Here is a 144179-nt window from a genome sequence, read left to right on the forward strand (position 1 = left end):
TTATAACGTTTGTAACTTGCACTCAAATAAATGTTCAAAAATAATTATTTATTTCGCTTGCTTTTCGACGACACTCTCGCTGTCACCTGACTTGTTTGTTGCTAAATTAAGCATTTATGCTGTCGAAAAACCAATGAAATGAACAAAACGGTTTGAGTTTTTTTTCCAATATTCAAGATTTTTGAAGTGGGGGGGGGGGGGGGGGGGGGGGAAGGGGGGTTGCGTAAAATGAAAGTAAAATTTGTAACGGCCTTAATTGGAAATTGTTATAAAAATTGATCAATTTTACCCCGTTCCATGATATCTGTCTTAGTTTTTTTTATCACCATCTGAAAAAAGTCCATTTTTTTCATTTTTTCACCGCAAACGTTAGTACATTAACACATATTTAATATTTAATATTTACCTAGCATCATCGGACAACCCAGTATAAGGACTCCAAACAACTGCCGCTGTTTCAAGAACTGCCGCTGTTTCAAGGACAGAGCGTACAAGTGTATAGTACAATGCTCGTAAGCAGTACGGATCACGGAACTCATTAGCAATTTTCATTATAAATCCCAGGTTCTTGCTTGCTTTGGAAATGATACTGCTGTAATGATCGTGGAATCTGAGTTCGGTATCCAGCAGAACACCGAGATCTTTTACAACCGTAACTCGCTCAATATCCTGACCGTTAATAGAGTAGTTGTATTCGATAGGGGCTTTTCTTCGGCTGAAGCTGATTACGGAGCACTTGGCAACAATGATACTGAGACGGTTACAATCAGTAACTGAGTGAACTACGGTTTAGATTTTTAGGTCATCAGCGTATACGATTCTACATCCTGGAGGAAGTGCCAAGCAGACATCGTTGTAATACAGCGAGAACAGTAAAGGTCCAACATTGCTACCTTGAGGTACGCCTGAAGTACTCCGGAAACCGCGAGATTCTGCGTTCCCTAATTTTACAGATGAATAGCGGTTTTCAAGGAACGATTTCAACCACCGGACGAAGGTAGTAAAAGCTCCAAGATGCTTTAATTTGGCTAACAGTATATTGTGATCAACGCGGTCAAACGCTGCCTTAATGTCAGTATACACTAGGGTGGGGAATCGTTATATGGAAAAAACGAAACTTGATAGCAGAAAGCCAGAACCAAGTTTTTTTTGTTCTATTTGGGACCCTAAACAATCCTAAATTTATCGGAATTCGATTGGTTTTGTCTCCGCTTGGCGCATTGCATTTCAAATTTATATGGAGATTTGTATGGAAAAACCAACTTTTTGCATTTTCCATTCTAAAGAGCTCAAAATGGCTCAAACCGTAGGTTTCATGATTACAAATGGTAGGTTTTTTGATGCCCAACAACTTGGCCGAAGACACTAAAGAGCTAGGGTGTTTCAAAAAAATACTAGAGCTGTTCAAAGTTGAGTATGTCAAAATTTATGTTGCAAATCATTTTTTCTGCCAACACTGCCAGTGTACCGGCGTCAGTCAGATTTCCATCAGAAGTAACCTCTGAAACACGTTGTAGATTCTACCTACGACTAGAATATTGACCTGACTTTGCTTGTTTGATCCAGCTGAGTGTATAAACTCGTTACGACAGGTTATTTCTGATGGGAATCCTACTGGCGCCGGTACATTGGTAATGCTGGCAGAAAACAAGATTTTCTGCATTTAAATCAACACACTCAACTTTGAACAGCTATAGCTCTTCTTAGGGACATCCTAGCTCTTCAGTGCCTTCTGCAAAGTTGTTAGGCATCTAAAATACTATACTTTTACATAATGTAGTGCATTATTAGATCATTATTGAGCTCTCTAGAAAGGTAAATGCAAAAAAGTAGGTTTTCCAAAAAAAAATTTCATACAAAATTGAAATGCAATGCGCCAAGCGGAGACAAAACCAATCGACTTCCGGTAAGTTTAGGGTTGTTTGGGGCCCCTAAAGGAACCAAAAAAACTTGGTTCTGGAAAATCGATCACTTTTCCCCACCCTAGTATACACCGTGTCGACTTGTGCTCCATTTTCCATATCCACATGCAAATAACATGAAATAAATATGTTTCAAATATATGACGCGAAATTTTTTTTGTTCGTGGTATAATCAAACGTCACTGTACTCATATTAAGGTTGTACTCTATTATATATTATTCGATTAAATATCATTTTAGATTCGATTATTTATCGTAGGATTTTTTTCTATTTCAAATATGACTTTTCTTTCACAACTTTTGAACCACGTGTTCAATCATAAGAATTCATCAGTTAACCCTTAACTAGTCCGTTCATCTGATATCAGTTTTGTTCAAATCGGTTGTGTAGTTTCTGAGATGATAAAGTTTCGTGATTTTTACATTTTGATACATTACAGACGAAGTTACACTCCGATTACAATAAAATTCAATAGGGTGTTATGAGGCAATCAGAACTTTCATTTGACACTACCCAAGTAACCGTTTAGCCGTGAAAAATAGTTCTAATTTGGTTCTATAGTATAATATAGAAAATGTCTTACAAAGCCTAAAAGTTCTATATTCTACTTACGGGCTGTTCAAAAACCACTTTTGGCGAATATTTCGGTCGATATACTGCCTGCCCCCACTTTTGAACTACACCTATGAGAAAAATTTTGTTTATGTTTTGTTTTTTTTTTCTCTCGGGCAAAATAAAAGTTTTTTGCTTTCTTGCTTCCTCACACGTATCCGACCAGCTAACTGCTGACTCGTTGTTTTTTTCGTGTCGCTTTGTGAAGTCGAAGAAGATCCAGTTTCGAACCGCGGTGTTGTTGCATATTGAAGGCTTTCTGGTCTTCTGCGTTTACCCGTTGTTCCATCGTCTCGCTCGGTGAAACATTATTTTTACAGCCTATTAAAATCGCAAAACCGGTAGCAAGTGAATTCTCTTGTAATATACGAGAGTTTTCAAACTAAAATTGATGGTTTCTGCTGTTTTTTTCTTCGTTTTTTTTTGCTCGAACTAGGAGAATACAAGAGAAGTACCAAAGATGAAACATTCATCTTGCCAGACAGAACCGAAAGAGGCTGCGGAAGAGAACGATAACCTGACCATCAAGGTAAACAAATGCCTGTTGTTGCTGTCGCACGTTAATACGAAGCTGGATGCGTTGGCAGTTGTTTTAATAACCGGGTACGTCGTCAAACAACCCGATCAACGTTAAGTTAGTTGAATCACTTCAGCAGCCCGTGAAATGCCAATGTGGAATCCTTGGGGGACCGCTGCCGAGATGAAAATTTTATGAAGGCAACGGTTGCATCGATTGGGAAGATACACGGTCGCAATCGTTTCAATAAACAAGGCGCAACGGTGAATCTCCAGATAATCGATCACTTTTTTGATCGTGAATTCCTTCTGAAATGCTCCTGGACAGGAGCCACCCGCACTTTCGGTAATAACGAACCGAAGAGACTAGAAATGTTAAAATCGTAAAGTGATTCGAGGCAACTTGTTGCAGTTTCGTTTTTCTACGATTCATTTGAAACTGTTTTTCAAATATATTCTTAATATGAGCGGGGGCCTAGCGTGGTTGGTAACGTCTCCGCCAACCACGCTCGACGCCTGGGTTCGAATCCCACCGCCGACATAGGTGTCGATGGTTGTGAGGTGGCGTGATCCACTCACAACCAACCCAACTGGTTTAGATTCAATCCTACCCGACACCGGGAGATTTTCTAAGGCGAAAAATCTCTGGGATCAGCCTTCCATCGCATGAGGAAGTAAAGCCGTTTGCGCCGGTCCGTTAATAAACGGGTCGTGAGTTAGGGTCCTGGGTGTGGAGTCGCCTCCCTGGGCGTCGGTGATTGGCCACAACAGTGGCGGAACTAGACCGACGGAAAATAAGTGAGAATAAAAAATCACAGGAAGGTTGTGTGCAAAGCCACGACCGCAAGGTTGAAGTAGAATACTTTTACAAGAAAGATAACCCGGCTGCTTGCGTGTCAGTCATTTTTCCTAGTAAATAAATGTTGACCGCTCATTGGCAGTATTGAAAATTCTGTGCAAACGAAGTTGAAGTACTACTCAATTTCAGTTTGCACATATAAATACGGCCTCACTGAACAGGAAAAGTACAAACTCTTTGCGGCGCAAACAAGTTTCAACAGTCAGAGTATATGTACATGTGAATTCAAATTAAGATAATTAACTTTTGGTTAAAGCTCAGAACAAGAAAATATTAAATCTTCAATTCATTTGTTTGGTTGTCCTAAAAATGGTTCGATTTCTCCTACCTCTAGTAGAAGGCCCTTCTCCAGCGTCCCAACCAGAGGTTGGACACGTGTTACCTCTGGCTGCTTTTAAATTGACCTCCGTACTGGTACTTGGTTTCTTCGATGCACTCCCCCCATGTTGGTCCTTCGCGCGTTTCCGAGCATCACGCTTGTATTTGGCGTTCATATATTTAGACATAGCACTGAATACACTTCCGATGGATTTCTCAATAAATGCAATAAATGCACTCGTAGTCTCTTACCCGAGAATAATAAAACACTTCCAAGAAATGTTGCACTCACTAGTAAAAAGACAATTTTCACGTGTTTTAACGTGCTGGAGCACGAAATCTATGTCTGTGATAGGGAACCTTCACGTTCACGAGGCATGACTGGAGAAACGCATCTTATAATGCGGTAAAATTTTTAATGTCTTTTTGTGCAAATTATTGTACTCAGACAAAAACCTGTTTTGAATTGGATGAATTTTTAGTGAATAAACGTTAACCGTTTGTTATTCGAAGTTGGTCATGCTGATCGCAGCCTTTGCGCTGCCTCTACAGTGGGGGGATTACTAAATAAAGTAAAAATTGGACAACTACAACAGAATTTGATTGCATCCCGCACAGAATGTCTGCTTGTGTTGATGCCAGAAAATTATTAACCTTCAATTATTTTTTTATTTGCCTTGAAAAAAGCATTTTGCGGTTCAAAATCGGTTGCTAATTACAACCTTTGAGCTGCCCTAACATTGGGGGAATTGAGATACACGGACAACATGCACTGTGGAAGCTATTTCTACATTCAGTAAATTAGACGGGTGCGACAAATTTAAATTGCTAGGATGCAACACAGAATGCTTGCTTGCGTTGACAAAAATTATTAACTTTCAATGACTTGTTTATTTGCCTTCAAAAAGGCATTTTGATTTCCAAAATTGGATTTCCTGATGGCAATCTTCATGCTGCCCGAACACGGGGGGAATAATGGCTGTCTGGCGACACACGCTGAGAAAAACCGCGCTGCTCCTGAGACGTGGTGACCAACCACAGGGCTAGTACTGCTGCTAAGGAAGGACGACTGCTGTTGTCGCTGTCTAGAACTATTATGAGCGGCTCCGGCTGAAACAGGCTCTTATATAGGCCAAATAGCATGTTTTCAATTGCAAGGTATATAATCTTGTCGACCGTGCTTGGGAAGCAAGCATATAACGACCAATCAGAGGTCGAATTTTTAGTTTTGACAAGGCTTCACTATTTTCAATAGTACAATAGTGTGAATAATAAAATTACAATTATCTTATTTTGGGAAGAATCTTAGAAGATTTTTACAATCTATTGCTGCAAGAACGAAGGAAATCCAACGAATACTAACCGATTTATTAGCATTTGAAATTGGACATATTTTTCACTTTTTTCGGTTTTAGATTTTCATTTCACATCCCTATGTAGCCGAACTTCCTGAGAGAAGTATTCTACTTCAAAAAAAAAATATTCTAAATACGGCCGTCCTATGAATTTGACGAGCAAAAACGAATATTTCTGTTTTAATCAATATCACATATTTTGCTATTTTTTTATTGCATTCCCTTATTTTACAGGTAGAGTATGATGTTATGATACACTGTAATTTCTTCATGAACTTGTTATACAGGTTATGAGTTTTTTGCCGGAAGAGTATGATGTACAAACAAACGTTTGTTCGCGAACTTGTATAGCAAATAACTTACAAACTCCAGATTATAATAAGACTCTTGGTCATAGAAATCATCAACTTCAACAGCTTGGAAATCAATTTCTTGATATAAATCGGCATTTATTTGCTGATCTGCTACTGATTGCACAGTACTAGTGCGTAGTTTGATTTTACTGTCTTAGGCAATACGGTCAAAATTTCGTAACTTACTTCGTGAACAGCTACCCTTCAAAATTTTTTGCCACTTTTCCATTCTATCCATTGTTTTTTATTTGTTTTTGTCTTCAAAATCGTAAACATTCACGTATACGTTACTTAGCCTAAAGCTACAGGGCTTAAAAGTTCTAAAATATAGCTTTATACACCCATAAAGGGTCTATTTCACGGCTTCAAGTCTACAGTGCTTATTGGCATTTGAAAACATTCTTTACAGCTAATATGCACTCAAATGCTGTTATGTGTTTCTTATATGGCTTAAAATAGTGCTTGATGGTTACCTGGGTAATTTTGTGGAAATCGGTTCAGCCATCTCTAAGCAAAGTGAGTGAGTTTGGGTAGTCTTCGGAATATGCTTCTTTTCATTGCTGGATTTCACATTTTTAAACATAACAGGCAAAGTAAAAGTCCGATTGCAAAAGAAATTATTAGGGTCTCAGACCTTCCATGTGACACTGATTTTATGAAAATCGGTCCAGCCATCTCTGAGAAACATGAGTGAGAATAAATAGAGAACTAGTTTCTTGCCATAACTTTTGAACCACATGACCAATCTTTATAACATTCAAATCTTAAGAGTTTTTTAGGTAGCCCGTTCATTTAAAATCAATTTTGTTAAAAACAGTTGTGTAGTTTCTGAGATAATGAACTTTCGTGATTTTTACACTTCGATAAATAACATACAAACTAAAAATCCGATTACAATAAAATTCAATAAGGTTTTATAAGGCAACTAGGCCTTCCATTTGAGAATAACTAATTTTGTGGAAATCGGTCCAGCCATCTCTGAGAAAATCGAGTGAGATTGAAAAATTGCACATACACACACAGACACACAGAGAATGCTCAGCTCGTCGAGCTGAGTCGAGTGATTTATACCATTCGGCTCTTTGAAGCACTTTTATATCTTTGGTTTTGCCAGTGATTGCTATACCTTTCTAGGAGAAAGGCAAAAAGAAGCAAAATATATAATTTTGTATCATTAGTTAGATTTAAATATCAACTGAAATTCTTGCTCGAAAAATGCGTGTTGCGCAGGCGAAAAATTAAATTCCAAAAGCTGTGTAAAAACGAGCATAAATACCGAAATACGCATAAAGCAATTGTAAAACAATTTGTATAGAGTTTTTGACAGTCATTTCAGTCATTATAACATCGGTAAGATACAGAAAATCAAACGTTTTTAATAGTCTGTGAATATTAGGGAATTTGGTTTTGTAAACACATACTGGACACTATGAAAAAACATAGAATCAGACTTCGCTAAAAAAAACGTGTAAAAAACTGCTTTGATTCAAAGATCCACTAACAAAACTACGTAAGATTGAAAATCCGTGTGGAAAATGTAGTGTAAATTTTAATATATCAAATTCGTAAAAACAGCTTGCAAATAAGTAACTTTGGTATTCATTTGTTTTATAACTATGTTCGATTTAGTTTCTGTACGGTTCTTGGTTCGTAGCTCTTGAAGACTGTTAAAGTTAGTATGATTGTCGTATGATAAAAAAAAGCATAAAGCGGGTTTTTATGCACTTTTATTTGATACTGATAAGTTACCGCATTAGAAAGACCATTCAATAACAAAAGCAATAGCTCAAATTGTAAATAAAAATATTCAAATAATGGTTATAACATGCATTCATGATTTCAATATGTATTTTTTATAAATGAAAACTTTTTAAACTGAAACAGTTGGAGGTGATCAAGGTAAAAAGTTTTCACTAACACCTAGTATTTTAAAATATTTACTGGTTTTTAGTGGATTATAATTAACTCTAAACATAACAAATAAAAAACAAACAGTTGTGAAAATAAATTAAATACTTTGATTATTCTACCAATTGGAGAGAACCGAATATTGTCACTTTTGTGTGGAATTAACAACGATACGCACAATATTAAAGTATATGTTTTACACACTCATCAATAAATGTTTTAGTATACATTATTCTATTGAAACAGTTTATTACACTCCGTTTATAATAAACCTCTTTCAGGGACGTTTGACTGTTATCTCTGTCAATCCTTTCAAGAACACTTCAATCAAATCTGTAGTTCAATTTACTCACATCAAATTTCCCAGAACACTGAACTAAACGACGCACAGCACTGCCTAACCGTACCGTTTGATATCCAACAAGCAATTGAAATGGTCGAGTAGTTGACACTTGCCCGAAGTCCTTCAGACCATTACACCGTGATCCATTGCACGCCTTTTTGCTGCCACAGTAACGACTACCGCAGGAAGCACATCGCGAGACCACTAGGCCAGCGACCACCGACAGTTCAGCATGGTGTCAAATATGTTGCACCAATCGCACACGCATATCTGCTTCATTAATATCCTGTTTCTTTTCCACGCGCTTTCACCGCACGGCTCGAGTGTGAAGCGCTGGCAGCAAACGGTCGCGTATCGCGCATATTCCACCCAGCTGGGAAAAGTAGGTGTGGTTTGGTCTTCTCGCAATCAACGTTGACTTTTCGCCCCTTGATGATGTAGTTTAAAATAATAAGAGCAGCGCCACGGAAGGACTGGCATATTGTGCGGTGAGATGAAGAGCAAGGAAAATGAGCGCGATAGTGCGAGCTCAAAGCGCCCTGATCTGCGTATACAGCTGCCACTCATACCTTGTGCTGATGTTGTTGTGACTGAAAAGGCAGGATAATGGTGGTCATTATTTAAACATACCGCTAGTCATCCTTCCCAATAATTCCTGTCTGAGGAGTATTGTTAAATCGGTTATGTGATTGCTATGCTAAACTGTGCATCCCTGGTTTATTATTTCTTTGGTTCAGCGCCCGATGTAATCCTAAACAAGTGTTGGGCGATGTTCAGTCCAACACCTGCAATGGCGGCGGATGGTGCTGAGAGAGCTAATCAGCTAGTGAGAGCATGAGCAGCAATAGCGAATATTGAGGGCAAACATGACCACGCTATGATGTTCTTTGTCAGTGAACTGCTTTCATTAAGCTCCTCCTCTTTTCGCGTTAATGATAAAACATTCACTGTGTCGAAAATTTCGTCCGTTTCTTCATTGCTCAATGCAATGCTTGAGAAAACCATGTGAAGGATTATACGATATCATAGGGATTTAGTAAAGTGGAAATCATCAATTATTGTTGCGATGAGGCGATAGTCATCGTTGTTCGTGTTAAAATAAGATTAGTCGCCGAACAAATATTTGAATATTTTGAAGTAGAATACTTCTCTCAGGAAGTTCGGCTACATAGGGATGTGAAATGAAAATCTAAAACCGAAAAAAGTGAAAAATATGTCCAATTTCAAATGCTAATAAATCGGTTAGTATTCGATGGATTTCCTTCGTTCTTGTAGCAATAGATTGGAAAATCTTCTAAGATTCTTCCCAAAAGAAAATAATTGTAATTTTATTATTCACACTATTGTACTATTGAAAATAGTTAAGCTTTGTCAAAACGAAAAATTCGACCTCTGATTGGTCGTCATATGATTGCTTCCCAAGCACGGTCGACAGAATCATATACCTTGCAATTGGAAACATGCTATTTTGTCTATATAAGAGCCTGTTTCAGCCGAAGCCGCTCATAATAGTTCTAGACAGCGACAACAGCAGTCGTCCTTCCTTAGCAGCAGTACTAGCCCTGTGGTTGGTCACCACGTCTCAGGAGCAGCGCGGTTTTTCTCAGCGTGTATCGCCAGACTGCCATTATTCCCTCCGTGTTGGGGCAGCATGAAGATTGCCATCAGGAAATCCAATTTTGAAAATCAAAATGCCTTTTTCAAGGCAAATAAACAAGTCATTGAAAGTTAATAATTTTTGACAACGCAAGCAAGCATTCTGTGTTGGATCCTAGCAATTTAAATCTGTCGCACCCGTCTAATTTACTGAATGTGAATTAGCTTCCACAGTGCATGTTGTCCGTGTATCTAAATTCCCCCACTGTTAGGGCAGCTCAAAGGTTGCGTTCAGCAACCGATTTTGAACCGCAAAATACCTTTTTCAAGGCAAATAAACAAATAATTGAAGGTGTATAATTTTCTGGCATCAAAACAAGCGGACATACTGTGCGGGAAGCAATCAAATTTTGTTATAGTTGTCTAATTTTTACTTTATTTAGTAAACCCCCCACTGTAGGGGCAGCGCAAAGGCTGCGATCAGCATAACCGACTTTGAATAACAAACTGCCCTGTTAGAACGCATTCACAAAGACAGTTAGTTCGACTATGCAGAGCTGATATGAAGTTGATTCACTCAATCAGCATGAACAGAATTTCGTCGTCTCCCAGTTGCCAAGATGCAACATGATGCAACACGCAACAGCGAGCAAACGAAATCGCTTGATGTTACAAACCGCAATACGGTTAGGGGTAAAATCGTTGCGTGTGTGAGAGCACCATCGGTGTTTATTCGCTGGATACATATGCGAATTGTGGAATAATTCGTCTGAAGAACATTAGGGAATGGAAAAACTGAGCTGAAAGGCATGGCCTATTTCGTAGCACCTTTCGGCTATAAAAAAGTGTTTCTGGGAAAACTAGCTACATTTATTAGTCGTCGTCGTTGACAGCAGTAGCAGCAGATATCAGCACTTAGCAGTAACAGACAATAGCAGCGGGTTGCGCCTGTGACTGCCTTCAAATTAAACAAATCACTTGCCCTGTGGTTGGTCACCACGTCTCATGCCTCTGCCAGGCTGAACGCCAACGCGAGCGATCAGGCGAGATTTTTGCCGTACATCAACCGGCACTTCTTCTGTGCTTAGACGCGCGTCATTTTTCGTTGTTGATATTATTCCCCACATGAAACGACGCGCTTTCGTACGATAGCGGCGTTATTAGCGGTAGATGCATTTGCCAACACTAACTCCAGTAAAGCCGTGTCTAATTTTCAATGTGAAAACACCTTTGTATTGTGTTGGCCGTGCGCATTAGGCCTCTGCCAGGCTAAACGCGAAAAGCGGCGCGAACCGATTCGCCCGGCCGTAGGTTAATGTACAGCCATAAGTAGAGCTGTGTAAAAGTATTCTACTTCAACCTTGCGGTCGTGGCTTTGCACACAACCCTCCTGTGATTTTTTCTTAGCAATAAAGTAAAACTAAGTTATTATCAATGGGTAACTAAATGAGTAATACAATAAAAGTATACAGGTCGATGTCCAAAATCTAGGACGGGATTACAGTCAACGTAGTTATTATTCATTAGTATGCCATAATGAAACCATCAAACTGGCAAACTACATTTTCAATATAAAATGCTGATCCGCTAAATTGAAATTCAAATCAGTCATGACTCAGTTCATTCGTCAGAGGAATTAAACAGTTAAGTTTTTTGTGAGTTGTTGACAAGATGAATAAAAATGTACCGTAATGCATCAAATTTCATACAGTTAAGCTATGATATAACTTCTTGCAAGAAAATTAACTAAAAAAGAATTTTTTCGTCGATCTTAAAGGTTTAACATGTTGATTATTTTATTTTTGTTGCAATTAAGTGCTATTTATACAGATTCAAACATGTGTTGTTTAATAAATTAACGAGAATTTAGAACTCGGCTTTGATTCAAATTCCGAACACTTCAATGTTATCACCAATGTCGTCTACGTTTCTGCGGTGTAGCTACACCGTGGACTACACTATATCCTATAACTGTTTTTATTTTATTTTACAGACTATCCCGGACTCCCCTTTCTCTGTTCCGGACAGTCCGCGAAAGAAACAGAGTGCAGTTTTGAAGAAACCAACATGTTCACACGTATGTGACAAAATAAAAAAAGCGTCAAAATCGGTTTGCTTTGATTATTATTATTGATTTTTGAAATTTTTGATTTTGGGAAATGGTCTTTTTTGCCTCTTTTCACCCTATTTTTGCGTATTTTTGGAAATATAGACCCTTTCCCGTGCCCTGCACAGAATGAAAATATCACCTATCGATTTATTGGCCAATTTTACATAAGAAATGCTATATTTGAGGTATCCAGTCCAGCGGCTTTTAATTAGTGGGAATTTGGATTCATTTTTGCCAGTGTGCGTTGGTCGAAAATTGACATCGCCAACCAGCGTTGCCGTTGCCTTCGCCATGTCAATGACAGCAGCCGACAACCGTTGGGAACGGTCGGCGGCAAAAATAGAAAAGATTCTATTTTTTGCAACAACAACAAGCGATGGTCGACCGCTGTGTTCTGATTGGTCGAAAAAGAACGAAACGGTAGCGGTTGACCACTGCTAGTCTGATACAGGTTTTACGCACACCATTGCAACTGCTCGGAAAGTGTTTTTTTTCAGTTGCAAAGTGTAGTCCGGGACGGTGAAGTCCTGCCGTAAAAACGAATTCGACATAAGAGATAGATAGGAAAACCGTCTCAACACTGATTGTCACGTTTTTCAATGCCTGCTGGATAAAGGATATTTCGTGGAACGAAATGATATACAATAATCATACTTTATCATTACTCTAGCTGTAGTAACGTGGTTTTAATTCCAAAGTGTTCGAAGTTTGAGACTGTTCTAAGTTTGAATCAAAACGGTAAGTTTATTTCGATATTTCAAGAATGCTGAGATCAAAATACAACTTGCCTCATCATTTTGAAGGCATTTTAAAGACTATTCGGGAAGTAATCTAATCAAGGTCTATATCTCTTAACTCCGTATTAGGTATAGAATTCTTACCCCAAAAAGGTCGTTAGTCTCTTTGACTATGCGATAAACAAATTGCTTATTGATTTATTGTTTCTTCGTCCTCGACGTAAAATCGTACAGACTCCATCTTAAACTAAGTGTCTAATTCGAGCTTTAAAAGACGCATATTCGTATAAACTGCTTAACCGGATATTTGGCTTCGTAAGAACGCCAGCATTGCAAATGTGTAGTACTGCCGTGTTCGCGCTGCGTCCTGTATTCCGATAACAGCGCTAGCGCACGTTCATGTGTCGAATTGGGAACCACGAAATATGTATGAGATGGCGTGACAGCGCCCCAGACGGCGTTGTCTCGCGACGACTGTTATTTGAATGAAACTTTGAAATGATCGTTTTTTGTGGTGATGGAGCTTGGTTTTAGTGTTACGTCTGTTAGTCTGTGCTAGCACCATCTGTTGCCGTGCCCGCGCTGTATTTCGACATCGGCGCTAACGTACGTGCATGCGTGTCAAATTTGGATGTGAGATTGCAAGACAGCAACCCAGTCGGTGTTGTCGTGCAATGACTGTTATTCAAATGGAAGTTTGAAATGATCGAGCTTTGCGACGTTGAAAGCAGTGTTTCGTCTGTTAAGGCCTAAACACAATAGATACGTTGCGGCTGCGTTTGCGGCAATTCGACAGATAGCCCACACAACTTCTGTCAAATTAACGTCAACCAAAGATAACTAGAACAAGATACGTAACTTCCAAATTTTTCATACATTTTGAACACGACCACTTTCCGACGGTTAGTGCTGCCATCTGATGACCTAAATTCTCATAAAATTGTCACTATGAGCAAAACCGATTTACCGTGCATATAGTCCGTCATCGATCGTTGAGCTGTTCAAGATTGTATTTGGAAAAGGTGTAGCAGTTTGGTCAGCTCGACGCTTAATGATATTAATGATATTAATGATAATGATATTGTCATTTTTTGCTTGGTTCAAAGATTTTTAGTTTAATTTGTTCTACTGAGGTTGATTATGCATTGTTACTGAATTTCCGCTTCAAAGATATCTTGAATGCTTTCCTGTCCTAACTTGATTTTGATAGATTCAACTATCTCAAGATCATCTTTCAAACTATTGGAGCAAACTGTTCGAACGATGCACTGTAAAATCAATGTAGGATGGTACAGCAAAAAATGAATGCGAAAGCTTGGGCACCGATTTGCTGCAGAGTTTTGTTCGAAGTTGCATATCTGTTCTGTGACCAAGTGGAGCAAGATCTCGGAAATGTAGGACGCTGAAAAACTGCTATGAACCGAGTGCGTTGGCGTAACTTTGTGAGGAAGGTGAAATCCTGAGAGATGTTTCACCTAAAGCCCTAGACTCTAGGCCTTTAGTTTCACCTAGCAATACTCAGAGGTAGAGATATGCGAAGAGTGTGTTGTGAGCCAAACGAACATATCAAAATTCGAGCCAAACGAACAAGAAAGGTAACACATTAAAGGGCTTGCAATAAGGTTCAATAAAGAATATATTTATTTTTACACGTTTTTCATGTTTTATTGCTAAAACATGAATTGAAAAATGGTCCAAAGTTGCTTCATCATAGTGATTTTTAACTGGTGGTTCACAAACCCTTTGTATGGTCTACAGAATAATGCTGAAAGTATATAAAATTAAACATAAACATAAAATTTAACACCTGCACGATTTTTGTTATGCACTTTATTATTCCCCAGGACTTCCACCGTCACCATCATCATACGAGCCGAACAAAATAGTTAGTGGACATTGCGCTTTGAGAAGAGATCAGACACCTCTGATATGTGAAACCTAGTTGCCAAATCAGTGTTTTTTTTCATCGCTTATCGCTCCCTCTGAGGATCTTTAGTTTCACCTGGACTGCGACTTTACCATTTGTACAAAAACAAATATTTCGAAAAAGCAGCGCCTCTATACGTCAGTTTTTGCGTGCAGTAGCAAATGTTTCATTTTTGTATCGAAATATTGATCTGGTTGTCAAAAGTATCGATTTTGATTTTTTTCATTACATTCGTGCTCGTTAATAATATTTGCAAACATGTTGCTTTCCACTTTCTTATTTCACGTTAAGTGAAATCATATCAATAAAACAGAATAATGAAAGATATTTAAATTGATATTAGAATATTTATTCTATTGGTTCACTTTCGAATGCCTAAGGATAATACAAAGAAGTAAGGAACAGCAAAACAAGTAACTTCCATCGACCGATATGATACGGCAATCAAATGCCCTTTCACCTATTGACGGTTGATAATTCAATTTAGTGTACCTGTTGCAAATTTCTAGAATCTCAAAAATGGTGAGCAAGTCATTCGTCTGGGGAGTTATCGTTGCTTCTTTGACCTGGTCCATCAGTTTATATCTGTACTGGAATCTGAACAGTGGTATAAACTCAGCATCTTCCGTTTCGGAAGCATATGCAGGGACAAATAATGGATCAAACGATGACAAGCAGATGCCTGTTGTAAGTCCGGTTGAGCAAAAAGGCAAAGTTAAGGAAACTCAATGGCAGGCTGGCAACCAGTTGGGACCTTTAGGTCGAAACGGGAAAATATCGAGTGACAAAAGCAACAGCTTTTTCAAAGATAAACTAAATCGGTTCAAGAAAGAGCAAAAATTCCGAAAGATGAGCCATCAATTGATTGAAGAAATGCAGCCTATTTTCCCAAATGGAACCGATGAGTTTGGAATGGTGCGCAATTCTGAAGAACAATTCATCAGAGATGTCGGTTACAGAAGACATGCATTTAATGTTTTAGTGAGCAACAAGATAGGACCGTTTCGTCCTGTGCCTGACACGAGGCATAAGTTGTAAGTATTGTTGTCGAATTCGCCGTATTATATTTGAAACTGAGAAACTGTTTCAGGTGCCATGAGCAAAGCTATGACAAGGTGCTCCCATCAGCATCGATTATAATGTGCTTCTACAATGAACATCTTGAAACATTGATACGATCGGTGATTTCGGTGCTTCGGCGAACACCTTCTTATCTCCTACACGAAATTATTCTCGTTGATGATTGCAGTGATTTGGATGAGCTAACAACGGAGCTCCCGAAGGAGTTAAAAAGTCTTCAAAGTTCTAAGGTAAGACTAATTAAAAATCCGGAAAGAGAGGGCCTAATGCGATCTCGAGTGTATGGCTCTCGAAACGCTACTGGAGATGTGCTGATTTTTCTCGACAGCCATATCGAAGTGAATGAAAACTGGATAGAACCATTGCTACAGCGGATTAAAATCAATGCAACCATTCTTGCAATGCCGGTAATCGACATTATCAACTCGGACACCTTTGAGTATACTTCCAGCCCACTAGTTAGAGGTGGTTTTAATTGGGGATTGCATTTTAAATGGGACAATCTACCGAAGGGAATGCTGGCTAAAGAAAGCGATTTCGTCGGTCCATTTCAGTCACCAACTATGGCCGGAGGGCTATTCGCAATAGATAGGCAATACTTCAAGAGTTTAGGCGAATATGATATGGGAATGGACATCTGGGGTGGAGAAAACTTGGAGATATCATTCCGAACCTGGCAGTGCGGTGGATCTATTGAATTGCTTCCATGTTCAAGAATTGGTCATGTTTTTCGCAAGAGACGTCCTTACGGATCACCTGATGGAACGGATACAATGGTTCGTAACTCGCTTCGGTTGGCGCTCGTTTGGATGGATGATTATATAAAATACTTTTATAAAAATCAACCGCAAGCGGAGCGCGTTGATGCTGGTGATATCACCAATCGGCAGGAATTGAGAAAAAGCTTGCAATGCAAGCCTTTCGAGTGGTATCTCAAAAATATTTATCCTCAGTTAAGGCTTCCAGGCGAAAAAACAACAGATAGTAACGTGTCGCAGCCAAAGTTTCAACCATGGCATTCAAGAAAACGAAACTACATCAGCAGCTTCCAGATACGGCTTGCCAATTCCAGTCTTTGTGTAACGACCGAAAGCGCTAAGGAAAAAAGTTTGTGGAAAAAAGGTTCCAAGCTTGTATTGCAGTCTTGCTTGAGAGTCAAAACTCAAATGTGGTACGAAACCGAGAAAGCTGAGTTGGTTCTCGGTCAGTTGCTTTGCTTGGAAGCTCCTTCTAGTGCAACAAGAGGTACACCGATTTTAAATAAATGCCACGAAATGGGTGGCGATCAGGCTTGGAAACATCGTAAAACGGTAATATTTATTGGTTTTGCATTTTCGCTCCAGCTAACGTTGTTCATTGATTTTAGAAAGGAACTCCGATCTATAACATAGCTTCGGGCAGCTGCCTGGCGGTAAAAGAAACACACAAAGGCGCTCTGGTGTCTTTGAATTTATGCGTAAACAGCGCAAGAAGTACGTGGGACTTAGTGGTCTCGTAGAACATAATTCCGTTTTCTTCCAAATGAAACAATGCTCGAATAGTTGTAATAAAACTCGTTTATTTTTTACCTACTAATCATTGACTGTTAACAGTTTGATTATTCTACGTAGTCAATAAGCGATAGCTATGGTTCCTTGCATATTTATTTTATTTATATCATTGCTATATTTATTTTGTTAATGTACCGTGTCTTCACATTGAATAATGAGCACAACAAGCATGCATTTTGCTATCAATGTGATAACGCATGTCGACCTTTTAAAATTCGTCTCATAATAACGCGTCGACCTTCCGGTGTTGACATACGTTTTAACCAACCGTGGACACGAACTCGTTTAGTTTCTTTAGGTCTTGGGAATTGATTTCGGATCACCGTACGTGAAGATAATGTGGACCAAGCTCCGCCGGCTGTTACTGCAGTTGGAGTCTTGTTCAAGGCACCGGGTAACGTTTGAGTAGGGAAATTATGTAGCACCGGTGACAACAGCAATCTGCAAAAGAAAAATACAATTTTAAACTGCACTCCAGATTTTAAGGGTTCGATTTTTTACTGGAATGATCTAACAAGAGCCATAATAATAATTTATATTACAAAATCGCAGTATTTTTATGTTATAAATGAGATAGATACGCTTACGACTACTTGACGTTTGTATTAAATGACCTGCAGATTTCTCAGCGACATACATTTTTGTTAGTAGCGCCACTAAGTTATGTGGCGGGACTGGAAACTAACTGAAAACTTTTTTCCAGGGGGATGACATCATGCTATCTCTTCTAGCAATCCTCAGAGGGAGAGATATGCGGAAAGAATATTGTGAGCCAATTCGGGTTATTCGCGTTGAAAGAGATTTTGAAGGCTGTTCGCACCTATGTGAACACTCATATGTAATTGTCAAAATGTGCGTGATGACAAAAGCAAAAATATTTCCTTCCTTCTTTTTCGCATGCAAAAACCAAACAAATATCAGCAACACCGTCAACGCGAATTATCGATAATTAATTATATGTCACAGGCGGCACACCAGGTGGCACAAGTCATGCGAATTATTTGTTGCTTTTGCAGAATATCATACAGGAGTTATCCTAAATGACCATTTACTATTCCTAATTCTCCAATAGCGGAAAAGACTTCAGAAAACATCAAAAGTAAACAAAAATTAATCAACTTTTGCAACCTGTCACTCCCTTGCAAAAGCCAAATAGGTGTGATTTGAAACGTCGAAACTTTCACTGAAAAAACTGCGCACGCTCCATCTAAGTGTTTCATCAATTGGATATTAAAATGACTCCGCATTGTTATTAGAAGAATTTTTTTTATCGAATTCCATTATTTTTCACTTTCGTTTCAAGTTGTCGCACACATCAACTTACATCCATGAGCCGCACTTCTTTTACGTATGATTCCAACATCCCTTTCAAGTGAATTACACTTGAATCTGCCCCACTGTTTCATCACAGTGATTATCATGTGCGAAACACTTTCAGTTGATTTGTTTTGTTTTTATATGTCAAATGAAGTGCCGTTTGTGCTGAAAAGTAGAAAAATGGCGAAAGATGAGAAGTCAGCGAGTGTCATACGGCTTAGAAGTTCGACGATTTTCCGGACTACATCTGTAAGTTTTTGCAAGGTAAGTGATTTATGTCACGTAAAAGAATCGAATTCTAATTTTATTTCGTTCATCCAGCACAAGATCACAGAGATTCTGATGAAAGCATCTTTACGCTAGAGGCAAGTATTTGTTTACTAATTAAAATTTAATTCAAATAATTAAATTCTTTGTTTGCTTTACAGGCTTCTTCAAAGATTATATTTGGCGATGAATATAGTAATGATTATAGTAAAAATTAAATTTTAAATTTTATAAATGAACTAAAGGCTATGTAATATGCAATCACTTCCATGTAAAACTATTTTCATTTTCAAATCGAATAAAAACCATTCGAAGCTCGGTAAATATTCATTTGAGATTCAAAATCCAAACACTTCATGTCTATATGTCATAACACGAGAATTGAAAGTGTCTTCCTTTTGAAAATGAGGTGTTTCACGACCAGTAGGGCGAAATCAAGTGCAAAACACTTTATAGTGTCGTGTCGATTTCTTTGAGTGATCGATAGCTTAATTAAAAATTGAAGCTCGGGAACAATCCCATAACCATAAAACGTGCCTGGCTCAGGAAGGAATCTTCCAAAAAAGTTGGTACAAAATGAACTACTCGAATGGTACCACACCCTAAATAAAATCACTGTTTGAGTTGTTTTTGAAGGCAGTGTACCTGCGCAGCCCTGCAATTGTCTCATTCCTACTCGAAAAATGCTGCATTGATTTTGTAAATAACTTTTTGACAGTTCCTTATGGGATATTCTTTGGGGCTCGATAAGGCCGAGAAAAAGAAAATTCATTTTGTTCATTATTCATCGAGCAGTTTGAAAGGGCGAATTTTACAGACTAATTTGTTGAAATTTATTGTTTTACGTAAAAACAAACTAAAATATTTTGTAAAACGACAATGAATACAAAAACTGTTTGCGATGAATATCATTCTGGTTCATTTTGACACTCACACAGCTTCGTATCCGTTTCTCCTTCCAGGTATGGAGCAAGGAAGTGCTGCTGTCAAAATTTTGCCTGCCAATCATGAAATCACCATGGCATCAAAATTATACACATTGTACTGTAAACCAACGTGAGCCTTGTTTGTTAATTTATAAACATATTTATTCGAAAAAAAGTCAATTGGCAATTATAACTCTATTTTAGTTGTTTTAGGGCAAATCAACCAAAAAGTGGGTACCAGATTCGCTGGAACCAGAATCAATGCGTGGTAGATGAAAAATGTAAGCAGTTCGACATCCACACCAGTCCCCTGGTGAAAATATAACACTTTGCCCCACCTTAATGTACATAGTTTATTGGTTCAAAAAATCACATATTGAAAATTCCGGCTCAATCGGTCATAATTTAGTGGATTAATATTCGGAGTTTTTGACCCTCAAAAATAAACCACCCGAAAAAAAACTCAGTATGCCTAATAATCATGAATAAGTTAATCAAGTGGTTTGGTGCATCATTTTAATGTTTAAAATGCATCTAATGCTTGTTTTTTCGAGAGTCAAACTTTGAGCGCTTTGACTCAACAAACAATTTAGTCGAAAAACGGCGTCTTAAGCTATCCCACTTTTTACGCGCCATAATGGCGGACGCTGTAATGCAAAATTACCCACCCTTTTGACAACTCTTCTTACGTCAGTTTGAAGTCTTCATATATTGCTGATTACATCTGAAACGCGAATTACAGACAACTTGCAAGCAAAATGCAGATAACGTGCACGCCAGATTGATCGTATACCAGTCAACTAGAGCGAACGCGACAGAATGCCTTCGTTAATCGTATCGAACAGTCTATCGCGTTCACTCTTGTATGCTGGTATACGATAAATCTGACGTACAAGTTGATTGCATTCTGCTTGTAAGTTGTCTGTAATTCGCGTTTCAGCGGAAATTTGCAATATTTTATCAAAAGAAAAATATTTGTGGCAACATTTGTGTTGCCAATTTTTAAAAAAACCCAAATCTGACGTAAGCAGAGAGGTTCGCATATTACGAACACGCATCTTAGCGACCGCCATTATGGTGCGTAAAAAGCTGGATAATAATAATAAGCTGAAAATCAACAAAATTGTCTGTTGGGGAGGCATCACTAAATTATGTCCGATTGAGCTGAAATTTTGCTCGGGCCATAGACTATTTTACGAACTGATAGGTGTCACGGATCCTGCTGATATTTATGTTGCTTTTACGTGCGTTATTTCATCCATGAATTGAGTTAAGAAACGTCTCGTAAATGGTCTAATTTTTGGCTAGTGCCTAGGGGCAAGACACTATTGCTATATTTCGAATTATTTTCAAAATTCCATATTACGAAGTATTTATGTTTCGTCATCCCTCTATAAGTTAAGAACGTAAATGAATAAAATTTAATAGATCGTTGCACGATGACGTCATTTGACAGTTCTGGAAGGTAAATTTTGCGGAGTTAGGTTTATTTCCGATGGAACCGAAAAAGGTTTTTGTTCTGATGCTTTTCGGGATTGATTTACTTTATTAGAAATGTGTTTATTATCACTAGTTTCTCATAATTTTTATTATGGAATAAGTTACAATGATCGTATGAACAACGAAAAATCGAATAGTCGCTCCAAATTCTAACACCTTGTAAGCAAACCTTCCGAAACTGTCACAAAAAGTGAGGTTAGGCCGTTCCACGCAACGATCTATTATATCGTCAAACCTGGTAGCATTCTGTTTGCGCTGCTTATCGATGCAATAGCACCCAGAATGCCAGGTTGACAGACTACGCGTTAACGACATTTGCAGTTGATCATTTGGAGTTGAAAAATAAATCAGTCCAGCTTGGGCCTTTAGCTATCTCAAGTCATTGACATTACATTAATGTCGTGTGATGTCAATGGGACAATGTGTCAACCAATGTTGCATAATAATACCGAAATATTTCCAGACTACTTCGTCATCAGGGCGAAACTAACAATGACAACAAAATTCAAAAAAGGCAAACAACGTTTTCACTAACAAATTTAGATCCTAATTTATGATTGATGTTGGGATTACAATACCGAACGTGTATGCTTTACAAGTGTACTTTTATTTATGCCGCTCTTCTTCTCTACATTTTGGTATATCTGCTTTATGGCACTTACAGTGTTGCCAATAATGTATGAACACTACAACATACCTCATATTTTCCAATAAAAGAAGTTAATTGAAGCAATACAAAAATTTTATCTAAATCAAACAAAAGTCTTCGAAACGTTTTGGCATCGCAACGATTCGACGAGGTCGATCATGACGTGGACTGATGGGTACGGCCAGCTCAGTAGGCTCACCGTTAATTGGTGTTCGGGCTGTTGTATTCAATGGTGGCTCAGCTGGCCTTGGTGTGGGTGGAAGATAAACTTTAAGATGCGACGTGTTTCGTTTGTACCGTTGACCGGACTCTGTTTGCACCGTTGCCATATTACCGGTTTTCTCAACGACTGTAGCTGGCATGGTAAGGAACGTCGGTGATAATTTATTCGTTAGCTGCATGTTCTTCATTAAGACTTCATCTCCGACATTGATGGATGTTTCTTTGGCTCCGACTCTCCTATCTCGATTTTCCTTCGCACGGTATTTGATGGCTGCATCCTTATCTCGCATCTCCTCATCGAAAATCACTCCGTCACGTACATGGGGAAATAGATCTCGGAACCGACGACCGAACATCAGAGTGGCAGGAGGAACTCCCGTGACACTGTGAGGCGTTAATGAGTACATGTAGATAGAGATGCTCTTGAAGTGCGTCTACTGGATCCGTCCCTTGTTGCTGACTTATTTTAAGCGCTTTCAGCAACGAGCGGTTTTGGCGCTCTACTTCACCGTTCGCAGACGGCCAGTATGGTGTGGTGTGCGTAAGTTTGATATCGTAATCGACACAGTAGTCCTTTAGCTCAAGACTCGAAAAGTTTTTAGCATTGTCAGTTTGCAGGACATAAGGCCGACCCATCCTCGTGAAAATTTGGTTCAAAAAACGGATGACGTCGGAAGACCAAGTACGAGTCATGAACTCAGCAACCACGAAACGACTGTAAAGATCCACCATTACGAAAATATACTTGCCGTTAGAGAGTGGTCCCAAGAAGTCTGCGCTCAGTACCCAAGGAGCGGATGGCATTTCGCGAATCGTCAGGGGTTCTGGCTTGCTCATTGGTTCAACTATCTGGCATTCAGCGCAACTTCTACAGGCTTTCTCGACATCCGAGTCCAGACCCACCCACCACACCGCTGACCGCAAACGCCTTTTCATTTTTTCTTTTCCAGGATGTCCCGTATGTGCCAACTGAACTATAGATTCTCGGAGATCGACTGGGACCACAATTTTGTCCCTGCGCAGTAAAAGGTCCTTCGAAAAGCAGAACTCGGATTTGTACGGTGCGAATGTCTTCAACTCTGCGTTTCATTGGTTGTCATTGAGTGCCATTTCTACCTTCTGGAACTCTGGGTCATCCTGGGAGCTACGAATAATTTGAGTCATGGTGATTGCAGCCGGTTTGCTGATTTCGACTATAGAGTTCAGAACCTCCCGGACCTTTTGTCGTAAGTTTTAGTGTCAACCGTCTCACACAGCCTGGAAAAAGGGTCTGCGATATTCGCCTCACCAGGGACGTATGCAATGGAATATCGATACGACTGCATGCGAAGAACCCATTTTTCTTGACGCTTATTCGGACAGGATGACTCACTAAAGATGTGAACGAGCGGTTTATGGTCAGTGAGGATTGTAAAATCTAAGCCTTGGAGATACATTTCAAATCGCTCCGTTGCCCAAACAATAGCAAGGGCTTCTTTGTCTAACGTAGAGTATTTCTTCTCCGTCTTGGAGAGGCTTTTGCTAGCATTCCGTTTGCAGACAGCTGGTGTCCCATAAATCTCACTGTCGATTGCCCAATTTCGCACTTTGCCTCGTTGATAGTGAGCCCATTCTCCTTTAGACGAGTCAACACCGCCTTTAGCCGCATATCATGCTCGTCCTTAGATGATGCATACACCAGCAAGTCATCAATAAACACCTTCACTCCTTTTAATCCTTTTAGCACTCTTTCGATGCACCGCTGAAAGATTTCAGGGGCCACCTTCATTCCGAACATAAGCCTCGTATACCGGTAATAAGCATCCTGAAGGTGGTAATGTCGCGTGACTCAGGTGTCAATTCGATTTGGTGAAATGCCTTTGCCAAATCAATCTTACTAAATATTTTGCATCCCACCAAATGAGGCATTATTTCCTCGAAGGTTGGTAGAGGATGTTTTTCCGGGATTATCGCCTTATTGGCCTGGCGCATATCTACGCATAGCCGCACATTGCGTCCACCATCCTTGGGGGTAACTACGAGAGGAGAGGCCCAGGTGATGTTGAGTGGAGCGGGCTCAATGATATCTTGTTTTAGCAGGTCCGTAAGTTTGTCGTGCCTTCTATGGTATCGGCAAACGTCTGCATGACTGTTGGACCGGTAATGCCTTACTGTCCAGTTTAATTGCAACTTGAACCCCTTTCAATTTTCCGATAGGAGGCTCACCATCACCGACACTGAACACCTCTCCGCGGATTTCGAGCAGTCCAAGTTCAATAGATGTCGCTTTGCTCAAAAGATTAGCTCCTTTTTGATTATCCACTACATAAATTTCATGATGCACTATTTCATTCCGTGATACGATATCCGTCTTAATGATTTTATAAAGTTTTAGTTTTCCATCTCCATACACTTTTAGTTCTTTGTCCGATTCGCACTCTTTGCTCACAATGCACCCTTGGTGTTTCAGTCGCTTCCATGTTTCTCGAGTCATCACGTTGACGTGGGCGTCAGAGTCGATGATCCATTCCGATTTGATACCCCCTACAAACCATGTCGTTGTTTCCAAACCAGAACCAGTCGCATACACTTGTTGCACATCATCGGAATCGGTCTCCTCTGCACATTCGCTTGAAGAATCTGATATCGTATCATGTGTCTTTCGCACTTGTTTAATTTTTTGACTTCCGAGACGACGTTTTTCCAGACTTCGATTTTGTTTTGCACATTTTCTTGAAGTGCCCAACAATTTGACACTTATCACAGGCTCTGGATCTTGCTGGACACTTTTTGTCATTGGCGAAATGTCCTGTGTTACCGCAGCGGAAGCAAACCTCTTCACGTCCCTTCTTTTTAACCAGACTCAGCTGCGTTTCTTCCGGTAGCTTCTTCATTTGGTCCCGATTCCGCTTCACAGTTTCTAGCACTCGACCCTCCTCCGCAATTTCTTGAACCGTCATTAGCTTTTTCTTCAATACCGCTTCCCTTAAGGCATCCGATTCACAGTTGTCAAATACTTGCTCCGTGATCCTCATGTCCAGGGCGGCGCCATATTCACAAAGACGCCCCTGATCTCGGAGTCGATGAATAAACTTTTCAACCGGTTCATTCTCCTGTGTTATCATTTTCCGGAACACACATCGCTCGTAAGGAACATTTCTGAGCGGGGCGAAGTGCGCGTCAAGCAAACGAATAGCTTCTGAGAACACATCAGTGCCTAAGGGAGCATTCGCATCAGGCCCTTCAATATTATAAAATATGTCCTGTACTTCAGGGCCAGCGAAGTGTAATAAGTACGAACGCTTACGAGACGGAAGTGAAACACAATTCACTTCCAGGCAAAGATGAAGTGATCTTTTCCACTTCGTCCACCGGCTTGCTATTGACGCTGTGTCCGTGACATCAAAAGATGCCAAAATTGCTTTGTCCATCTTCCGCTGTGAGGTTAGGTTCAATGTAGCCGCTCGTGTATGAGTACTACGTTTTCACGTTTAGAAAAAAAATTCACCTATCCGATTTATTCGTATTAAAACAGTTCCTTTTCGCATTTAAGCACTCGATCGCCGAATTTAATCGCGAAATCCCATCTTCGTTGCCAAAAATGTTGGGATTACAATACCGAACGTGTATGCTTTACAAGTATACTTTTATTTATGCCGAGAACACGTTGGACAGAAGAAGATTCTCTACATTTTGGTATATCTGCTTTATGGCACTTACAGTGTTGCCAATAATGTATAAACACTACAACAATTGAACAATGTGTTTGTTATCCAGAAATTTCTCTAACTTCGTACATGTTGTAGATCCTATTGCGAACACTTCATTTAAGAGAAGAAAGAGGAGTCGGTTTCGTGCTAATTGGAAAACAGATGAAGCGTGTCATTAGATGGAGGCCGATCAGTGACCGTATATGCGTGCTGAGAATTAAGGGCAAATTCTTCAACTACAGCCTAATAAATGTGTACGCACCGACCAACGAGAAACCCGATGACGAAAAGGAGGATTTCTATGAGCTCCTGGAAAAGACATATAATGAGTGCCCAGGACACGATATAAAGATTGTCATCGGAGATGCAAATGCACAGGTCGGGCAGGAAGACTTCTTCCGCCCCGTAACTGGTAGGGAATGCTTCCACTCTGCTACGAGCGACAATGGCCTGAGGCTTGTTAATTTCGCTGCAGCTAGGGGGATGGCTATCTGTAGCACTTATTTTGCACGACGGAACATACGTAAGCATACCTGGATGCACCCGAATGGAGAGCTTTGCTCTCAAATTGACCACGTTCTAATTGATGGACGGCACTTTTCAGACGTTACAGACGTGAGGTCGTTCAGACGACCGAACGTTGACTCGGATCACTATCTCGTAGTAGCCAAGATCCGCACCCGGATGTCCAACGTGTTGAAATCCAATGTAACGAGTTGAAGGGAACCTGAATGAACAGTGGAGACACAACCACAGTTCGATCAGCACTACAGCGCGAGAAGTTTTGGGTACAACGGAACCCGGAGAAGAACCGCGCCAGGGGTACCATGTTGGCCACGGCTGTGACTCGTCAGAGCATGAGTAAATATTGAGATGCTAGAGCCGCTGAAAAGAGACTTCATCGCCGGAAGAAACGACAGCATTGGGAGCGTATTCTTGCGGGGGCGGAAGGATACTTCTCCAGGCACGATACGCGGAGGTTCTACAAGAAGGTCAACGGAATTAGGAATCGAAACGTGACAGCCCCTGTCATGTGCAACGATAGGGAGGGGAACCTGATAACCGTTAAAACAGAGGTGGCCAGTCGTTGGAAGGAACACTTCAGTGTGCTGTTGAACGGTGAGGGAAACAGTTGAGTCGAAAGGAGCAGGATGACTATTGAGAATGATGGTCAAGCTGTGGATCCACCATCCATGGACGAGGTGAAGAAAGTAATGAAGGAGCTGAGAAACTGCAAGGCAGCTGGGAAGGACGGCATTCCCGCTGAACTCTTTAAAGTCGGGAGCGAACAGCTGTATCGTGCCATCAATCGGATCATGCTGAGAGTGTGGTCTGATGAAGAATTGGCCTCGGACTGGTTGGAGGGTCTCATATGCCCGATCTACAAAATAGGTCATCGCCTGGACTGTAGCAATTATCGGGGCATAACTCTTCTCAATACCGTGTACAAAATTCTCTCCCGCATCCTGTTCCACAGACTGAGGCCGTTGCAGGAGACCTTTGTTGGCGAGTACCAATGCGGTTTTCGAGGGGGACGCTCGAGAATTCAACTTGCAGACGCACCATCCGTTCATAGACTTCAGGGCAGCGTACGATTTAGTTAAGAGAAATGAGTTATGGCAGATTATGCTCAAACATGACTTCCCAACAAAACTGATTAGGCTGATACGTGCCACCCTTGAAGGTTCTATATCAAGCGTCAGGATAGCCGGTGAGATATCGGACTCTTTCGTGACGTTAGATGGTTTGAAGCAGGGTGACGGGCTGTCGAACTTATTGTTCAACATCGCATTGGAAGGTGCTATACGGAGGGCTGGTGTGCAGAGAAGCGGCACCATTATTACGAGTCGCACATGCTTCTAGGTTTTGCGGATGATACCGACATCATTGGTATTAGACGTAGAGCAGTGGAAGAGGCCTTCGGACCTCTCAGGAGGGAAGCTGCGAGATTAGGGCTTGTCATAAACTCTGCCAAAACGAAATACATGGTGGCTGGCAGAGTGCGTGGTAGTCCGTCGTAGGTTGGTGCTAGATGGGGAAACTTTTGAAGTAGTCGACGAATTTCCCAAGTAACACACGTTGGTATAGAATAGTTGACGTTACCTATTCCATGACATCAATATCACCAGAAAAGCGCAAAACATGAAGGCTAGTAGAACAAGTACCGATTACTGCATGAAAGCAAGCCAACTTGATATAATTGAGTGGCAAAATACATCTCGAGTACTAATGGCAATGCGCAAATCTGTTGCTATGACAACTGTTAACCAGCGCATGCGCAAATGTGTTGTGTCTGCGCAGTGCAACTAGATCGACAATTGCTTTTATCAGTGGCAGTTTTAATTGATTATAAAATGATGACAAAAAATAATATTCAACCTTTCAAAATTAGTTGTTTCTTTCGCTACAATATTGAAATTGTTTTCGCATAGTTTCAACGTTATCTGGATATAAAATCTAACAAAACTAGAAAACGTTGTTAGATATACAATAACAAAAAACTGAAATGATATTGGTTACACTGCAAGCGTTTTGTTTATCTTTTGATGGCGCGTTTTGACGCGCTTCGAATAAATATAGAAATCGTTCATATAATTTAAATATTATTTTGATCGAGTTATTTTAAGTTTAAGTTCAATGCTACGGCTATTGTACTAAGGACAGGCATTTTACAGGTATGTAGTGTTGTTATTAGATGGTGTAATGTCTAACGAAAAGACCAAGTGATAGTGATTGTCATTCTTGAACTCATGTTATTATGAACATCTCCAAAACCAGAAAAAACGTGCTTGTTTTCGAAATGCGGTTGTATTACTGATGAAAAACAACTTCAAACACAATATAGTAACACAAGTTTTCAATTGCGCTTGTAATACACTCATATGACTACTTTCGTTGTTACTTATTTTCTAACATGTTTTGTGTGTTACTTGGGTTATTTACCTGAGAACATTAGTGACATGTGACAACGAGGTTAGCCGTGAGATAAAGATGCGGATAGCAGCCGCAAACAGGGACTTTTACGGATTACGTAACCAGCTAAGGTCCCGCAGTCTGCAAATCCGTACTAAACCTGCACTCTATAAAGCACTGATTCTTCCGGTGGGGGCAAATGCTCCGGGCCTCCCGATTCAAGGGGCCCCCCTAGTCCTGGGGCGACCTTTTTGACCTTTTTGTTTTTGAGCGTAGGATTTTGCGTTCAATCCTATTTTGGATTCGGTACTGGATCGATAATCGGTCTGTCGCCTTAAAAGTAAAGTAAAATAAAGAAAAAAGTAGTAAGGTTAACGCAAATATTAACTGATCGAATCACTATCATGAATCCGGTCATTCAAAATCATCATTGAATCAGTAACAATTAAAAAGACATTGGATTTGTTTAAAACATTTTGCATTTAACGACGACACTGGTTTTATTCATATCCATTCGGTTCCACGTTACATGGCCAGAGCATTTATTGTGCGTTTTGAGAGGTCACATCGAAGGCTACCGAAATGTGCGGCTCCGGGAGCCATGCCTCCAACCAAATCTGGCTATGTCAGTGTGTACCAAGAAATAATCACCAGTGAAACATTTGTTTTTAGTATGTGGTGACACGCATTCTCTTTTCATGGAAGGGTTTCAATTTGTTCGGACATCTAAAATAATATTAAACTCATATTATTTGAAATAAAGCCCATAGATTGAACCTGTTAGCATCGAATACTGGGGACATGGCCAGAGAGATGTCAATCCTGTTGATATTTCACGACTTAAGCTTTCGGATATTTACTAATTTTACACATCATGCAATTCATTCATTCATATCAAACATTTTTTATTATAGTTTTTCTTTCTCGATTGTATTAATTCGATACAAAAAATAAAGCTTTTTGTTGTTTTATGTTTATCCTTTTTTTGTATCAGTATCGTAACAATTTTCCGCCTCATCACTTCGATACTTAATGATTCTAGATATAGCCACAAGCATTCTTTGCGGTCTTTGGATTGCAACTTGCTGTTGGGTGGTATTTGTTTTCGTACCTGTTAGCATACCACGAAGTGGGGATCTATAACGGAAAGGAGCAAATCACAAAATGCCATCTCTCTTATAATTTTCTATAAAAATTATATAAAAATAGTAGTTTAATGAAGTTTTTTAATTTTTTTTAGGAAAGATAAGCAATGTTCAGAAGAAAAAATCTCATTTGCTCCTGCATTATGATGCATTCTAATTTGTGGTATTCTACTGCAACGATAGCTGTCAAACGCATTTTGATCAAAAACCTATTCTAATCTTGTTGCAAGAGTCTTTCCCGAAAAGCTAGTTTGAGTACGTTATTTTCCCCAGTCCGTTGATGTATGTTGGCTTCAGGATGACTGCCAATCGCTCAGGTGTACAAGTTGCACATCGATGACATATGAATAAAATGATGAAGATTGGTTGGCTGATTGATTAATTTTATTCAGTGCTGATGTGAAACGGGGAGGCTAAAATATACGATTACAAGTAAGAAAGAAAATTGATATCATTTTCATGCTGTCTTATTACTGAGTTAGAGTATTAACTTTAGGTTGGTTGCATATTTCGGCTTACGTTATTGTGTCCTAGAATTTCTCCTTCAAGACTCGTTTACGAAAAATGTAGAAAATGTTGGCTTGAGAATAATTTTCGATTTGTCATAAAAAGATAGCTCTCTATTATTTAAGATTTTGCATGATACAGTAACGTTGTTATTATCATTAGCAGTTTTAAACTGGTTAAAATCTTGAAAACTTAATATAAAGTTTTGATTTTTTACTGAGCAGCTGATAAAAATAATCGCTCTCCTACTTGCAGACGTCGCGAATTTATGTTTCAGTAATGGTATTAACCTTACAACGAGTGAAACTAGCGTTCTAATGACTTTTGAATAATCACTGAATACTGTAGGGAAGTTTGAAAAAAGGATAGATAATGGATCTAGAGTCAATGAGTAGTCAAACTATTATTATAATAGACCTAGTGCTTTTTCAAATTTCGCTTATAATTTTTTTTTATTACGATGTTATTATCTATTTGAAAATATTTTTAGGTGTTTCAACGCAAAAACTAATGTAACGTACAATTTCAGTGATGGCTGGTGGAGATTTTTGATTAAGAGACGTTTGCAGGCAAAAACGATGAGAACTTTAGACTGTGGAGCTCAAAATCGAAACGATTTTTAAAATTGAGAAGAGATGTTAACCAAATAATTCCAGAAAATTATCTTGCATATGCACTAAATCAACATGCACTTTGTTTCTGAAAAAAAAAGCTTCACATTGTTGGATTTAACTCTCGATTCAGAGTACTTACTTGATATAGTACACCGAATTTAAATTACTGGTACTACGCTACGACTGTTGTCAGAAGCCGTACGCGTAATCCACCTAGGCGCCAAACGACGTAAACTTTCTTCTCAATGTCAGACAATTCAATCAGAATTGCCGTTTCAATTGATTTATATGCTCAGCTTAACACGGAGCAAAAGCTTGATTGCGTTTTTTTCAGCTTACAGTTCCATAGAAAAGCGAACGTTGAATCGCGAAACAAATTCAACAAACATAATTGGGTAAGGTAAATGTTATTTCTACTGATGCGGCGAGATGTTTCACATGTACAATAAAGCCATGTTGGTTACTTGGAGTTTTGATTATATGAGAGGTTGTATTCTAAATTTACCAACGGGGTGTTGGTAATAAAAAGAATGCGGGTGGTAGAGCAATTATTTATTTTGATGAACCGTCAGAAGAAATTTTATGGGCGTGTGTATCGAAAATAGTGTAATGAAATACCCTCACTGGGCCTCTAGATCATTTTGTTGAGTCGCTTGGAGGATAATATCAACATGAGACGCTGTTTCGTGAATACAATTCTCCTGGACGCCAAATACGTTAACGTTCTTTCCGCAAACGTCTGCCGGACAAAATCCCCAGTGTACATAGAGCCAAAAACAAGTCGAACCATTTATCATACTGTGATAACACAGTGACTGATGCCTGGGACCAACAACGATGCCGGTTTGCTCGTTTATCTTCGAATTCGCATCGTCAGTTATCAAACAGAGTAAGTTTACTAGTTGATTCGAAATAAAGTGGAAAAAGAATCCCCACGATGGTTGATCACGTACAAAGGGACTTTCATTGTGGGGAGATTTTATTGACACAAGTTACGATATCGTTAGTTGAGATGAATAAAATTACAGTTTCGAAATAATTGCTGGAGAAAAAAAGATAATTCACTAAACTGAACATTTTGTACATTTACATATAAAATGATTTAAAGTATGATAAACTGTCCATGACTTTTCGATAGAGTATTCAATCAATTTCTTGAGTTCAAGTTGCTTTCTTTTGAACTGATAGCTTGCTTCATTTAGTACTTGGCTTTTATCAGATAAATTTTAAATTACTGATTACCTCTCTTTAGTTTAAGAAAAGTTACTTAAACCGAGCATGATAAATTAACTGAACTTGAAGAACTTGGAAGGTTGTTTATGAAACAAGACCGCAAGGTTAAGGTAGAATTACGACAGTCTGTCTCGTGTCAATGTATTTCTGATGATATGTTGGGGAATACATTCGATTGTGATTAATCAATTTGATAATATACAGGGGAAAATGTTACTCCTCATTCTTTCTCAACTCCATTTTTTTAATGGCTGGTAGCTGAGTTTCTAAAATACTCACATTAGATGGTGTTCGGCCGCTTTAGGCTGTTTTAAGTAAAATAACTAGGAGACACAACCTTGGATTCGAAAATAACGTCTGGAGACGATATGCGGACTCTGGACATCACACTGATTCAGCATATAGCCATTTTGGGTGATATTCCGTTATTTTATGCACATTTTCCAGGAGTTGCAAGCATAGATTTCAAAATAGCGTCTAATATTTATTCACGGCCCGACCCGAAAATACCCGTATTAGGCGGTATTTAATTATTTTATACTTTTTGCAAGTAACTTTAAAACCTGAAAAAAACTTCAAAAGGGTGTCTAGAGTTCATCTTCGGTTGTTGAGCATCATCTCTATTTTTGGAATATTCATGTTGAGTGTTATTCAACCATTTTAGCCTGATTGCCCGAAACTGGAAGTCATCATCTTGAAATTCTAAATGGCTTCTAGCGTCGATTTCCGGGTACTTGATATCATGCCTGTTCGAAAAATACTCATATTGGATGATATTTGGCCTTTTGGTCTCTCTGATTGGTCAAAATTTGCGTTCAAAACAGGTTGCCGTGTTCGCGTTGCGTCTTGTATAACGCCAGCAGCGCTAGTTTACGTGCATGTATAAGAACCATAAAAATGTGTGAGATTGTGAATCAGCGCGATGGCGTTAGGTTCCACTGTTTCGTATGTAAGTCTGTGGTTGTGCATTCACTTAGAGAAAGCCTGTCGTATCTTGTTATTGTATGTGCGTTGCCGATTGACCACTGAAAGAAAGTTGCGGTGTAAAACTAGCATTTTTTTGAAAACTATTTTAGGTGAACTAATTGGATCCAAAACGCATTAAACATAGTTTAAAAATAATAAGAGGTTTTTAGTTTTATTTTAATTTATCATGAATCTTGTCTTTACATAAATCACTATTTCTTTACAAAAATAGTCGAACACTATCCGAAGATATGTTGGATATGGATTAGATTTAATTTTATTCAATAAGTAAAAATCAATAAATGATATAACCGATAATGAGAAGCAGAATTTCTCTAAGCTACCCTAAGTGCCCAGAACTCAATGAAGTCTTTTTTCGTGTGGGATACGTAGCTGTTTTTTACCGCGCAAGTTCCGAAATCCGTGTTAATTCCAAAATCCGTGTAAGTTCTGAATTCCCCGTAGATAAACTTAATTTGCTAAAGGTTTTTAATCATTGCTAAATACTTCGAGAACGAATCAACAGCAGTGTTATTTCCACCTGCGAATCGAGCTGGAAATCAAGAAAAAATATGATAACGTCAGGCTAAATCAGTGAATATTCAGTAATTGGATTATTGAACTCATCGGACACTCTAAATAAACGTATTGAAAAAAAAACTAATAATAACATCCGCGTTTTTAGATGTCGAGATTCACTATCTGTTTATAGTCTTTCAGGCAGTGTACGATTTAGTTAAGCAAAAAAGGAGAATAACGTGGTAGTTTTTCACTATTGTCATCAAATTCCACTCCTGAAAGTCAAGAATTACACTACGGGTCGAGAAAAGCGAAAAACGAATGTTGCCATAATGCTCAAAATCGTTGCACTAAAAAGATTCTGGCTTTTCAACCATTTCTGTGAATTTTCAAGCCTCTGTATGCAAAAGTGCATCAAAATGCCGCACAGTAAGTGCTCGTCGGGATCGTCGCTTCGGGATAATTCTATGAAAAATCTATCTCTGCTATGGGGACCAAAAATTCACAGAAATGATTAAAAAGCTCGACCATTACTCGCTACTGAAACCTGTTCTTAAATTATTAGGAATTGCTGTAAACATTTTCAGTGCAAAATGTTGTTAAGTTGTTTGAAAATGTCTGATTTTGCGCCAAATAATCGTCATTAGGCTGAAAGATTAATTTTTTAATCTCATTACATTGTACAATAAGTTCGAATATAACTATTCATTGTTCTGTAGGTGCGTATTATGTGTTTTCTGTGTGTTGGTATCAGCTGGCTGTCATTCGCTGTCATTTGTTGTTTGTTTACCGCGTACGACTAACCCTCTAGTGCCCAATTAATTTCTAGACGGGCTTCGGTAAAATCTGGTTCGAGAGCCGCATCCAAGCGTGGGAAGCTCCCCCATTTATCGAGAAAAACGTAAAAATTCACGCCGCGTAATAAAGACCGAGGTTCTGGAGAAGACCCTCTGGCACTTCGGGACCTCTATGGAAAGGATATTTCCATTTTTAAACAGGACGGCGCACTGGCCCACACGGCGAATATTGTCCAAGAGGACACGGGAGAATTTGATTGATTTTTTTTAAGTATGGTCGTACTTGCTAGCCAAGCAGAGCGAATATAAAGTGAGCACTATGGACCAATTTAAGAAGTTCATTTCCAACATGTGGGACGGGATGCCGATGGACCAAGTGCGTGCCGCGTGAGATTCTTTTGAGAAATATCTCAAGCTCGTGCAGTATGCACAGGTAGTAATGCTGCTAGCTAATATGTTGTGAAGGTTCTCAATAAACATTGTCTCAATAAAAATTAGATCAGAAAAGAATGTCTTGTATTTTATTTTTTAACACATTTTTAATGACTTATTGAACATCCTGTTAAAGAAAATGTCGGCTGGAGCGCATCGAGAGTCAGATAAAGTTTACGGGAATACTGCTCTGAGTGAAACAACGTGCCATGACAGGTTTCGTCGCTTTGAAGACTTTCCACATGGAGGAAATCCATGCCAAACGCAGGAACAGCTCGCATCGGTACTCGGAGTTTCCCGCCAAACTGATTGTATGTATTGCGAATGATTCAAAAACAAGAAACTTGAGTTACTTATAGTTTTAAACAAAAGATGTTGAGTGTCGTTTTTTCGTCTGTGAACAACTGCTCTAACAGTAGAAAAAAAGCGTTTTCTTCATCTCATCGTGATGGATGATGAAAAATAGCATCATTACAGCAACTCAAAGACGAGAAAGTCATGGGGACCACTGTCGTATACTAACTCTTTCGTACGGCACCGTAAATCATGAATAAACAAATTCTAAATTGAATCATTAACCCACGCAGGTAAGTTCTGTTACACACCCAGCTGTGTTTAACTGAACGTCTTTTGCCGAAGCGTTACAGCACACTCGCTACCAGGCCTTGCTGAGCGTGCTGCAAAATGCAGCGTTGCAATTTCGATGCTAAAGTCACTCCAGCTGTTTCTAGTAGGAGCCCAATCAATCATACGTTTATATGTAGACATACACATATAGAATTTAGAATTCGGCAATTGCATTTGCCTATAAAAGCGAGTTAATTTCAATAAAGAAAATCATTAGTTAGCATTCCGCGTCGGCTTGACCAAGCATACACGATACAAAGATTATGTTGTGTATTTGATGGAACCAGGTCAGTGTTATTTGTTATGAGTTGTTGGAACCTACCGAAACCATCATTGGGGAACGGTATTGACTTAAATTATCACGATTAGGCTAAGCACTGCGCTAAAAACGGCCACAATATGAGCAAAGGCGCGAAAATGTGATTCTACTGCATGACAACGCTCGGCCACATACTGTCAAAGTCTTTGAAACTTGCATAAAACTGCTCAAATAGGAAGTTCCACCTAATTTGCCATATTCTCCAGATATTGCGCCTTTCCATTATTATTTGTTTTGACGTGGGACTACGTCTTTGTTTTCTATAATAGAATGCATTCTGTAAAAAAGGAAATGGTAATAACAGCATACCCACATGAAAAATAACAACAACCAATATCTTGTTGGATAGATAAAATGTTGGACAATTTTGTAATACACAAGTTATTACTATTATATCTTTGCTCAGTGCTGAAAATTGATAAAAAGTTTCTTGAACAAATTTAGGCGAACAAGAACCAATCATATGCGAGCATACTTAGCACAGACAACATGAATAGACACCAACCATTCCCTCCGAAATTGCTTACTTTACTTTACTTTTAAGGCGACAGACCGATTATCGATCCAGTGCCAAATCCAGAATACGTCGCCATGTCCCTCGGTCTTGGGCTGCTATCCTCCAATCGCCCCTAATACCTATTTCGCGTGCATCCTCGTCGACAGCACACATCCAACGAGTGCGGGGTCTACCCCGAAGTCGACGACCTCTATCGGGATTCTTGCTAAATATGGCCTTCGCTTGACGCTCATCTGGCATTCTCGCTACATGCCCAGCCCACTGGAGCCTGCCGTGTTTTATCCGTTTGATTATATCCGCCGATTTGTATGCCTGGTACACTTCATGGTTCATGCGTCTGCGCCAAACACCATTTTCTAGTTTGCCGCCATAGATTGAACGCAAAATTCTATGCTCAAAAACACCAAGGGCTTGCCGGTCAGGCTCTTTCAGCGTCCATGATTCATGGCTGTAGAAAGCTACCGGAAGAATCAGTGTTTTATAGAGTGCAAGATTAGTATGGATTTGCAGACTGCGGGACCTTAGCTGGTTACGTAATCCGTCAAAGGCTCTGTTTGCGGCTGCTATCCACCTCTTTATCTCACGGCTAACCTCGTTGTCACATGTCACTAATGTTCCCTGGTAAATAAATTCGTCGACTACTTCAAATGTTTCCCCATCTAGCACCACCGCAGCACCAACCTCCGACGGACTACCACGCACTCTGCCAGCCACCATGTATTTCGTTTTGGCAGAGTTTATGACTCAGCTTCCTTCCTGAGAGGTCCGAAGGCCTCTTCCACTGCTCTACGATTAATACCAATAAAGTCGGTATCATCCGCAAAACCTAGAAGCATGTGCGACTTCGTAATAATGGTGCCGCTTCTCTGCACACCAGCCCTCCGTATAGCACCTTCCAATGCGATGTTGAACAATAAGTTCGACAGCCCGTCACCCTGCTTCAAACCATCTAACGTCACGAAAGAGTCCGATATCTCACCGGCTATCCTGACGCTTGATATAGAACCTTCAAGGGTGGCACGTATCAGCCTAATCAGTTTTGTTGGGAAGTCATGTTCGAGCATAATCTGCCATAACTCATTTCTCTTAACTGAATCGTACGCTGCCCTGAAGTCTATGAACAGATGGTGCGTCTGCAAGTTGAATTCTCGAAATTTATCGAGGATTTGTCGCAAGGTAAACATTTGGTCCGTCGTGGAGCGTCCCCCTCGAAAACCGCATTGGTACTCACCAACAAAGGTCTCCTGTAACAACCTCAGTCTGTGGAACAGGATGCGGTAGAGAATTTTGTACACGGTATTGAGAAGAGTTTTGCCCCGATAAGTGCAACAGTCCAGGCGATGACCTTTTTTGTAGATCGGGCATATGAGACCCTCCAACCAAACCGAGGGCAATTCTTCATCAGACCACACTCTCAGCATGATCCGATTGATGGCACGATACAGCTGTTCGCTCCCGACTTTTAAGAGTTCGGCCCCTGGTACCCCTGGTGCGGTTCTTCTCCTCCGTCACTCGCTGGCACTCAGCGTCAAACCACTCATTGGACGCAGCTGCCGCCGTTGTACCCAAAACTTCTCGCGCTGTAGTGCTGATCGAACTGTGGTTGTGTCTCCACTGTTCATTCAGGTTCCCTTCAACTCTTTCCTCAATCCGTTCATCAACCTTCTGCGAGTACTCTGCAGCCACTCCTCTAGTTGATAGCCGCTGGATGTTCAACTGCATCCTCCTCGTTGCCTTGGATTTCAACACGTTGGACAGCCGGGCGCGGATTTTGGCTACTACGAGATAGTGATCCGAGTCAACGTTCGGTCCTCTGAACGACCTCACGTCTGTAACGTCTGAAAAGTGCCGTCCATCAATCAGAACGTGGTCAATTTGAGAGCAAAGCTCTCCATTCGGGTGCATCCAGGTGTGCTTACGTATGTTCCGGCGTGCAAAATAAGTGCTACAGATAGCCATCCCCCTAGCTGCAGCGAAATTAACAAGCCTCAGGCCATTGTCGTTCGTAGTAGAGTGGAAGCTTTCCCTACCAGTTACGGGGCGGAAGAAGTCTTCCTGCCCGACCTGTGCATTTGCATCTCCGATGACAATCTTTATATCCTGTCCTGGGCACTTTCCCCCCCCCCCCCCTCTCTGAAATTCCCTTTGTCAATATCAAAACAAAAATTGACAGAGTCTCCCCGTCCCAATAGGTCAATTTATGTTTGCATCCTTGAACTTAGACTATTTTGATGTCTTGAAGGTAAAGATTTTTTGAAAGGTTTGAAACAACTCTTTTTCCTTGAACAATTTCTAAATCTGAAGAACGCAATAAAAACTGATGACTTGAAAGAAAACATGCAGCATGATAAAAGCAACAGTACTGCACAGTGTATGTGTAGCAGAGAGCCACAGGTCTCTCGTCGTCTATGATTGCAGCGGTACACTTCCATTCGTACATTCCAGCGGTAAACATCTATTCGTACTGCTGCGGTACTATTCGTACTTTTATATACGTGTGCAATCGAGGAAAAACTTCATTGCTGCTGCTGATGGTGATTAAAAGTTTGTACCATTTGTAATGATTACCATAAATTACCCAACAAGAATTGGAAACAAGAAGTTTCTGAGGAGATAAAGTTAATTTTTATTTAGACACGTTACGAGAAATTCTTGGTGAAGAAGCAACAACAACAATATGCTTGTGCCTTGTCAAACAAATGTCGTTTGTACAACAAAATACTACAGGCACAACATCGCCTAATGTAAAAGAAATTTTTTTGAGCGTTGTTAAATATATTTTTAAAAGATTTCAGGAAGGGAAAGGAGGAGAATAAAAATCATGAGTCACTGAGCACACGAATTGATTCTGTCTGCGGAATCTGTAACTTTTGTAACAAAACCCCTCTAATTACAGTGTTTAGTCCCACGTCACCATGCCATAGAACCCTAGGGCTGTATACCTTGTAGTATCATTTGATAGCATATAGCCTTGAAAGACGAACGCTTTTATCGTAACGGTATTCGAGCGCCGAAAAGTTACAGTAGCAATTCTAAACAGATTGCTTTTGATCAAAGTGTATGTTATGTAAAAATAATTTTTTTTTCATCTTTAAATTGCTGAATAACTTTATTGGGTAAATCTGATGGTTTGGCTTATTTATTTCATGAAAATCGGATTTAAATAATTAAAAGCATTTATTTTGTATAAATATTTTCCCCATCAATATGTATTGAAAAATAATGGCGAAAATAGGAGAACCTTTGTGTTCCTATTTTCGCCATAACTTTTCTGAAAACGCCATACGAGGCTCCTATGCTGCTGGAATTTTGAAAAAATTAAAATCATATGAATTTATTTTTTCGATTGTCGATGTTTGCAATTGAACCAGTCACTGTGAGAAAAAAATGCGATAACTAATTGTTGCTGTTATGACAAAATCCTAGTATGAAATAATCGAAACCATGAATTTTTAAATTCATAATTTGTGTTTCAGTCATAGCATTGCTGTGGTAACCATAACAATGTTTAAACATTATGTACTCGGCAATTTTAACAATAATCTTTAGACAGGGCAAGATTGAAAATCGGTGAAGGATTGAAGCAGTCAGAAGTATTTTATTTGTGGGTACCCTGCCGAGCAATTGGGTAAAAAAATCCAATCCCCCCATTCCCCCTCTGCTGCTTTAAACAGTCTGATGATGGAAAATTGTTTATATTCACTAGTTAGTTGCCATGAGTTTTAGCTGGCTAAGTTGAGGTTAACCGTGTTTTCTAAAGCAATAAAGTGTGAAATGATACCCGGGTGTCCAGCCGAGTATATAATGGTTAAACTATATTGAAATAGCTTGAACATGATCACTTTATATAGTCAAGTCAAACTACGAAGATGTTTTTCCCTGTGTAACCATAATTTTTTAAGGGAGTTATTGAGACCATTATGGTACTTGCAACTTATTTGTGAATTCGCAGTTAAACCGAAAGCGCACAGGGTTAAATGGTATGTTTGTTTTTGGTAAATAACCCCGTTTGAAACCGCGTTTCAAAACATTCCTCCCCACTCGCACCAATAAGCCTAAGGGCTTCAAATAAGCGTGAATCATGTTTAACGGGCACAAATGTTTGGTTTGCTTGAAAAAATACAGTCTGCACTTTACATGCACACATCAAAAGAATTTTATTTTAAAAGAAGCATGGTTCTACCTTTTTTTCTCTCGAAAAATTGAGCAACCTTTCTTATAGGCTACAACCGAACCTAGATGCCTACACTGACTGGTTGGCGCGGTAGCAGGGTTGCTTACGAATGGCTTGGTATAATGGCTATGTGTATTTAAAGCCATAAAAGTATCACTTTTTTGGTAAAGGCGAACATTCTAAAAGCGATTTGCTGCCGGTTTCCCGGAATATACTCTGACCGTCTAGTAGCATCAAAGGAAATGTACACAGAGCAGAGGTGGGTACTACCCTGTTCCTGGCTGCCGCCGCAAAGTGGGGTTTTATTATTGCAGGTGGTGCTGCCGCTGGTAACAAAAATAAATAAAATAGAATTGGGTGAAATAGAAAAGAACGACGTGAAATCCGGCACCCGTGAACTGAATAGAGATGTGCAACGGATTGAATGCATTTTCCCTGGCTTGGGTGTTTATGAATGGCTATCGAAGAGTTGACAGCTAGGACATATTTACCACTTTTTGACAAACCTTAACCCGGGCAACATGTGGTTTAAAATGTATGGAGCAATAGTATGGACTATTTGGAAGTGTTGAAGTTATATTCATTTGCTGCTAACCTCTCACAAGCAGAGTTCTAAGGTAATGGCAAAGAAAACATATCATTCTGTCGAATTTATTAGGGATTTCAAAAAAATGAAATCAAGCATGATATATAACGGTAGCTGGTTACTGTTGTACATTACGGTTAGCATCGCTGATACTCTGAATTTACTTAAAAAAATTGCGATGGCAAAGCCTTGAGTTTAAACTTAACCCTTCTTTATCGACTGACGTCATGGACGACGTCATTCAGCCGAGTGGGATTTATAGCAACATAAAGTGGTGACAATATTGTCAACATCTTTACGGCCAAACAGACGTGAAGGACATCTTACTCATCTTTTTGTTATCCCTCAGTATCGTCAGTTATCGTTTTTTCCCCTTAAATTCCATAAATACCGGAATATTGCTACTGGGAAAAGAAACTTTAATGCATTTTCACTTCCAATTGACGTCATAGGAGAGACGCAGAAGATAAAAATTGAAATCTTTAGCAGTAATGTGTATAGAAGATTTTATTATATTTTATCTGTTCTTACTAAGGAAAGGTAACAAATTCACTTCGAAGGATAGCTGTTAGATGATTCGAAACTGGGCAAATGTGCGTATGTTGTTATTTTTAAAGTAATTTAAATTAGTTTATTACTTAAATTGAAACATCCTAAATGTTTTTTAATTGACCATGAACTATCATTTTTATTCAATGTAGTAGACATAGTCATAACATATTTGATCAATGCTATAATTATATGAGAAAATCAAAACTTCATTAGTAGGTGGATTAGGGATCCGTTTTCAATTTCCTTTCGCTATCTGCGAGTGGACAGCACGTCTATCACATCCTGCTGTCGGTTGTTTATTTTCCTGCAGAGATACGGGCTACTTGACACATTAAACGGGCTTGGATATGCCTGTGAATGCCACTCGAGGAGATTGGATGCCATGGCCAGAGAGCAAAACCAACAAAATCAAAGCTGGGATCGATTTTTTTTGTTCGTTTAGCAAATTTACACACCCTGTCCGCATACGGAAGGATGCCGCAGCATTTTTATATACGTTTACTGGAATTTTTAGACGTTCGACGAATGAGATAATGTTTTGTCCTGGGTTCTGTAACGATTAAAGTTGAGTTTTAAAACGTGACTTTCTTTTTAATTTGATATGTTATGATTTGAGGCAACAATGAATTTTAATATCGTGCAGCATGAGACAGGAGGCCTTGAGATTACACTTAGCACAAGCATAGCCCAAATGCTCAAACTGAAAAAAATGAAAAATTAAAACTTTTTAATCATTCCTGTGAATTTTAAAAATTTCAAATTCTCAAGATTCTAAACAAATTAACATTTGAAGTCTTTTATAGATTTATTGCGCCGTTGACTTTTGTAAACGCCACGTTTGCTCACAAATCGGTCAATTTGATCCTTGATGTTTTTTAGGCTATTCATTATACAGTTTACATTATACCCTTTTCTGGGGTTGAAAAAAATATTTACATGAAGGTCAAGCACCCAGTGCGAGCAAATAGGTTATAACTGCTGCCAGACATGGCTGGAATACGCTGAGGACGACGAAAAGTCCGAAACAAATTGACAAAGGTCAATCTTAAAAGCAATATTGGTAAAAGAACAAAGCGACGCTAACGAGATTCTTAAATTCGTTTATGATTGAAAGATACAAGGAAATACCAGAAATAGAAGAGGGGCCGGCAAGTTATTAAGCAGAGAACAGGGAACCAATCAGCAGTAATAAGAAAAATACCTAGCGTCTGCATCGAAAGTTAAATCATGGAGACGCACGATGGTCTGTTACCAATTTACCTATTTCATGGTTTGTTGCAGTTATGAAGACTAACGAAATTGGGCACATGTAGTGATTAAAATCGGCATCCAACCCAAAATGAAATCGAAAGGCAAACATTGTTATCAATCCTTTTTCCATTTAATCGATGGTTTGAAAACCGCAAAAATCAACCGTACTGGTCATAATACCTATTTCCCTTCACCAGCAGTTTGAAAAGTAGATACAGAATCATTCCCTGTGTGCTATATTAATTGCCTCATAATAAGAGATTATCCTCTTTGATGATCCTTAACTGCGAATAAGTGCATGGTCGAGAATTGGATGAAAATCCATCGCCATTGGCTTATTTTATATCGGGGGAAGGTTCCCGATATATAAATAAATGTTTTTATTAAATCAAGAGATCTTATCGTATGGTAATTAAGCATAATATCTTCTGTTAAGCGTAGTTTGCATGCATAATTCATCCTAAAGCACTCCAGAATTATGAGAGTACGAAGGATGGTACACAAAGAAACTTGATTTCCATTTTTCCCTCAACGGCTCCCAACCGTCCACGTTCCGCACATCGATACGCTCAATTTCACGGTCAAAAGCCACCAGCCAGAAAAGTTTGCACGTTCATCTTTCGAGCGAGAAAGAAAGCGATAGCGAAAGCTTAAAAAATTACGAATGAAATAAGTAAATAAATCAATAAACTTGGTCGAAACTTACTTCAGCTAGTATCACTTTATCTAGTACTTCCTACCCTGTCCTTCGTTAGCGCTAGCGCCGATCAAACTGCTTCCAAGTGCAAACAGTTGTAATCGTCAGTTGTAACTTATTACGTTCGTTTGGTATATCCGGTAGTACGATGTTCTGATAAAGTTGCCAGTAGGTAAGCGAATGCACTATGCTGTAACTGTCTTTTGGTTGCAGTTCAAATGTTATCTAGAAAACCCTACGTATAGAAATATTGAATCTTAAAAAGCAGATGTTGCAGGTTCATGACAAAATAACTAACTACAATATTTAACGAAGAACGATCCGTTGTAGTTTTGCTATCTTGGGTTGATAACGATAGATTTTTTCGTGGAATTAGAGAGACTAATAACAAGTTGGGTTTGAACAAAGTTATGAATAGGTTGTGTTTCCATCAAACTGTTTTTTTATCTCTTTTGCTGTTGTTTTCAGTTAAAAATGCGGCCTATCAAGTTCTACTGCTGGCTGTACTGCCTCCTATTTGGTATTCTCGTTTCAAGGTGTATAAATCCTAATTTTAATTATTATCGTTAAAAGTTGGTTTGCTCTTGATGTCATCTACTATTCCGCGAATTATGTTTTTTCCATTTCACTAGTCACTCTTAGTTTGGAAAAAATATCAGTTTGAAAATTGCGTGTATTTTTTTAAAAAATCTGTGCACGTAAGATTACGGATTGCGGTAAAGCTAAGAAAGGAACAGTCGGTTTCTTATACTAAACGACAGCGTCACCAGTAGGGCTGTTGCTCCCAGCAGGCGATGCACTGCACTGGACGTCTTTAGCGGATGGTTGGCACTGTTGCCAGCAAGGATTTCCGCGCGCTTACGAAGGCGAGCCTGTGGAGAGAAAACGATTTCAGAAGTTGTTTGTTTTTTATATGAGAACACATTAGCTTTAAAAAGTTTAAGTTATGTCCGTCTGATAAACAAGATTTCGAAGAAAAATATTTTATACTTATTGGTTGAGAAGCTTGGTGGACAGATAGAATGACGGGATTGACAGGCAAGACAGAAAGACAGACAAGACAGAAAAAACAGGAGTGAACGACAGACAGAACAGCGAGACAGACAGGACAGAAAGACAGGCAGGACAAAAGGACAAATAGGACAGGACAGAAAGACAGACAAGACAGAAATACAACCACTACGGGATTGACAGGCAAGACAGAAAGACAGACAAGACAGAAAAAACAGGAGTGAACGACAGACAGAACAGCGAGACAGACAGGACAGAAAGACAGGCAGGACAAATAGGACAGGACAGAAAGACAGACAAGACAGAAATACAACCACTACAGAAAGACAGGCAGGATGGAACGACAGACAGAGCAGAAATACAGACAGGACAAAATAAAGGATAGGACAGAAAAACAAACAGGACAGAAAGACAGACAAGACAGAAATACATACAGGACAGAATGAATGACACGCCAGAAAGACGGGCAAAACGGGATAGGACAGAAAGACAGACAGGATAGAAAGACAGACAAGATAGAAATATAGACAGGACAGAAAGACAGAGAGGACAGAAGGACAGACAGGACAGAAAGACAGACAGGACAGAAAGACAGACGGAACAGAAAGACGCACAGAACAGAAAGACAGACAGGGCAGAAAGACAGACAGGACCGAAGGACAGAAAAGACAGAAAGGACCAAAGGACAGACAGGAAAGAAAGACAGACAGGACAGAAAGACAGACAGGACAGAAAGACGCACAGAACAGAAAGACAGACAGGGCAGAAAGACAGACAGGACAAAAAGACGGATAGGACAGAAAGACAGACAGGACAGAAATACAGACACGATGGAAAAACAGACAGGACAAAAAGACAGACAGGACAGAGAGACGAATAGGACTGAAAGATGGATAGGACAGAGACACAGACAGGAAAGAAAGACAGACAGGACAAAATGACAAATATGACAGAAAGACAGATAGGACAGAAGGAAAGACTGAACAGAAAGAAAGACGGGACAGAAACACAGACAGGACAGATGGACAGACCGGACATAAAGATAGACATGACAAAAAGACGAATAGGACAGAAAGACAGATAGGACAGAAAGACCGATAGGACAGAAAGACAGACAGGACGGAAAGACAGAGAAGACAGAAATACAAACACAACAGAAAGACAGACAGTATGGAACGACAGACAGGACAGAAAGACGAATACTGTAGAAAGACCGACAGGATAGAAACACAGACAGCACAGTTTTTCCAAAGCTGCAAAAACGTGATCGAAATTTTGACCCAAAAAATAGATTTTAGAGCCATAGTCTTCAGAAAAGTTGATCCATTAGTTATTCCACATTTTATAGAAGTTGCAATTTTGTGATAAATCCACTCAATAGTGAAAAGTGAATTTTACTTCTTTTATTTTTGCATATAAAAATTCACTTGATTCGGCAAAGTTGTTGCACATTTTATAAGAAACAACTTTGTCAAAGGTACCATACTTCTACCTGCCTTTTTGAATAGACTTTTGTGGAGTTTTCTACAGATTGCCACTAAAAATCAATTTTTTTTCAATATATCATTTAATAGTGATTTTATAAAATTTTTCAATGTTCCACATTGTTGTTTGCTATCACAAAATAAACAATTTTATCGAAGAAAGTTTATTTTTATCTCTCATATTTCATCGGTTATTGACGATTTTTAAAGAAACAATGCACTAATTTATTTACAGATATCTTTAAAATCTGCAAATATCTGCAGTTATATTAAAAAAATGATTTGAGGTGCATTCTAGAGAAAACTTCACAATAGTTCATTGAAATTAGCAGATACAAGAATAGTGTCTTCGACAAAGTTGTTTCTTACAAAATGTACTAAAATTTTAAGCAGCAAATACTTTCATATACAAAAATGACAAAAGAAAACTCATTTCTCACTTTTAGGTGGATTAATCACAAACTTCTAACTTCTTAAAAATGGAGAATAGAACAACTTTACCGAAGACACTACGACTGCAAAATCATTATTTTTTGAGCTAAAGGTAATTAGTGTAAATTAGAGCATTATCCTGGTAAAAATCGTCAGCAATCAAAAATATATGTGAGATAAAAATGAACTTTCCTCGGAGATATTGTTTGTTTCGTTGTAGCAAATAATGTTGTAGAACATTCAAAAATTGTAGAAAATTTCCATAAAAAAGTTTAAAAGCAAAAAAATAAATTTTAAATAGTTTTCTATACAAAACTTCACAAAAGTTTATTTAAATAGATAGATAGAAGAATGATGTCTTCCACAAAGTTGATTCTTTTAAAATTTGCGACAACTTTGCTGAACAAAGTGGATTTTTATGTTCCAAAATGAGAAAAGTACAATTCGTTTCTCAACATGGAAAATAATTAACGGAACAAATTTGCTAAAGACGTTACGGCTCTAAAATCAATGTTTTTGGGTCAAAATAATTTCGATCACGTTTATGCAGCTTTGGAAACAGTGTGGACAGGAGAGAAACACAGACAGGACCGAAATACAGACAGGGCAGACAGGACAAAAAAACAGATTGGATAGAAAGACAGACAGGACAGAAAAACAGACAGGACAGAAAAACAGACAGGACAAAAAGACAGAGAAGCCAGAAATACAAACACGACAGAAAAAGAGACAGAGCAGAAATACAGACAGGACAGAAAGGCGGACAGGACAAAAAGACAGACAGGACAAAAAGGCCGACAGGACAAAAAGACGGATAGGACAGAAAGATGGATAGGACAGAAATACAGATAGGACAGAAAGACAGACAGGGCAGATAGACAGGTAGGACAAAAAGACGGATAGGACAGAAAGACAGACAGGACAAAATGGCAGACAGAACATAAAGTCTTATACGACAGAAAGACAGACAGGATAGCAGGATAGACTGACCAGAAAGACAGACGGAACAGAAACACAGACAGGACAAATAGACAAACAGAGCATAAAGACAGACAGGTCAAAAAAACGAATAGGACAGGAAGACAGACAGGACAGAAAAATAAACACGACAGAACGACAGACAGGACAGAAAGACGAATAGGACAGAAAGATGGATAGGACAGAAATACAAACAGGACAGAAAGACAGACAGAACTGAAAGTCAGTTATGACAGAAAGACAGACAGGATAGAAGGATAGACTGACCAGAAAGACAGACGCAACAGAAACACAGACAGGACAGATAGACAAACATGACATAAAGACAGACAGGACAAAAAGACGAATAGGACAGAAAGACAGACAGGACAGAAATACAAACACGACAGAAAGACAGACAGGATGGAACGACAGACAGGACAGAAAGACGAATAGGGCAGAAAGACAGACAGAGGAGAAAGACAGACAGTACAGAAAGACAGACAGGATAGAAAGATAGACAGACAGAAGAGAACGGCAGACAGGGGAGAAAGACGGATAAGACAAAAGGACAGATAGGACAGAAAGACAGATAGTACAGAAAGACAGACAGGACAGAAACACAGACAGGACAATAACATAGATAGAATAGGAAGTCTGACAGTACAGAAACACAGACAGGAGAGAAACACAGACAGGACCGAAATACAGACAAGACAGACATGACAAAAAGACAGATTGGACAGAAAGACAGACAGGACATAAAGACAGACAGGGCAGATAGACAGATAGGACATAAGGACAGACAGGACAGAAATACAAACCAACGGAAAGAGAGACAGAGCAGAAATACAGACAGGACAGAAAGACAGACAGGACAAATAGACAAACAGGACAAAATGACAGACAGGACAGAAAGACAGACACGACAGAAAAACATCCGGGCAGAAAGGCAGACAGACAGAAGAGGAATACAGACAGGGGACAAAGACGGATAAGACAAAAGGACAGATAGGACAGAAAGACAGATAGTATAGAAAGACAGATAGGACAGAAATACAGACAGGACAATAACATAGATAGAATAGAAAGACTGACAGGACAGAAACACAGACAGGAGAGAAACACAGACAAGACCGAAATACAGACAGGACAGACAAAACAAAAAGACAGATTGGACAGAAAGACAGACAGGACAAAAAGACAGATAGGACAGAAAGACAGATAGGACAGAAAGACAGACAGGTCAGAAAGACAGACAGGGCAGATAGACAGATAGGACAAAAAGACGGATAGGACAGAAAGACAGACAGGACAAAATGGCAGACAGAACATAAAGTCAGACACGACAGAAAGACAGACAGGATAGCAGGATAGACTGACCAGAAAGACAGACGGGACAGAAACACAGACAGGACAAATAGACAAACAGAGCATAAAGACAGACAGGACAAAAAAACGAATAGGACAGAAAGACAGACAGGACAGAAACATAAACACGACAGAAAGACAGACAGGATGGAACGACAGACAGGACAGAAAGACGAATAGGACAGAAAGATGGATAGGACAGAAATACAGACAGAACAGAAAGACAGACAGAATAGAAAGTCAGTTATGACAGAAAGACAGACAGGAAAGAAGGATAGACTGACCAGAAAGACAGACGCAACAGAAACACAGACAGGACAGATAGACAAACATGACATAAAGACAGACAGGACAAAAAGACGAATAGGGCAGAAAGACAGACAGAGGAGAAAGACAGACAGTACAGAAAGACAGACAGGATAGAAAGATAGGCAGACAGAAGAGAACGACAGACAGAGGAGAAAGACGGATAAGACAAAAGGACAGATAGGACAGAAAGACAGATAGTACAGAAAGACAAACAGGACAGAAACACAGACAGGACAATAACATAGAAAGGACAGAAAGACTGACAGGACAGAAACACAGACAGGAGAGAAACACAGATAGGACCGAAATACAGACTGGACAGACAGGACAGAAAGACAGATTGGACAGAAAGACAGACAGGACAGAAAAACAAACACGACAGAAAGACAGACAGGATGAAACGACAGTCAGGGCATTAGGACAGTACGACAGAAAGACAGACAGAGCAGAAATACAGACAGGACAGAAAGACGGATAGGAAAGAAAGACAAACAGGACAGAAAGACAGACAAGATAGAAATACATACAGGACAGAATGAATGACTCGCCAGAAAGACGGGCAAAACAGAAAACAGACAGGACAGAAAGACAGAGAGGACGGAACGACAGACAGTTTTAAATATTCTGCACTCGAAGTCCTCATTTCATTCATTGTCTATCATATTTGTTTCTCCTTCTTTCATAAGAAAAGTAATAGATGTGATAAATGTGAAGTAAGAACTTGAACCGAAGTGTATTATGTAAATCCCATCCGAAACTTTTACAAGGGGACATTTTTGTCGGATCTATGGAGTTTTGTAAATAATAAAAATGGCGACTTATATTGTTTGGTTACCTGATACATTTCATCTTCTCCGGGTGGATCTAAACACTCGAATTCACAGCATCGTTCTCCCACACGAAACTTTTTACAAAACTGAAAAGAAAAGAAAATATTCGAATCAGTACTGGTATTAAGAGATAAAGCAGTACGGTCTATCAAAGTTCTAAAGAGCGATGAGGGACGGAAAGTTTCGCGAAACTGTTTGTTTCTCCCCACGAGTTCTGTTTTTTGTACTTGAGGCAAAAAGTAATAATCAATCGAATTTTGGTATATTTTGTTTAGAAAATAAGGAAAACTTATACATAGAATTAAATTGCACTCAACCGATGAAACAGTATTCTTGTAAAAATCGCTGAATGATTGACGTACATTGAAATCCGATTGCAATCGTTCGAATATAGTTTCGCCCGTCGCTTTGGCTGCTTTGGATGCAAAAACTGATTGGCCTACGTCTCAGGCCAATCAAAATCTAACTGTATTTAACTCGAAACGAAGGCGGAAATTCAATAACTCGTAGCAGCCACTACGCGAATAGAAAAAGATGGAAGCAGAAAGAAATCGTTCACTGTCGGAAATGGCAATTTGGCTTGGTTTTGATGTGTTGGTAGAATATACGGGCATGGCAAGCACCTGCTTAGCTCCGTCCGGGTCAACCCAACCTTTCCTACTGGAAGAGGAAGAAGAACACAAGCTGAAAAGGTTAACCGGGTGGAAATCATCAATTACTAAATCACAATTGAATAATTTCCTCCTATTGCATCTGCAATTGACTGGCGGGTGAACTTTTTCTTTACCGCCCATAATGATCAAATGGCAATTTGGTAGTATATCATAATTTCGAAATATCAGAGGATAATATTTTTAGAATAATCCAGCACACGACCCTTTTCGGTTTCAGACATAGGTATTTATATTTGTGTTGAGCTTACATCAAAAAATCTAACATTAGAGAGTAGGTTTTCCGTCCAAATTCGAGTTGCACGTAAAGAGGATATTTTAACCGTTTACAGCTACCAGACACGCAAGCTCAATTTTATGTCCGCCGCGAGTTTGTAATCCCATGACGATGGGCATGGGCTAATACGAGACCCCGAGTGCTTGGCGCTCCGCTAACGACCTAATGGATGGCAAATTAATGCTCTGTGACTTTTCGATGTGTTTAAAGATATTAATGCGGTTGCATTGCATGTGGAGACTTCAAACATCTGTTTCAGTCAGTGTACATTGAATTTAATGTTATGTGTATTGCCATTTACTGAGTCCTTTCATAATCGGTAGTGCATTACTTGTACGTATTTTCTTCGCTTCTTTGGTTATGCATAATCACGTCAAGTGCTGCTGTCGGTATGAAAAGCAGGACGCCGTTGGTTTGCAACCTATTTGCTTGGTTTCCTTCCAAAAGCATTTCGAGTGCATGGTATCTACGGAACTGGTACGAGTGTTTGATGTTGGATGCGTTGCTCCCCGGCGGTGCAGGAATGCGATGATAATGTATTCCATACTTTTTCTTCGACTGGGAGCATTTCTACAGAGTGCACAGAAAAGGCTCAAATGTAAACCAATTATTTTTATTTTTTGTGTCAGTTTGTTGGCTGAAATTCTTTGGATGGCAGCAGTCCATAAATCATGTAGAGTATGTAAACTTTAGCTGACATCATTTTGCTGATGAAGTGATTTCGTTATTTGAGTTTTCAGGCGGATAATTAACTTGCAAATGGTACATTTTTTGAGGTTACCTACTTTTATTCCTCGAGCAATAAGAAGATTGATTGTTTGGATTTTGAATATTTAAATACACATAATTGTTCTGCGAACGGAATTTTAACTCTACAAAACTTATCACATCCTCCACAGAAGTTGATCAGTTTGATTAATCAACAAAAAATGTACTATGAAATTCCTTTTATAACATTGTTACAAATGAGCTTATTGATTCTTTTGCTTTCCGTAGGTCAGATGCTTTGGAATCACTACTTCATCCTGTATTTTTTAACCTCGGCCTTGAGTATCGATTTGTACCTGAATAGGTATAGAACATGTCGGGTTTGACGGCATGAAAACATGTTTTTATATATACAGGGAGATTAAGGGTGTAACGTGTACACGGGGTAAACTAGGTACCCCTAGTTATAAAACAACACACTGAAAAAGAAATAAAATATGTAATGAGGGACGTTTCTGGAGCTCATAAATAGTCCAATCAATATGATTTCTACTCCTGATGTACAAAATACATTTAATGATCATTATCATCATCATTTATCTCAAATGCCACTCCACTAATATTTCAGATGCTTTTTGATGATTTCTTACAGTTACAAAAATTGAAGAAGCATCATTGCGGCTTGAGCTCTTCAACATAGAATGTTTGCGGATTAGTGAATGACTGTCTATTAGAGTGCCTATCGCTTATATGGGTAAAAAGTAGCCAGAAAACTAAAAACAAAACCTACAAAAAACGTTCATTTACCCGAAAAAAACATCCTATGAAAATTTTTAGCTCGATCGGATTTAAAAGGGGTGGCGCATTTTTAAGCCATCTAGGACCGAAAAAAAAAATCGAAAACCGAATTTTCATGCACCACACTCCGTTGGGTTAATTTTTGGATTTTTGAAGGCCAAAATTCAATCGCTTTGCGCCACTCCATTGTAAGTCCGATTGAGCTGAAATTTTTCACAGGGTGTTTTTCGGGCAGGTAAACATTTTGTATAGAGTTTCTCAAAATGACCATTTTGATTGGCACCCTACTGTCTTTAACATTACCTTCACATTACATTTTAACCGCACTCTAAATCATAATTAAAGAAGCAATTTATTTTCCTGTCACTCGCCAAAATCTTGATAATAACTACGCAAAAAGCATGTAATTGAGTTCTTATTTTTTAAGTTATTGAAATGAACGTAATTTCTTAAAATACATACAGTTATATGCTGGGCTGGAACCAACCTAGCATTAGTTTGATCGGTTTAATGTCAAACAATTTCCAATCTTAGAATTTCCGCTTGAATCGTTCTGGTCTCCAATTTTAGATAGTCTCGTTGAGTTTGCTTTTTGCTAAGATAGGAAAATTTTACCCAGTTTGCTGAATTAAATAGGTAGGGTAGTGCAGCTACGAAGAAAGGGTTTTTCTGAAGTGACAGCGTTTATATAAAAGATCTATTCTTCTAGTATATGGGTCATTCCATACGATGTAACCACGAAAAGCACAAACTTGGATACGACCATCATAGAATTTGCTCAAAGTTGGGAGAATTATTCATATACTGTTTCTTTGGAAAAATCCCAAATTTGGTGTCGATTGGAATACCCCCCGCTCTGTAGGACACCCCTCTTTATTCCAAAGTCACACAATTTTTGTTAAAAATCTCTTTTTTCTTTTTTTTACAATTCATAGACGTAAGATGTCCGAAAACTACTGATAGATGATTTTTGAAGAAAATAAACCAAGGAATGCAGAAAAATATAACTTTTGACCGGAAGTGTTGCCAGATAAATAATTTTTGTATTTGAAAATTAAATTTACATTTCTCGGCAAATGCAGCCATTTTTATTTTGAGTTCGATAATTTCATCGTGTTCCTTGGAAAATTTCACATAAGAAACTATCATCCCGAGGTAATATGAGCCAATCTAGAGATATAATTTTTTTTACGAAAAATGTTGTAAATTTCGTAATTAATTTTTTCACAATTTATATCTGTAAGACACCCGAAAAATAGTAATAGGTGAATTTGGAAGAAAATAAACCAAGCAGTCCAGAAAAAATATTGTTTTTGACCGGAAGTGTTGCCAGATAGATTATTTTTGTATTTTAAAACTAAATTTGCATTTTTCGGCAAGTACAGCTAAATTTATTTTAAATTTGATGGTTTTGTCGTATTTCTCGGAAAATTTTACACTTATCACCCCGTGGTAATATGAGCCAATTTCGAAATTAAGCATTTTTACGAAAATAGTTTTGAATTTGTAACATGGTCACATTTTGACTTATATAGATATTGTACAAATGCATGATTAGAGTTATTTCAATGTTAGGAATTATTATTATAGTATGATTTGTTAGCCGTATTGTTCACCAAAATCTTCGTTGTATTCTGGTTCACTATTGTGGTGATAATTATTACACCAACTTCAAATCCTAGTAGTCGGCATAATCTGAGATGGCTTAATTTAAACGGCTTGAACGAAAAAGAGATGCCAGTCCGGATTCACAACGAATTGGTTTTTGGGAGAACCTGTCGTTTGGAAAGGTCGTTGTCCTGTTTCGGCTAGATAACGGACTTCCGGTTCAAATTTCCCGGAGATAGCTCACTATTCAACTGAGGGATTTTCGCAGCGTCCAGCTTTATTTAACCTGGTTCGCGAATGTAAGTGGAGTGTTGGATCAGCGCGTTGTCGAGTGATATAAAATAAGTAGGTAAAGTGAGTGAAGTTTCTTACAGTCTAACCAGTAACAGTGATATTTTTCCCCCGTAGATAGGAAACAGAAATAAGTACTTAAATAGTTTGTGCGGTATCGTGTGCGTGAAAGGTCTGAAAATAAAAGGTAAAACTGATTAAAAAAATAATTTCGTACACCGCGCTCTAACGCGTTTGAACAGCCGTTCAAACGGCTTTTTTTGTCTATTAGCGAACAATTCCCACCATCGCTAAGTGAACCATAGGAAACGGTTATATCGATGCACGTGGAACGTGCTGCTTTGTCAACCACTTCTAGCGAAACCAGGATCACTTTGCCCGCCACGGCTTGGAATGGCTAACGGTCATCCACGATTCAGTCCGAACCCCGTCGATTCTTCAAGCGTTTTCATCATATCGACAGGAACGAAATTTACCACGTCCCTCGTCGGCGTCATCGCAACCACCAGCGATGCCATCGTTTCATCGCACCATCGTCAGTCATCGAGGTATGCTCCCGAGCACTACAAAAGTCTACGGTCAGTGAGTACTCAAACCCTTTTTAAAACATGCACATGTAAAGTGTCATAGAAGATGATATAAAAATAACCCGTTCGAACGAAGAGGCCCGATTAGAAATCGATAGAACTAAAACCGCACACGATGGGTCAGTAGATAGAGAGGGGGAAAGAAGTGAGAGATGAGACGGTAGGTAGATTGAAGGAGAGGTCAGCAAAGGCCGAAGATAAAGATGCGTGTAATTTAGCTACAAATAAACCAGTGCACTATGTACCGACGTCACCGATAATATAAACCCACAAATCAGTTGAGATCATTTTGGTGAATATGAGAAGCTACCCCTGTTGATTGGTTCGGTCTGTTAGGAACTTCACGTCGCGTGTCCAGTTGCGGTTCGTTCGTTTTCTTTCTTTTTTACTCCAAGTAAGGATTGCTTGGGAATCTCAATCCCCTCCACCCACCTTACCGACCGAAACGGCTAGTTTGATTGGAGTCTGTTCCCCGTGATGATAAAGTAGTGGGTGGTGGTTTTTTTGCTAACTGGCCGAGCGACGGGTTGTTTCAAAGACCTCTTCTGCGTTTTTCCACTGGCGTTGAATTTCCAGATAGCCGTTTAAGTTGGTTGTTGTTGGCCATACCTTCCGCGATTCACAGCTCGGGTTCTTTTACTGAATCCGCCCTGAAAGGAGATCTCTTGCCGGGCAAATACAACACGACGGTTGATCCCCTCCGGGGGTCGCACATTTAAGTCAACCGTTTGAGTTCTTTCAGAACGAGAATCACCGCACGCGTGACCATCGTCCGCGTTACAAATTTCGTAATTAATTTTTCGTAAATATGTTATATCTCGAGATTGACTCATATTACCACGGGGTGATAAGTATTTCTTAAGTAGAATTTTCCGAGAAATACGATGAAACCATCAAATTTGAAATGAAATTAGCTGCATTTGCCGACAAATGCAGATTTAGTTTTAAAATACAAAAATTATCTATCTGGCAACACTTCCGCTCAAAAACAATATTTTTTCTGGATTCCTTGGTTTATTTTCTTCAAAATTCACCTATCACTATTTTTCGTGTTTCTTAGGCGTCGTCTACAAATTACGTAACGCATGAAGGGAGGGTGGTTAAGTCTGCGTTACTTATTGTTACATAGGGGCGAGGGGGGGGTGGTAATTGAGATCGTTACGTAACTGTGATGTTTGCTCAAAATTGCAAATTTGGAGGGGGTGGGTCATATCAAACGTTACTGATTGTTACATAGGGGGGGAGGTGTCTGAAATTTAGGTTTTTAGCGTTACGTAATTTGTGTACGACGCCTTACGTCTATAAATTATAAAATAAATTAATTACGAAATTTACAACTATTTTCGTAAAAATGTTATATCTCGAGATTGGCTCATATTACCTTGGGATGATGATTGTTTCTTATGTGAAATTTTCCAAAAAACACGATGAATTTATCAAATTTAAAATAAAAATGGCTGCATTCGCCGAAAAATGTAAATTTAGTTTTCAAATACAAAAATAATTTATCTGGCAACACTTCTGGTCAAAAGTTATATTTTTTACAAACAATATAACATTTGAACTAGTCAGATCTTGAAAAAAATAAACGATATCGTCGACGAAGAAGCGTTCGAGATAAGTTAAAGTCGAATAGAGCAGATACTCTGTTGAATAACCTTTGGAGACCAACCATTGCGCCAAAAATGCCGTAGTTAGTTCGTTGAGCAGGCAGCCGTAGCATCGAAGTGTTTCGCAGAGCACGAGGTTGCACGTTTATATTTACTTGTTCCAAAAGAGCGGGACAGTCTATGCGGCCTTGTAAAAGGTCAGTGGTGAACAATGCCCTTGCCGTGTCTCTACGGACAGACAAAAGCTCCAAACGAATTAATAAGCAGCGACTTTCATAGCTTGGTAGAGGGAAGCGATCCGTCCATGGCAGTTTAAGAAGAGCTAATCTCAAAAAGCGCCGTTGAACTGATTCTATTCTTTCCACGCCATTGTTGTAATGAGGAGTCCAGACAACCAAGCAGTTCTCCAGTATGAAGCGAGATAATGCGCAATACAATGATTTAAGGCAGTAGATATCCGTAAAATCTTTAGTGATCCTGAAGATGAATCCCGGAACTCTAGAGGCCTTGTCGACAGTAAACGAAATGTGAGGCTTGAAAATGTGCTGGGAATCCAAAATTTCCCGACATCTTACGTCTATGAATTGTAAGTAAAAGAAAAAAGAGATTTTTAACAAAAATTGCGCGACTTTGGAATAAAGAGGGGGGTCCTACAGAGCGAGGGGTATTCCAATCGACACCAAAATTGGGTTTTTTCCAAAGAGCCAGTAGATGAATAATTCCCCCAACTTCGAGGTAAATCTGTGATGGTTGTGCCTATATATTATTATTTATAACGCTTTAACGTATCCGCATTGAGAAATGCACTGTTAGATAAAAAAGCAGAAACAATTCCGTTACAATTCTGTCTACTATTTGTTTTAATGGAAAATAAAAATACCGTAGTCCAACGTCATGTGGTCGTGTCTTGGATCCCTCCTCCTTTTTTTCAATTTTAGCGCTTCAAATATCAATGAAATACTATGTCTGAAAATTTCTAACGGATTCTTTATAGTTTAAACTATTAGCAAGATTTTTTTCCAAAGCAGTTCGGGGTACCAAGCGTGAATTATATTTTTTTCAAATTATCGGAAAAATTGATTTTTTTTCGGAAATTTCGGGATTCAATCGTTTGAAACGGGTACCGTACATTGAGTCATATAAGGTTTAATACCGTTCAAAGATGGAACATTTTATGGAGAATAACTTTGCCGAAGATAGAAAAGGGTTATCTTTAACCCCAACAAAGTCATTCGTGATTTACATTTATTGCGATGGAAAAATGCACTTATTTTAATTTTAACAAAATTTATTTGTAATAACCAATAATCAAAGTGAAATAAAATTTAATCATATATTATGAATTTGGATAATTTCCTTTTAAAATTAAACAATGTCTTTTTCATACCTAAAATTCATAAAGGCAAATATTGATTTTTGTTACCTTATTATGATTTATGAATTATTAAGTTACCTTATTATGATTTATGAATTATATAAAACGGTTGTTTTGAAAGATAAAAAAATAAACAGTTTTTTACAGAGTTGCTTAAAATTAACGGAACAGTAACATTACCCTAGCGTCTCCACTGATTCAACAGTGAAAGGAGACGCACGGTTATCGTTCTTACCGTTCGCGTTGGAGTGGGTGGGAGCTTGAAACACGTGTTCGATATGGCTAGGGGCGCCGAAATTCACAGGAATGGTTGAATAGCTAGAATCTTTTATTTTTTCTTCAGTTTGAGCCTTGGAATAGTTTTTTTTTTCTATTCGACCAGTGAAGATAGCTATGAATCTGTTATTTTTAAAGATAGAAAAAACATTTTTCTACAAAGTTGCGCAAAATCGACGACGCTTCAATATTGTAGAACATCGTCTAACTTTATCTGCAAAAATAAGAAAGTTACATGGTGGATTTCATCAAAAACTTGGGTTGCCCTAATTTATGATTACAGGAAAATATGCACTCCATCATATTACACAGTTATGTTTTAGAATGTTTATTACTATCGAGCTCTAGATCCAAATTTCCCCATTAACTCGTTCCCTAGAACACTGTCCATTGGTTAACCCAGTGTTTCCACCGATTTAACAGTGAAAGGAGGCGCGTGGTTATCGTTCGCGTTGGAGTTGGGCGTTGGAGTTTATCGTCGGTAATCGTGATGTTCTCCAAACTCTCTTTCGAGATCCTCTTTTGGCGTCGTACACAAACTACGTAACGCATTAACTAAGAGAAGTTAAGTCTACGTAATTTATTGTTTCATAGGAATTACATAATGGGTTTGAAATCTAGATTTTTAGCGTTACATAATTTGTGGACGACCCCTAAAGAGGGTCTCGAAAAATAGTTTGGAGAATATCACGATTACCGACGAGAAACTTTTCGGCTTACAACAGTTCGTTAATAAGCGGAACGAGAGAGTTCGGTTGCCAGAAAGATCATGAAAGTATGCTAACGTGCCTACAGCCACCAGGCGGCAGAAACGCATCGGTGATGGTTTGCCTCAGAATCACCCGTGATGATCAGACTCCGCTGGTTTTTGTTCATGAAGGCTCAACCAAAATAAACCATATCGGGAACCAGTTCTACAGAACGTCGTCATTCGGGTAGTAGTGATTGGGTTTTCCAGCAGACTCATATAGCGAAGAAAACCAAACTTTGGATTACGGAACATTTTTCAGCGTTCATTTTGAGCTCGGAATGGCTAGCGAGTTCCTTATGGACTTTGCCGTCTGGGTATGTTGTAGGCAACGGATATACGCGAGATCCGGTTATCCGAAGCTCGGATCACGGATGGGTAACCGAATACTATCCGGATACGGACCATCGAATAGTCGGATATTCGGGTATCCGGATATTTATTATCCGGATATCCGTAATTTTTTTCTGTCTTTTGAAACCCCGTCAAATAAACTTAACACGAAAAATGCCTTTTTCCACAATCCCCCATCGTAAGTAATTATTTACATAATTCTCTTTAAACTATGTTCGGATACAAAATCCAGATATCCGACTATCCGAAAATCAGGATGTCCTGTCGGATAATATCCGGATATCCGTTTGATCCGGATTTTGGATATTTGTCGGATATCCGGATATTTTAATCCGGATAGTCCCAGCACTATTTGAGACCTGTCCTTCCTCTGTGAAGAAGGGGTCCCATACAAATGAAACACAAATTTCTGCACATCTCGCGTACTAACCAAGTAAATGGAACCAATTTTGGCATGTGGATGTTTCTGGGGGTAACACATATATCCAAAATGGTTTGGCCCCTCCCTCTTCTGTAAGGAAGGTCCCATATAACTAAAAGACACCCTCTTCTAGAAGGGAGCGGTTCCATATAAATTAAACACAAATTTCTGCACATCTCGAGAACTAACCAAGTGAATGGATCCATAGATGAATGTTTTAGCGGAAACAAATATGTCCATAATAGTTTGAAACCCCTTCTTCTTCTAGAAGGGAGGGGTTTCCTACAAACGAAACAAAAATTTCTGCACATCTCGAGAAATAATCAAGTAAATGAAACCAAATTCGATATGTTGAGGTTGTTAAGAGCGAAAAAAAAATTCATGTTAGTTCGACACCCCTCCCTCTTCTGGAAGAAAGGGGTCATACAAATAAAACCCAAATTTCTTCACAACACAAGAACTAATTAATTAAATAGAACCATATTTGGCATGTGAAGGTTTTTGGGAGCATAAAATATATCATGGTGGTTCGACACTCCAGGATGGGAGGGCTCTTTTACAAACAAGCACAAACTTCCCTGGAGGTTTGACACTCCTCCGTACTCTAGAAGGAAAGAGAGGTCTACCGTACTAAATAAAACAAATATTTCAACCAGGTTTTTTGGAAAACAACCTAAAATGGTCGGGTCAATGCACAGGAGCCAAAACTCGACTCCAAAAGCCGTTTTTAAATATAAGATGGAAACTTCCGGTTTCTAATATAGGTGTTTCTGGAACCAGAATCATGCTCAGAGGCCAAAAAATGTCTCAAAACGTCATTTTGAAATCCAAATTGGCGGCTTCCGGTTTCTGAAAAACAGCGGAAAGTGACCAAATATTATTTATTACAGGTATTTCCGGAATCGTAATGATGCACTGAAGTCACAAATCGATCTCAGACAACATTTTGTATTGTCTGGATACTACTACATTTGGATATTCCCGTAATCGAGATGATGCACAGAAGCCAAGCATTGACCTTAGACACCATTTTGAATTCAAAGATGACCACTTTCAGTTTCTGGAAAACAACCAAAATAACTGGATACCACCCAATACGAGTATTTCCGGAATCGGATTGATGCCAAAAAACAGCTGAAAATGACCAATATGGATATTTTTAGAATAGAGGTGATGCACAGAAGCCAAGAGTCGAGGATGTTGTCATTCCGATAAAACCAATCATTTCAAACGATTTGTCCTTTAACTTTGATCATACCCTATCCCGATCAGAAGAGCTTAACTAAAAAATTACAAAATTCTATCAACACGAGATACAAATAACATGATTTGATACGATTTTGTATCTTCCCATATGCTTTTGATAACAAAATTGAATCTGAAGGAGTTAAGAAAAACCAATCCTCAAATGATGTTTTTCTGAGACAAATCTCACTTCTTTCCGTCTCTATCAAAACCTATTGTTTATAACAATGGTTGTTATCATACTGTTCTATATGCTATCAAATTTTGTTGGAAAACTGATACGTTGGTAACAAAGTTTGATATGGGTTTGATACTAGTAAAATATTTTTTGTTATAAAATTACTGTTATTTTAACACCTAACGGGATCAAATCTGAAACACAACCTGAAAAGGTTTTTCACATAACAAACTTACTGCCTCTGTTACATTTTTGTTTTGTCTTTCTGATCGGGATGGCCGATTCGTCGTGCATTTGCAGACTATATGCGAATCGCAAGAAATCAATTAATTTGGAATGTTTAAATTTATTCAATTGAACGCTAGAATGGGCGGGACGAAGATTGCCGGGTCAGCTAGTCCCCTATAAAAAAATTTGAAAACAAACAATCTTCAGTAAGCTTGAAGATTGCTGTTCATATTTTCATTGATAAACCAATGATCTGAATTTGTCCTACGAAAACTCAATGGAATAAAATTGAAACGCAAATAATAAAGTTGAGTGTTTGGCAGCTGAACATCAATGTCAGAATCATCAACATTTTAATGTCAGTATGTATGTATGTTACAGACTTCATTAAGTGCCGCAGTATCGAAATTATTATTGTCACGATAAAAAGTTTGTTTTGTACGAGTTAGTACGGGGTGGTATATCCAACGAAAGGTAGAATAAGTCACGGTTGGAGACATCTGGTAGTGCAATTTGATGTTGCAAAGATATTACATGGGGGAATCAGAAACAATCAGGTCAAGTAGAGGACAGCCTGAAGTGAAGAAAAAGTTGAAAAATAATGCATGTGTAAGAAGCACCATCGCGGATATCACGAATCATTTACATCTGCTAGAGTTGTTTGAAAGATAAGTTTTAAAGCCGCCTAGAAATAACGAGAGATAATACTTGGATGCAATAGTAAAATGTGCCTTGCTAACAATAGTTTCATGATCAATGATACAAGTCACAGACATGCAAATTGTATCCATTTTGCAGTAACTAAAAGGTTATTTTATTTTAATAAATTTGATCATTACATTCTGGGTGTCACGGAGATAAGTACATGATGCTTCAAGGTAAATTCTGAATTCTTAGTCTAGATGTCCTCGAAAACTAATGATGATAATTATTAATGTGCAAACATAGGCTCTCTGTAAAGGCTATTCACGCAGTACCTAATACGAGTTAACTGTTTTGGCTGCTGGTTTGCAGTTCGTTCTACCGAAGGAGCAAGCGCCTTGTTTATTTGGTTCATGTTAATCAACTCTGCAGCAGTTTTATTACTCTACCTCCTTACAAGCACAACCCGCAACATAATTGCTGCCGCAACTGGGTGGTGACGCAGTACTAACGGTGACAACTGTAAATATTGAAATAATATTCTTCGTCGCACCTCGTGTTCCTAATCGGTACAGGGTGGTGCTGGTGGTGATGCGGAAGGATAATAATCGATAAACGCTACAGCACTCCGGTGACACTTGCCCGTCATCACTCTGACCCGGTGGTGAATTAAATATTAGCTCTGTAGCAGATGGCTTGAGGCTCCTGTGTGGTTTTACAGTTTCAGTCTACGATTGGTGATGAAATTTGCATGAAGTTTTAAGTGCAAATGTGTCTCTGATTCAAAGACTGATGAATAAATAATTTTTCAAAAAAATAATATCAGTTACTTGTCTAAAGATCTTTTCTGGGACTTGATTTTAGAAGTGCTATGATTAATATCGAGTACAGCTGGAAAAGCAAATTAGCTTGTTAGAATGATGAAGAGTCGTTCCATAGTTATTAAATAACTGCATTGTCATTTGATCAGACCACTACTGGATTACTCAGAATTCCAGAGCAGGTTAATGTTAGGGAACTCTCATCCTTCGAGTGCAGATGACGTTGAAACAAGCTTTTCCTTTGACATCAGTGCGTCAGTAAGGATGAGAACACGCGGCGTAATTAGCACTCCGAGTTACTACTTCACAAACGCGCCAGCTTCGGGTGGCACCTCCGTAACGGAGAGTAACGAAGATTAATGGTACTACCGTGCAATTGCAGTGCTGGAAGATAAGAACGTTTCATTTCACCATCTTGCAGCTAATTACCGGCGTCGGATCCCACAGCCGTTCTCTTTATTGTGAGTCTGCGATGAATTGAAATTGCTGGAGCGAAACAAGCTTGTCAGGGTTATGCCACATTTCAAGCAACCGATTAGACATGGTTCTCATTGCGCTAAATGTGAATGCTTGACTAACAAGGATGAATGACACAGATTACTTGCGGTTGGACAATAATTCAGATATGGAATAATGTACCTCTGTGATTGTTTCAATTTGCACTGAATTTGCAGTCATAGACCAGATTCGTAAAAATTAAGATCAAAATAACACTGTAACGTTGTTGGAAATGACGCCAAGCCCAGTGTAATTAAAATTCCTGGTGTTTTTTCCAATTTTTTTAAAATAAGTTTGATACAATTATTAAATGTATATGCAAAGCAGTACGTAAATAGCGCATACATTCCATTCTTATTATGCGGCTCCCGGCATATTACAATCTGGGTTTTGCCTGTAGCGCCACTGAGGTCACGAACGGGTGCAAAAAATTAATTATAGTTTAAAATGCGCTCGAGCGTGTAACGTGACAAAGCGTGTTGAATAACTTATTCAAAGGCTCCAGCATGTAGCATATTTTGAGTCTGTTCAGGCGTAAACTAGAATGATTAAATTTTCAATTTAATTACCGGGTAGAAAGTTGGGAAAAAATGATGTACCAGCAATATTGTTTTTTTTTTTCAAACATAACAATAAATTGGCACTGCTCAGACAATTAACTCAAATATGTTCCGCTGCTACAGTTTCATAATACTTACGTAGGGTGGATCACAGTAGATTGCTTTGCACCAGAGAGGCTCTGAATGGTAACATACACATAAGCTGCATACACCCGGTCCGGGTACGTACAGGAGACCGTGAGCCACTGAGTTGCCCTGAAAGTCTACGCAGTCCTCCTCAATGCCAGCTGAAAGGTTGAAAAAAGAGTGGAAACATTAGTTTTTTTTGTGCAACAATCAATATGTTATGGTGAAATATCTAGCTTGCATTCTCCATGGATTCACTCAATTTCGCGGTTGAACATATAATGTAATCTCCTGCAATGATTTCGTGTGCTTGTAATACAAGAGAATATTGAAAGAAATCATGTGTAAAAAGTGGGCAACAATCCTCTTGTCTCGACCTCGACTTCTTTTCCATTTGCTATTCATCGCATCTTCACCCACCCATTGCATACAAATAGCACACTTCCGTCTGAATGATCCGGTATCACTCAATCAATGTCATATAATGGAAAAAGAGGAAAGTGTTGCACATATATTATTTGTGGCTTTCTGAATGTATGGCAGGTGTTAGTTAATTAGTTTTTCCACAGAAATTTCCGTTCCCATCAATGTAGTATGAGTAGAACAAGTTTGAGCTGTTTCATATTTAGCACTGCACTAGAAGTTTGGAAAGCAATAGTGACATTTATTATGGTACCTATTTTCGTCAGGTTGCATGTCAGGACTTTTTTTCGTATGTGGATAATTTTTTCTAGATGCAAGATTATATGAGCTTAAGCATGCACTTTATCTTAAGTACTATAGTTCAGAATCTTTTGGTTACATGGAAAAAAACTGCTTCATAATGAGCTTATACCGATCCTGAGCGTTTTCATGATAAACATTAAAAAAAAAACGCAAAAATTATATCGAACTTTTTTATGTTCAATGACACTTTGCATACGTATTTGACTTATCAAACTGATAATTTTACGCGGGCGTATACATTTCGCAGACCCAAGGGTAATTTTCTAAAAGGGCGCTAGCATAGTTTTTTTTAAAGTACATGAAACACATTTTAAACTTTACTGATCCAATTGTGGTTTCGTAAACTTTTAGTTGAGTGAAAATGTCTGATTTCCTGCCAAATCGATGATCGTTAGTTACGGGAAGGATTATTTCATTCAAAGAGAACGTTAGCTGGAGCGCATCGAGGGTTAAATAGTAAGAGGTTGTATCCATGACATGATCGCATAGCTGACGTAGAATGCGCACACATCCCGACAAACAACTTTGTTGATTTATAGCTTGGATGCTGCTGTTAAACGGATTTCGGCAGAACTACTGCTTAATAAGTTGTTTTATAAAACAACTGTTGTTGGGTTGGTATCAACAAATGCATATTTATTATTGTGCCTTATAAGGAGCTATTAATGTTGTTGTTAATTGACTTTTTCAAGTATGGCTAATACCAAAGTTGCGCTGATTTTTGCTATTGAAAGTGAACTTCGGTGTACTGTATAGTACTGAGATGTGAAAAACTTATTAACTGCTTCAATTGAAAGCAATTGATCGTTCCTAAATGGACGGTTGGGTTTATTTTCTGCAAAGCTGGGAATCAATTTAATAATTCCTATTTTTCTGTTTTTTTTCTAAGACAGAATAGCTTGGATACTCGGAAGAATGTTTCCCTGGCCAATTAGTGACGCCAGATAGAAGATTACCATTTACGTGATAGGAACGTAATCACGATAAAAACGAAGCATAAATGGGAATTGGAACCGATTTTAAAATTTCCACCCGAATCGCGTGAAACTCAGTGGACGATTGTCTCAAATACCTACGGAGAGGACTAACGCGACAAGTAGGCGGGGTCGCGAATGTGGGATTATGGAAGAATGTAAAAAAATGATGGACTGCGCTGCGCATTGTCTTGAGGTATTAAGACGAACAAGGCCGGATCAAGGGTTGTGGAGCCCGGGGGCCAAGTATTTTGTGGGGGCCTCCTTTTAGTCGTCAAAATTTCAACAAAGATATATGTCATACAACTAGACTTTACGCATGAAGATTTTACAGAAAATGTTTAACACGAAAGAAAACTCTTTTTTTCTTTTTCCTCCATCGTAAAAAAATGTTTATTATGCAAATGTACAAAAAGCAAACTAAATCCTTCATACGGAATTCTGTTTTAAAAGCAAAACTCAATAACTCCACCAGGTTTTTCAAGACGCTAGATACCATGATATTTTAGACACGACTCGTAACGATAACATTTGCACCGGAGTCACGAAAATGTGTATTAATTTTTTTTTATTTTTTGTGTTCAGTCATGAGTCATGAAAAGTAGATTTCGTGGGGGCCCCCAAAGTATGGGAGCTTGGGGGTCATTGCCCCCCCCCCCCCTTATTCGGTTATAAAGACGAATGTTGCGCGAGAAGTACATTAATTTTTCGTCAACTGTTCAACCGTCGACAAAATCGTCATTATGATGGCTCCTGGACATAAGCAAACCACGGACAAGCGATAGAGGCCTCAAACACGTTCTTGAATCAATGTTGAATTTTCTTACCTTTAAAACTTTAAAATATGCAGCTCCACGTTTATTTTAAGCGATTTATAAATGAAGCTAAAATTGTTTTTTTTTGCCTTTCTCCTAGAAAGGTATAGCAATCACTGGAAAAACCAAAGGTATAAAAGTGCTCCAAAGGGTCGAATCTCGTATATCAATCGACTTAGTTTGACGAGCTGAGCATTTTCTGTATGTGTGTGTGTATGTGTGTGTGTATGTAACACTCTCCCAATCTCACTCGATTTTCTCAGAGATGGCTGGACCGATCTTCATGATATTAATTGCAAATGAGAGGTCTAGTTGCCCCATAAGACCCTATTGAATTTCATTGCAATCGGATTTTTAGTTTAGAGGTTATTTTAAAAAATGTGAAAATCACGAAACATCATTATCTCAGAAACTACTTAACCGATTTTAACAAAATTTCAAATGGGTTTCAAATGGACGAGCCACTCAAAATATCCTTAACTTTTGAGTTTCATTAAGATTGAACGTGTGGTTCAAAAGTTATGAAAAGAAACGTATTCTGGAGAGTGTTTTATCTCACTCATGTTTCTCAGACATGCCTGAACCGATTTCCACAAAGTCAGTGTCATTTGGAAGGTCTTATTACCCCATAAGACCCTATTGATTTTTTTTTGCAATCGGACTATTACTTTGCCTGTTATGTTTAAAAATGTGAAATCCAGCGTTGAAAAGAAACATATTCCGAAGACTACTTAAACTCACTCACTTTTCTCAGAGATGGCTGAACCGATTTCCACGACATTAGTGTCAAATGAAAGGTCTAGCTGCCTCATAACACCCTATAGAATTTCAATGTAATCGGTCTCTTACTTTGTCTGTAATGTATCAAAATATGAAAACCACGAAACTTCATTATCTCAGAAAGTACACAACCGATTTGAACAATATTGGTATCAAATGAACGGGCTAGTTAAAGGTTAATTGATGAATTTTATAGTGATTGAACACGTGGTTCAAAAATTGTGAAAAGAAACATGTTCCGGTGACTTTTCAAATTCTCTCGTTTTCCCAGAAACAACTGGACTAGATTCAACAATCTTAGTGTCAAGTGAAAAGTTTGGCTTTCCCATAGGTTCCCCCGGGTTGTCTCTCAAACTCACAAGTAAGAAATTTCATAGCAATTTGATATGTGGTTCAAAGGTTATGGAAAGAAACGAAATTCAAAGACTATTTAAAACTGTAACTGCTTTGATCAAAACATATGGCCTCAACAAAATTTAAATTTGGTATTGTGCTATTCGTAAGCTCCCGGTATTGCTCGTGATTGAGATGTACGAAATTCAAAGGTATTGCAATCACTTGCAAAACCGAAGATAAGAAAGTGCTCCAGAGGGCCGAATGGCATATATCACTCGACTCAGTTCGACGAGCTGAGCATTTTCTGTATGTACGTATGTATGTATGTATGTATGTGTGTGTGTGTGTGTGTGTGTGTGTGTGTGTGTGTGTGTGTATGTGCAGATTTTTATTTTCACTCACTTTTCTCAGAGATGGCTGGACCGATTTCAATGAAATTATATGCAAATGAAATGTCTTGTTGCCCCATAAGACCCTGTAAAATTTCATTGTAATTGGATTTTTATTTTAGAGGTTATGTTTAAAAATGTGAAAATCACGAAACATCAATATCTCAGAAATCACACAACCGATTTCAATAAAATTGGTATCAAATGAACGGGCTATCTAAGAAACCCTCAACTTTTGAATTTCATATAGATTGAACATGTGGATTAAAAGTTATGAAAAGAAACGTCTTCTAAAGACTGTTTAATTTCACTCATGTTCTCAGAGATGGCTGGACCGATTTCCACAAAATCAGTGTCATATGAAAGGTCTAGTTACCTCATAAGACCCTATTGATTTTTTTGCAATCGGACTATTACTTTGCCTGTTATGTTTAAAAATGTGAAATCTAGCTATGAAAAGAAACATATTCCGAAGAATACATAAACTCACTCACTTTTCTCAGAGATGGCTGACCCGATTTCCACAGAATTAGTGTCAATTAATAAGTCTAGCTGACTCATAACACCCTGTTGAATTTTACTGTAATCGAACTGTAACTTCGTCTGTAATGTACCGAATTGTGAAAATCACGAAACTTCATTAGCACAGTACACAACCGATTTGATCAATAGTATTATGAGATTAACGGGCTAGTTAAGGGTTAACTGATGCATTATGATTGAACACGTGGTTTCAAAGTTTGGCTGCCCTATACGTTCCTATTTCATTTGATTATAATCGAACTTAAGCAACCGTTATGTATAAAATTTTTAATAAAACAACGAAATTCTATTATCTCAAAGATTACACGACTTATTTAGACATAACTAGTGTCATACGAACGAATCATCTCTCAAACTTACAAATAACAAACTTCATAACAATTTGATAGGTGGTTCAAAAGTTATGGAAAGAAAAGAAATTCAAAGGCTATTTAAAACTATACATGCATTGATCAATATTTGTGGCCACAATATAATTTAAATGTGGTATCGTACCATTTGAATGTTCCCGGTATCGCTCGTGATTGAATTGTTCGAAATTAAGAGTCATTTCCTTTATTTCGCTATTTCTTGAGCATTTACATTACGTCAAATTTCATATTTTATACTTCTATTACAACATCATTATTTAAGAACCCAAAAAGTGAATACACATTTATTGGATTGAAGCGTTCATGTAAATCTATTTTTACAAATAATAAGTTTGAATGAGAAAGGCTGGGTGTGACCGCTAGGTGGAGATGATTTAGGTTTTTATAATATGCGATCATATTTCAACTGTCGAGCTAGTTGCAATTATGTTTAAAATTGGTTTGTTGTTGTGATTGAGCTGTTTGTTATGTGTAATAAAAATTTAACCGCTAGATTAATGCAAGCGCACAACTCGGAAAAATCGTTTGATAAGTAAGGTTAACAAAATGCTATTGGTGTGTTACAATAACGGGTGTTAAATAAAAAATGAGAATTTTTTCAATACCGTTCAGTAACCTTAAATACAGAGCGTAAAATTTTCTTTCTCCAAGAAAATTGCTCTTTTGGCTCCCTAGAAACAGTAGGCGTGTTTGGTTTTGCTAGTTTGAATTTAGTCAAAGCAAAGATGGCGTCGAAACAGCACGTGCTCCGCGAACGCATTGTACGGTTCTACGAAACGCATTTCCAGCAAGGGAAAAAGTTCACGGTGACACATCAGTACGGTATATCGTATCCTGGGTTCTCTGAACGTAGAGCGGAAGGTCGGAAGTGGTCGTCCGGTGACGATAATGACGAAGCAGAGGAAGACATCGTTAAAGAAGCTGTTTGACAACAAGGACACAACCAGCCTGCGTGACGCCGGTCGGAAATATGGCTGCTCCCACGTATTGATCCATCGGACCCTCAAGATGGAAAGAATCGTCTGCAGGAAGAAGACGAGGTCTCCGGAGTACACGGAGGAGCAGTTTAAGACGGTTAAAACACAGTGTCGGTGGGTGACCAAATAATACCGCGGGACGTCTTTCGTTCTAGACGACGAAAGCTATTTTCCGCTGTCCAAAACGCATATTCCAGGAAATGATAATTACTACTCCAGCGACAAGTCATCCACACCACCTGAAGTGAAATACAAGTTCAAGCACAAGTTTGAAATAAAGGTTCTGTTGTACATCGCCATTTCCGACCGGGGCATTTCAAAGCCTTGGTTTAATTTATCAAGAAGAGTGCCTCGACAAAATCCTGCTGCCGTTCCTGAGCGAGCATCACGCCGATGGGAAGTACGTCTTCTGGCCAGACAAGGCGTCTTCCCATTACGCCAAGAAGACGCTGGCGTATCTTGAGGAGAAAAAGATACCGTTCGTGCCGAAAGATCGTAACCCAACAAACTTGCCCCAGTGCCGCCCAATAGAGGATTTCTTTGGCTCACTCAGTGCCTTAGTACATAAAAACAATTGGAGGGCCAAGGATACGAAGCAACTGAGTACAAGAATCCGGAATTGTATCCGGAAAATGGACGTAAGTGCCGTACAACGTTCTTGTGAGAGCATCGCAACTAAGTTGCGTCGAACAGCAGACCACGGCCCTTACTTAAACACTCACTGATATTTTTTTGAAGAAAATACATTATGTTATTAATAAAAAATACTGAAATCGATGAAAAAATTTTTTCTTTTATATGTGATTGAAAAAAATCTCATTTTTTATTTAACACCCGTTAAAAAGATAATATGAACACAGTATAAAGATAAAGACGCGAAAATGGTGGAGACTACAAAACATTTTCAATCGCTGCTTTTGCTTTTTGCAATCAAAATTTTAACACTAAGAAGAAAAGTGAGATTTTATAGTTTTTATCACTATCAATAACGTTCTAGCATATGGCAGGAAAATAACAACTACTTCAATTGCAAATTTTGATGCACTAATAAACAAGGCGCCATCCGCAACGGAATGCTGCAATCAAATGACCGTGTGTTGTAGCAAAAACCATACAAACATAAAATCGCCGCCTGCTGCGCTGCGGCAAGTCTGCTTGCTACTGGTCGATCCGGTTTTCAGTAAATCATCCTTTAGCTGCAGTGATCGGATGAGCAGTGTAGACTAAATTGTTGCATGCTTGCTGTTATGTATGACTAACAACATACTTCCGGTGGGCGTGTCGTTGTGCACTCGAGCGAACAATGCAATAACAACAACAAATTGTTCAGAAAGTCAAATTGATTGTATACTTTAGTGTCGGATGTGCTGGGGAAGTGCTTGGTTTGCATCATTGCGGGCACGCGATTTGTTGAACTATAATCAGATTGGCTACGAGTGTTAACCACTTTACTATGAAAAAAATGTTTCAAAAATTGATTTCATGAACTAGAGAAATAAGTTCTCTATCAAAGGAGATATCAATGGCTAAAATCCGTCAAGTGGTAACAAAATTGTAAGCATTTGAAAGCTTTAATTCTGCCGTTTAACTCTATATTAGATATTTTGGAACCACACCCTATTGAAGTAGGATGTATTCTACGTCAGAAACGCTGCTTTAAGTGAAACAACGTGCCATGATTGATTCCGTCGCTTCGAAAACATTAATTTTTAAGTTGACGACTGTCCGCGTTAAAAAAGGCCAAAAACCTTCGAAAACGCTGAATTGGAGAAATTGCTCGATAAGGATTCATGCCAAATGCAGAAACAGCTTACTTTAGTACTAAGAGTTACTCTCCAAGCTATTTCCAAACGATTGTATGCTTTGCACTTTGCACAAAAATAAGGAACTCGGGTTTTTTATCTGCCCTATTAGAGACTGGGAAGAATTTTCAAAGCAGTAGCCTTATTTTCATTTGTGAACGCAGATACAGTTGGTAAAGTTTGGTTAATGTTCATACGTTGTGAATCAGATCGTACTCGGTTTGTGATCAAAAAGGCTTTGAACTACCTGAAATAGTATGAAAGCACATGTGAGGACGGGTAACCATTTTAATCTACCATGTTAAATCTGGCCGAAATTATTGCGTTTATCTAAAAAAAAAAATTGTTTAGCCTCACGGTGTGTATTCTTCCACAACTTTGCTGAGGACTTGTTTTTTGGAAACTTAAACTTTTTTGTTTCTTATTTCTCCATGATCAGATAACCAGACGAAGATAACAAAATGAAATATTCTCTTCTAATCAGTGAGCTGAACAATTGTAACAAATGAAAATAATCATGACATTTGACCACCACCAGGCCACGAGACCATTTTGAAAGTATATTTTTTGATACTCGGCCTCCGTAGGAACGTTGTTTGGGGTGTTTACTATCACGAGAAACTGCTTCCTTGATTTTGATAAAAATGACATGTTAGCCAATTTTTCAATTATGGGCAGTTATGCTTTGAAGCCAAGGGACATTGAGCGTAGTTTTTTTACCTGTTAGTCAGTGCTGCAGTGGCAAAAAAGGAAAGGTTTCGCTACGTGACGGGTGACGAAAACTAGATTCAACCCAAAGAAAAGATAGTCATGGGGACTGCCTGGTCATGCTTTTACGTCGTCGGCTTGGTTGAATGTACCCGCTGCGAAGGTTAGTGTATTTGGTGAAACCAGGTTAATGTTATTTTTTGTGTGCTATTGAAAATGATAGAAAACATTACTGGGAAATGGTTTCGACTTCAATTGATGCGATTACGGCGAGCACTGCACAAAAATCGACAATAATACAAGCAATAGCACGAAAAAGTGCTTCTACTGCATGACAACGCTCGATCTCATACTGCCAAACTCTTCGAAACTTACTTAGACACGCTCAAATACAAAAATGGCTCGATTCGTGGATAGCCTTAAATGAGTAATACTTTGAATTATTTGTTTTCAAAATAAACTTGTTTTCATTAAAAAAAAAAAAATAACGAGAACTCAGTTGCGCACCTAATAGAAACACGCAAAACACGTAAGTATATATTATTTTGTTATATTTCAAACATTGAAAAAAGCCTTTTTATATGCTTGAAAAAAATTGCGTTATAGCTAAGACACATTCGCTATGCAAGCTTCAAACTTATCAAAAATAGTTCCTTCGTATAATATTGATGTGGTTTCGCATTATCCAACTTTTGCGTGAATACAGCACTCATACCATCGGGCTTTGGCTAGAAGCTAGATTTTCACAGTGATTGCTACATACCTTTCGAAGTGAATGAACTCAAAGGTAGTTTCAACGATATAATTTATTCATGAAGGTATTTTTAGCATACGGCCTTTTGATACGCTACTCGAAAGGAAACAAAAATCTTAGTTAATGAAAAATGCATCCTTGTATGGTAAATAAAATATCAGCAAAGTCACAGTCGGATCAGTAAGACTGTTTGCTCTTCTGTTACTGTTCTTATGTTTATACTTCTTGATACAATCACTCGCGAAAATCGGAATCGGCCGTAATTTGAACAAAAACTTCTATCCCATCCGATTCTTCCTAGTGGTCCAAGTAATCTATTAACTAAGTTATAGTATATTAGAATCTTGGTAAGGAAAAACTGTTAGAACCAATACGCGTAACGTGTCAGTTTCCTGCGCAATAAAAGTCCTGATCTTGATGGAAGCTTTAACGATATGTAGCATTTGTATTAAATGTAAAGTTAAGCACTCAGTTCATGAAGCAAAATATTCCTGGTGCTTGACATTGTCAGTCTAATTCGCCAAGATTTTCAACTCAGTATTGCCAGACCTTCTTTCGGTAATGTTAACAAAAGACTCGTCAACGTAAACGATGGGGTTATGTTTTTTCTTCCCAACCGACGACGCTTTACTTTTTCTCTCGCGTGTTACAATCCTGTTCGAAATCCGGTGACAAAACGGTTAGGCCCAAAGGTTATTTTTATGCTCCGCGTTACGACAAAGAATATAATACCACATTACGTAGAGCTTATCTATCTGCAAGTGAGTCAATTTGCTATATTGGCGGTGAATATCTGGACTACGAAAGCCCCTGCTAGGTGAAATTATTGCCAAGTCGTGCTTTTTGTGCTCTTCCGATCTAGTTCAGTGTGAAAAATAATTGGTGGCTGCTAAACCAAACGGGGCTATACTTTGGTAAACGGCCGACACCTTGCGCGAGCCCGAGCAGAATGATGTTTCAAAAGAATGTCTCCCTAATATCACAATAAAGACATGACGCTTGCTTTAATGAACAATATTTTTAGATATCAGAAAATTGTCAAATCTATAATTTAACAGAAAGTTGCTTTACTCTCAATTACATGTTTGATATTATTGTTTCTCTGTGATCGGCAAGCCCACAGGCTTTCATCTCTGCTTTTCAGCGCAGCAATCAATTGTTTCGTAGACTTTTCCCCAGGAGCCAATGCCCCGGACGCGTCTCTTTTTATTCTTTTCATGTTCATCTCACTCGATACTTTGAACTGGTGGAATAGAAGAGCAACTTAGATTGGGTATCCATCGGATGCGCTAGCTCCTGTTTTCTTATCTCTTGGAACGTTTGCCGCCGCAGCTGTAAAAGTGTCTCTTGAAAGTAAGTTTATACAATAGAATTTACTGAACGATATTTTATCTCTGTGGAATTTGGTCACCGAACTAGATTTCGAAGAAGCACCCAATCAAGCAGGTTTGGAGAGGATTCGGACATCTCAAGTAGGCTTCTTGCTTGAAATCGTTTTGGTCTTTGCCGATTGATATTTTTAACTTTGCTTTTTTGGGTTTCATGTACTTCCTTTTGAAGTCACAACGGTTGGTAAGACTGTCGATTCTCAAGCCGCTCCAAGCTTGGAATATAGACACTCAATTTTGTAGTTCATTTTGCTTTAGCCAGGATGTACACGAGAAGACGAACTACCTTACCACTCGGGGCAAAAGCTTAAGTTTTGGGTCGATGAACAAAATAAAAGAATGTTCTCTTGAGAAAACATTTTTGGCTCACGGCATGGCGTCGGACAAAACATTTGCGAAGTGATGAATCAGCCAGAAGTTTTTTTTGTTCTCATAAGATGAACACTTTAGAAAGTACATTTTTTCGTCCGAATCAAAAAGTAGGCGGAAGTGGTTTATCTAACGGATCTCTGTGGCTACCACAAAATCGATTCTTGGCTGTTTCTTGAACCATATAAAGTGAATCAGTTTATGTGCCGTTTCAGCTGTAATGTGTGCTGAACAATTGCAGCTATTTTCGGAAGAACCATTTCGATCGAACGGGCTCGTAGTGAATAAGCTCGCGAGCAGGAGCAACCAGCCTGGCCTCCCGTGCATCTGCACTGCCGCAGGCTTTCGTATTTCACGTATTCTTGCTTATGTAACTGCCCTCCTAACACGAAGAGCCCTTGTTAGGCACAAGTGCAATGTGATGCCAACAGGAGGAAAATGTGGCTGCAGAGCGGCAGTGTGCTGTTGTAATTCTCGAAGACGTTTGCCAGAAAATTCAAATTATCCTAGCTCAGGCTCAAGTGCTTGATGCTTTGTCGGCGAGTACTTTAGTGGAATTGAGTTTGCACTCCGGGGGGCTTTTCGTTACATAAATGAAATGGCGCCGAGTAGCTGTGAACCGCAATCAAGCGTAAATTGAAATTATTATCATGTTTTTGAAATGTATAGCATGTTTGAGAAGGAATCAGGAAAATCGAAAAAAGTGTCAAAATATATGTAATGTGAATGTCTCACAATTGCTTCTAATTTGCATCCTGCTATGGATATGAAAATTGGTGCAGAGCTCGAAATAATTTATTATTTCCCTCTGAAGATTTATTCTAAAAATTTATATTTTTGTATTCGAAAACACAATATAACGCCACCCTTCCTCATGTATCAGTTTTTGATTGTAGTAAAATTTTATAAGTTAAGGAACATCAGTAGTTCAATCTTCAAAAATAAAATTTACTGATTATTCCTGATTCTTACAGAAGATTAGTTTTTCAGCAATTTTTTACTTTTTGCTTTATACCTAAAATTCTGGAAGCGATCGTCACAGAAATAAAAAATGGATTGATGTAATTTTTTTTGTAAATACTTGAATATTAGAAGTCAGCGAGAAATGGAAGGCAATTTGTGAAGATTGGTAATCTAACTTAATGAAAATGGTAAAGCTTAATTTTCATTAAAATTTTTTTCACTGGATCTTATTCTCGCATTTCAGTCTGTTTGATACCTTTTCAAAAATTCATAAAAAAGGAAAGAAATGAAATTTTAAAAAGCTTATCACCAAATCTGTATCGAAAATAGAAATCTGAAATTTATATTCATTATCAAATATTTTAAATGCATGGAACGTAAAAAAATGCTGTAACTATGCTCTAAATATTTTTACTTTCTAACTACAAATGTGGCCTGGGTCACAGGAAATATTCTTGAGTTCCGGTAAGCACAGCATATTTGCTTATTTTCGGATGGATTTGGTGATGGGTTGCCTGATAGTAATTCTAATTTGCATCATTCTGGATTTTTCATCAGGAATCTTCCAAAAGACATATTCCAGAATATGGGCTGCATTGGCCACTCCTGGCCCACGGAAGCTCGTACGCTCGTTAAGAGTAAGAGATCTTAAGCACGAGACGAATGGAGTGTGCTGTGCGATCCGAACCGCTCTCACTCGTCTCTTTGCAAATTAATGTGCAGTCTCCTAATGCATCCGAGCCGTATTTCCTCCCTCCTCCATCGTCGCTAAAGGAACTCGTTTCTCTACTAATCAAAGAATGGTACAATATACCACTTGAGGTCATTCAAAAGCTCTACAATTCTATTCATCGATGAATTCAAGCAGTTCTTGCAGCAAATTGTGGTCCAATAAAGTATTAGAATGATTGATTTATTATTAAATTTATATTTTCTTAAAATTAATTGAAATATGTTTTATTAAAATAACTAAATCCGCTGCAAAAAGTGCTCCTTACCGAAGATTTTCTGGGTAAACTCTTCGATAAATTTAATATATAAACAGTGAATTGAGTGGCCAGAATACTCTTCCGTTCTCCCGATAGTTGTCTCAAGTTCTTCGCAAACCTTATGTACGATGGGACAGGTATGCGATATACCAGTGTAATAAAAGTGAGAGTTTTGGAATAATGTATTTGAAAATATGCTAAAATACTACAAGGTATACAGCCTTAGGAGTTGTATGAAATGGTGACGTAGAAGAAATATAAATATCGTTTTTACCTCTTGTTTAATATATTTCACTACGCCTGTCTCACACAGGTATAAGGGCGCCACTTGCTATCGTGTTAAGAACAAGAATGAAGTTGAATTTTTTACATGCAGTCTTTTGTATCGAGTTCAGCGTAGATTTTTGTATTGGAGGCGTGGCCACGCAGTTTCGAGAAAGAGAAACGAAACAAAACACCTTCGATACTACAAAGTGATTTTCATAAGCACCAAAAGAAAGTTTGTGCTTTCCTTATGCGAAAATTCATTCGTTGTTTTGCTTTCGTCTTGATTAGACGCAAATTGTTTATCTCCGTTTGATTCGCAAAATAAAAATACACGAGTTATCGTACGGGTGTTTTTTTTTGTCGATCAGTTCTTGTGCTGCGCGATAACAATAGCCTGCAGTTTATCGGCAGAAACATCTTCTGCACACTGGTAGGGGCAGGCTACCCCGCCAGTGATCTGATACGCAGCTGATATATCAGCAAGAATAATTCTCCCGCACCGCTGTTACCCCGCTAGCGCCATCATACGATCGAGCGAGTGGAAGTCAACTACAAGTGGCATCTACAAGGTCGAGTGTAAGATACGGCCACTGTGTCACAACACGAAGCTGGATCGTCATTGTTTGTTCTGCGGAGACACTCGATTAATCCAACTATCAGCCGTGAGGTCGTGACTTAGACGTTCGATGAAGTATTCACTTTAGAATTTTTTATCATTATTATTAAAATTATTATTATTATTGTTATTATTATAATTATTAGAATTATTATTGTTATTATTATTATTATTTTTATAATTATTATTATTATTATTACTATTATTACTATTGTTATTGGTATTAGTATTACTGCCTTTTTTTTTATTTTGATCTATTGTAGTTTGAAAAATTGTTTTTAAAATTTAATATCAACTACTTGATCCCCCCACCCCCCCCCCCACATTCGAATATTTATCGTTTGTGTGCGGTAGAGCGTAACGCTCCCGCAAAATGGACGACATGCAGGTGCAACTATTTCTGGATGTGGAAACAAATGGGGAAGAGATTGAGATCTCCCCCATCAATTCCCCTCTACCTTCCCCGCTACCTAGCCCCGTACCAAGGGTACCGGCAACACGGGTGAAAGCTTACCCAGATGCTTCGAAAGGTCCGTTCGTAGTTTTCTTTAGGCCCATAAAGAAGCCTATTAACATTATACAAATAGGCAAGGACCTGGCAAAACAGTTTTCGGACGTAACCGAAATTACAAAGGTTAGACCGAACAAACTGCGAGTTGTCGTGAGTAGCTTGAAGCAAGCAAACGCAATTGCTAGCTACGAGCTCTTCACGAGAGAGTACCGCGTGTACATCCCTGCCAAGGACGTGGAGATCGACGGTGTGGTTACCGAAGGAAGCCTCACGGTCGATGACATTTTGCGTCACGGGGTTGGCTGCTTCAAGAACCCCCTGATTCAAGATGTAAAGATACTGGATGTCAAGCAATTGCATTCAGTATCAATCGAAGAAGGGAAGAAGAAATTCCACCCTTCTGATTCCTTCCGTGTAACATTCGCCGGATCCGCACTGCCGAACTACATCTCTTTGGACAGGGTTCGTCTGCCTGTACGCCTGTTCGTACCGCGGGTCATGCATTGCCAAAACTGCAAGCTGTTAGGTCATACAGCCACCTACTGCTGCAACAAGGCACGCTGCAGCAAGTGCGGAGGCAATCATGCTGAGACCGCTTGCAGTGAGGATACTGAAAAGTGTCTTTACTGCGAGGGAACTCGGCATGACCTTTCGGCGTGTCCCGCGTACAAACAGCGCGAGGAAAAAATTAAGCGTTCCCTTAAGGAACGATCAAAGCGCTCTTTTGCAGAAATGCTTAAGAGGGCTGAGCCACCCTCGACAGGAAACATCTTTTCCTTTTTGCCAACCGATGAGGGTACATCTGACGATCCCATCGAAGGGTGTTCTTATGCCTCGCCAGAGGGATCTAGGAAGAGGAGAATGCTCAACTCTCCTAATCTTTCTCGCAAAGGTCGTGAGATAACCCCTAGCGGAATGACCAATAAGACAACACAAAAAGGAAGCGGTGAAGAAAAACCGAAGCAAGTGCCCCCCGGTTTTAATTTCAAATCAAACCAGGAGTGGCCACCGCTTCCTGGGGCACCAAAAACCCCTCGTGCACCCATTTCTCGATCAAAAGACATAAAAGAAACAGGGTTCATAAAATTCTCTGATATTGTGGACTGGATATTTTAAACATTCAACATACCAGATCCCCTACAAAATATTCTTCTTGCCCTTCTCCCTACAGTGAAAACCTATTTGAAGCAACTCACAGCAACTTGGCCCCTCATTTCAGCTATCGTATCTTTCGATGACTAATACGTCGAAAGAGGTTAGGAATTTTGTCACTGTGTTACAGTGGAACTGCAGAAGTATCATCCCCAAATTCGATTTATTTTCACATTTTAAACACATACAATTGTGATGCGTTCGCGCTCTGTGAAACTTTTCTCAATTCAAATGACCAACTTAATTTCCACGATTTCAACATCATTCGTCGAGATCGAGACTCACACGGTGGAGGGGTACTTTTAGGGATCAAAAAGTTCTATTCTTTCTTCAGAATCAACCTCCCCTCGATCTCGAATATTGAAGTTGTTGCCATTCAAACGAATATGAATGGAAAAGACCTTTGCCTTGTTTCATTATATATTCCCCCATCCGCGCGGATTGAACAGAAGCAACTCCTTGATATAGCAGAATTGCTTCCCGCACCTTTTTTGATTTTGGGAGATTTTAACTCTCACTGTTCGCTATGGGGGTCGCTGTACGACGACAACCGATCTTCTTTAATCTGTAACTTGATCGACGACTTCAATATGACAGATAATACTGGGGAAGCGACACGTGTACCTAATCCTCCAGCACGTGAAAGCGTGCTTGATCTATCCCTCTGCTCGACATCACTAGCGTTAGATTGCCAGTGGAAAGTAATCAACGATCCCCACGGTAGTGATCATCTTCCAATCGTTATATCAATTGCTAATGGTTCAACTCCCCCGAACCCAATCAATATTTCCTACGACCTTACACGTAATATTGATTGGAAGTGTTATGAGTCTATTATAGCGCAATCTATCGAGACTCACGAGGAACTTCCTCCGGAGGAAGAATACGCGTTCTTAGCTGGCTTGATAATCGACGCCGCGACTCAAGCTCAAACGAAACCGATACCCGGGGTAACGATTAGACAGCGCCCTCCCAACAAATGGTGGGACAAAGAGTGCTCTGAGCTGTACGCGCGAAGGTCCGCTGCGTATAAGGACTACCGGGAGTACGGCACTATCAACCTGCTTCGAAAGTACGAGGCACTGGGCAGGCAGATGAAGAGCTTAGTAAAGGCGAAAAAACGCGGGTACTGGCGGCGGTTCGTAAGCGCGTTGTCGAGGGAAACAGCGATGAGCACTCTTTGGGATACCGCCAGGCGCATGCGGAACCGTGACGTTTCGAATGAGAGTGAGGAGTATTCAGATCGCTGGATACTTGATTTTGCCAAAAAGGTCTGTCCGGACTCTGTACCGGAACAGAAAACCTTTCGCGACGCGTTTATAGTAACTACGGAAGAGCCTCCATTTTCGATGTTGGAATTTTCAATGGCTCTCCTGTCGTGCAACAATAAGGCTCCAGGGTTAGATAGAATAAAATTCAACCTGTTGGAGAATCTACCCGACTCTGCAAAAAGACGCTTGTTGGACTTGTTCAACAAGTTTCTTGAGCTAAATATTGTTCCGCATGACTGGAGGGAGGTAAAAGTCATTGCTATTCGGAAACCCGGGAAACCTGCCTCTGATCACAATTCATATAGGCCGATTGCGATGCTCTCTTGCCTCCGGAAATTAATGGAGAAAATGATCCTCTTACGGTTAGACAAATGGGTCGAAACAAACGGGTTACTTTCAGATACTCAATTTGGCTTTCGCCGGGGCAAAGGGACGAACGATTGCCTAGCGTTGCTTTCTACTGAAATTCAACTAGCCTTTGCTCGAAAAGAGCAAATGGCTTCTGCGTTCATGGATATTAAGGGGGCTTTTGACTCTGTCTCTGTAGAAGTTTTAAGCGCGAAACTCCATTCGCAGGGACTTTCACCAAATTTGAATAACTTTTTGCTCAATTTGTTGTCAGAAAAGCATATGTATTTCTCACATGGCGATTCGACAACTTCCCGAATTAGTTACTTGGGCCTCCCGCAGGGCTCATGTTTAAGTCCTCTCTTATATAATTTTTACGTCAATGACATCGATGAATGTCTTGCAAATTCATGCACGCTAAGGCAACTCGCAGACGATAGCGTTGTATCCATTACTGGTAGCGAGGCTAGCGATCTGCAAGGACCATTGCAAGATACCTTAGACAATTTGTCTGAATGGGCTCTTAAGCTGGGTATCGAATTCTCTCCGGAGAAAACTGAGCTGGTCGTTTTTTCTAGGAAGCATAACCCAGCTCAGCTGCAGCTCATACTAACGGGTAAAACGATCTCTCAGGTTTTAGTCGCTAAATATCTCGGGGTCTGGTTCGACTCTAAATGCACCTGGGCTTGTCATATTAGGTATCTGACCCAAAAATGCCAACAGAGGATTAATTTTCTTCGTACGATTACCGGAACTTGGTGGGGTGCTCACCCAGGAGACCTTCTAAGGTTATACCAAACAACGATATTGTCAGTTCTTGAGTACGGCTGTTTCTGCTTTCGCTCCGCCGCGAACACGCACATTATAAAACTAGAGAGAATACAATATCGTTGTTTGCGTATTGCCTTGGGTTGCATGCAGTCGACCCATACGATGAGTCTTGAAGTGCTAGCGGGTATTCTTCCGTTGAAACATCGTTTTTGGAATCTCTCTTACCGGTTACTAATTCGATGCACAGTTATTAACCCATTAGTAATTGAAAATTTCGAGAGGTTGGTCGACCTTCAATCTCAATCCAGATTTATGACTTTATATTTTGACTATATGGCTCAAGATATTAATCCTTCTTCATACGATTCCTCCAATGTCGCACTTTTAGCTACTTCTAATAATGCTATATTCTTCGACACCACCATGAAACAAGACATTTCTGGTATCCCGGATCAATTGCGACCCCAAGAGATCCCTAAGATTTTTTCCAATAAGTTTGAACATGTTAGTTGTGATAAAAGGTTTTACACTGACGGATCTAATCTAGATGAGTCCACTGGCTTCGGTGTTTTCCACGAAAACTTTACCGCCTCCTACAAACTCGATGCTCCTGCTTCCGTGTACGTCGCAGAACTTGCTGCTATTCAGTACTCTCTTGGGATCATCGAAACCCTGCCCATAGACCACTACTTCATCTTCACAGACAGTCTCAGTGCCATTGAGGCTCTGCGATCGATGAAGACTGTGAAGCACACCCCGTATTTCCAGGGGAAAATACGGCGGTTTTTAAGTGCTTTAACAGATAAAAATTACCGGGTTACCTTAGCGTGGGTCCCTTCTCATTGTTCCATTCCGGGCAATGAAAAGGCTGACGCTTTAGCTAAGGTGGGTGCTATTGATGGCGATATTTATGTAAGACCAATTGCTTATGATGAATTTTATAGCATTTTGCGTCAGAAAACACTCAACAGTTGGCAATTATCATGGAACTCAGATGAACTGGGACGGTGGCTATATTCCATTTTTCCTAAGGTATCGACGAAAGCATGGTTCAAGGGGTTGAATGTAGGTCGGGACTTCATTCGCGTGATGTCGAGACTTATGTCCAATCACTACACGTTTAACACGCATCTCTTTCGTATAGGGCTTGTAGACAGTAATCACTGCGTTTGTGGCGATGGCTACCATGACATCGAGCATGTTGTTTGGTCGTGTACCGAATACTGTGGTGTTAGGTCCGAGCTTATAGATTCCCTTCGGGCACGAGGAAAACAACCGAACGTACCCGTTAGAGACATTCTGGGGAGCGGTGATCTCCAGTACATGACACAGCTATACGGGTTTATAAAAAACGCTGGAATTAAAATTTGATTTTCTTTTTATCTATTTGCTAGATTACAATTCCCGTCATAAAATGAATGAAAATGATACACCATGGTGGAGACACTAAAACGAAGACTCGGCTCCTTCATGTTCACGCAGACACCTCAGACCAAAACTGCTCAAATGGAACATCACTGCTTAGCCATGTACAAATAAATGAATCCTGTAATTCAATATAGTTAAAATCGAAATTGTAACTCCCCTCCTCTCACCTTAAATCCCCACTAGCTCGTAGTCGGCCGCGAGATATAAAAAATGGGCCTCCCTCTTTTCCCTGCTAACTTAGAATTAAAAAAAAATGTACTTGGCTCAGTTAAACATAATTTGTATCGTGCCGTGTCAAATAAACTATTTTTAAACTTATGCGAAAATTACTTTGGTTCTTAGATTAACTAATTTGCGTTATTGATATTGGTCTGATAACGGTGTTCGAGTGGGCACGAAGGAACAATTGAACCGGAAAATCACACAATTCAGCAGTGAATATTCTTTAAATAAGGTTTATATCTTGTTGTGATAAACTGTTCATAGGTAACACTTCCGTTTATCTTTGGTACCCTGGTCGTTATTGTAAAAATGATTATTTAGAAATACATGAACCTTTCACACTAGTAGTAACTGTGACAATTCTCATAACTCTTATCCGGCTGGCTTATATCCTTCTTTTTTTGACGTAGAACTACGTTTCACGGCAACATACATGGGAGTACAAATCGAAAAACAGTACTATTGAAAATTTTCAAGTCTTGTTGAAACGAAGATTCCGATCTCTGATTAATCTCCTAATGCTAGTCTAACACGGTTGACAGAATGTTATACCTTGTTAATCGATAATGTACTTTTTGGCTATATAAGTACCTGCTTCTGCTAAAATTAATCAATTTACTAGTGGCCACTCCTAGATAAAAAGTGGTGGGTGTGGCAGTAGGGATAGCGGTAGCGGATAGCTATAATGGATAGCAGCAGCATTATATCCGATTACTGTTGCTAGAGGTTGATTTACTGCAAATTGGATCTACCAGTAGCAAGCAGAGTGCAGCATTACAATTTCAAACTGCGCCTTCCACAGCGCTTTTTTATGGGGGGGATTTGTTAGTAGCTTAAGTATTTATGATAAATATTAGTAAATAATGAGTGTGTGTGTCCAATCACAAATGGTGACTTCTCAACACTGTTAGAAATTTGTAATTTTAATTGTTAGGATTTGTTTGCTTTCGCAATTAGGACTTATCATTCGTAGGGATTTAAATCTTCTTGTCAGAAAAGGGGAAGTAAACTTACAACTAACTTAATTGCTAACTTATTGGCTATAAAGAGAGCTTATCGTTGCAATTGAGGATTGCGACGATTTTTGTCGAAAATTGTTAATAATTTTATTTGACATAGTTTCTAATGGTTCAACATCAGTAAGTCTATGTATTTCGAGTGTACCAAACCAAGGAGGACGCTTCAAAATCATTTTCAGAATTTTATTCTGATTCCTTTGGAGCATTTTCTTCTTTGTTAAACAGCAACTTGACCAGATCGGTACAGCATAAAGCATTGCTGGTCTAAAAACTTGTTTGTAAATCAAAAGTTTGTTCTTTGAACAAAGTTTAGAATTCCTGTTAATGAGAGGATATAAACATCTCGTATATTTGATGCACTTGGCTTGTACACTCTCAATGTGCTCTTTGAAAATAAGTATTTTATCATAAATTAGTCCCAAGTACTTAACCTTATCAGACCAACTTAAAATGACCCCATTCATCTTGACAACGTGATTATTGTTTGGCTTGAGGAAAGAAGCCCTAGGCTTATGCGGAAAAATTATCATTTGAGTTTTAGAAGCATTGGGAGAGATTTTCCACTTTTGCAAGTAGGAAGAAAAAATATCTAAACTTTTCTGCAATCGACTGCATATGACACGAAGACTTTTTCCTTTTACGGAAATGCTTGTGTCATCGCAGAACAATGACTTTGTGCATCCTGGAGGCAAATCAGGAAGATTTGAAGTGAATATGTTGTACAGGACTGGACCCAAGACTGAACCTTGAGGTACACCTGCTCTGACAGGAAATCTATCAGATTTTGAATTCTGATAGACAACCTGCAGAGTTCGATCAGTGAGATGATTTTTTAAGATTTTGATTAGGAAAATTGGAAAATTAAAAGTTTGCAATTTCGCAATCAAACCTTTATGCCAAACACTGTCGAATGCTTTTTCTATGTCTGAAAGAGCAGCTCCAGTGGAATAACCTTCAGATTTGTTAGCTCGTATCATATTAGTAACTCTGAGCAATTGATGAGTTGTGGAATGTCAATGGCGAAATCCAAACTGTTCATCTGCAAAAATTGAATTTTCGTTGATGTGTGACATCATTCTGTTAAGAATAATTCTCTCAAGCAGTTTACTTATTGAAGAAAGCAAACTGATTGGTCGATAACTTGAAATTTCAGCTGGGTTTTTATCCGGTTTTAAAATTGGAGTAATTTTTGCATTTTTCCATAATTTGGGAAAATATGCAATTTTGAAGCAGCAATTGAAAATTTTCACTAAAAATTCCACTGTGCTCTAAGGGAGATGTTTGATTAATATATTAAAGATTCCATCGTCACCAGGTGCTTCATATTTTTGAAATTTTTAATAATTGACTTAATCTCATTCAGGTTAGTTTCAATTATTTCTGCAGGTAAAAAATTCTGGGAAGAAATTAAATTAAATTGACGTGTGACTTCATTTTCAATTGGACTCACATAATTCAAATTTGAGTTATAAACACTCTCAAACTGCTGAGCAAGTCTTTGAGCCTTTTGTTCATTGGATACAAGAAAACTTTCACCACCTTTTAAAACTGGAATAGGCTTTGAAGGTTTCTTAAGAATCTTCGACAGCTTCCGAAAAGGTTTTGAATATGGTTTCAATTTTTCAACTTTAGTCTCAAAATTTTGATTTCTCAGAAGAGTAAATCTATGTTTAATCTCTTTCTGTAAATCTTTATAAATAGTTTTAAAAACAGGGTCACGAGAACGTTGATATTGACGTCTGCGGACATTTTTCAAACGAATTAGAAGTTGAAGATTTTCGTCAATTATTGGTGAATCAAATTTCACTTGAGCCTTTGGAACAGAATAATTCCTGGCATCAACAATTGCACATTTTAATGCTTCCAAAGCGGAATCAATATTCACTTCGTTTTGCAAATCAAGCTCATTATTGTTTTGTATCTTTCCCAATTAGCCTTGTTATAATTAAAAACAGAGCTCATAGGGTTTAAAACTGATTCATGTGATAAAGAAAAAGTTATTGGAAGATGATCAGAATCAAAGTCAGCATGTGTGATCAAATCACTACATACATGACTTTGATCTGTTAGCACCAAATCAATTGTTGATGGGTTTCTTACAGAAGAAAAGCATGTAGGACTATTCGGAGACAAAATAGAATAGGATCCTGAAGAACAATCATTGAATAAAATTTTGCCATTGGAATTACTTTGAGAATTATTTCATGAACGATGTTAAGCGTTAAAATCGCCGATTATAAAAAATTTCGAACGATTTCTGGTGAGTTTTTGTAAATCACCTTTAACATAATTTTTGTGCTCGCGTGTGCATTGAAATGGTAAATATGCTGCGGCAATAAATAAAATCCCAAGTTCAGTTTGAACTTCAATTCCCAAAGTACCTTCCACAGCGCTAGATTCAGAATCTCTCTTTTGTATGGGAAGCACCGTCAACATACAGGCATGTCTCCAGTGTTGTGAAAAGTAAAACCAACTGTCCTTTTAATGACAACAACATATTTTCAATTGAAGTTGTATAAATGAGTTTTCCACATTGATAACTACAGTAACCGTGAGTTTAACAATGAGCATCGAAGTGCTATTTACTGCTGTAAGCATCGTAGTACGAAAATACAGCAGCCGTGATTGGTTCGCAATAACTTTGCAAAACGAATAACGACCAAATTGTCACAAAATTGGCATATTATACACAACTCATAATTTATTGTATCGAGAAAAACGGATTTGAAAATTTAAAACTTCCAGTTCTTATTAAACCTATTAGGGTCCATTAATATCAACTTTGAATACATGCGATGAAATAATATCTTCTTGTAGTACTGTGGATTTTACCACTCTCCGTAATGTTTTGGCGAGTGATAGAAAATGTTTACCTGCTGCGCGCTTATTCAAATGATTTTGAGGGGCCAAGAAACGAATTTCTCTTCATTGTAGATTGCCATTAGCTAGATGTGCGGGATGAATTTCGTTCTGTTGTTACCTCGGTATCATTTTTTACCATTTGCAGAACTTTATCAATTACTTAGTTATCCATAACAGCTAGCGAGTAGACAACAGAATATAACAATATACGCAAGTGGCAAAAAACTTCAGCTATTTCACAATTAAATGACTTCACAATATTCAACCCAATTTTCTTTAACTTTCTTTCAACAGGGCCAACATCAATCGTATTACTAAACCTTTTGCAAGAAATACATTGACATGAGACAGGCTGTCGTAATTCTTCGTTGGCCTTATGGTTATAAACAACCTCTTCAACTATTTCTTGGCGAAAAGGTGCACTCCAAACAACTGGGTTTCAGTGACCTTCAACATTATTCTCGCATGACTTCAGACCAGAAAAAAGAGAGAAAGAGGGAGAAAGAGAGAGAAGGGAGAGACTGGCTACTGAACTTTATCGCTTCAGACTTTCAAGTTGATTAACCTCACTCGAGTGCATTCCCCAACCTATTGCTCTAAGAACAGGCTGTCATAATTCTGAAAGAAATCAAATCGACACGACATTATAAGGTGTTTCGCACTTAAATCCGCTCTCTCTTATCCGGTCAAAACATATAGAACTCATATGCGAAACACTTTAGAATTATTTATGGCGCAACACCTAGTTTTTAAAAAAGAAAACCCTTTCAATTCTCGTGTTATGATATATAGACATAAAGTGTTTGGATTTTGAATCTCAAATGAATGTTACCGAACTTCCAATGATTTTTATTCGATTTAAAAATGAAAACAGTGTTACATGGATCTTTGTTTTATTTATAAAATTTTAAAATTTAAATTTTATTATAATGATTCATCAGCAAATATAAATTTTCCTTCTCTGTTGAAAAAGCCTAAATCCAGAAAATTTTAATTTGATTATGAGAAATATTGTACCTACTGTTGAATGTTGTCAAACCTTCTTGAAACACAGATTTCGGAGGCCCGGGGACCGAATAGTTGTGGGGGCCTCACTTTCAGTTGTCAAAATTTCAATAAATGAATATGTCAAACAAAAATATGAATTGAAGGAAGGTTATAGAAGAACCGTGTTTGATTTATAAAAATTTAATTTAATTTAAAGCGCCACAAAATTTTCTAGATTTTCATTTTCTCGTAATTAGTTATGAGTCATGAAAAGTAAATGTTTGTGGGGTTTGGGGCCTGGCACCTTTTGAATCCGGCTATGTATATTAATTAACCGGAAAATGCAATCTTTGGGCAATATAGAAGCCTTCTGCTGCCTGAACTAATCATTTTATTAGCGGATGGAAGGGGGAAGGACGGTCCCAACTTGGTTGAGAGATGCGATCAGTATCATATCAATCGAACAATTGTTTGAACTGCATAGAATTTTTTGCATAACTGTTCGTTGATGTAGTATTCATATGTGTAAATCAGAATTGTATAGTATTTCAATTCCTTATATGCAGACAGGCAGACAGTTTTAAAATATTCAGTATCCTTTATTTGAGATGTTGGAACCTCCGCAAAAATGGTTGTAAATTCGACTAAAGCAGCAATTCGACCTCCATCTTCATGTCTTTCAGCAACATGCAACAGCGTAATCAAATTCGTCTTCTGCTACCTGTTTCCATCTGACAGGATCCAATACAAAAAATGTTTGTCATCACAAGAAGGAATAAAATGCGGGTTGTATTTTTGCGTGTTTGAGAGCTCAACAATCGGTCCTATTCCGCCGTTGACCGAAGCTAAGAGAGGACAAATTCTAACAAAAAGAAAACGCTAGTTACAACACGGGTGTGGTCTCTCAAAACATCCATCATGAGATTAATAAAAGCTTGTTCCTGCTCAAACCAATCATTTTACTTTCGGATGGTGTCACCGGCGCACAGTGGTCGCACAGTGGACGAAATGTTTGCTATATCAAAAAAAAAAAAAAAAAACTAACCTTTTTGTGTTAAGAGATAGAGGAATCGTTTATTTAGGAAGTTGTAAAAGATTCAAAAACATGAAACTTTGTTGATCAAATGAAAATCCTATCTTCATTTGGTACAAATGATGTCGTATGTTTATGCTTAAATTAAAATTTTGTAGTACTCCAACTCCTCATTTGCACAAAATTTTAAAAATATTCAATACATTTCCTTTTTTTGACAACTACACAAGCATTCTAAATGCTGGCAGTCAAAATTTCTGTCGGTTGTCTAATTTCCTGTGTGAAAACAGCATTCCTTTCCGTTGTCAGAGTACTTCGTTACGATTTTGTAATATTATTTAATTAAAATATTTACAAGAATTTAAAACATTTTGCTTTCTTTTTTATTTTGATTCGATGCCTTCATTTTGCGCAATCATCTCACTTTAATACCCATTGTCGGGGTAGCACAGAGGTCCAATTTACATCATATCCGATTTTAAATTGAACAACAAACAATTTTTTTCAGAACAACCACTGGCATTTCGATCATGCGGTCGAGGCTTGTACTCAACCCTACTATTTGTTCCTGTAAAGTGCCTATATAATAATGTTTAAACGAATTTCAGAATACTGTGATGTGTTTCAGTGTAAAGGTTATATTTTTATGGAATTTGAAAGATATTCTCGCATCTCGTTGTTTAGCCAAAATTCTGTTGGTCATATCACCCTTTTCAAACTGATTTTTCTGTTCCACTGACTAAGAGAATTGGCGTGAATTTCCATTATTTTTATATAGTGCAGAAAAGGCCTGAGAAAACTTATGAAGTTCTAAGTCCATGAAAAGCAAGTTTGATGTTGCGACGAATACAAAGGGCTATAATTAATTAGTCCCATACAGGGCTGTCATTTGCACACTCATTGAGCTCAGTGTGTTGATTTTACGTCAGGCACAACGAGAACGGTACCTACACATGTTGACAACCAACAGGCACAAAGAGAAAGCGCAAAAACGAAATGACTATGAAAGATATCACCAAGTGAGGAATATTTCAAGAGAGGGAGAACGGAACAACACTTTGTGCTGCATTTTGTGACACATTGCGTAAGAACAAAGAGCTTCAGTTTGAGCAGTTTCTGTTGCGTTGCGGGTAGAAAAAATAGCAGAGAAAAAGAACTAAGAAAGGACCATATACATTTTTGAGAATTCATTTAAACACGATTCTCAGTGGCGTGGACGTGTTTCTTGGGACATATTACGCACGTCCAGTCATGTTTCTGTCCCGGTATTCATATAGATACAATCACTACATGCATTCACTACTGATACCGTTCATTAGGGTGGTAATGACTTGTATCGAAAAACATTGTCCTTCGTCGCATTTAAAAATTCGTTCAGTCGAAAAGTGAAACTTTAACCGATCGATTTTTTCATTTTTTGTTTTTGCATAACACCTGATCTCGATGTTTCATGCATTTTTAAGGCATTTGGCATCAGAATTTTTTGATATTCAGAAATTTATAAACTATGTACCTGTGCATTTTTTTCATTGGTCACAAAATAATGTGATAGTGTTCCCGAAGTCAGATTAAGCTGAAGTTTAGTATGGAAACTTTCTTCGAAGACGAAACTATTGAGCCCTGCTTCTAAACGAAATTCGAAAAGTCGATTTCTGTTGCCACCCTACTGTTCATGTACGAGACATATTGCGGCTATCTGCGGGAAGAAACCATTTTTAGTTTTGGAACAAAACCAACTAAGCAGCACTGAAAAATAGCTCCTAAATTATTTCAGTAGGAGTCAAATGAAGTGCGAAAACCGAAAAAAAAGTAGGAGGTTGTATCCAAGACACGACCGCATAACTGACGTAGAGCTACGCACACTATTAACAAATGCATTGTTGTAGGTGTTTCATTAATGAGTCAAAGTCTACTAATGCTTGCTTTGTGCTGCCTCAACAGTGGGGTAATAAAGACACTTAAAACACGAGCTGTAAAAGCTGTTTCACATTCTGTAAATTAGACGGCTGCTACAGATTTAAATTGCTACTATCCAGCACAGATTGCTCGTTTGAGTTGTCACAAAATTATTAACCTTCAAATATTTGTTTATTTGCCTTGAGAAAAGCATTTTGCTGCTCAAAATTGGATTTGCTGATGGCAACCTTTATGCTGCCTCAGTAGTGGGGCAATAACGGCAGTCTGACGACACACGCTGAGAAGCGAGAAAAACCGCGCTGCTCCTGAGATATGGTGACCAACCACAGGGCAAGTACTTAATTCGAAGGCAGCCACAGGCGCGACCCGCTGCTATGGTCTGTTACTGCAACTGCTGAGTGCCGATATCTGCTGCTACTGCTGTCAACGTTGTGGACGGTCCATCCAGTTCACCTTCCGACTAATGAATGTAGCTAGTTTTCCCAGAAACACTCTTTTATAGCCGAAGGGTGCTACGTAATAGGCCACGCCCTTCATTCCAGTTGTCTAATTCTCTAATATTCTTTAGACGAATTATTCCACAATTCGCATTCGATATTTGTTTCCAGCGAATAAACACCGATGGTGCTCTCACACACGCAATGATTTTAACCCGTATCTTATTACGGTTTGTAACATCAAGCGATTTCGTTTGCTCGTTGTTGCGTGTTGCATCATGTTGCAACTTGGCAGCTGGGAGACGACGAAATTCTGTTAATGCTGATTGATTGGATCGACTTCATATTAGCTCTGCATTTTCGAATTAACTGCCTTTGTGAATGCGTTCTAACAGGGCAGTTTGTTATTCAAAATCGGTTATGTTGATCGCAGTCTTTGTGCTGTCCCAACAGTGAGGGTTTTAACTAAATAAACTACAGCAGAATTGGATTGCTAGGATCCCGCGAAGAATGTTCACTTGTGTTGATGCTAGGAAATTTTCACTCTTCAATAACTTGTTTATTTGCCTTGAAAAAAGGAAAACTAAGAAAAGTCGATTGCGTGTATTGCTTGTATTTAATCTGAAGAAACCAGTAAATTTCAAGTTTGTGACGTTTCATATTTTCGCTTTTCCTATTCTTTTTCTTTCTCTTCTGCACTCGCTTTGGAGGAACAATGATGTCTATTGCAAGAATATATTCGAGAACATGACGTATTAACTTATATAGGCACATTGTGCATTTCCTTATAATCACATACCCCGAGATTGCAAGAGTGTACACTGAAATTGCGAATATCTCAAAAACGGTTGAATTTAACGCAAAACGGACGAAATTTACGCCCAAAATGACCTGTTTACCTATATAGGCATATGTTTTGTTTTAAAACTGTTTTCGTTTACAATTTGACCTTTAGGCCCTCTGCGTCACCTCTAGACCTTAATGAAAATCAAACAATTTCTTATATGTTGCTTATTTAACCCCAAGGAGGTCTTTTTGCCTGGGAAAACAGGTCCCGCGAAAATTTTTGAAAATAAGCCCCACCCTACTGAGACGTGGTGACCAACCACAGGGCTAGTGCTGCTGCTAAGGAAGGACGACTGCTGTTGACAACGTGTCGCTGTCCAGAACTATTATGAGCGGCTTCGGCTGAAACAGGCTCTTATATAGGCCAATAAGCATGTTTTCAATTGCAAGGTATATGATTCTGTCGACCGTGCTTGGGAAGCAATCATATAACAACCAATTAGAGGACGTCATTTTCGTTTAAACAAGGCTTGACAATTATCAATAGTACAATAGTTTGCATAATCAATCAACATTTTTCTACATTTGGGTGGATGCGTGTATAATTTTCCAAACAATCACTGCAAAAATGAAGGAAATCGGTTGAAAACAAACCGATTTATAAGCATTTAAAAAGGGACATATTTCGTCCCCTTTTCGTTAATAGTTTTCCTATTTACATCCCTATGTGGTAGGCTAAAGAAAAAGGTAGTTCTACGTCAAAAAATAATACTATAATCGTTCGTTTGTCAAATCCGATAATAATTGCCCCAAGCAACACACAAAGTAATACACAATGTGTGGTGTCGCACATTTTGGCAAATGCATAAAGTGTACTCAGTCGCATTTTTTCAGTGCGAAGGAAATACAAAAGAGCGAATGGGGAGAAGAGAACACAAACGAAATATCGGGAGTGGCGCGCACGGTTTGATGGCAAATGTGTTGTTTACAAATTTGTGTGGTTCTATCTGCACTGAGGTGAATTCCAGCCCTGGTCCCATATTAATCCAAGTAATAGATGACTTCAGATGAGTGATAGAGAAAGTTTCGTGCGCAGAATAAATGTGGGTAGATGTTTTATCTGGCCATGGAAGATTGCGTACTCATAGTAAATCAATCAAGACGTTGAAACCAAATGTGAGCATCGTATGGTTCGCTTGCCATACTTAGGAGAAGTCTATGAATACACTTTAAGATGGAACTATTGGCGACAACAATCCCCTGAGGTATCATTTGTGCTAACGAATACTAATCGATGATTATATCACCTAATTAATAATTCGGAAGACAGTGTACGCTGCCAAATTTAAACAGCTTGAGCCCACATAATATTGTTACTATCATGCTGGCTATCAATTCAAAGCATGAAATTTTGTCCTTGGAAATATTACTAGCGTGCTGGGCTAGCACCTCCTACATCGAGCCATTTCTGAAAGCAGTTCACGCTGTGTAAATAGAATCGTAAGCTCTAGGAAGCTTTTCTACAAAGATTCCAACTTTTTTCTTTCTTATACGGATGCTAGAAGCGAGGTAACTTCTTTTCAGTTTTAGTATTCTCTGCAGAGGTTATATAGCGAACTGTTTGCCTTGTCCAGTGTGCTTGGTAAGTTAATTAGGGGCGTCTTAAAAATTTACTACAAAAGCTTTTTGAAGCTTGTTTCTAACTTTGTTGAAACTTGCTGCGGCTTTGGATTATTTATTAATTAGTGACTGCTTGTTATTACAATTTTTGTGGTGTACAAAATATAAAGATATATTACATGTATATACAGGAGTAAGAAACAGTAACTTTTTTATGGTAGAAAAATTTACGGGCCCTTTAGTTGGTTTTTTTTTTTTTTTGAGACATCACCGTGTTATTGCACGTGCACGTGTCCGCATTGAGTCAAGTATCAAACTTTGGGGTTGCTGGCTTTTTGTTAAAAATATTTAATAGTTTTAATGTCCTTAACTTTAATTTTATCATGCATGGGATATGTATAATTTGGCAGCTGAAATGTGAAATGCGGAAAGAAAAAAAAAGTGACAAGTGAATCACCAATGAAGAATGAAAAATGGTAACTGAGAAGCAAAAAGTGAAAAATGAAAAATAAGGTACGAAAATTAAAAATGAAAACTGGAAAAAAAGTTGAAAGTACAATTGAAAAACAGAAAATGAAAACTGAAAGTAAAAGTGAAAAATATGTTTTGTTTTCTTCATGTAAAAAATACCTTTGATACAAAAATGCACAAAGCAAATAGAATCGGATAGAATTAGCATAAAAAGCTCAAAGCCAGTTGCTCATGATGTGATTTTATGGAGGTAGCAATAAACTGCTCAGTTAGCAAGTTCATAAGGTAAATAAATTGAGCCATAATTGAGTTTGTCGAGTAAATTTAAGCAAACCACTTTTAATAATAAGCGGATGTCTTTTCCAACAATCGCGAATTTGAAGAAGAGCTTCAAATGATGTCTATTAAAAGAATAATTACATGTTCATCGGGATGTGACAAACCCTCGGTAGTTATGGGTAAGGAGTATTAAGTGAAAGATTCTCACTACTTTGCTACCGATGATCTTTTCTGTTTTTTTATTTTACTGCCGTTGCTACGCTGGTGGCACTTGAACTCTGTGGCGCTTTTGTGCTCGACGATTTCCGTTTATGTTCTCGAGAACGAAGAACCCTTGTAGGAGCTAGAAGACTTCTTCTCTCTCTTTCTCTCTAGGCCACTTTTGTTACCACCGCAACAAACATTCGTCGACATAGTTTGTGGAATCACACTCCGCCCGGCGCTTTTCCCGTGGCTCCATCCACACTGTGCGACAGACATTGTTGACGAGATTGCCTCGAGTGTTGTTATGCCATGCCTAGCTGCACTTTTACTGGGCTGGAGACCTTTTTTTTGATTGCTCGGTGGTGTCCAGCCGAGAAGCTATTTCGAGTAATTATGCAATGATTATTACCGGGAGCCATTTGTCGATTTGATAGCTTTCCGCATTGATAATATTCTGGTTAGAGACTTCTTCTGTGGGAAATTATTCTTTACCAACAGTAAGCACCAGATACATTCCTGGAATTTCCAGACTACATGCTAAACACGAACTAAAACGAAACTTTATTTCATTTTTTGCGCATGAGAAAAGCAAATATCTGATTATTTCCAGTGACAGCGCATTGTCACGCGAAGAAAATAATTTAAAAAAGTTCTGCTTCAACGCGAGCATGCTGTGAAAATTTGTGTCACAGTGCATTATAAGCTCAAGTACAACAAGTTTCGTTCATTATCGGATAACTTTGTGACGCGAGAAATCACCAGGCGGTTACCTTACCTCTCGGTGACCCTTTGTAATCTAGACATTTCATAATGATGTTGCAATCAACAAAAGGCACATTGTGCGGCGCACCTACCGGCAAGTTTCGCTACAGTTTTTCTCTACTTCATTTTTTCTGCCAAGAAAATCGCTTCGCAAATCTTGAAGTTGCCGGTAACCTTCCGCAGAAACATATTTATTTTAATAATGAGTAAAAAATGAGTTTCAATAGCGAAGTCTCATGATATTTAGATACGATAACATAACTTTATGCACTGCTCTGGCCCCATTTTACTATAAAAATGAAAAAAAAAGTGTTATATTCCAACACACCACCGTAGAACTTTGTCCTCCATTGTGTAACTTTTTCTTCTGAATTCCATTATATATTTAAAAGAAAGTTGTCCGGACACTTTTCGGTCATCTAGAGCTTTGTCACACGACACATTTCAAGTTTTGATTCTGGGTCGTGAAATTACTCACCTGCGTATCCGGCCAGCAGACTGAGCAGCGGAACTACCAGGTAGCATTTGTTGATCATCTTTCCTGTTAGCAGTTTGGCGTTGTTCCCAGCAGAGAGCTTCTGGTGGATAAGCTTTGATTCGTTGCTTATGGACTGTGGCACGTTGGTATAATTTCACCGGTATTTTCTCCCCGTTCGCACTTTCACTCTGGCCAAGAATGGTTTCACAACAAGCAATCAACCTTTTTCACCCTCTATTTGATACCACAGAACCTATCTACCTATAACTAAGTTTGTCAGACTATGTACACGAACGGCAACACGGTAGATTGCTTGCTGGCCATAACATTATTTACACACGAATACACATGATGATCTCGATAAGGGATACTATCTTAACCGGTAAAATCGTCAGTGTAGCGTAATTTATTTTCTTGTAGATCCTGCTACTGCTTCATTCTATGTTATTTCAACGAGTTGTTACTGTTGGAAATTCACACTGAAAAGAGAAAAGTTATATTTATTAGTTCAATTTGTTTTTTTTATGCACGTGTTATTTTGCGAGGACTTAAGTAAGATAATTACACTGGTCAACCTGTGTCCAAAAGCTCAAACTAGAAAAAAAATGAAAGATTAGAAATTTTTAGCCATTCCTTTAAATTTTGATGCCCCTAGCGACCAACCTTTTTTCAGAGACTATAAAGAGTTTTCTCGTGAGTATAACGACGAACCCGACGAGCAAATCTCACGCGACACTAGAGAAACTTTAATCTTTCTAGGGCAGCATTTTCTCGCTTTTGTCGACCAGTGTAGATTGAAACATATCCAATGTACCCATATGTATATAGATCAGTTAACAATATGGAGTTGGAGTACTTCTGTATACAGATTTGAAAGAGGGCAATATGGGATAACTACTGAGACAAGAATTTTTCATTCGAAAATAACAGATTATGTTAATGATTGTAGGGTAAGGAAGGGCCACTGCTTAAGTGGCGCCAGTTTTAATCAGTCGAAGAAAACCGGCCACAAATTCCTGAATTTTGATCAATATCGACAATTTGAATGATGGAAACGAAAACTTTCAATGTCTAGCTGTCTTACGAATATAAGAAATATCGTTAATCACAAAGAAATCTGTGAATGAATATTAGTCGAAACATATGTTGCAGCTATTCAGGAGCCACTTACGGTGCTAAAAAAACGCCTGCAAAACTGCTTTAAATAGGTTCGTGGTGATTGGAATAGAGTCCCTCGATTGGTAACTTTAATTGATTGTTGTTGAAATTTGCTAACTTAGTTTTATAATCTGAAAACAAGTTCTGACAGAGAAACAGATAGAGAACAGATTGATATACTTCTGTTTGAGTTTCACCCAACACATTTCGAGTATTTCGTCTAAATCCACAGGGGGTCATTCCATACGAAGTGACCACGAAAATGCACAAACTTGGACACGACCATCACAGATTTTGCTCAAAGTTGGGCTGCATTGGCCGAAAAATGCAAATTTAATTTAAAAAAAAAAAACAATCCATCTGGCAACACTTCCGACCAAAAACAATATTTTTTCTGCATCTCTTGATTTATTTTCTTAAAAATTCACCTATCATTATTTTTCGGGTGTCTTACGTCTATCTATTATAAAATAAAAAAATTACGAAATTTACAACTATTTTGGTAAAAATGTTATATCTCGAGATTGGCTCATATTACCTCGGGATAATAATTGCTTCTTACGTAAAATTTTCCAAGGAACACGATGAAATTATCAAATTTAGAATAAAAATGGCTGCATTTGCCGAAAAAGGTTAATTTAGTTTTCAAATACAAAAATAATTTATCTGACAACACTTCCGGTCAAAACTTATATTTTTCTGGATTCCTTGGTTTATTTTCTTCAAAAGCTTCTGTCAGTATTTTCCGGACATCTTACGTCTATGAATTGTAGGAAAAAGAAAAAAGAGATTTTTGACAAAAATTGCGCGACTTTGCAATAAAGAGGGGGGTCCTACAGAGCGGGGGGTATTCCAATCGACACCAGAATTGGGATTTTTCCAAAGAGACAGTAGATGAATAATTCCCCTAACTTTGAGCAAAATCTGTGATGGTCGTGTCCAAGTGGCATGTACACTTCGTATGGAATGACCCATATTAGGGTGCCAATCTTTTATGAATAAATTATGAAGAGCTCATCGGTTTACGTTTGTACTTGCATTCGTTTTACGATTGTACTTGCATTCCAGGTACTAGCTTGGTAATGTTATGGTTATGTTTGTCAGTTTCGTATCGTTTTGCACATCTAATTTGTTCCTTGTCTTAGTCATAATTAGCAGAAGGGTTGATAATCCGCTTTCACAACGGTATATAGACAAAATTAAATCACCTGGCAAATTTACCAAGGCCTTCGCGGAAAGATTAAAACTATTAAACCACTAGTTGAACGTTCCCGGCGATGCTCGGGATCAAAGGTTTCAAAGCTAGATTTTTTATGGTTTTATGCTTTTGTGCTTTTAATGAATGCTGCATTACCTCAACTCACTTCAAAAATATAATTCACATTTTATACTTCCATCATCACTTTAAGTACTTTAATATTCTGAGAACGCACAGAACGGAAATACCCATTATGGATTGTTTTTCGCGATTTTGGGCTGATTTACAGAAACTGGAAGTCACCATTTTGGATTTCTAAATTACGTATGGTGTTCCACTTTCGGAAGTATTGAAATTGTTGGCCAAATATTTAGGGTATTTTCCTGAAACCGGAAGTCGCCATTTTTCAATCAACAAATCTTCGTAGAAAATCAGAAAATTAAAGATTTTTAATGCTTAAGCTGCCTCTTAATCGATATTCAAACCAATGAATCGTAACCTTTCCTCCAGCTTAGAGTTCTAGTTTGGATTAACGTAAAAAAGTAAAAAAGTAAGGTTAAGAGCTGAATGACCTTTTGGGTGAAAGCTCTCTAATAAAAATCAAATTCAAATTCAAAAGTACAAAAGTAAATCGAATGCCGTAATATGTAACTATTCACAAAACTACGAAAACATCAGAAATGTAAAATGTTTATAATCGGAAGCCTATTCTAGAGGAAAACTTTCTTTTACAAAGTTGTAACAATTAAAAAATATCGTTTTCGTACTTGAAATTCATAAGGACAAAAATGGTTTCATTGTCATTATGATTTATGAATTATGAAATAACTCTAAATCTGTTGCACGTTGAACGGAGGTCACTTATGGTGGTCACCACCAAGCAGCGAAGCAGCACGTTGTTAAGAGTGAACAAATGTATTGCACCCACCGATCGTCCGTAGAACTAGCATCACGCGTCGACTGAAGTCCATCCCCCGACAGTAGTGGTACCACGAGTCATCATCCGTGGCGGTGGTAGATTCAGTAGCCAGCCGACCTTCTACACCCACATAAACACCCCCACTCCAAATTGTAAGTTAGTGAATAAAAATTAGGTTAACTAAAACAATGAGTGCATCCTTGATCGGTGTCAGAAAGACACTAGTTAGCCTGGGTGAAAAAGGATGTGAGAGGCCACCCCGTTAATCCACAGAGGAACGACGGAAACCAGACGTGACCCTTCCGGTAACGTACCCAGTAGAACACTATTGAAGTATGTGATATGCTTACCATTTATATACGTGCTTGTGTGTGAGGTTTTTACCCTTCCGTTTTAAGCTCACTGCTCTACTATACCGAGCCTCTTCCTATCATACGAAAATCGCCAAATTACAACTCCATAGAGATAGCGACTTTACCTAACGTTCCTTTATGGTCACGTTTATTCTAAGAGGGGCTTATTATGTCAAGAGAACCGAGCCTCGTTTCCCGTGCCAGTATCGCAAATTACAATTCCCTGGAGTGGATTAATTTTCCTGTGGTCAGTTTTATTAAAAGAGGAACTTATTATTTCAAGAGGAAGAAGTCTTATCGGAACCTCGCTTACAATTCTCTGAAAAGGTTCTTTAAGCTCAACCTCAGGTCAGTTTTACTATAAGTACAGGGTGCTCAAGAAGTTTGAATACACTTAAAAAATGTGTCAAAACAATGAAAATAAAAGATATTCTTTTCTCAGTTAATTTTATTGAGGCAATGTATATGAGGAACCCTCTTGCTGGGAGCACCTCTTCTTCGTGCTGCATGACGAGCTTAAAATGTTTCTCACAAAAACTGCACGCGGCACATGCTAGGCCAGCATGTACGAACAAAAATAAAAGTCCCATAGAAAACGTTGAACAAAACTCATGATTTTTCTCCGGAATTGGATTCGAAATCTATATTCTGCAGGAACTAGAATGCCAACCGATCAAGCATAAGCTGTGAAGAATTTTTATGTTTTGGCACATTGTGAGGTAGGGAAAGTTGGGGTTCAACATATTCACATACAAACACAATTTTTCAAAATTTTAAATATTTCAAAAAGTGGTTCAATATAACGATGATACTATATTCTTCTCAAATTAGAAGATTTCAGTCTGAAAAACCGTTTCAAAAAACCTAACTTTAGCAGCCAATATTTGTCCCTTCGAAAGTTATTTGATTTTTGGTGCAGCATGTTTTTACGTATAAATCATGAGTTTCGCGGCAACTTTCTATGATGACAGTAAAAGCAAAGCAAAGCTTAGTGCTTCATTTCGATTTGGAACTCGACCTTCTGTTTTTTATACACAGACTTCGCAGCCGACTGTTTAGTGTACAGGACAATTGCGGGGCTGACGCTACGATCCTACTGACACTAACAGTCTCTCCCAAGCCTAGACTTGAACCAAATATTTTATAATACCAATATACTGCCGGTAACCGCAAGTCAGTCCCATCTGTAAAAATTGTAAAACGAGAAAACAGCTTCGAAAGATATTTCATTCACGCTCAGTTATCACTTATTTAAGATGAATTATTTTGACAATATTCATGTTAATATTTAGTTTGCATACTAGCCTGCACTAATTAAGTTGTAAAAACCATTGATATAATTGATTTTATGATAAAAACCTTAAGTGTGACTGACTTGCCGTTACATTCTACACCGAAGAGAAAGGTAACCGCAAGTCAGTCACATTGCAATATTGAAACTATAGTGCGTGTTGACGTGTTGTTATTCGTTGCCCTGGAAAACTGTCAATCCTTCGCTGTTAGGAAGTGTATGTCCATGAGAATCTTGTTAGGCCAGCATCGTACCTCGAGACCATCTGGGATGATTACAGTACATTTTCATATATTTGTGAATTGCACGACCGGAAGTTCAGCAGAATTGAAACCATGCAAGATGTATTGAACGGTATGTTGGTCACATCTGACCCCTAATGTCCAGTTTAGGATCAAATTTCGATATGAAAATGATTAATAAACGTTTCTATAATCTATTTAAATTCAATCAAATTTGTTATGGTTCATGAATCATGATCAATACGTTAAGAATGTGTGTATGTATGTCTATGTGAGTACAATAAATCATTTTATGCATGACGATAAACCACGATCCAACCGATTAAACGATCCTAATAACTAATCTAAGGTCACTGAATCGCTCACACATGAACTTGAGTAACTAGAAAAAAAACACTTTAATACTTTGAAAATTAAGTGATCTTGATCAAACAATATTCTAGAGTAATACAATACATAAATGTACAAGAAGTCCTACCAAGCATTTTTCCTAAAAACACCAAACCTCTTTGACTTGAATCTAAGAAGTTAGAAATTATATTACACTAGCTGACCTGGCAAACTTCGTCCCGCCCTTTTTTGTGCTTAATTAAATGATTGGAATGTTTAATCCAAATTGATTGAATCCTTGCGATTTGTTTATAGTTTGCGAATGCACGACGAATCGGCCATAGGATGTGATCAAAGTCGAAAGAAAAATCGTTTGAAATGATTGGGTTTTCCGAAATGACAACATTCTTGCCTTTTGGCTCCTGTACTTTACCTCGACTCTGGAAATATCCATATTGGGTGGTATTTGGTCATTTTCAACTGTTTTTCTGGCATCTGAATCTGATTCCAGAAATACCCATATTGGGTGATGCTAACTTATTTTGGCTGTTTTCCAGAAACTGAAAATGGTCATCCTTGAATTCAAATTGATGTCAATGCTAGGCTGCTATACATCATTTCGATTACGGAGATACCGATATTGAGTAGTATTCAGTCATTTACGGCTGTTTCCCAGAAGTTGCCATCTTACAATTCAAAATGGTGTCTGAGGTCGATTTTTAGCTCCTTTCATAATTCTAGTTCCTGAGATACTCATATTGGGTGGTATTTAGTCACTTAAGGCTGTTTTTCAGAGACCAAGAGTCGTCATCTTGGATTTCAAAATGGCATGTGAAATCAATTTCTGGTCTCTGGGCGTTACTCTGGTTCTGGAAATATTTATATTGGGTGGAAATCGGTCATTTTTGGCTGTTTTCCAGAAACCGGAAATTGCCATCTTACAATTCAAGATGGTGTCTAAGGTTGATTTGTGGTCTTAGTGCATTATTACGATTCCGGAAATACCCATATTGGGTGGTAATTGGTCACTTTTCTTTGTGTTTGTGAGACCGGAAGTCGCCATCTTGAATTTCAAACTGGCATTTGGAGATAATATCTGGCCTTTGAGCGTCACTCTGGTGTAAGAAATTCCCATATTGGGTGCTATTTGGTCATTTTCGGTTGTGTTCCAGAAACCGGAAGTCGCCATCGTGAAATTAAAAATGGTGTCTGTGGTCGATTTTAAGCTCCCGTGCATCATTCTGGTTCCGGATATAATCATATTGAGTAGAAATCGGCCATTTTTGACAGTTTTGCAGGAACCGGAAGCTGCCATCTCACAGTTCAAAATGTTGTCTGAGGTCGATTATGAGTAATATATTATAAGTTTTTTCGATAACTTCAAGGACGAATAGGGTAAAAACAGCTAGATGAGGTAAGATGACAGTTCTTTTTCTTGAAGCTTAACTCATGTACTACAAATTGTTATAGATTCCACCCAGATTAGACTACGGCGAGCATATATTGAAGTGGTATTTGATAGTATAAATTTTATCAACATTTGATTTTTTTAATAGGGCACGGTTTCGCAACTTTTCCTAACGTGGATTGAATCCTATGCTATTAAATTGTACAAGAAACTTATCATGGAGCGTGTGTGTCACGGCGATTAAAGCTTAGGTCAGCCGAAAGTCACTTTCAATATCAAAATGGCATCGAATATCGATTTTCAGTTGCCTTTTAAAAAAAATGCCTTTAAAGTATCTTTGTGAGCTATCAATTTTAAAAAGATTGAGTTTGAAGCTCGAATGCGCGCTGCTGTTCAGTATATGTTAGGTTATTCAACACTTTTATTCAAAAGGTTCAATTCCAACCAATATCAAATTGATTCTGTTGTGCTGTTGGAGTTTTATCCTTCGCTTGAAACCGTGTAATGTTGGATAGCAGACTTTGAACGAGGCCGACTGTGAAGAGGCTAGAATAAGCTCTCTCGGGTTATTTTCTGTTCCCGAAGTTGAATGATTTGCTTACAATGAAGTGGTGGTCCATTCGATTGATAGCTCTCGTGAAGAGCTCAAAGATTCTCACTAAACCAGATGTTGAAGCCGTCTTTGGAAAAATTAAATCGTTCTGAAAGGAGATTATGCCAAGCAAAAATATATAGCTTTCTACTATTTTGGTATTCTATTGAGGAAAACGACTTCGGGAACAACTTTATGCATTTCCAGAATATATAGTATAGCAGTCCCACGCTAATGTACAGTGTCGTGTAAAAATGCTTTGTTTGTTATACCGATGTGAATGTAAAAATTTGCTTTAGAAAGTATTAATTCAAACCGTATTAATTTCTTAAAAGTTTAAAAGGTTGTGCATGAGACACGACTACAGGTTAACACAGAATAACGAACTGAATTTAATTTTTTTCTGAAGACAAGATTTTTTATTCATGATATATTAACATTTCTCGTAAGGCGTCGTACACAAATAACGTAACGCTAAAAATCTAGATTTGAGTCCCCCTCCCCCCTTATGTAACGATAGGTAACGTTCGACATGACTCCCCCCCCTAAAATTACGTAACGCTGATCAGTCTGACTCCCCTCCGAAATTTTAAATTTCGAGCAAACATCACCTTTACGTAACTGTCTCTGCTACCCCCCCCCCCTTCCCCCTACGTAACAATAAGTAACGCAGACTCAACCCCCCTCCCACCTCCTTCATGCGTTACGTAATTTGTGTACGACGCCTAAGGTTCAAATTGGTTGAGGGTCAACCAAACTGAAGGTTTTTGTATGTATTGAAGGGATTTTATTGATCAGATTATTTTACCTTAATACGATCTTCTAGCAAATATTTAGTTTAATAGTTATGGTGCAGAAAAAAGAATTGAATAGTTTCTGTTTACGTAAAGATTTATTCAACTAACTTCGATAATAATTGTAATGTTTGTTGGTGTCAATATTTTTAAATAATATTAGCTGAAAGTAAACTCAAACGCTCAATAAATTCAGAACACACATACAACAACCACAAATAATTTTGCATAAAGGAATGCAACTTGAAAATGGTTCGGCGGTTTTATATTATCCGTTAATTTTCGGATTTCCAGCAATTACATCCAGAACCAATGACCATAACAGTTTCATGGCACCACAAGTTCATCGTTGAGAACAAAAAACCATGGATGGAATTGGTTTTACGTTATATAACTTGAAAAAAAAAAAGACAAAATGGGACAAAATATGTGGGTACATTTTAAAAGAACTCGCATATTTTGTCCCATCACATATAAATTCAACCAGCAACCGGCAGTTTCATTGGCAACGTAGATTGTACTACAGAAAAACAACATTAGTCTAGTTAATAAAATGACATACTTCTACATGTCTAAAATAATCCGATATACACTAATTTGGAGCAAAATTATATGTTTGCAGTTTGTACCACTATGCAGTGGGACTGTAATGCGGGTACTTTCAATATGGGACAAAACAGCTTGGTATTTTTTCCATGTTTTTCCAAACAAAAGTATCAATTTTAATTATTTTCCAGAAAATGTGATAACAATTAAGTCGATTCCCGATGATAACTCAAAAGTGACCGAAATCAGTATGGGACAGTTATGCGGGTACCGGTAGTACAGTGCTGTTTCAATTTTATCATGGTCAACAAACATCCTCTCGTGAATCGAACGAAATTGTGGACTTGATGAAATGATAATTGATAATCAATATTTTTTGTTAGATTTCAATGGTGTTCAGAAAAAAATACTGAGCTGCATCATTTCCTGGAATCCACAGTCTCGTTAGATTCACCGGAAAGTGTTTTTTGACCGTGATAAAATCAGAAAGGCTCTGTACTAGAAAAGTTAATTACCCAGACAACCAGAAGTTGCATAAGATTGCACGGATTACCTCGTATAAAATTTTATGGCACATCAGTATCGTATTGCTGTATGAACAACGTATGTGTTTAATCGCATATGGTGTTATTTTGCGAACTTCTTGCGATGAGTGTAACATACTCGCATAGTAATACACATAAACTCATATCATGCCTGTCCAAACTCGTAGTAAACTCACAAAGTGATGATTATACGTATAGAGCAAAAATCTCCAGTATCACGTCATATTGCATATAAATTTAGTCGCAAAAGCTATCATTTTGTATCACCGTTAATGACTAAATTCATGAAAACAAGCCTAGATAACTAAAAATCGCATATGATTGCACGGGTTACCTCGTATAAAGTTCTATGGTACATCACTATCGTATAGCTGTATGAGCAACCAAGTGTTTCATCGCATATGGTTTTGTGAGTGCAAACTTCTTGCGATGAATGTAACATACTCACACAGCAATACAGATAAACTCATATAATGTATATTCAAACTTATAATAATTCCACGTCGCAAAAGGCATCATTTTGTAACACCGTAAACGACTGAATTTATGATAACTAGATGCCGCTAATGTTTGCACAGCTTACATCACACAAGATATTATGATAGATCATTAGCTTGTATGACCAATGTGAATGTTTCATCGCATATAACGTTGTTTTGCGGAATCTTTGCGACAAATAGGTAATAAAGCCGGATTCAACAACCAATTAACTTTTCTAATGCTTGGTTAAACTCGCAGTAAATCCACACACTGACGAATATGCGCGAAAATCGAAAACCATCCGCATTACAGCGTATCACATATGCATAAATTTAGTCACTTCCCGCCGCTGCTGCTCTTCAAAAAGTTAGCCACAGAAAACATCTGCGGACAACTCGTATCAATGATGCACTACTTAGCATAATATCTTTATTGAAAACTTGCCTTTAATTGTTGCTGAAGGCGGTAAAATCACTCAATTTCGTTTAAACAAATGACACAGCTCGAGCGGCCATGACAATTCAACCGAAATGTAAACAACGAACGTTCCCGCAGAAATTTACAAACTAACTCGCAATACGAGATCTAATTAGATTCATGCTTTACGATGTCTTTTGGTCATTTATACGATGAAACTAGAAAGCTATTACCAAAACTCAGAGATTTCCAACAGCGAGACCACGGAGGAGAGGAAAGAATGATGCTTGACAATCTAAGAGTCCAAGGTTCGAGTCCGGATGGATACCCAAATATTACAGCGTGTGCCCAAAGGAAAAAGAAAAGAATGGTAAAAACTAAACACCGACATTTGTAATTTACTGTTCCTTGTAATATGAATAGCACGTTATAATTAACAAATACGAAGGAATGCATGGCGAACATCGCATAAACATCTGAAATAATTTGCTAATGTTGACTTGTGAAGTCGCATTAAGTAATAAAAGAACCCGTAGTGTATATTCATATTTCGCTTATAGTTTCGTTTCAAATCGCAAATATGAAGTTGTAGAGTGGCATTGAATAATGAAACAGCTCGTATAAGTTATCAATTTTTAACAGTTAAAGTCGCATATATGAACTTTTTTCATCGTAAAAGTTTTTTGATATTTTGGAAATGCACGCATATCGCCTCCACTTTTGCGCGTATAAGCAACATTAGCAGCATCTCGTGCGACGAAACTATCACGTATAAATGCACGTACAATGCGATGACTGTTTGCATTATACGCGTAAATTGGTTGTCTGGGTAACTATGCAAACAAAAGTATGTCACAACTACCACAAGAATCACCACAAACAGCCGCGCTTTTTTGGCATTCTACATATATTACACGGATCTGCTTCAAAACAATTCGTAGAGTTTTGAGTGCATCAGACAGTTTTAACCACCCTCTTCTCCATCTTGTGATACGCTCAATTGCGGTGTGTGGAGTTATGAGGCGGAAAAATTTCTACCATAAATCCTCATCAACCGTCCACCCCACCTAGCTCTTTTCTGAGAAATTCATCATCCAAATGTTTTCAAACTGATGCCTCTACCGGCCCCTTAAGCTCCCGAAATTCACTTGCGGTTCCATTCTTTCCCACATCCCACAACCGCGTTAGATTCCGTTGCTCCTGGGTGGAGTACGAGTGAAAGTTTTTCCTCCTTGGGCCGGCAGTCACTGGTAAAACGAAATGCAAACCAGAAATTGGATACGTGATTGCACAAGCGATAGCGAACCAAAACAAAACACAATTCCCATCCACCCAGCAGCGAGTGAAATATGTTCCTAATGTCATATGAATCTGATTATATCTACTGTAATAAATGTAATGAATATAAGTAGAGCCCACTCGTTTTTTTTTTGGGTATATAAACTTTGCATAGGCGAGATAATATTTTTTTGCAATTATATGTTTCCTGTACAGTTTTATTACTGGGTAACGGCTTCAATGGCATAGGAAACAAATCAACGAATCGTTAAATTACTCTTTTTTGAAGCAACAAGTTCAGCAACAAGTTCAGCAACAATTTTGCTGTTTTTGAAAATGCTCTAAAAATTTTACACCTTTCATCATTCCGGGGTGACTTTGATCACTTCTTTATTTTGATGGATTTGGAGTAACACTTTGCTACCTTCACTAAATTAAACAGCCTGAGACGACTTAAACGAGTTCATAAATATAGAAAGAAATTTGGGGGCCATTCACATTCTACGTGAACAGTTTATGTTGGCGAATGTCCAAGATACAAATGTCATACAAAATTTTTAGAATATATATGAATGGTTATCCACTGAGAGGGAAGGTAGTCTAAAATCATCAAAAACTAGTCCACGTCAAATATGACATATGCAATTGTCCAAATTTGCATGTTATTTCACGTCTTGGGTTTTTGATGAGAAGAAATATGTAATAAGCTGTGAAGATTATTGGGACTCAACATTGCCTTCGAGGAAAAACTTGCAAAAATAACAATGAAATGCATTGTTATAATATTTGTTCATCTTAAGAACTAATCTGGGAATAAAATAAAAATACTACAAGGTATACAGCCCTAGGGTTGTATGAAATGGTGACGTGGGACTAAACACTATAATTAGAAGGATTTCTAGTTACAAAGGTTACAGAATCTGCAGACAGCAACAATTCGTTTGTTCTGTGGTTTAAGTTTTTTTTATTCTCAGCCTCCTCATAAATTTTCTTTCTAGAAAAATATTGAACAACACTCGAAAGAACTTCGATAACATTTAACGATATTGTGTAGTGTTTTTTTATGCGAACAACATTTAATTAACAAGGCACAAGCGTGTCGTTGTTATTGTAGAAGCACCAAGAATTTCTCGCAATGCGTCTGAATCAGAAATAACTCTATTTCATCATAAACTTAATCCAACAATACCTACGTTATCATAATACATGATTTTGTCTTATTTTACTCTGATTAAGTTAATTTTATTACATAATACTTATTATGGAAATAATTTCGAAGCCGTTACATAAATTCACTCATAGGGAAACATAAGAAGATATGTTGAACAAAATATTCAACAAAGTTCCAGCGAAAAATTATAACAATCAACAATTACAAGGAAGTTAAAGTTCGAAATGATTAATTTCTGTTTTTTGTTTGACAATTTTTTTTTCATTTGCCAACAATTACATTCACTCTATTACGAAGACAGCTAATATACATAAGAATTTTATTTGTTAAGCGACAAAATATTCACAAGCATCCGCTGGCTCTTAAGCTTCTATAAATTTGTATTTTCAGAAATGTACTTTTTCGATCACGATCACTCAGTGAATATCGAAGATAAAATGCAAAAACAAATCTTATGACCGTTGCAAAAATGCTCTATTCTTGTTGAGTAGTTCATTTTTTTTCTAAGGTATTCATGAGATAAACTTTTAGTCACTATCAATGCAGCAGTATTGCAGTTTTTCCTTGATTTCACGGAAATAGAAGTCGTGTACCACTGCAATGACAGACGACGAGAGACCCTCGGCGCTCTGCTCCACATAATATATATGTTATACTGTACGGTATATATATATATACGGCTTTTACCAGCATGTTTTTTTTCAAGACATCAGTTTTTATTATGCTCTGACAGCAGATTTAGAAATTGTTCAAGTAAAAGGCTTGTTTCAAAACTCTTCGGAAGATCTTTACCTTCGAGACTTCAAATTAGTCTAAGTTGATGGAAGCAAACTTAAATTGACCTGTTGAGACGGGGAAACTCTGTCCATTTTTTTTTATATTGAAACAGAAATTATCACGGAATGGTTGGTATGTTAGCGCTCAACTTTCGAAGAGAGCAGACGTGCTTTTCCTCTGAAAGTCATACGCAAGCTATTTACAACGTCATTTCGCTATAATTTCGTTTCGAGTGATTTTTCGCCGCGTTTATTTGCGCGATGAGTGTTCGACGCGAAAACACGTTTCGCATCGACTATGCGAACGTGCCGAAGAAACCGTCCTTCGAGGAGCTTCACGAGTTCGTCGGTACCGTTTTGGGTCTGCAATACGAGTAGGTGCTACGTCTTCAGCCAAGTAAGGCACTGGGATGTGCTTTTGTTAGCGTCGTTGACCTCGAACTGGCGCAGAAAATTGTAGCTGAACATGACAGGAAGCACGAGACCGAAATAGACGGCAAAATCTACAAACTTCGCATCACACTAGAGGACGGAGCGGTAGAGGTGAAGCTATCGGATTGTCCGAAGATATTACGAATGAGCAAATTGCCGAATTTTTAGGGGACTACGGAGAGGTTCTGTCGGTCTCCGACCACGTTTGGGACAGTAAATATCGCTTCGGTGGTCTTACGACGGGAGGTAAGATAGTGCGCATGATGGTGAAGCGCAATATCGAAAGCTACATTACGATTGATGGCCAAACGACGAGTGTGACGTACGTTGACCAATTGCAAACTTGTCGCCACTGCAGCGAATTTATACACAATGGTATCTCTTGTGTGCAGAATAAAAAGTTGTTGGTGCAAAAGACTTACGCAAATGTAGCGAAACAAGCGGGACAAAGTCTACCGTAACGAAACCTTCTGCTACCATGCAGAAGACGCGGGGAGGGAAGAAAAAACGATAAACCACAACAAACTAATCCACTGCTCCAAAAACCAAGCACAAGTAAACCTGCACCAGTAGCTCCGAAGCTACCCGTAGCTAACACGAAGCTGTTAGCTCCGAATCCTATCGAGCTGAAGTTCACGAAAACGAGCCTTCCCGGTCAACTCGTGACGCTCATGGCTCCCCCGAATATGACGAATACTATCAACCGAATGATTACCTGACAAACTACCTCAACCGATGGAAACGAAACAGACTGCTCATCAGCTTCAGGAAGCAGCAAGCGCCGAATTGGTCGGCCGCCAGGAAAAAAATCGCGACAGAACAACATGGACGAAGAAGAGGTTGAGGAGATTGATATTAATCTAATATAATGGATCTCGCTAGCTACAATATCGCATCGTTAAACATCAATACCATCACAAATCCAACAAAACTTAACGCGCTTCGAACGTTTCTCCAAACACACAACGTTGACATCGCACTATTGCAGGAAGTAGAAAATGACCAAATCAGCTTGCCTGGGTATAAGGTTATATTCAATATTGATCACTCACGCAGAGGAACAGCAATAGCACTGAAAGATCACTTGCGCTTCTCGAACGTCGAGAGGAGCCTCGACGGACGACTGATCGCGCTTCGGCTGCAGAACACAACCATCTGTAATGTTTACGCTTCATCTGGTACGGTCTTACGAGCGGAGAGAGAGCGTTTCCTAAATAGTACTCTCACATACTATATCCGTCATCCTACAGAACACACATTGATAGGAGGTGACTTTAACTGTGTTGTGCGGCGATGCGATGCGACGGGAAACAATCCCAGCCCCGCTCTTTCTGCAACCGTGCAGCAACTTAACCTTCTCGATGTTTGGGAACAACTCCGTCCAGCTGATCCTGGCTACACCTACATCACACACAACTCGTCATCTCGGCTAGACCGCATCTATGTCAGCCAAGGACTACGAGGCATGCTCAGGTCAGTAGATTCGCACGTGTGTTGTTTCACGGACCATAAGGCGTTAACAGCACGCATTTGTCTCCCCCAATCTGGACATGAGCCTGGACGTGGTTTTTGGACCCTACGTCCTCATGTGTTGACAGTAGAAAACATACAAGAGTTCCAATTGAAATGGCAATACTGGACTCGCCAAAAACGCAACTATCCCTCATGGATGCAGTGGTGGCTATCGTACGCTAAACCTAAAATAAAAACTTTTTTCTGTTGGAAATCGAAAGCTGCCTTCAATGATTTCCATCAGCAACACCAACGCTTATACAAAGAATTACGGCAAGCGTACGATGGCTACTTCCAGAACCCAGATATGTTGTCCACAATAAACCGTGTGAAGGCGAAAATGTTGACTCTACAGCGTAATTTCACGCAGGCGTTTATGCGCATCAATGAGTCATTTATAGCGGGCGAACCAATTTCAAAGTTCCAACTGGCTGACAGACGCAGGAAAAAATCACAGGAAGGTTGTGTGCAAAGCCACGACCGCAAGGTTGAAGTAGAATACCTTTACAAGAAAGATAACCCGGCTGCTTGCGTGTCAGTCATTTTTCCTAGTAAATAAATGTTGACCGCTCATTGGCAGTATTGAAAATTCTGTGCGAACGAAGTTGAAGTACTACTCAATTTCAGTTTGCACATATAAATACGACCTCACTGAACAGGAAAAGTACAAACTCTTTGCGGCGCAAACAAGTTTCAACAGGCAGAGTATATGTACATGTGAATTCAAATTAAGATAATTAACTTTTGGTTAAAGCTCAGAACAAGAAAATATTGAATCTTCAATTCATTTGTTTGGTTGTCCTAAAGATGGTTCGATTTCTCCTACCTCTAGTAGAAGGCCCTTCTCCAGCGTCCCAACCAGAGGTTGGACACGTGTTACCTCTGGCTGCTTTTAAATTGACCTCCGTACTGGTACTTGGTTTCTTCGATGCACTTCCCCCATGCTGGTCCTTCACGCGTTTCCGAGCAACACGCTTGTATTTGGCGTTCATATATTTAGACATAGCACTGAATACACTTCCGATGGATTTCTCAATAAATGCAATAAATGCACTCGTAGTCTCTTACCCGAGAATAATAAAACACTTCCAAGAAATGTTGCACTACTGCCCATAATTCAAAAATTGGCATCAAATCGAGAAAAACGCCTTTGAAAGTTTTTTATCGGTACAACATATTTTGACTGCTCATGACAACTTTTTTATTGAGTATGTCACCCTTCATATATGCTGGACCCTTGCCGTTGAGTTGAAACAGAGAAATCTGTAGAAAAATTCCATCCGCCACGTATTTTCAACACAGTAGCCGTTTTTTTCAATTATAAACGAAAGGTCAGTTGACAAAACGGTGTGCATTTCGGCTAATATCCATACGATGTGAATTATATCGTACTCGTTGGTGATGCAAATGGTTTTAAATTCAATAAAACAACACGGAAGCACAAGTGAGGATGAAAAGGACGACGAGACAATTGTTACGTGCGGCAATATAATAATATAACGAAAATATTATTCATGGTAATCTCACAATCCACTTTCCTATTTTTTCTCATCAAATCCAAAATGAAATCTGAATCTTATCTTCTTTATTAATAATACTCCCAATCAAAGAGCTAAATATCATTTTTTTAAATGGTAAACGTTTTGATCATTGGGTTTCGCAGTACAACAAATAAATTCTTGATGCATCAAATATTCTTCGTGAAAAAGTCAAATTTGATGCAATGGCCTTACGATCGCTCACCTGTCGCCAGTAACCACCAAGCTACAACACACTTTCGAAACTTAGAAGAAACACAGTTCAGTAATAATACACTGGTTCGTGAACATGCCACAGGTTCATATTGGATATTGGATATTAGCCAAATTTCTCAATTATTCTGGCCAAAATTGTTTCACGTTTGCTGCCTTCCCAAATGCATTTTTTGACAATCGCCTTCCGTAGGGACCTTGTTTAGGGTGTGTACCATCACGAGAAACTGTTTTCTCGATTTTGGTAAAAATGGCATATTAACCAATTTTTGAATTATGGGCAGGACTAGTAAAGAGACAATTTCCACGTGTTGTAACGTGCTGGAGCACGAAATCTATGTCTGTGATAGGGAACCTTCACGTTCACGAGGCATGACTGGAGAAACGCGTCTAATAATGCGGTAAAATTTTTAATGTCTTTTTGTGCAAATTATTGTACTCAGACAAAAACCTGTTTTGAATTGGATGAATTTTTAGTGAATAAACGTTAACCGTTTGTTATTCAGAGTTGGTCATGCTGATCACAGCCTTTGCGCTGCCGCTACAGTGGGGGGACTACTAAATGAAGTAAAAATTGGACAACTACAACAGAATTTGATTGCATCCCGCACAGAATGTCTGCTTGTGTTGATGCCAGAAAATTATTAACCTTCAATTATTTTTTTATTTGCCTTGAAAAAAGCATGTTGCGGTTCAAAATCGGTTGCTAATTACAACCTTTGAGCTGCCCTAACATTGGGGGAATTAAGATACACGGACAACATGCACTGTGGAAGCTATTTCACATTCAGTAAGTTAGACGGGTGCGACAAATTTAAATTGCTAGGATGCAACACAGAATACTTGCTTGCGTTGACAAAAATTATTAACTTTCAATGACTTGTTTATTTGCCTTAAAAAAGGCATTTTGATTTCCAAAATTGGATTTCCTGATGGCAATCTTCAAGCTGCCCCAACACGGGGGGAATAATGGCAGTCTGGCGACACACGCTGAGAAGAACCGCGCTGCTCCTGAGACGTGGTGACCAACCACAGGGCTAGTGCTGCTGCTAAGGAAGGACGACTGCTGTTGTCGCTGTCTAGGACTTTTATGAGCGGCTCCGGCTGCAACAGGCTCTTATATAGGCCGAATAGCATGTTTTCAATTGCAAGGTATATGATCCTGTCGACCGTGCTTGGGAAGCAAGCATATAACGACCAATCAGAGATCGAATTTTTCGTTTTGACAAGGCTTGACTATTTTCAAAAGTACAATAGTGTGAATAATAAAATTACAATTATCTAATTTTGGGAAGCATCTTAGAAGATTTTCCAATCTATTGCTGCTAGAACGAAGGAAATCCATCGAATACTAACCGATTTATTAGCATTTGAAATTGGACATGTTTTTCACTTTTTTCGGTTTTAGATTTTCATTTCACATCCCTATGTAGCCGAACTTCCTGAGAGAAGTATTCTACTTCAAAAAAACAACTATTACCCAGCTACGCGACGAAGGAAACCAACTCATCGACGACTCTACCGAAATTGAACGGCACATGCTTCGCTTCTATCAATCACTTTATGCTGCGGGTGTGACGGAAGAAGATGCGGAGAATACATTCGAATGCGAGAGAGTAATTCCAGAAAACGATCCGGTGAGTCCTGCATGCACGAGATAACAGAGGCACAAACAAGAATAATAGTCACTATCACTTGGTCCTTTCGTAAGACATTACACCATCTAATAACAACATTACGTACCTGTAAAATGCTTTTCCTTAGTACAGCAGTCGTAGCATTCAACATTCAACTTAAAAATACTTGATCAAATTAATATTAAATTATATGAACGATTTCTATATTTATTCGAAGCGGGTTAAAACGTGCCATCAAAAGATAAACAAAACACTTGCAGTGTAACCAATATCAATTCAGTTTTTTGTTATTGTTTATCTAACAACGTTCTCTAGTTTTGTTAGATTTTATATTTAGATAACGTTGAAACTATGCGAAAACAATTTTAATATTCAAGCAAAAGAAACAACTCTTTTTGAAAGGTTGAAAATTATTTTTTGTCATCAATCTATAATCAATTAAAACTGCAACTGATAAAAGCTACTGTCGATCTAGTTGCACTGCGCCGACACAACACATTTGCGCATGCGCTGGTTAACAGTTGTCATAGCAACAGATTTGCGCATTGCCGTATTAGTACTCGAGATGTATTTTGCCACTTAATTATATCAAGTTGGCTTGCTTTGATGCTGTTGTCGGTACTTGTTCTATTAGTCTTCATGTTTTGCGCTTTTCTGGTGATAGAGATGTCATGGAATAGGTAACGTCAACTATTCTATACCAACGTGTGTTACTTGGGACCGATGTCATGCCACTCACTGTGCCGTGGCTGCGAAACGAGAACACTGTTCGAGTATTGGGAGTGACCTTCGCTAACTCTATTCGGCTGATGAACAAGTTAAAGTGGGATGCAATCGTGTTGAGTTTCTCTAGGCAAAGTTATTTGCACTCACTCCGTACACTCAACTTGAACCAAAAAGTGATACTCCTTAATACATTCATCACATCCAAGATCTGGTATCTTGCTTCGGTTCTCACTCCGACTGCCGCGCATACGGCGAAACTGACTGCGACAATGAGAATCTTTCTGTGGCGAGGTGTTGTGGCAAATGTACCCATGCAACAGTTGGCGCGAAGCAAGGAGACTGGCGGTTTGAAACTACATTTGCCGGCCCTCAAGTGCAAAGCGCTGCTACTCAATCGACATATGAGAGACTTAAATTCCCTTCCTTTTTATATGTCTTTTCTTTCCCAAGCAAATCCCACCCCTCCCACAGATTGTCCCTGCCTGAAATTAATTCTGCAATTCCGAACACTTCCTCCGTATATCCAACAGAATATATCCGTCGAAATAATCCACAATTACTACACTGAGCAAACGGAGGCACCTAAGGTGACTAATGATTATCCTACGGCGGATTGGCGCCTAATTTGGAAAAATATATCCATGCGAAGCATGAATTCCAGCGAGCGGAGTGTCCTATTTTTGATAATAAACAGGAAACTTGAACACCGGAAATTGATGTTTCGGATGAACAGAGCCGACGGTGAAAACTGTACATACTGCAATATCGCTGTTGAGACACTGGAACACAAACTCAGTGAATGCACGAGGGTAGAACTAGCTTGGAGCATGCTACAACAGAAGCTGAATATTCTACTGAATGGATGGCGCAGGCTGCAGATAGGAGAGCTTTTGAGACCACATTTAAGATGCATACCGAAGACAACGAAGACAAAAATTTTAAAATTGTTTACCAAATACTCAATATTCATCACGCAATGCAATAATGTTATTGATTTAGATTCATTAAATTTTGAACTAGATACCGAAATGTAAATATAATTTTAAAATAAGTTTTAACTAGTCACAAATAAACAAGTTCTTATAAAAAAAAAAATCCATTCACCTCGTCTGTGCTAGGAATGCTCGCGAGTGATTGGTTCATTGTTCGCGTTATTTTTGCAGTAACTTTTTATCAATTTTCACCGTTGAGCAGTGAAATAATAATGATGATTAGCGTATAATAAAATTGTTACACGTTTTATCTATCCAACAATATATTGGTTATTGTTATCCATCATGTGATTATGCTGTTATTATCGTTTGAAATCTGACGTAAAATTTGCGTAAAGTTTCGTTTCCTATTTTACAGAATGCATCCCAGTATAGAAAACAAAGACGTAGTCCCACGTCAAAACTTTACCTATTGCAATTTGTTGTTATGAATCTGCTTGAACCGATTGTTCGTATGCAACAATCGTATGCAACAATCGCCAAAAATACACTTTATTTTCAATTAATATTTTAGCATGAAAAACACTCTTTAAATAGCAGGAAATGCATCAATAGTAGCAAAGCAGACATATATCCACACAATCAGTGATGATTACGACAAATCCCAAGCACTACGAGTGCTTTTTTACCACATTTTCAAAAAAGAGGTACAGTGATCAAAGTCACCCCAGTTTGCGGTACATCCAGATCCAGCACTGAAGCGGAAAGTTGAAACGTTTCTTGGTAATTTTTACAAGGGTTTTTGTTTGGGACGAAAGTATTAGAATAAATGTCAATCACGTTGAGATTTTCTGAGCAATAAAGCACAAAAAACATCCTAATTCTTCTAAGCCACACAAGGCTTTTCAAGAAGTTCTGTATGGTGAAAAATATTTATGACTAATATTTGCGAAAACTAAGCGTTTTTACACAGAAAATAATTTCCATAAACGCTCTGACAGAGAACGAGTTTGGTTTGTCGTGTTATTGCTGGACAAGCGGTTTACTGATTGATTTAATGATTTTCGAGACAAAACACTGATAAACATTACTCGTGGTCCCCCAATTAAAATTACAGCCCATACAGCTGTTAATGCGATGATGGCTTCCGCTGAGTGCTATGGGGATATCGTTTCGAAAACCGGTAGTATGCCTGCTATTGCTATTTGCAATCACCGCTGCTGAAAAAAATATGCCTTCATCGAATGATTGACACAGTTCCGGGAATAAACGGAAGCAAGAAAATCAATCGTTTTGATAGATTCAATCTGGCAGGAATTTATCATAAATTATTTATGTCTACGAAAACGTTATGACGAAAGCGTCCCATCATTTCAAACCAGACTGATATTTTGCTTTGTGGAAGGACTTCTTTTAAATATAGCACTAACTAGGGTTGAGACATTAATAGATTTATTACAGCCACAAGCTATTTGCGCTCAACTGTCAATAACTGGTTTCCACGACGATGAGCAACTTAATGGAAAGAGAGCGGATGTTGGACGTAGGCTTTTTAGGATTATGGTTTTGTCAGATCATACGAGATTAAAAACATCAGTTATTCGTTTTATGTGGCTTGAAGCGGTTCGGAGTTTGATTTTCTGTTTACACAGATTTCGCCTCCAACCGATAATATTATTTCAGAAAATGCACTGCTACTTGTCAGCTACGATTGGAGACTGATTGCGCAATAGTGGAGCTGGACTTGAGTCAGACAATTGAGTTGTTTAGGCCGAGTCTCGTAATTGTTGACATTGAAATATCAAAGGGATTGCAAGAAAAGCCCGGCTGACCCTATATTGGACACCAAAATTAAAGACTGCTTGAGAGAAGCAAGAAATAAGTTGACAAGTTGAGCCACCAGCCGAGGTGAAATAAACGTTTATTTGTCTGTGTTCATAAATGGCGTTTTTACTAGGAAAGCAATTTTGTACTGTTTGTGAACGAGAAAAGGTGCGACAATCACATTTATTTTCGCTGAGAAGTTAACAGGAAGATGAAGGATAAAAGAATTCATTTGCTCCTGTGGGAAGTTTTTTAACCGAATATGGGTGTTCCGGGATCTAGTGAAGTAACATCTGCATTACTTAGGGCTGATACAGTTGAGCGATTGAAAAAAAATGGACAAAAGTAACAAAAATTGTTGCAAATAAATCAGTGGGAAACATAATAAGGGGTGTCTGCGGTAAAATTTGAAAACTCTCAAGCAGTTAATAAAATTTATAATTTTTTTTTTGAAATTTAAAAACAATAATAAGTTTTAGAAAATCCTGAAACTACCATAAATTAACATCGATTTTCATTAAATTGATTACTAACAGTGTCGATGATCACTAAACCGCTTAAAAAAAAACTCGCTAATTTTCGGAAGATCCGACCTAATTTTTAAAAGTAATTGATCTGTTTTGCGTTCTACGTCAAAACTACGTCGCTCAGGAAGTTCCGCTGTATAGGAGTGTAAAATGAAAATCTAAAAATGAAACTGCAGAAAATATGTTCAATTTCAAATGCTCGTAAATGGGTCACTTTTCAACAGATTTCTTTCGTTTTTACAGCAATCGATTGGTAAATCATCTATGTATTCGCTCAAAAGCGGAAAATTGTAGTTTGATTATGCGAACTATTGTACTATTGAAACTTGTCAAGCCTTGTTGAAACGCAGATTTCGATTTACGATTAGTCGCTTAATGCTTGCTTTTCCTAACACGGTCTGCAGAATATTGTACCTAGTTAATCGTAAATGCTCTCTTTGGCCTACATAGGAGCCTGCTTTCGCTTGAACCAATGAGTTCACTAGTGGATGGTTGAAAAGACGATACGTACCAACTTAATAGAGAGATGCGATCAGCATCATATCCGATTTTAAATTGAACAACAAATTGTCATTTTGAGGACATAATAAATGATTGATATTTTAACGTTTTCTCGTTTTGCACTAGAATTAAGAAAGAATGTTATTTTAATCTGGATGCACTTTGACTGTTTAAACTGTCTAAAGTTTGCACCGTATACTATTTATTTCCTTCCTGTTTAGTGATTTCGTATTTAAAATTCAGTTACACTTTAACTCCTTATTTGCACAAAATTTTAAAAATCTTTAGCACATTTCATTCAGAACATTTCGGCAGCTATACAAGCATTCTGGATACTGAAAATTGATGTTTCTGCATGTTGTTCTATTTCCAATGTGAAAACAGTCTTTTGCTGTGTTTTCAGAGTGCTTCATCGAGATTTGGTAGTATTATTTGAATCAAATATTAACAAGATTTTAAAATAATTTGTTCTCTCCCATCCATTCGAAGAGATGATTCGATGCCTTCGTCGTAGGCGAACTCACATTAATTCCCACTGTCGAAGCAGCACAGAGGTACGGTCAGCATCATATCTGATTTTGAATTGAAAAACTGTCTTTTCTAGGACAACCAAATTGCTATTGCGCTAACATTGGAATTTGCTTCTACTGTGAAAGTTTGTTGAGTAGTTCTATGTCAACCTTGCGATCTTGGCTTGCACACAACCCTTCTTTAGATTTTTATTATGATTCATAGGTGGAATGAACTATGTTCTGTAGTTTTTTTTTGAAAATATTCAGCATTCATTGTGCAAAGAAAAATCGCTGGTGAAGTGATTTTTCTGCTTGCATGCTCGTAACATCGAAATTGGCTTCTACTGTGAAAATTTGTTGAGTAGTTCTATGTCAACCTTCTTTAGATTCTTATTATGATTCGCAGGTGGAATGAACTCTTTTCTGTAGTTTTGTTTTGAAAATATTAACCATGTAAACCTTTTACCAGTGAATTTTCTGTTTGTATGGTGTTTATAATTTACATGTTTGTATTTCATGTGGATTTCGGAATTTACGCGTATAACTCCATTTTGTATTGTACTGTATTTTGTATAGGTGAATGTGAAAGGTGAATCTATCTGTCTGCATGTCTATATATTTTCTATGCAAATTTATTTACAAGGGTTACTAATCATAGGACATGTTTAAATGATACTAGTTGAACACTCCCGGTTTTCCTCGGGATAAAAAGGTTTAAAAATTTTCTTTTATTTGATTGCCTTTTCAGCACAACTCCCCTCACAAACATTTCTCATGATTTGATTATCACTTTATATCTAGAGAAACATTTCAAAAGGTCCTATCTGCTTTGATCGATTTTTTGATCGATCACTTTCATTCAATCACCACAACTTATTAAACACCTCTTATGCACGTTATTTGCACAGGTTGATAGCGGAGGGATCACTCTAGCCTTCTGAACGAAAACCACGCTTGGGAGAGTTACTAAAGCTGAACCATTACCAAAATGAAAAGTCGCTCCGGAAAAACAATAAAAGCAGATAGGACCTTTTGAAATGTTTAGCTAGATATACAATATCAATATTCTTAGAACACAAGGGGAGCTAGTATGAGGTCTAAAGTTTGAAGCTTAGTTGAATCTCAATGACCTTCGTCGGGAAACTAGGCGGTTGTTCAACAGGGCAAAAGTGACGTCTAACTGGAACGACTACAGAGCGTCCCTCACTAAGTACAACGCCGAGCTAAGCAAGGCTAAACGGAAATCCAGAGTTAGCTTCTGTGAAAAAATCCTAACTCTGCCGAAAGCTACGCGGCTTCAAAAGGCGATGTCCAAAGACCATACTAACGGCTTAGGACAAGTAAGGAAAAGGATGGATGCCTCACTGTCACTACCAAGGAAACGTTGGAGGTTCTTCTGAACACCCACTTTCCTGGATCGACAAAGACTAAAGAACTGAATAGTGATGGGTCGCGGCGGGACACTTCGAAACATATGGCGACTCGGGAGTCCATCCTGCTGGCTGTTCACGGAAGCTTCAATAGGTTAGGCTCTAAGCTCATTCGACCCTATGAAGTCCTATGGTCTAGACGGCATACTACCCATCTTTCTACAAAAATCGGAAGCAGCTACTATGTACGAACTCATCAACCTCTTCAGAGCCTTATCCTAGGCCATATTCCGGATAACTGGCTGAAGGAGTAGGTAGTGTTTATCCCCAAAGTTGGAAGAAAAGACAAAACCCTACCTAAGTCTTTCAGACCCATAAGTCTGACTTCATCACTTCTCATGTTGATGGAGAAAATAATGGATAAATATACGTGATGAGTTTCTTAAAGACTCCCCGCTGCATAGGAACCAACATGCCTACCAAAGCGGCAAGTCAACAAAAAACTGCTCTTCACAGCTTAGTGACGTTGGTTGAAAAGTCCCTAAAATATCATGAGACGGCGCTATGTGCCTTTCTTGATATTGAAGGGGCCTTCGACAACACGTCCTTTGCATCAATTAGTACGGCTCTCTTCAAAAATGGAATCGACCACACTTCAAGGAGCTGAATACACGCAATGCTCTCTAACAGAGTGATCACAGCAACCTTGGGGGATTCATCTGTTACAATGTCGGTGATCTGTTATGGTCACTAGTTATCGACGCACTTCTTAATAAGTATTCACAGCTTGGTTACGAGGTCATTGGATACGCTGATGACATCGTCCTCATCATTAGAGGTAACCACGACGCAAGTTTGCGTCAGCGCTACCGTTAGAGGAACTAAACTGCTGCTGTGCGGTGTGTATATACCACCAGATAGGAGCCACCATGTCAAGACTATCGATGCACACATTTCCTCTATTGGCGAGCTGTTTGATAAAAGTAATGCGAATGACATCGTGTTTGTCTGTGGTGAATATAATCAGCCACGCATCGTGTGGATGCCTGGTGCTGCCCCTGCTTCTGTTCGATTGCCTGTTGCTAGTGCGACGCTGATAGACGGCATGGATTATTTAAATCTAAGGCAGCAAAACTATCAGCGAAACCATTACGATCGTACCCTGGATTTAGTTTTTTGTTCCTTTGACCATCTGCTTACTGTAATAATCGCTACTCCCTGTCGACCGCCACCACCCACCCGTAACTATTTTACTACTTACCGTCCGTTCTTGTAGTACTGTCCCGGTATGTGCAGATAATGGAAGCAGATTGAACTACCGAAATATTGATTTCGTCGCATTGATCGATTATTTGATGAGCTTCGACTGGAATTCAATATACGTTTGCACTGATGTTGACGATATGGCAGCACGCTTTTGCGAAATAATTGGTCAGTGGTTGAATACAAATGTACCGCTAGCGAAACGTCCCAACATCCCTGGTTGGAGCACGCGTCGATTGCATGAATTAAAACGTCTTCAAACAAAGCTAAGCGTAAATTTCGCCGTTTGAAAACGCAGGTAGCGAGACATAATTTCAAAAGCACCAGCGACGAATACCGCCGTCTTAACAGAGAATTATACCAATGTTCGCTTGAATGACTTAGACTCGACTTCAGAATCGGAATCGTGTGAGCTTTTTGCAACTTTTTTCGCATCAGTGTTTGCTGATAGAGTTGCCTCCGCTCCTGAGGCGGATATTGCGGCGGCTGATGTTCCGGCTGATTAGATTGATTTGACAACATTTGAAATTACCACTGACTTGATAATGGATGCCGCAAAGAAACTTAAGCGATCTTATACTCCGGGGCCCGATGGCATCCCCGCTATAGTTATAAGCCGTTGTGCTAATGCGCTAGTAAACCCACTTCGCTGCATTTTCAACAAGTCGTTCGAGCAACGGAAATTCCTCGAGATATGGAAACAATCTTTTATGTTCCCAGTTCTAAAATCTGCTGATCGTCAAAATTTCAGAAATTATCGAGGCTACACTGGTTTGAAGGCAGCTTTCGATCGTATTGACCATAACATACACAGTAAAAAAAAATTACATTTCTTTAAATGCACATAAATGGAGCATTTGAAACCATGTAATATTCCGTGTGGCATTATATTCACATGCAATGTAAATGAATATATTGTTAATTCGCATGCATATTTAGAAACTGCTATGTGCATTCATTTGTATTAGCTGTAAATTTCATTTTTTGGTACTGTGTACTTTTGCGTAAAATGTCACGGCTTGGAGCTTCGCGTTCATTTGTGGAATGGTTAAGTTCGTATTTATGTGGAAGGATACTGCGTGTGAAACTTCGTTCTTGTGGCTCGTCGCAATTCACTAATAAATCGGGAGTTCCGCAAGGTAGCAATTTGGGGCCTCTGCTTTTCGCTATATTCTACAATGATGCAATGCTACGGTTAGGTGTTGGCTGTAGGATGATTTAAAGCTATATCTGGTAGTACGTACAATCGACGATTGTCGTCGTTTGCAACATTTGCTGAATATATTCGTCGAGTGGTGCCATAAGAACTGACTGATAATTAGTATTGGAAAATGTGAGGTAATGACATTCCATCGCATTTAAATCCGATCATATTCGAATACCGCATTGATGGACTTGAGCTGAGAAGAGTTGACCGTGTTTGCGACCTTGGTATTCTGCTCGACGCTAAACTCACTTTCCACCTACATCATGCCATCTTAATTTCAAAAGCGAGTCGGCAGCTGGGATTCATTGCAAAAATTGGCCGTGACTTCAAAGACCCTCACTGCCGGTACCCGCATAACTGTCCCATACTGATTTTGGTCACTTTTGAGTTATCATCGGGAATCGACTTAATTGTTATCATGTTGTGATGCCATGAAACTGTTATGGTCATTGGTTATGGATGTTATTGCTGGAAATCCGAAAATTCACGGATAATATTGAATCGCCGTTTTCTCAACATGTTGTTTTTCATTATGGGACAGTTATCCGGGTACCGACAGCTCACTGCTTCAAAGCCTTATACTGCTCTCTAGTACGACCACTTCTTGAAAATTTCAGCTCGATCTGGTACCCTCATAAGTTAACTTGGTGTCTACGGATCGAACGTGTTCAGAAGAGATTTGTCCGACTGGCATTACGTGACCTTCCCTCCGTATCCTGACCGCTGTCGATTACTTGGCCTTGACACGCTCGAACGTCGTCGCAAAATCCAGCAAGCTGTTGCCAAAATATTGAATGGCGAAATAGATTCGCCCACGCTTTTATTCCAGCTAAACTTCCGTGCTTTTCAACGTTCCTTATGTTCAACTGGCCTACTACAAACCGCATTCCATCGGACGTCGTTTGGATTTAACGAGCCTATAACCGCTGCAAACAGGACCTTCTCAAGCGTAGAAGATTTGTTTGAGTTTGGCGAACCATCCCGCAAGTTTGTGAATAAGTTGAAAAATTCGAATATTTTGTAAACTTGACACAATTTTTTTTTATTTATTAAGATTACATACTATCAGGTAAATTATTGAATAAAACTAAAATTAAAATTAAAATTAAAAACTCTGTCGAGCCGAATGCAAGCGGCTCTGAATGCCACCATGTCATGGTGTCTACGGGAGGGTCTAAACATTAACCCCTCAAAAACAGTCCTAATTCCATTCAGTAGACGGAGAAAGATCTCCATCACTCCTCCAACACGGAATGGAGTTAGACTGAGCTTCAGCAATGAGATCAAATACCTCGGAATTACTCTGGATATGAAACTGAACTGGTCTGCACAACTGGATCATGCTGCTAAGAAAGCGACCTCGGCGATCTGGGCCTGCAGAACTCTGTTCGGTAAGACCTGGGGACTGAAACCAGACTTACAAGGTCTTACAAGACCATTGCCCGACCAAAGCCACCTATGCTGCCCTTGTGTGGTGGCCTAAGATGAACGAATTGACCGCCCAAGCCAAACTCAAAAAAGTTCAACGACTTGCATGTCTATCGGTTACCAGCGCTATGCGAACAACTCCAACTGCAGCTATGGAAGCTATGCTCTGCCTACTGCCTCTACATCTTAATGTGAATAAGGAACATCGGCCACCTTCGCATACTTAGGGAGTTCAAACTAACTCCGCTTCTAGCTACAGTCTCCGACTAGATGGACGTTAGGACCAACTTGGATATTCCACATGGAGTGATTGAAACAAACCGCTCTATGTGGAACAATGGAGGGCCTAATCTTCCACCTGGCAGCGTCAGTTTTTATACGGATGGCTCGAAAATGGGATCCCTAACGGGATCTAGTATATAAGGACCCGGTATCAGGAAAACGTTTTCCCTGGGCAAATGGCCCACCGTTTTTCAAGCAGCGGTATATGCCATATAGGGTAGGGAACATATTTTAAGCAGCTTTAGGAACCGCCTGTGTATTCAGACGAAATACTCGAAATGTGTTGGGTGAAACTTAAACAGTAGTATATCAATCTGTTCGCTATCGTTTTCTCTATCATAACTTGTTTTCAGATTGTAAAACTAAGTTTGCAAACTTTGACAATCATCAATCAAAGTTACGAATCGAGGGACACTATTCCAATCACCCCGAACCTATTTTAAGCAGTTTTCATCTGTTTTGCAGGTGTTTTTTTGCAGCACCCGAAGTGGCTCCTGAATGGCTGCAATATAGGTCGATTTGTTTCAATTGGTGATTGTTCACAGATTGCTTTGTGATTAACGGTAGTTCTCATATTCGTAAGACAGCTAGACATTCAAAGTTTTCGTTTCCATCATTGAAATTGTCGATATTGATCAAAGCAGGAGTTTGAGGCCTGTTTTCTTCGACTGATTAAAATAGGCGCTACTGCTTAAGCCGTTTCTTACCCTATATCTGCGCAAAAATATGTCTGAAACGCAACTACAGACATGCGAAAATCGATATATTCTCGGACAGTCAAGCAGCACTACTAGCACTCAAGTCCATCAAACGCACTTCCAAATTTATCTGGGAATGCATTGAAACTTTACAGGAACTTTCCCGACAGAACTCAGTTTTTCTGTTTTGGGTGTCCGGACTCCATACCAAGTATGGAGCTCTAATCCCAAGCAGGTTAGATAAAAAGCAAGAAATAAGTTGTCATACGCAATCATTTAAAGAGATTGAACCAGCAATGCTGAAGTATTGAGAGAAAACTAAAATTGAAAGTCCTATTTCAAATAACCCTAAAAATGTCATCTAGATTAGGCAACCTTTATTCCTCAATATATTATAGCTGTGAGCATATAACAACCAAATCGCTGCAGAGACTTTTTTTATCCCCAACAGTGTACAAGGTGTGACATCAGTGTGGCTGTATCTTAAATGTATGTGAATGGTACAGTAAGGTTGAAATTCGTTTAAATTCTTCGGAATCCGCCCTACTCCATCTCAGTAGCGTTGTGAAAAGAAGGTTTCAGAAAGGACTAAAGATCGAAAACAGTGACCGCACGTTATCCGATTACTTGGAATTCATTTTTTTGGTAGGAGTGCTAAGGTGGCCTCTCCAGCTGGTCTCGAGGTACGATGCTGGCCTAACAAGCCAGTCGTCGTAGGTTCGAGTCTTGACTCGGGAGAGACTGTTAGTGTCAGTAGGATCGTAGCGCTAGCCCCGCAATTGTTCTGTACACTTAACAGTTGGCTGCGAAGTCTGTGTATAGTAAACAGAAGGTCAAGTTCCGAATCGGAATGTAGCTTTTGCTTTTTTGCTAAGGTGGATTATACCCTAAATATTTTCGAAAGTCTTTGGTTATGTGTTGAATGCTAAAAATAAAGCAACGTGAAATTGTTATACGATTGTTTTGATTACCGTTATTTACCCCTTTTTTAAAGAAAAGCCTGGGGTACATTTTGTGCAGTTGGAAATCTAAATAAAAGATATTCGTTAATGTTATTTTGCTCACAATTTGTATCAGATGAGAAATTTCATACTATAAGTTCTATTTCACTATTTATTTTACACTAAATTACATATATGAGGGAGATATGATTGAAACATAATCAAAGAGTGAAGAGCAAATTATCATAGCAGATTATAGAATTACTGAAATCCATTGTTTTTCGTGATAGACCAAAGTTTGTCATCGCGAAAATATACGTGTGTAACATTTTCAATGCTTATTGTTTTTTGATGGTGTCATAATAAATAAAGATAGCAGTGGAATTACATCCAATGATTGATCTGATCCAGAATCAGAGCATTATTGTTATCAAAATACATATTTGCAGAAAAAGACTTACATAATTAGTTTTGAATAATTCTCAGTCTTTTTCTTATGCATAATTAAATTTGTAATTAGGACAATGCTTAAACTATTCATCACCAGCACTGATAAACTTTATAAAAAGCGTTCTGTCATGATTCTAATATTTTCTACTTATTGATATTTTCTCGATCGAATTTTGTTCCGACTTGGCATTTTTTAGAAACCGTATTCGAAAACTAAATTATGAGGAGAATCCAAAGGTATAACATCTATTTTTTATTTGACCAAAAAAGTATTATTGATTACTCCCAGGTATAAGAAAAACTCACTTGTGTTAGCCAGAAGCCCCGGCTTGTATTATTTTTCATACAATATTCAATATTTACCAATTTCAATGAAGCATGTCCGCCGTCTCTAAATTTCTTACCTTCGACGTTGGACGTTAATGTTTATTTGCGACGGGATAGAGGGTGACTCTATGGTAGTAGTGAAAACCATAACAGCTCTGCTCATCTTTGACTTTTCGGTAGGGTATCCCGACTCTGGTGACCCAAAATTCTGCGAAGGACTGCAGAACAGGAACAGATAATTCCAGTACAATATGTGTTGAAAGTTTTCCGAAGTCCGTTTTGCGTGACTCGAACTGAAATATTTATTTCAGTTTTATAAAATTAACTAATGCCTTTAACAGTACTTACAATAAGTTTCTCCCATGACTCAAACAACAAATTGATTCACTCCGAAGTGATTGCATAAACCTATTAAGTAGCCTAGTAGAAAGCAATGATTTTAACCTAAATTTAGAATTTACGATGATATTCATCATACCTCGTTTACTTTTATCTACCACCTAACTGCCACCTTATCTGCTATAGATTCCAAATAATGTTGAGCCTGATTATAAATGTAAAGATTATAAATTTTAGCAGATCATCTCACATGACTGTGTCACACTTAACCTTGAATTCAACTATTCAATATAGCAAATATAAATCACTGAATATTTATAATATTCGTTTAAGACTAACGCACTCCTAAATTCAAAGTAATTTTCTGAACACACTGAACACACTGCCCTCGTTCTCGGCCAACTCCAATCTCTGCGCCAATTGTTCTGCGCTGGCTATTGTCCAACTCCAAAGTTGTACTCAGCAACGTCGACTCGCTGAATATATCTCCGATAACGAGGGGCATAAATCGAACGTGCGTTAACACCCCCACTCGTAAACCACTACCTAATTGGTTTTACTTATTTCCAGCACGTCTAATAGAGCCACCTTCGTAGCAGGTCGTTGTAAAATACCTGAACTCGTTTCTATATCAGCTTTGCGTACTTGATCGTCTTTACCATGGTATGTTTTGACCACCCGTCCACGCAGCCACCCATTTCTCACTGATTCATCCACCACCACGACGAGATCACCTTCCTTTATTGGTGGAACTTCTGTAAACCACTTCGTTCTCCTAGCAATTGTTGGCAAGTAACACGTAATCCAACGTTTCCAAAACTGATTGAGTAGATGCTGCATCAACTTCCAGTTAGTGCGAAGGGATGATGTACCTTCCGTTGGTACTCTGTTTAAATGATTGACTTCACTCGAGCTCATAAGCAGGAAGCTGTTCGGTGTAAGAACGTTTTGATCATGCGTCTCCAAAGGCACACAGGTTAACGGGTGAGAATTGACTAATAGTTCTGCCTCTGTTAAAAGCGTCACAAGACCTTCATCGTCCAACTTTTCTCGATGCGAGAGAACTTTAAACGCCTCCTTTATGGACCGTACTATTCTCTCCCATACTCCTCCCATGTGGGGAGCAGAAGGCGGAATAAAGTGCCATTCTGTATTGGCGTTAGTGAACGTACCCGCTATTTTAAGATTATTGGTTTTTATCTCGTCCGCCAGTTCTCTGGCGACACCTTTAAAGTTTGTACCATTGTCGCTGAAAATCTGTTGCGGTGATCCTCGTCTTGCCACGAATCTACGAATTGCCATTTTGCAGGATTCTGCCGATAATGAATTAACAACTTCTAAATGAACTGCTCGTACCGTTAGGCACGTTAAGAGTGCTACCCAACGTTTAACATTGCTTCGTCCCATCTTAACAACCAGGGGCCCGAAATAATCAATCCCGGTGAAGGTGAATGGGCGCACATAGGGTTGCACTCTTTCCTGTGTAAGTGGGGCCATACGAGGAACCAATGGTTTTGCTCGATATACACGACATCACATGCAGTTTTTTATCACTCTTTTTACCTCCGAACGCCGTTTTACAATATAATATTTTTGTTGAATTTCGTTAATTATAGCTTCATAGTTTGCGTGTCCAAATCGTTGATGAAAGCGTAAAATAAGCATTTCAGTGACATAATTTCGCTTTGGAAGGATAACTGGGTTGCGGAACTCGAAACAATAGTAAGCTGCTTGAGGATCAATACGACTTTCTGAGCGTAAAACTTCGTTTACATCTAAAAAAGGTGATAATTTCGACAGACAACTGTGCTTCTCCAGGCATTTTCGTTGCTCTTTAGGAAGATCTAAGTTAGCTCTTAAGACGGCCAGCTCATCAGAAAATGCTTCAGCCTGTACCATTCGCCACAGACTATTTTCTGCCATGGCATAATCCTGTTGGTTCAGTATCACTGAGTGTGATTTTACTTTGGGTTTTCCCTTCAAACGACAGCGATTAAGGAAGTGGTAAATGTAAGCTAGCTTTTTGAGAAGATCCTTCAAACAAGAGAATCTTAGAGGATCAATAAATGGTTGAACAGAAATTTCTCGATGGATATGTACGGCTCTGAGTTCTTCCACTGGATCTTACAAAACTGGTTTAATTTTTGGCCATTGTGACTTTGTGAGAAGCAGAAACTCTGGGCCACGGAACCAACTGCTGTTGGGGTCTAGATTCGGTCCGCTTCCCCATTTTGTTGCTTCATCAGCGATATTCATTTTCGATGGAACCCAATTCCATTCACTATATTCGGTTTCATCTAAGATCTCCGCGATCCGAAATGCAACGAATGGGCGATACCTTCGCGGATCGGAGTGAATCCAAGATGGAACTGTACGTGAGTCAGTCCACAAAAATCGTTTTTGAATCGGAAGACTATGATTCTGTGAAATTGTTCTTAATAATCGCACACCAATCGAAGCGGCACTTAATTCATTTCTTGGTATTGTGCGCGGTCGTATTGGGGTAACTTTTGCCTTTGCTGAAATTAAAACGCATCTACATGTTTCTCCCTCGACAATGCGAAAGTATGCAACACAGCAATATGCCAGCTCACTGGCATCTACAAACATATGTAGTTGAAGGGAATTGTAATTTTCCGGTTTATAGTTTGGAAAGTAGCATCTGGAAAGTTTTACATCATCCAATTTGGGCATCAGTTCCACCCAGCGTCGCCAGTTTGAGAAATCATTATCGATGATTTGGTCGTCCCATTCTACACCAGATCTCCAAATATCCTGGATAAAAATTTTTCCATGAATGGTAAAATTGGCGATAATCCCCAGGGGATCGAACAAACTCATTACTATCTGTAATACTTGTCTCTTAGTAGGAACGACGTCACCGGTTAACAATGGTACAAGATCGGTTCTAAACTGAGATGTAAATACAAAAACATCTTCTACCGGGATCCACATCATTCCAAGAACGCGTTCTGTTGTGGTCAATTTTTCGACAGAAAAGCTTTTAACAATTTCTGCGCTGTTTTCACCAAGCCGTTCGAGTATGTCAGCTGAATTTGACTGCCAGTTACGAATTTCAAATCCTGCTTTGCTGTTTATCAGGCTGACTTCTTTCGCAATTCGAGCCGTCTCGTCGATTGTATCCCTGCTATCAAGATAATCGTCTACGTATGTATTTTCGATGATGGCGTTTGCTGCTTCAGGATATTGTTCTACATATTCGCTCGCATTTTAATTTTTCACGAACTGTGCCGAGCATGGGGAGCACGTTGCCCCGAATGTGGCCACGTCCATTACAAATACTTCTGGAGCAGATTCGGGATCATCCCGCCAAAGAAATCGCTGCGAATTGCGATCCTCTTTACGTATGAATAACTGGTGGAACATTTGCCGAATATCCCCTGCTACGGCATACTGTCGTTGACGAAATCGACAAAGCACCGTTAGTAGCGGGGTCGTTAAATCAGGTCCTTTTAATAGAGCGGAATTCAGTGAAACCTTACCAACGGTTGCGGCGGCGTTCAAAACAACACGTACCTTTTTAGGTTAGGTTTCCGAGGATTGCGGACCACTCCCAAAGGAAGATACCACACGTTGTGCGGTTGTGAATCACGAAGTTCTTCTGGCGATGCTTTATGAGCGTAACCTCGTTCCTGATATTCAACGATTTGTTTAATAACTTCCTCTCTTAATTCTGAATCTGCTGCTAGCCGACGTTCCAAACATTTAAGCTGACGCTCCGCCATTGGATAACTGTTGGGAAATTTTACTCTGGCCTCTCGCCAGAGCAATCCAGTCTCGAAGCGTCCAGATTCTGTACGTTTTGTTGTCTCTTCCAATATACTCAGTGCACGTTGATCCTCGATCGATTCCATGGGTAAGATATTGTCAATCCCAGCATCTTCTGAGGTGAAGTTATCTTTTACTAAAGAGTGTAGCTCACGATCGCCAGAACAGCTGCATATGTGTACCATACATCGTTCTGGTTCTACTGACTCATACTGACCACCGAAAATGGTCCACCCCAACCGTGTTTTAACGGCTATTGGTTCCGTTATCCTTCTTTAACGTTTGTTCAGCGGTAATTTCAACCATGCATTATCTAAGCCTATTAAAATACCAGGTACCGCATCTATGTAGCTGTTTACCGGAAGCCCGCTTAGAAACGGGTACTGTGTGTTTTAAAGTTTGCTTAGGCAGTTCCAATGACTTCACGGTTCTGACATTTTTTAAAATGAACTCAGTTTTTTCATCCTTTCCATTGACTATAAGCTGCACGCGTTGAGAATACGATTCATTCCTGGTAACGTTACTTGTCCACTGAAGACAGAGCGGGCTTTCAATCCCAATCAGATCAAGCTCATCAGCAAGCTTTTCGTCCAGCAAAGTTAAATCAGATCCGTCATCGAGGAAAGCAAAAGTATCCTAACTGACTTTCCTTTGTTTCGCAGCGTTACTGGAATAATCTTGAATAGCGAAGATGTATGTCGGTGGCTGTGCGTAGATATTGAGCCTGACGGTGTAATTCCTTCCAACTTTTCAGTTTGGATATGAAGCAATTTATGGTGCATTTCTTTACACCCATTTACCCCGCAAGGTTGCTTTGTTCTACATGGCCATTTCCCGTGGCCCGTCAAACAACGACCGCACATATTTTGATCTTTAATAAATTTAATACGTTCTTTAACAGTCAGCGTTTGAAATTTTCTGCAATCACGAATCTTATGGTCGTTACGCTGGCAAATGTGACATGGTCTGCTATTCTTGTTTTGCTTCGAATGTTGGGCTGTACTCGAGTCTCGATTCGAAGTGTCAAGTTCAGACCTATGCGCTGTTTTGCCTTTCTCTTCGGCGGTATGAGCGTTAATGAATGCACCATTAACACTTTTTGTAGAGCGTTTAAAACTATGCTCAGGTTGATTATAATCTATTGGTATATTTACCTGGCAAGCTGAATGCTTTGAGTGTGACTTCAGGAAGCCGCTGGCTATACAATCCCCAATCAAGGCGTAAGTTTGAGGGGAGTTTGCCTATCAGTTCAGCCAAAAGCATTGGATTTGAAAGATGGGCATGAAGGTTTGAGGCTTCTATATATGTAACTAAGTTTTTTACTCCTCTTCCAAATGCTACAAGCGTATCTAATTTTCTAACATCTGGAACTGGTGTATTGCGAGCTTTAGCTAGTAAACAATATACAAGATGCTCGGGACGACCACATTCGTCACGGAGCGTATTTATTATTTCTGGTATCGCGGATGGTAAGGTCAGAATGCTCTGCACCTTCTCTCTTGCATTTCCCACAAGACTTTTTTGTAACCTGGCTAGGTTCTCATCAGGTTGTATTCCACACATTACGGTTGTTGATTCAAATGAATTCAGGAACATAGGCCATTCCAAAGGGTCTCCCGAAAACTTCGGTAATTCCTTTGAGACCACATGACGAGCAGCAAGTTGTTGTGGGCTAATGACTCCATCTGCAGGCCAGACCGAGTATGATAAACCAGGTGGGTTTAACGTTAATGTTGGTTGTTGGAGCGGCGCTCCGGAGTACGACATATTTATTGGTACTGTCGGCGGTTGTTGGACCGGTGGATAATGGTTCGAGACATTTGTCGACTCTGTCAAATTTTGCGGTTGTATCGAACCAGGTTGTTCAGGTGCTGGATAGTACCTTGTGAACGGTGTTGGTGGTATATCTAATGGTATACCCTATATCCCGCCGTGACGCGCTGGTTAAATCATCTGTTTGCAGTACGGCTTGAGGAACAAGCACTGGACCAGGCTGCATAATCGTAGGCGTATAAAAGGATATACCTGGTTGTACTGTGCTGTGAGCTCCAGGCATTGTGCCATGTTGCTGCACAATCGTATGCACGTCATTTGTTGATCTATGTTGTTCGGTGACATATGCATTCGATAATAGACCAGAGGGAGGATAGCGCCCCGCGAAGTTCATCTGTGTTGAGGATTGCAAGTGTTTTGATATATAACTCCACGAAAAACTCTCGACTAGTGGCTGAGTCTGAACCGATACATGCTTAATAGGATTTTTCCGACAACCAACCGATGATATGCGCGTAGACTCACCGGCAACAGTCGCTGCGATTTTAGTTACCGGTGTGGTTAGTGGGCAACCTAAAAATTGTTCCTGGTTTACGAAAAGCGATGATTCCATATTCCCGATTGGTTTTGGTAAGGCTGGCATTGGCTTTGGTAAACTAAGAGGTTGATTTATTATCTGTCTTAGGATCGGAACAGTAGAAAGCGGTAGCTGCTGGTGCTGACTCGTTTGTGTTTGTGCTGTTGTTGGAGGAAAGGGTTGACCGGAAATCGCCTTCGTCAACAAGGATGACACTGGATTTGCCGCTACAGTGTAAATTGCTTGTGTTGGAAAGGTGCTATCATAAATTGATTCACCAGTGAGAGTACGAGGACATGTATCACGGGACGAACTGGTTACAGGAGTAGACGTACTGACCGATGTAGCTTCTTGATTTGCGGCGACTTGCTGGTTATTCAACCAGCTTTGTATGTCATTTCTACGGCTTTTGAAACTTCTTATGCTACTACCATCTTTCTCCGCTTCTGCTTCAGCTTCAAGCTGTTGCTTTTCAGCCGAAAAATCCCGGTTTCTACGTGCCTTTTCATCGTGTAATTTATCCTCGAGTGCCTTCGTTCCTCCAATTGTTTCAATCGCAGCCGTGCGCTCATTGTGCTTCTTACCGACGAAACAGACTCACAAAGTGTAGGACAACTGCCGCATCGCCACGGGCCGTGTTGCATTATTCCCGATGACAATCCCGCACAGCTGCTGTGCCACCGTATATTACAGTTATCACACGATATCAACTGTTCCTCATTATCAGAGCGATTACATCCTTTACAGTTTAGTGACGCAAAAAGAACCGAATCTATTCCGGTGTGCATGGTTATATCAGTAACTTCGGAAGCGCTCATATAATATTATTTTCGAGTGTTGAAAGTTTTCCGAAGTCCGTTTTGCGTGACTCGAACTGAAATATTCATTGCAGTTTTATGAAATTAACTAATGCCTTTAACAGTACTTACAATAAGTTTCTCCTATGACTCAAACAACAAATTGATTCACTCCGAAGTGATTGCATAAACCTATTAAGTAGCCTAGTAGAAAGCAATGATTTTAACCTAAATTTAGAATTTACGATGATATTCATCATACCGCGTTTACTTTTATCTGCCACCTAACCGCCACCTTATCTGCTATAGATTCCAAATAATGTTGAGCCTGATTATAAATGTAAAGATTATAAATTTTAGCAGATCATCTCACATGACTGTGTCACACTTAACCTTGAATTCAACTATTCAATATAGCAAATATAAATCACTGAATATTTATAATATTCGTTTAAGACTAACGCACTCCTAAATTCAAAGTAATTTTCTGAACACACTACTGAACTTTGTTGAATAATGCGCAATCAAATTAAGCAAACTGTATCATTTCTAAAGACACTTCTGCAGCGGCATGCGGTTCTTTTTTATCTGCCCTCGTTCTCGGCCAACTCCAATCTCCAACTGTCCAATTGTCCAACTCCAAAGTTGTACTCAGCAACGTCGACTCGCTGAATATATCTCCGATAACGAGGGCATATATCGAACGTGCGTTAACAATATGTACGTAGTGGTCAGCCGGTCGTAGCCGAGGTGCCGCTAAATCAAGTAGCTGTCTGTTCTTTGATATCATCTGCATAAGTCAATCTGCACCTTGGTGGCAAAGCTAGACAGGTATCGTTGGAAAATGACGAGAAAAGCTGTAACTCGGCAGTTCCTAATTTCATCGTTAAATATTATTTTGTTATATGATTTTTTGCCAGTTAACAATAGGTTATGTAGTAGGGTGTCCCAAAATTATATTGAGTAATCCGGAGCTTACCTTTCAAATGAAGGATTAAAGTGTTAATCTTTACTGGTGCATTTTTTACTGTTTTAACAAAATTTATTTGTAATTTATTTGCTTACCCTCTAAACAGCATTTCCCACAGTTTCCATAAGAAAGATTGTTTCTAACACCCTGTGCTTCCATTTGAAGGATGAACCGCCAGGTTTCCAGACATAATACAATTTAAGGCCTTAATATGTAGTTCCCAGTCGTTCAGTTTTTGCTAATAAAAAATGATCAACACGAATAAAAGCTGTGTATGACGGCTGCAATGCCATACAATGGGGATGAGAAAAACTGTAGTTTCCCTATAACTTGTTTTGTATGGGTGCGAGAGTGTATAAGTTCACGTTTTATTGTGATAAAATGTACTATTCAGTAGAGTGCTTAATGAAGCCCGACGGGATGCCGGTACACTCGGTTTTAGATTTCAAATCGCAGTCATAACTTTCAATACTGCACCTCTTATTTCCTGTCCCAAAAAAAATGTCTGTAGTTTTAAAACAATGCTCTAGAGTGTTTGCTAATAACATAACTTTCGAACTTCCACATATTCTCTTTTGGCGAGCGGTTTCATGTTCCACTAAGAATAATGCTTTCTCAGCATGAAAGTTTCCTGGCTCGATCTAGACAATTTGGTAAAAATAATTGCAATAAAAGCGATTACTAATTTGCTTGTTTTCGTTGGCATTCGGTGCCAGCAGGACCGAAAATGTAACCAGGCAATATGCGTCATCAAAACCGATAAATATCAAGCAATTAATTTCCCCATAATGTGTTTCGATGTTGACTTTTAAGAATAATTACCACTGTTGTTTGGTCAAACAACATCGCCTTTAGAGGAAACTTTAACGGCGTCTCTGCTTTCTGTGTAAGCAATTCCAGTGCCGTTCTAACACGTTAATATTTAAATAGGTGTTATACTTGCCTTAGTTGACTTAGCTTCGCATCCATGGAACCCACAGTGGCGTGATTTTGTTGCAAACGCCGCCACATCCGATGCTAAAACTCGGTAGCCTGCAGTGTTCAACCGAAGAGCAATCCGCCGCAGTATCCTTGCGTGTGAGCGCCTGTTGTTACTCTGTATTGATTTTTCCCGGCAAGGCACTCTCTATAAACCGTCTGAACCTGGTTGTACCGTATGAAACTTCGAAGCTTGGCAGCTTTTCCGCACAGTGTCGTGAACGATAGTGGCACGGTTCACCCTTAAACATCCACTGATTCATCTACGGCGCTTCTGCTGGCTTCTGCTGCTAAAAGCAAATGACATTTGTTTGCAGAGTCTCGTATCTATGTAACTAGGCTTTTAGTGCTGTTTGCTGCCAAAAATTAGTTTGTGACGACTGAGCACACTTGGGAGGCCCTGAGCATTCTTGGACCAGCTGGCGTCGGGGAAAAATCTATAACACTGTGTCACATGAAAAATTTGCATTCGCTGTTGTTGGACACCAAACCAAAACAGCGGAGAGTTCGTCTAGCGTCGACGATCACTGCGAAAACATAAATCAAAACACATGAGCAGATAGAAAACAGTGTATGGTTTGAGAGAAAATATCACCGCACTATGTCGAGCAGTCGGGCAGTCGTGAGAGTTTTTTTTTTTACAATTCACGAATTTGCTTTTCGCGTTATTTATAGCACTTTTGATTAAATTTTCATCACCGTCGGAGCTCCGTACTATGGCAAACCACTACAGGAGCGTCACGTTTTACATTTAGCTTCGCAAGTTTTCCGACGGTTGATAGTGGCCCGTTTGCCTGTTTCTTTTTTCTCTCCGTTCGACTGGTATGCAGACTTGTGGCAGCTGCCTCACCCCCTCACCCGCTCAAACTCAAACACAACCGTTCGCGGTTTAACACGGCTGTCGGAACAAATCACGTGAAAATGAATCCACAATTAGCTATCATACAGAGCGACACAACATTTAGAATTCATAAAATTCTCCACGTGATGTAATCTGCTTTCAATCCATTGAAGATACTTGACGGAATAACTGGTAAATTTGCATATAAAACACTGCTACCTTCGCATCCGGTTCGTCAAGCGGAGCAGCCACTCGCGGAACCATCCGAATGGTTCGGTGAAAATTCTGCAACTAATTTTCAAAATACTGCAGCGTCTTTCGCCAGCCTCGGTCGGGTTGTGCTGAGCAAGCTCGGTTTCTCCTGCGAGATTTAACCGGTGAGCGACGCATGAAAATGCCGGTAACTCACGAGGAAAACTCTGAAAAGTCCCGACGAAGACGGTAGGGAGGGGTGGTGCAGATGGCGAGACAGTTAGCCAACAAACAGACACCCAGAAGGGAAACGTGGGGAACGAGACGTGGTTATTGGATTTTCCCACGGTTTGTTTGGAGCTGAACACACTGTGCTGTTGGGGTACGTGGCTTTTCTCTATGTATCTTACTTTTTGTTTGAAATCGAGTGACAATGCGCAATAATTGAGAGAACTTACGAACAGTTCAAAGCACCGCCGACTGAATACGGTATCATTGGTGTGTTTTATGTAGTTGTGAAAAAAAAAATCGTCAATAATACTGCTAACGCAGATTATTTTTGAATTTGTTTCACCTGCCGACCCGGCAGTATTTCTTCCTGTTTATTTTCGTTTTTGTTAGACATTCATAAGCTATGTTTAGATTGAAAACTACAACAGTCAGTTTTGCAGAAAACGATGGAGCAATTTAAAACCATTACTTTAATCAACTTAGAAATGCGATTAAGTTTTTCATGGACTGATTCTATTTTAACGCTGAGATGCTTTCTTTTGTTTTTAAATTAGCGTGTTTTCTATAAAAGCCTACTTTTTTATTTAAAATGTTCTCAAGGCAAGCATGGCTTATGAGGAGTTTTTGTGTTTGTGTTAATATGCAACACCCTAAAATATTGTGTTGAATATCCTGTATTTGTAGTTAATCTTAAAGTTTAGCTGACACAAGCAAAAACTTCAAAACATGTGGTGTCAGGCATATTGTAGTCAAACGATTTGAGCGGAGAAAAGCTATCTAAATTATATTTACTTGGTAATTATTCTAGCGTGCTTTCCCAGTAAAAATATCTAAATTCCCGGCGAAAAGAAATCAGTTTTTACCTCAAAAAAATGAGCTTCAAACTCTTATTACTCATCGTTTATATGAACCGTTGAGAGCAAATATGGTACATGTGCCATTTTTACACTTTTTGGGTTTTTTGTATAAATTGATGCAGAACGCAATAATGTACTAGAATACCCAAGAAAACCGAGATCTGATAACCTAAACCAAAGTTATAGCCAATAAATTTTTTGGTAATTAACATAATCACCATTTCGTTGAGAGCAAAAGTGGTACATGTCCAGTCTGTGCATGTTAGATGAATTGTAAGTCGTGGATCTTAGGACATAAAACAATCATGTCTTCAGCAAAGTTGGTCAAGTGGTACTCATTCAGATGAAGATCTGTCTGTGTACTCCAGAAATTCGCTAGAATGGGTGTGTCCGCAGAGCTTGTTAGATGGTTGCAATCTTACCTAAATGTTAGAAGTCTAAGTATCAAATTTCGATTCCACATATGGGTTTTAAACATTTCCGGTGTTCCTCAAGGAAGTAATCTTAAGTCGCTCTTTTGTGTTTTGTTCATGATTGATGTCACAGCGCGTCTTGGAAGCTGTTCTCTGCTGATGATCTGAAAACCTTAATTGTCGTTGATAAATTTTCCGACTGCTAAAATCTGCAATAACTGTTAAATATGTTTGAGAATTTATGTTGAAAAAAAAAAGTCTTATGACTATCAGTATCCAGAAATGTGTTGTAATTTCATCTCATCGACGTAGTAATCCCATAATTGCTACTTTTACAACCCGACGTACACCTCCATTTCTTGACCTTGAAGTATTACTTGATGATAAATTAACCTTTGGGCCGCATCGAACCAATACTATTCACGGTACCGGCCGCCAGCTAGTTAGAATTTCTTATGAAGGTGGCTACAGATTTCACTAATGTTCGTTATAATCAGAGTTAGTGAGATCGATTGTGGAATCGTCAGCTGTAGTGTGAGCCCAATATAAGACTCCACCCCCCTAAGCTGTCCACGTGGTATGTGGAAGGCCCCTAACCGATTTCTGAAGCCAAAGGATGCTTTACTGGAAACTGGCTCGAACCACAGCAAGCAGCAGCTGACAACAGCGCAACAGGGCTGAGCAAACGACGATTGCGAAAACATCGCAGCTTTTCACCGCAGATGGACCAATACAGGAAACCGGCGGACTGTATTGCACAGCATTGCTTAACATGTCCGAACATGTTAGGCCCCTGACATTGTAAACCCGAATAGCGTCGTGAAGCGATATACCTTGTCGTGATCACATGTACGGGCGGATGTGAGACATGTTGGTTTTTAAAGTAGAATTACGTCCTACGGCAACAGATACAGGAGTCCAATTTCAAGAACTAAAAACTTCGAGAGCGTCACGAAAATTCCATTTTCAAATGTTCAAAACTCAGTCAGTTTCCAACCGATTTTTTTCATTCTTACAGCTATCGATTGGAAAATCATCAATGCACCCGTTCAAACGCAGAAAAATATAATTTCGACCTTCGATTGGTCGCTTGATGTTTGCTTTCCCTAACACGGTCGACAGAATATTATACCGAGTTAACCAAGAAAGCACTCTTGGCGTCTCAAAATTGAATAATAAAAGTAGTTAAGATATTTTATCACCTGTAACAAACGTCAAAAAGCGCACTTCATAATTTGCAAGGTAAGAAAAAATGCGCCAAACGAGAAACTTGAGCAGCAATGCTCCTGAAATTAAAAAATCTCTTCTTTGTTTTCCTTACAATTGATAAACAAAACATGTCGGAAAAGTACTGATAGGTGATTTCCAAAGAGAATAAACAAGAAACCCTGAAAAATATAACATACATAACAGAAAACCAAAACATATATAACAGAAAAACAAAACATAACATACACCTCCCAGACACCGTAATCTCATTTCCTATAGTTTGAAAGTACCGCCATTATAACGAGCCCCTCGATGCCGAGCCCCACACAACAATGGCCGCAAAGGGAAGAAATCTGACCACGGTTGCCACATTTAAATCTGTATTCTCCTTTGAAAAAATCTGAGCATCTGTATCTGGAACAAAAATATCTGTAAAAAAATCTGTATTGTCTAAACATGAACAAATTTGTATTTTTAAAGTTTTTATGATACATATGCTAAATCAGCGGTTTTCAACCGGGGGGGAATTTGACCGTTGCAGGGGGGAATTGCGAGTAGAAAAAATTCACAAGCAATGCGCTTTTGTGATTGACGGTGGTGCGACTTTTTTTTCAGTGACCAATGAATTAGCTCGCAAAAAGCCCATGCAGCAGTTTCATGCGCATTATTTTGCTCTGTAGGCATTCATACGTCAAATGTGCTTGTTAACAATCGTCACATACACCTTCACAAGAGATGCTGAATTGTATGCCCGTGTATTGGTGTTCTTCTGCTCCTGCTTGAAACAGTGTTGCCAGATAGTTGATTTTTGTATTTTAAATTTAAATTTACATTTGTCGGCAAATGAAGCCATTGTTATCCTAAATTTGGTAACTCCATCGTGTTCCTTGGACAATTTCACGTAAGAAACAATTATCACCCCGAGGTAATTTGGATCAATCTCGAGATATACCATTTTTAAAATACTAAAATTCTCTTAATTATCGAACTATTTTTCCGAGTTGTGTCGTTGCATGAAATAAGCGGATTAGTCTGTTTCACATGTTACTAAAAAAAGCAAAGCCTTGGTGCTACATTCCGATTCGGAACTTGACCTTCTGTTTATTTATACCGGACTTCGTAGCTGACTGTTTAGTGTACAGGACAATTGCGGGTCTAGCGCTACAACCCTACTGACACTAACAGTCTCCCTCGAGCCGAGACTCGAACCTACGATGTCGGGCTTGATAGGCCAGCATCGTACCTCGAGACTATCTGGGAGGACACATATTACTAAATAGTCCAATTACAGATTTCTAAGCTACATAATTAAAACTAGTTCTAAAAGCAAAATATGATCGCATTTTTTGACAAACAATTCTTATGCAAGCAGTTTTAGCGCTACTTTTTTCAATCGCTTGACATAAATGTATAAAGAACTGCGGTCACAAATTTTATAATTTAAAGAAGAAGAAGTAAGAAAATTCAACATTGATTTATGAACAGGTTTGTAGCCCTGAGAAGGGCCGATTGTAATTTGTACTTGGCAGGAGGAGCTAGTGTATTTTGGACCCAGCGTGCTTGGCTAGCTTTCCTGGCAACAGCAAACGTACGGAATCCGACTGCTTTGTCGTTTGTCTTCAGTGCTATCATAACTCTATGCTTGTTGGTGGTTAACTATTGTACAACTGTATTTCGTGCACAACGTTCTTCTTCATAACTACAAAAAGTGTGCAGCGCAGTCCGTTTTTTTTTCAAATTCTTTCATTCTACCGCCCACATTTTTTCATTCTACCACCTACACCGCACCGCCTAGTTTTTGCGTAACTAATATCTGAAGGATTTTTTCGTCATCCTGTTACTGTTTCGTTCAATCGAATTTTCAAGTTACAATGTTTGATCGTTGCAAAGAAGGCAAAGTCAAGGGAGAGATAAAGTCTAGTTCATCTCGTGCTGGGCCCTTATTCCTGGTAGGTCGTTTTCAATAATGCTCATTATTACACAGCGAGGTGTTCTACCTATTCTGATCCCGATGGAAACGGCAAAGAAAGCATAATTATATGCATTCTCAGCTTTGTAAAAACTAAACCCAATCGACCTTTTAAGGACAACCACACAATTTCAATTGAAGCATTGAAAATGAGTTTTTGTAGGCTGTAGCAATTCTACGTCAACCCTACGGTCTTACAAACAACCTCCATCTAAGCAATTTAATAAAAAATGAATGAAAAAATGAATAAATAAAAAATAAGAAAGATAAATTTTTTTTAAATAAAAAAATATTATATATTCACCGAAAACCCAATACCGATCAAACAAAGCGTTTTGGCTCCAACAATATTTTTATTATAAATACTATTTCATTTGTTTGTCATTCTTTTTGGGGCAAACATAAAAAATGTCGCAATGTTGGTTTCAATTTGAAGGGCACGCTTTACTTTATATATGTAGCAAGTCTTAAAAGTATGTTTTTTTTTATGTGAGTAAATTCAATTTGGAAACATGACACAAATAATTTTATATATTTTGCATGTAAAAGCACATAGAATATTTTTTGGTTTTTTCTCTGAAAACTATAATAACTGCCTTTAATTTGAACCAAATTGTTTCAAAAGTATTGAATTGTTGAAAACAAAACACATAGAATAAAGTCATTTTTTTATGATTACCTTATTTCGGAGTCCTAAAAGTCACTCAAAGACAGTTCTAATTCGAAAATTGAGATGAAAAAGTTAGAGCGAAAAATGTGTTTTTTTTTTCAAAATAAAACGGTTATTTTCAAGAATAGAGAAAAACTTTTTTCAACAAAGTTTCTTAAAATTAACGGAGCTAAAACATTGTAGAATAACTTTTTCTTCTATCTATTGAGGTAAATAAGTTTGATACCTGATTTCATCGAAAATTTAGAACGCCATAATTTTTGATAATTGTTCAATAGGCGCTTTATCATATGTAACAACTTTGTAGAAGAAAGTTTTTCTCTAGAATGTCTCTAACATTTCCCCCTAAATTCAGTTTTTGGACCATTGTACATTGTTTCGCAAACCTCTTTTTGTTTCCATGAAAAAC

General features: G+C 38.7%; 3 protein-coding genes across 8 annotated transcripts in view; 1 reads left to right on the plus strand and 2 right to left on the minus strand.

Moving 5' to 3' along the window:
• LOC129727720 (nuclear receptor subfamily 2 group E member 1-like) overlaps positions 1-8428 on the minus strand; it is a 27002-nt gene extending 18574 nt beyond the window's left edge. For 2 of the 4 annotated variants that reach the window (XM_055685813.1, XM_055685815.1), the window contains exon 1: positions 8198-8428. The gene's annotated coding sequence lies outside the window, so the exon portion shown is untranslated. Of the gene's footprint in view, positions 1-7952 lie in introns of all 4 variants that reach the window. The other 2 variants (XM_055685814.1, XM_055685812.1) reach the window with 1 other exon arrangement.
• Positions 8429-14767: 6339 nt separating this feature from the next.
• LOC129727411 (polypeptide N-acetylgalactosaminyltransferase 35A) lies at positions 14768-17212 on the plus strand. The gene is made up of 4 exons (XM_055685236.1): positions 14768-14951; positions 15067-15591; positions 15648-16947; positions 17004-17212. Exons 1-4 carry the CDS (start codon positions 14929-14931, stop codon positions 17133-17135), a joined length of 1980 nt encoding a protein of 659 aa, XP_055541211.1. The 5' UTR covers positions 14768-14928; the 3' UTR covers positions 17136-17212.
• Positions 17213-29545: 12333 nt separating this feature from the next.
• On the minus strand, positions 29546-96822 carry LOC129726873 (uncharacterized). 3 transcript variants are annotated; one of them, XR_008728425.1, is made up of 5 exons: positions 96348-96822; positions 64035-64183; positions 50006-50086; positions 43616-44478; positions 29546-29807 (listed from the first exon to the last, which is right to left on the minus strand). XR_008728425.1 is itself a non-coding variant. In XM_055684054.1 (4 exons), the coding sequence occupies exons 1-4, from the start codon at positions 96403-96405 to the stop codon at positions 44329-44331; spliced, it is 438 nt and encodes a 145-aa protein (XP_055540029.1). In that variant the 5' UTR covers positions 96406-96822; the 3' UTR covers positions 42438-44328. The 3 variants fall into 3 exon arrangements, 1 of the variants encoding a protein (XP_055540029.1); XR_008728426.1 differs by lacking the exon at positions 29546-29807 and adding an exon at positions 42438-43558; XM_055684054.1 differs by lacking the exon at positions 29546-29807 and having other exon boundaries at positions 42438-44478.
• Positions 96823-144179: the final 47357 nt, after the last annotated feature.

The sequence above is a fragment of the Wyeomyia smithii genome, chromosome 3 (assembly GCF_029784165.1).
Source record: "Wyeomyia smithii strain HCP4-BCI-WySm-NY-G18 chromosome 3, ASM2978416v1, whole genome shotgun sequence".
In the NCBI taxonomy this organism is placed as follows: domain Eukaryota; kingdom Metazoa; phylum Arthropoda; class Insecta; order Diptera; family Culicidae; genus Wyeomyia; species Wyeomyia smithii.

Excerpts from the sequence above, each read along its gene's own strand:
- LOC129727411 (XM_055685236.1), top strand. The coding sequence starts at position 14,929 with ATGCCTAAGGATAATACAAAGAA. Across the intron at positions 14,952-15,066 it reads CCTAAGGATAATACAAAGAA|AATCTCAAAAATGGTGAGCA; the intron begins GTAAGGAACAGC and ends GCAAATTTCTAG. Across the intron at positions 16,948-17,003 it reads CTTGGAAACATCGTAAAACG|AAAGGAACTCCGATCTATAA; the intron begins GTAATATTTATT and ends CATTGATTTTAG.
- LOC129726873 (XM_055684054.1), bottom strand. The coding sequence starts at position 96,405 with ATGATCAACAAATGCTACCTGGTAGTTCCGCTGCTCAGTCTGCTGGCC. Across the intron at positions 50,087-64,034 it reads TCTACTGTGATCCACCCTAC|TTTTGTAAAAAGTTTCGTGT; the intron begins GTAAGTATTATG and ends TTTTCTTTTCAG. Across the intron at positions 44,479-50,005 it reads GAGAAGATGAAATGTATCAG|GCTCGCCTTCGTAAGCGCGC; the intron begins GTAACCAAACAA and ends TTCTCTCCACAG.